The sequence below is a fragment of the Oncorhynchus tshawytscha genome, linkage group LG27, assembly GCF_018296145.1.
Source record: "Oncorhynchus tshawytscha isolate Ot180627B linkage group LG27, Otsh_v2.0, whole genome shotgun sequence".
NCBI lineage: Eukaryota > Metazoa > Chordata > Actinopteri > Salmoniformes > Salmonidae > Oncorhynchus > Oncorhynchus tshawytscha.
This window is the reverse complement of record NC_056455.1, coordinates 16,513,422-16,657,600: the sequence shown is the minus strand read 5'-3', so window position 1 is coordinate 16,657,600 and position 144,179 is coordinate 16,513,422. Positions and strand designations below refer to the sequence as shown.

The 144,179-nt window shown below is 42.6% G+C and overlaps 1 protein-coding gene across 1 annotated transcript; it reads right to left on the bottom strand.

Annotated features, from left to right (window-relative positions):
* Positions 1-52,320: 52,320 nt before the first annotated feature.
* LOC112234951 (transmembrane protein 104) lies at positions 52,321-142,657 on the bottom strand. The gene is made up of 10 exons (XM_024403278.2): positions 142,482-142,657; positions 141,845-141,917; positions 129,111-129,232; positions 128,332-128,413; positions 126,998-127,085; positions 125,657-125,743; positions 120,431-120,530; positions 118,625-118,721; positions 72,238-72,331; positions 52,321-56,339 (listed from the first exon to the last, which is right to left on the bottom strand). Exons 2-10 carry the CDS (start codon positions 141,887-141,889, stop codon positions 55,576-55,578), a joined length of 1,479 nt encoding a protein of 492 aa, XP_024259046.1. The 5' UTR covers positions 141,890-141,917; positions 142,482-142,657; the 3' UTR covers positions 52,321-55,575.
* Positions 142,658-144,179: the final 1,522 nt, after the last annotated feature.

The following is a 144,179-nucleotide window of genomic DNA, read 5'->3' as shown; positions in this document are numbered from 1 at the left end:
GTTAGTAGTTACTATCTTGTCTCATCGCTACAACTCCTATACGGGCTCAGGAGAGACAAAGAAGGTAATGCGTCCTCCGAAACACAACCCAACCAAGCCGCACTGCTTCTTAACACAGCGCACATCCAACCCGGAAGCCAGCCACATCAATGTGTCGGAGGAAACACCGTGCACCTGGCGACCTGGCCAGCATGCACTGCTGCACAGGAGTCGCTAGTGCCTGATGAGACAAGGATATCCCTACCGTCCAAACCCTGCCTAACCCGGAAGACGCTAGGCCAATTGTGAGTCGCCCCACGGACCTCCCGGTCGCGGCTGGCTGCGACAGAGCCTGGGCGCAAACCCAGGGTCTCTGATGACACAGGCTATACTGCCCTAGACCACTGCACCACCCAGGAGGCCTTTTTTACTCACTTTTTGTCTCTCCCACAACGTTATTCCTCTCTCCTACAGCGTCCATCACAATTACTTGCACATAGCCATTATGCAAAGTTGGTGATGACGTTATTTAGTGACTTCTAGCAACTTTTAGGACAGCCAATAGCTACGTTCCTTACTGTGGAGTTGGCAACACTGCACAGACAGACCATATGAGACTGCATGAGAGCGGAATGACACAAAGACAAGAGGGATTACATTTAAAATTTAGCAGGAGCATTTAGGGTTAAGTGTCTTGCTCAAGGTTAGATCGTCAGATTTTTCACCTAGTCAGCTCAGGGATTTGAACCAGCGACCTTTCTGTTTAATCAAATCAAATCAAATTGTACTTGTCACATGCGTCAAATACAACAGGTGTAGTCCTTACAGTGAAATGCTTACTTACAAGCTCTTAACCAACAAGTCTGTTTTAAGAAAATAAGTGTGAAGAAAGTATTTACTAAAATAAACTGAAGTAAAAAAAATGAAGAAGAAAATAGAAAAATAACAAATAATTAAAGAGCAACAATAAAATTACAGTAAGGAGGCTATATACAGGGGGTATAGGTACAAAGTCAATGTGCGGGGGCACAGGTTAGTCAAGATAAGTGAGGTAATATGTACAAGTAGGTAAAGTGACTATGCATAGATAATAAACAGAGAGAAGTAGCATCATAAAAATGGGGGTTGGGGACAATGCAAATAGTCAGTGAAGACACTTGCCAGTTGGTCAGCGCATGCTCAGGAATACACATCCTGGTAATCCGTCAGGCCCTGCGGCCTTGTGAATGTTGACCTGGCTATGTTGACCCTTGGGTTGTGCCGTGGTGGAAATCTTTGTGGGCTATACTCAGCCTTGTCTCAGGATGGTAAGTTGGTGGTTGAAGATATCCCTCTAGTGGTGTGGGGGCTGTGCTTTGGCAAAGTGGGTGGGGTTATATCCTTCCTGTTTGGTCCTGTCCGGGGGTGTCCTCGGATGGGGCCACAGTGTCTCCTGACCCCTCCTGTCTCAGCCTCCAGTATTTATGCTGCAGTAGTTTATGTGTCGGGGGGCTAGGGTCAGTTTGTTATATCTGGAGTACTACTCCTGTCCTATTCGGTGTCCTGTGTGAATTTAAGTGTGCTCTCTCTAATTCTCTCTTTCTCTCTTTCTTTCTCTCTCTCGGAGGACCATGCCTCGGGACTACCTGACATGATGACTCCTTGCTGTCCCCAGTCCACCTGGCCGTGCTGCTGCTCCAGTTTAAACTGTTCTGCCGTATTATTATTGGCCCATGCTGGTCATTTATGAACATTTGAACATCTTGGCCATGTTCTGTTATAATCTCCACCCGGCACAGCCAGAAGAGGACTGGCCACCCCACATAGCCTGGTTCCTCTCTAGGTTTCTTCCTAGGTTTTGGCCTTTCTAGGGAGTTTTTCCTAGCCACCGTGCTTCTACACCTGCATTGCTTGCTGTTTGGGGTTTTAGGCTGGGTTTCTGTACAGCACTTTGAGATATCAGCTGATGTACGAAGGGCTATATAAATACATTTGATTTGATTTGATTTGATATGTAGAGAGCGATCATACCGTAGTCTAGAACAGCTGATGCTCTCATGTATGCTTCAGTGTTGCTTGCCTCAAAGCGGGCATAGAAGTAATTTAGCTCATCTGGTAGGCTCGTGTCAATGGGCTTCTCGTGGCTGTGCTTCCCTTTGTAGTCTTTAGTAGTTTGCAAGCCCTGCCACATCTGACGAGCGTCGGAGCCGGTGTAGTATGATTCAATCTTAGTCCTGTATTGATGCTTTGCCTGTTTGATGGTTCGTCGGAGGGCATAGCGGGATTTCTTATACTGGCCCAACGCTCTTAACCGCTAGGCTACATGCCGCAGATAGAGACAGTTTGTGAGGTAGCTCTACTTGATTGACAGTTGAGGTAGTTGGTAATAGGCAGTCTTGAAAATATGTGTGAACTAGTGAAAATTATTTTGTGAAATTATTTTGTCATCCAGCTAGGTACTACTACTAGCTTAGCTAAATAGGATGACTCCTTCAATGGGGAGCACAATGGCTGGCTGATACTGCCTGAGCAGAGATTTGATGATGACTTCAAGGAAAAAGAATCATAAAATAAGTCATGTGAATACATTATGGTTAATAAGTGATAAGCAGTGATGAATATTCACTAGCATCATGGGGCTCTTATTAATTGTTTTATTTGGTTTTGTTACAAAATTCAATCCACTGTCAGGGTCATGGAAAAGGCAGGTGATGTCTGAGAAAAGCTCTAAAATCATTTTAATGTCATTATTTCATAATGCATTTAACATTTTCAAAAATGATAAGAACCGTGATTTTTATTTTATAATCAAACCAAAACAGAACCAACCTCAAAAAGCACTAATCGCTCAGCACTATACTGTAGATTAAAGACACTTTCAACAAACATCAACATAATTAACAACTGTGTAAAATAAAGGTTGTCTAAATGCAGGTGTCCTTGTCAGGAATGTGATAGAGATCTTGTGAATCAATACTAGCCCATTCAGCACATGGAGGCAGGGCCTGGGTCCCAGGGACAGGGGGCTGTTCACTAGATGGATGCATAGAGGACTGTTCACTAGATGGATGCATAGAGGACTGGTCACTAGATGGATGCATAGAGGACTGTTCATTAGATGGATGCATAGAGGACTGTTCACTAGATGGATGCATAGAGGACTGTTCACTAGATGGATGCATAGAGGACTGGTCACTAGATGGATGCATAGAGGACTGGTCACTAGATGGATGCATAGAGGACTGGTCACTAGATGGATGCATAGAGGACTGGTCACTAGATGGATGCATAGAGGACTGTTCACTAGATGGATGCATAGAGTACTGTTCACTAGATGGATGCATAGAGGACTGTTCACTAGATGGATGCATAGAGGACTGTAGGAAAGTCAAACTGGAACATTACATGTTCATCAAGCGCTGCGAGACAGATGAGCTAAATGACCTCCCTGTTATTTGTCACACCCCTACAGTAAACATGAAGACACACACGATCAATGCCACACTTTGACACACATGTAGTGCACAGCACATCTCACATTCATACAACATGAACATGTTCACACATGCTGAAACAAAGTGTTTTAACTCTGTCCCTAAACATAAATACAGTTGATATACACACACTCTATTTGATATACACTCTAGTTGATACAGTCTAGTATACACACACTCTAGTTGATATACACTCTAGTTGATACAGTCTAGTATACACACACTCTAGTTGATATACACTCTAGTTGATACAGTCTAGTATACACACACTCTAGTTGATATACACTCTAGTTGATACAGTCTAGTATACACACACTCTAGTTGATATACACTCTAGTTGATACACACTCTAGTAGACACACACTCTAGTAGACACACCCTCTAGTTGATATACACTCTAGTTGATACACACTCTAGTAGACACACTCTAGTTGACACAGTCTAGTAGACACACACTAGTTGATATACAATCTAGATGCTATACACTCTAGTTGATATACATTCTAGTTGATACACAGTCTCGTAGATACACAGTCTAGTTGATACACATTCTAGTTGATATACATTCTAGTAGATACACATTCTAGTAGATACACATTCTAGTAGATACACATTCTAGTTGATATACATTCTAGTAGATACACATTCTAGTAGATATACATTCTAGTAGACACACATTCTAGTAGATACACATTCTAGTTGATATACATTCAAGTTGATACACATTCTAGTAGATATACATTCTAGTCGATACACATTCTAGTAGATACACGTTCTAGTAGATAAACATTCTAGTAGATACACATTCTAGTAGATACACATTCTAGTAGATACACATTCTAGTTGATATACATTCTAGTAGATACACATTCTAGTAGATATACATTCTAGTAGACACACATTCTAGTAGATACACATTCTAGTTGATATACATTCAAGTTGATACACATTCTAGTAGATATACATTCTAGTCGATACACATTCTAGTAAATACACATTCTAGTTGAAACACATTCTAGTTGATACACATTCTAGTAGATACACATTCTAGTAATTACACATTCTCATTGATATACATTCTAGTAAATACACATTCAAGTTGATACACATTCTAGTAGATACACATTCTAGTAGATACACATTCTAGTAGATACACATTCTAGTTGATATACATTCTAGTTGATATACATTCTAAGTAAATACACATTCTAGTAGATACACGTTCTAGTCGATACACATTCTAGTAGATACACATTCTAGTTGATATACATACATTCTAGTAAATACATATTCTAGTTGAAACACATTCTAGTTGATATACATACATTCTAGTAGATACACATTCTAGTTGATATACATTCTAGTTGATATACATACATTCTAGTCGATACACATTCTAGTTGATATACATACATTCTAGTAGATACACATTCTAGTTGATATACATTCTAGTTGATATACATACATTCTAGTCGATACACATTCTAGTAAATACACATTCTAGTTGAAACACATTCTAGTTGAAACACATTCTAGTAGATACATATTATAGTTGATATACATTCTAGTAAATACACATTCAAGTTGATACACATTCTAGTAGATACACATTCTAGTAGATACACATTCTAGTTGATATACATTCTAGTAAATACATATTCTAGTTGAACCACATTATAGTTGATATACATTCTAGTAAATACACATTCAAGTTGATACACATTCTAGTAGATACACATTCTAGTAAATACATATTCTAGTTGAAACACATTCTAGTTGATATACATACATTCTAGTCGATACACATTCTAGTAAATACACATTCTAGTTGAAACACATTCTAGTAGATAGACATTCTAGTTGATATACATTATAGTAAATACACATTCAAGTTGATACACATTCTAGTCGATACACATTCTAGTTGAAACACATTCTAGTAGATACACATTCTAGTTGATATACATACATTCTAGTAAATACATATTCTAGTTGAAACACATTCTAGTTGATATACATACATTCTAGTAGATACACATTCTAGTTGATATACATTCTAGTTGATATACATACATTCTAGTAGATACACATTCTAGTTGATATACATACATTCTAGTAGATACACATTCTAGTTGATATACATTCTAGTTGATATACATACATTCTAGTAGATACACATTCTAGTTGATATACATACATTCTAGTAGATACACATTCTAGTTGAAACACATTCTAGTTGATATACATACATTCTAGTAGATACACATTCTAGTTGATATACATACATTCTAGTAGATACACATTCTAGTTGAAACACATTCTAGTTGATATACATACATTATAGTAGATACACATTCTAGTCGATACACATTCTAGTAAATACACATTCTAGTTGAAACACATTCTAGTTGATATACATACATTCTAGTAGATACACATTCTAGTCGATACACATTCTAGTAAATACACATTCTAGTTGAAACACATTCTAGTAGATAGACATTCTAGTTGATATACATTCTAGTAAATACACATTCAAGTTGATACACATTCTAGTCGATACACATTCTAGTTGAAACACATTCTAGTAGATACACATTCTAGTTGATATACATACATTCTAGTAGATACACATTCTAGTTGATATACATACATTCTAGTAGATACACATTCTAGTTGATATACATTCTAGTTGATATACATACATTCTAGTAGATACACATTCTAGTTGATATACATACATTCTAGTAGATACACATTCTAGTTGAAACACATTCTAGTTGATATACATACATTATAGTAGATACACATTCTAGTTGAAACACATTCTAATTGATATACATTCTAGTTGATACACATTCTAGTTGATATATATTCTAGTCGATACACATTCTAGTTGATACACACTGTAGTTGATAGACACTGTAGTTGATACACACTGTAGTTGATACACACAGTAGTTGATTCATACTCCAGTTGACAAAGCGACAAATTGTCAGTCTGTAAGGGACAGAGACAGGGACAGAAACAGGGACAGAGACATGGACCAAGACAGGAACAGAGACAGGGACACTGACAAAGACAGACGGGGACAGGGACAGAGACAGATGGGGACAGAGACAGACAGGGACAGAGACCGACGGGGACAGGGAGGGGGACAGAGACAGGGACAGAGACAGTACCAGGACAAAGACACTGACAGGAGAGGTGACAGTCACCAAAGCTGCTGCCTGGCAGCCGCGTGTCTCTCTCAAGTCCCTCTGCGGCTGTTTCGGCATCGTCACTCTACGGGGCTTACGCTGCCATCAGCGGCAGACATTTTACATTCCGCCGGCGTATCCTAATGAGAGGCGTGGAGCTGACTGTCTGACACTGTCGGACCGCATCAATCCAAACCATGTCTCTTAATCCTCTCCTGCCAGGCGCACGCTAGCCTGCCTCCTTCCTCCTGCCGACGGTCAGAGCCCTTGGGGAAGGGATTGTCAACGGGTGGGTACACACACTTACTCAATCACATCCACACACTCACATACTTACACAATCACACAAACACATAGGGTTTAAATTCTCACCGTTTTTGTCAGACGAGCTAGCTAGCCCATGGGAAGTCTCAGATCACTCATTCATGCCAATTACCCACCCAGCACACACACAGATGTAGCATGCCTGTCATATTACCACCCATGACCTTCTCCATATCTGGGGAATGTGATCAAGCACGGGTGTCTGTGGGAAATGTGATCACAAAGACTCAGTGCTGTCCAGAAGTTGAGTGATGACCCATTTAAATGTTTAGGCCCAGTGTGAAATATCCCTACATGGGAAAGGTAGCTTATAAATAATGAGAGAGCAGGTTATTGAGAGAATGCATGATTAGCAACTGCCACTGTCCTCAAAGAGACTGTGTAGTACTGTCGTAATTAACTATATTAACCTTGCCACGGGTCTTCATACAGGTGTGTCAGAGGCAGTGAATGTTCCAGTCCCTGTGCTGCACTGCTGTTGAGCCAAAACGTGTATAGGGACTGTAACTAACATGGCATGAGAGAAACACAAGAAACCATGTGTCTGGTGTGTGTGTGTGTGGGGGTGGACTGCTGCACTTTGCCCCATCTGCTATGCAGCATACATTGTGGCAGGGCGATGGTGGAGGTGGCGGCTCCCCGGACCAGTGATGGATGACGAGGCAGGGCTCAAACAGCTCTGGGCACTGATAGAGAGAGAGAGAGAGAGCCTTATCGCCCAGATCAAATTCACACACCTCCACCCCCTCTTACCAGCACCCACCCCCTCTTCCTCCTCCCCTCCCCTCCCCTCCTATCATCTAAAATCTATTATCAGTTTTTTGGAGAGGGAGAGGACCGCACTCCCTGTAAGGAGCCAGTCGATTGGTCAAATGTCTAAACCAAAACCACAGCAGTTTGTGGTCAGCAATGGCTTAAGAGTGAGGGAATAGGGGTTTAAGATAAACCTTTATTCTAAAGAAAATATTGATGCAATCAGACACTAACTAAGACTCCCATATAAATCATCTTGACTAAGCATTACGTTGTCACATGGGCTTGCCAAGATAAACCGATTTAAAAACATTTTAAAAACATCAATAACACACATTGAGGTAAATCCGGGACATGAGAGAATTATATTGAAATAATATGGGTTTGCCAGCGTCTGCAGATTGATAACTGACTGTTTGCACAGTCCCAAGTACACTCCTGACACTGTAGCGAGAGTAAACAGCAGCCAGCCATCGAGACAACCCCGTCCATGGTGTTTGCTCACTCACTGTGATCCTCAGTGAGAAACCCTTGTGAATCCTGGGTAAATACGGCAGATTGAGAGCCCGGTCCGGTCTGAGGCTGGGCCGCCATGCTGTCAACATGGAGCTATGCAAACACGCAACAAGACAGAGAGTAAGGCTCCGTGTAGCAGGCCTACAGTATGAGTGCATGTCTGCATCCTGACTGGGACCTTTCCTAGTGCTACCCCACCTAAACACTGACCTCCAGGTGACTGATAGCTAACCAGAGATATCATCTTCTACTAGGACACCCTTGAGGGGACACTGTCAGTGTTGTATTGTAGGGGCGGAGAAAGGGTAAGAGGTGTGTATGGACTGGAAAAACCCATGTAATGTCACAGGCAATTTCATGCCATTGAGAGTGTGTTAACCAGACAGGTGTCAAGCCCCCCTTCGTAGACAGCAGTGAGATAGGAGACAGCAGATAGGATTAACCTGTTCTAGCCACCTGTGTCCTGAATCCTGAACAGATGTAATGGTACATAAAGATACCATCATGTGGTCTGTCTGTCACTTATACAGAACACGCTTTCTACTATCAATTTTCCCAAACCGATATTCCTCTACATGTATATGCAGTATTCCAGGCATGGATTAAACATCAATTTGAACTCTCTACAGCCCAGCATGAGATAAGCTATTCACACATTTTGGTATTCCATCTATAATCTGTTACGATGCTGCTTTTGAGGAACCAGTGCAGACCGAATGAATATTGAGTATTGGCACAGTAGGCTGATAAAGTTGATTGATGATGAACAGCTGAAGGGAAAGGCAGATCCCACAGACTCCTTAACATCCCTAAAACGTAAACAATATAGACTTAAGTCAATTGTATTTGTGTTCCACTGTGAGTCCTGTAATGGTCATAAATCAACCACTGAGATGTTTTCCAGACAGTGGCTCCTCTAGAATATTCAACCAGTGCTGGCTTCCTACCTTTCGATGGAGAGAGAAAAAGGGAGAGAAATTTAAAAACAATTTAAGACAGGTAGCTGCAGAGGAGGGGTAATTTAGTTGGAACCTATTATCCCTACTATCGATGCCTGTCTATTCCCTTCCCGATGCTAGCCAATAAGGCGCTAGGAGCTTTTCACCACGCAGGGCTTAGCCATCGTCCCTAAAACACTTCTTCCAGTGTGACTTGAATCTCTCCCACAGACTTCCATTAAACCCACAGACTGCTAAGGTGGCTGAAATACATGATACATACTGCATGCTAAGAAAAATATATTACTCTACTAATGAATATCCACTTTAGCAATTAAACTGTCTGTATTCAAAATTAGACTATCATATAGGATGGGTCAACACCGGAACAGGTTCTAATACCCTGATAACCTATGGCCAGAATAACAAGAGTGCAGCCTTTAAAGAATAAGGGGACCTTCTAGCCTCCAGCACCCTCTTGTTAGAATAAGCAGATCTTCTAGCCTCCAGCACCCTCATTAGAATAAGCGGATATTCTAGCCTCCAGCACCCTCGTTAGAATAAGGGGATCTTCTATCCAACTGCTACTACTGCTTTCTCTTTATTGACTTCCTCTGCTATGTCAGTTTGGGCACCTCTCCTAATACAACACCTAGAATAAGCCTCTCTAGCCTGGCATTGCCAGGTTGATCACATCCTCTCTTCCCCCAGGGTGTGGAGGAGAGAGAACGAAGGAGAGTGGAGGGAGGACAGAAGGTGTCCACTGATAAGGAGCAGGTGGTACCCTCCTCTGTGTCTCAAGGCTGCAGCAGTTCCAGTAGCAGAGAGCCCTGCCTCATGCGTCCCTGTGCTACCTACCTGGCACCCAGAATCATGCACCTGCCTGCTGCTCTCTATCAACGCTGGTTAAGACAGCAGATACATGATCAATAGGCTCCTCTCCCACATCAACAACACCATGATCAAAGACTACAGCACAAAATGAAGTTCAGTGATGAAGGTTGTGTTGTGGGTGAAAACACGGTGGAATCACAAAGGCTGGTATGGTCAGCACAGCGGAATAGACATGGTCAATCAGCATGGATCAGGGGATCAGTTTGAGCCAGCCAGTTGAACAATCCCTAATGCAGATCACATAATGAGTAGTAGCAAATACAGACAACACGTCTGTAGGCCTATTGCATGTGTCTGAGGATGAGTCATTATATTGTTAACTGAGCCAGCATTGGGAATGGTCTCATTTCTAACTAACCACGTGTCACTGGCCTTGTGCTGGGGGAGTACTGATGAGGCCAACCAGGTCAGAGAAAAATCCTAATTTAATCCAATTAAAGCAGTGCAGTCAATTTCAGTAACACCCCATACCCTCTTCCTTCCCCTCTTCCCTCTCCATCCAAACATGGTATAAATCATGAAGACATTAAATAAGCTGTGAATAAATTAAGCCAAGCAAAGTTTTAATTTCCAATTACAGCTCTACCCGCAAACACACACCCACACACAGAGCCTTCAGAAAGTATTCTCACCCCTTGACTTTTTCCACATTTTGTTGTGTTACAAAGTGGGATTAAAATGGATTTAACTGTATTTTTTTTCCACGATCTACACAAAATATTCTATAATGTCAAAGTGGAAGAAAAATTCTTACATTTGTAAAAAATATAATATATGAAAAATAAAAGACAAATGTATCTTCATTAGATAAGAATTCAACCCCCTGAGTCAATACATGCTACAATCACCTTTGGCAGCGTTGAGTCTTTCTGGGTAAGTCTTTAAGAGATCTCCACACCTGGATTGTGTTCTTTTTAAAATGTAAAATTGGATGTTGATCATTGCTAGACAACCATTGCTAGACAAACATTCACCGTCTTCTTGGTAAGCAACTCCAGTGTAGATTTGACCTTGTGTTTTAGGTTATTCTCCTGCTGAAAGTGGAATTCATCTCCCAGTGTATGGTGGAATGTAGACTGAACCAGGTTTTCCCTCTATGATTTTACAAGCATACCCACATTATGCAGCCACCACTATGCTAGAAAATATGGAGAGTGGTACTCAGTAACGTTTTGTATTAGATTTGCCCCAAACATAAAGCTTTATATTCAGAACAAAAACGTAATTGCTTTGCCACATTTTTGCAGTATTACTTTAGTGCCGTGTTTCGAATATTTTTATTCTGTACAGGCTTCCTTCTTTTCACTTTGTCAATTAGGTTACTATTGCAGAGTAATTACAATGTTGTTGATCCATCCTCAGTTTTCTCCTATCACAGCCATTAAACTGTTTTAAAGTCACCATGGTGAAATCCCTGAGTGTTTTTTTGTTAAGAAGGACGTCTGTATCTTTGTATTGACTGGGTGTATTGAGACACCATCCAAAGTGTAATTAATAACTTCACTATGCTCAAAGGTATAATCAATGTCTGCTTTTTTAATGTGAGGCATTGGAAAAGCTCCATGGTCTTTGTGGTTGAATCCGTGCTTGAAATTCATCGCTCGACTGAGGGACCTTACAGACAATTGCGCGTGGGGTACATTTTAACACTACTAAACACAATTTTTGCAACTAATGTGACTTGTTAAGCAATATTTCCTCCTGAACTTATTTAGGCTTGCCATAACAAAGGGGTTGAATACTGACTCAAGACATTTGAGCTTTCATTTATAAAAATTGACATAATTCCATTTTTACATTATGGGGTATTGTGTGTAGACCAGAGACAAAACATCTCAATTTAATCCATTTTAAAATCAGGTTGTAACACAACAATATGTGGAAGAAGTCAAGGGGTGTGAATACTTTCTGAAGGTATTGTACATGAAAGGCCAGAGGGTGAATTAAATGACTGTGTCGCAGCCCTGTCAAGATTGAAATTCAGCAGGAAGGTTTATTATGACCATAAAAAGAGGGATCTGTTGTCACTGACAAAAGCCTATGAAGGATCTTCACGTGACACAGAGAGTGGAAAAACATGAAGTGATGCCAGGAGACCACGCACACCCTCCAATGACACTTTCTTCCCAAACTCTGCCACATGATGACAGGAGATAGATGACAGCGCTAAAAATGCAAATTAACATTTAACTAGTGATTCATGCATTCTAAACAGTCATCTGAATATGAAAAAGTAAACGGATAAAGTGCTTAATAGCATTGTGAGGGATAGTTTGACAGTTGCATTTTGTCAAAACCAGGCCGTTCAAATTGGAAATGTTTCAAACCCTCATCATCAAAGGGTTTCTAACGGAACATTATTGGTCTTTTGAAACAGGAAGTGAAATGTAAGCACAAGTGAATGTTTAATGAGAACAGAACTTCACCATCAAAGAGTTAATTTCAAACATCTGTTCTTTAATTAAGGTTCAAAAGGTCCAGACAAACAAAATGCTTTTATTTCCTTTTCAAAACAGAAACATAGGAATCATACAATTGATAACATTTAGAGCATTGATTGAATTCACATATAGGCAAAACCAATGAACACCATTATGAAATACATTGAAAAAGAACAATGGTTGAACTTGTGCAACACAGTGAATTAACTACGTGCAACAACTCAACAACGAACAGTCTCTTGTCAAATTGACTGGAGATAGCAAATCTTGTCAAATTGACTGGGGCCAGCAAATCTCATTGTCAAATTGACTGGAGATAGCAAATCTTGTCAAATTGACTGGGGCCAGCAAATCTCATTGTCAAATTGACTGGAGACAGAAAATCTTGTCAAATTGACTGGGGCCAGCAAATCTTGTCAAATTGACTGGAGACAGCAAATCTTGTCAAATTGACTGGTTGTCAAATTGACCAGCAAATCTCTTGTCAAATTGACTGGAGCCAGCAAATCTCTTGTCAAATTGACTGGAGCCAGCAAATCTCTTGTCAAATTGACTGAGGCCAGCAAATCTCTTGTCAAATTGACTGGAGCCAGCAAATCTCTCTTGACTGTCAAATTGTGACTGAGCCAGCAAATCTCTTGTTGTCAAATTGACTGGAGCCAGCAAATCTCATTGTCAAATTGACTGGAGCCAGCAAATCTCATTGTCAAATTGACTGGAGCCAGCAAATCTCTTGTTGTCAAATTGACTGGAGCCAGCAAATCTCTTGTTGTCAAATTGACTGGAGCCAGCAAATCTCTTGTTGTCAAATTGACTGGAGCCAGCAAATCTCATTGTCAAATTGACTGGAGCCAGCAAATCTCATTGTCAAATTGACTGGAGCCAGCAAATCTCTTGTCAAATTGACTGGAGCCAGCAAATCTCTTGTCAAATTGACTGGAGCCAGCAAATCTCTTGTTGTCAAATTGACTGAGAGCCAGTCAAATTGACTCTTCATTGTCAAATTGACTGGAGCCAGTCAAATTGACTCTTCATTGTCAAATTGACTGGAGCCAGCAAATCTCTTGTCAAATCTCTTGTTGTCAAATTGACTGGAGCCAGCAAATCTCTTGTCAAATTGACTGGAGCCAGCAAATCTCTTGTCAAATTGACTGGAGCCAGCAAATCTCTTGTCAAATTGACTGAGGCCACAAATCTTGTTGTCAAATTGACTATAGCTAGCCAAATATCATTGTCAAATTGACTATAGCCAGCAAATCTTTTGTCAAATTGACTGGAGCCAGCAAATCTCTTGTTGTCAAATTGACTGGAGCCAGCAAATCTCTTGTCAAATTGACTGGAGCAAATCTCTTGTTGTCAAATTGACTGGAGCCAGCAAATCTCGTTGTCAAATTGACTGGAGCCAGCAAATCTCTTGTCAAATTGACTGGAGCCAGCAAATCTCTTGTCAAATTGACTGGAGCCAGCAAATCTCTTGTTGTCAAATTGACTGGAGCCAGCAAATCTCTTGTTGTCAAATTGACTGGAGCCAGCAAATCTCTTGTTGTCAAATTGACTGTCAAATTCATTGTCTGATAGCCAGCAAATCTTTTGTCAAATTGACTGGAGCCAGCAAATCTCTTGTTGTCAAATTGACTGGAGCCAGCAAATCTCTTGTCAAATTGACTGGAGCCAGCAAATCTCTTGTTGTCAAATTGACTGGAGCCAGCAAATCTCGTTGTCAAATTGACTGGAGCCAGCAAATCTCTTGTCAAATTGACTGGCCAGCCAGCAAATCTCTTGTCAAATTGACTGGAGCCAGCAAATCTTGTTGTCAAATTGACTGGAGCCAGCAAATCTGTTGTCAAATTGACTATAGCCAGCAAATCTCGTTGTCAAATTGACTATAGCCAGCAAATCTCTTGTTGTCAAATTGACTGGAGCCAGCAAATCACTTGTTGTCAAATTGACTGGAGCCAGCAAATCTCTTGTTGTCAACTTGACTGGAGCCAGCAAATCTCATTGTCAAATTGACTGGAGCCAGCAAATCTCATTGTCAAATTGACTGGAGCCAGCAAATCTCTTGTCAAATTGACTGAGGCCAGCAAATCTCGTTGTCAAATCGACTGGAGCCAGCAAATCTCATTGTCAAATTGACTGGAGCCAGCAAATCTCATTGTCAAATTGACTGGAGCCAGCAAATCTCTTGTCAAATTGACTGAGGCCAGCAAATCTCGTTGTCAAATTGACTGGAGCCAGCAAATCTCTTGTCAAATTGACTGTCAAATCTCTTGTCAAATTGACTGGAGCCAGCAAATCTCTTGTTGAGACTGGAGCCAGCAAATCTCTTGTTGTCAAATTGACTGGAGCCAGCAAATCTCTTGTTGTCAAATTGACTGGAGCCAGCAAATCTCTTGTTGTCAAATTGACTGGAGCCAGCAAATCTCTTGTCAAAAGACTGGAGCCAGCAAATCTCTTGTTGTCAAATTGACTGGAGCCAGCAAATCTCTTGTTGTCAAATTGACTGGAGCCAGCAAATCTCGTTGTCAAATTGACTGAGCCAGCAAATCTCATTGTCAAATTGACTGGAGCCAGCAAATCTCATTGTCAAATTGACTGGAGCCAGCAAATCTCTTGTCAAATTGACTGGAGCCAGCAAATCTCTTGTCAAATTGACTGGAGCCAGCAAATCTCTTGTCAAATTGACTGAGGCCAGCAAATCTCATTGTCAAATTGACTATAGCCAGCAAATCTCATTGTCAAATTGACTGGAGCCAGCAAATCTCATTGTCAAATTGACTGGAGCCAGCAAATCTCTTGTCAAATTGACTGGAGCCAGCAAATCTCATTGTCAAATTGACTGGAGCCAGCAAATCTCATTGTCAAATTGACTATAGCCAGCAAATCTTGTTGTCAAATTGACTATAGCCAGCAAATATCATTGTCAAATTGACTATAGCCAGCAAATCTTTTGTCAAATTGACTGGAGCCGGCAAATCTCTTGTTGTCAAATTGACTGGAGCCAGCAAATCTCTTGTCAAATAGACTGGAGCCAGCAAATCTCTTGTTGTCAAATTGACTGGAGCCAGCAAATCTCGTTGTCAAATTGACTATAGCCAGCAAATCTTGTTGTCAAATTGACTATAGCCAGCAAATCTCATTGTCAAATTGACTATAGCCAGCAAATCTATAGCCAGTGTCAAATTGACTGGAGCCAGCAAATCTCTTGTTGTCAAATTGACTGGAGCCAGCAAATCTCTTGTCAAATTGACTAGCCAGCAAATATCATTGTCAAATTGACTGGAGCCAGTTGTCAAATTGACTGGAGCCAGCAAATCTCTTGTCAAATTGACTGGAGCCAGCAAATCTCTTGTTGTCAAATTGACTGGAGCCAGCAAATCTCTTGTTGTCAAATTGAAGCCAGCAAATCTCGTTGTCAAATTGACTCTATAGGTTGTCAGCAAATCTCGTTGTCAAATTGACTGGCCAGCCAGTCAAATTGACTCAAATCTCGTTGTCAAATTGACTGGAGCCAGCAAATCTCTTGTCAAATTGACTGGAGCCAGCAAATCTCTTGTTGTCAAATTGACTGGAGCCAGCAAATCTCTTGTTGTCAAATTGACTGGAGCCAGCACATCTCTTGTTGTCAAATTGACTGGAGCCAGCAAATCTCGCTGTCAAATTTACTGGAGCCAGCAAATCTCTTGTTGTCAAATTGACTGGAGCCAGCAAATCTCTTGTTGTCAAATTGACTGGAGCTGGCAAATCTCTTGTCAAATTGACTGGAGCCAGCAAATCTCTTGTTGTCAAACTGACTGGAGCCAGCAAATCTCTTGTTGTCAAATTGACTGGAGCCAGCAAATCTCGTTGTCAAATTGACTGGAGCCAGCAAATCTCATTGTCAAATTGACTGGAGCCAGCAAATCTCATTGTCAAATTGACTGGAGCCAGCAAATCTCTTGTCAAATTGACTGGAGCCAGCAAATCTCTTGTCAAATTGACTGGAGCCAGCAAATCTCAAATTGTCAAATTGACTGAGCCAGCAAATCTCATTGTCAAATTGACTGGAGCCAGCAAATCTCATTGTCAAATTGACTGGAGCCAGCAAATCTCATTGTCAAATTGACTGGAGCCAGCAAATCTCTTGTCAAATTGACTGGAGCCAGCAAATCTCATTGTCAAATTGACTGGAGCCAGCAAATCTCTTGTCAAAATCTCTTGTTGTCAAATTGACTGGAGCCATCATTGTCAAATTGACTATCTTGTTGTCAAATTGACTGGAGCCAGCAAATCTCTTGTTGTCAAATTTGTCAAATTGACTGGAGCCAGCAAATCTCTTGTTGTCAAATTGACTGGAGCCAGCAAATCTCTTGTCAAATTGACTGGAGCCAGCAAATCTCTTGTTGTCAAATTGACTGGAGCCAGCAAATTGACTGGAGCCAGCAAATCTGTTGTCAAATTGACTGGAGCCAGCAAATCTCTTGTCAAATTGACTCAAATCTGTTGTCAAATTGACTGGAGCCAGCAAATCTCATTGTCAAATTGACTGGAGCCAGCAAATCTCTTGTTGTCAAATTGACTGGAGCCAGCAAATCTCTTGTCAAATTGACTGGAGCCAGCAAATCTCATTGTCAAATTGACTGGAGCCAGCAAATCTCTTGTTGTCAAATTGACTGGAGCCAGCAAATCTCTTGTCAAATTGACTGGAGCCAGCAAATCTCTTGTTGTCAAATTGACTGGAGCCAGCAAATCTCTTGTTGTCAAATTGACTGGAGCCAGCAAATCTCTTGTTGTCAAATTGACTGGAGCCAGCAAATCTCTTGTTGTCAAATTGACTGGAGCCAGCAAATCTCTTGTTGTCAAATTGACTGGAGCCAGCAAATCTCTTGTCAAATTGACTGGAACCAGCAAATCTCTTGTTGTCAAATTGACTGGAGCCAGCAAATCTCTTGTTGTCAAATTGACTGGAGCCAGCAAATCTCTTGTTGTCAAATTGACTGGAGCCAGCAAATCTCTTGTCAAATTGACTGGAGCCAGCAAATCTCATTGTCAAATTGACTGGAGCCAGCAAATCTCTTGTCAAATTGACTGGAGCCAGCAAATCTCTTGTCAAATTGACTGGAGCCAGCAAATCTCTTGTCAAATTGACTGAGGCCAGCAAATCTCTTGTCAAATTGACTGGAGCCAGCAAATCTCATTGTCAAATTGACTGGAGCCAGCAAATCTCATTGTCAAATTGACTGGAGCCAGCAAATCTCTTGTCAAATTGACTGGAGCCAGCAAATCTCATTGTCAAATTGACTGGAGCCAGCAAATCTCTTGTCAAATCTCAAATCTTGTTGTCAAATTGACTGGAGCCAGCAAATCTCATTGTCAAATTGACTGCCAGCAAATCTTGTTGTCAAATTGACCAGCAAATATCATTGTCAAATTGACTATAGCCAGCAAATCTTTTGTCAAATTGACTGGAGCCAGCAAATCTCTTGTTGTCAAATTGACTGGAGCCAGCAAATCTCTTGTCAAATTGACTGGAGCCAGCAAATCTCTTGTTGTCAAATTGACTGGAGCCAGCAAATCTGTTGTCAAATTGACTGACTGGAGCCAGCAAATCTTGTTGTCAAATTGACTGGAGCCAGCAAATCTCTTGTCAAATTGACCAGCAAATCTCTTAGCAAATATCATTGTCAAATTGACTGGAGCCAGCAAATCTCTTTTGTCAAATTGACTGGAGCCGGCAAATCTCTTGTTGTCAAATTGACTGGAGCTAGCAAATCTCTTGTCAAATAGACTGGAGCCAGCAAATCTCTTGTTGTCAAATTGACTGGAGCCAGCAAATCTCGTTGTCGAATTGACTATAGCCAGCAAATCTCTTGTCAAATTGACTGGAGCCAGCAAATCTCGTTGTCAAATTGACTATAGGCAGCAAATCTCGTTGTCAAATTGACTATAGGCAGCAAATCTCGTTGTCAAATTGACTGGATCCAGCAAATCTCATTGTCAAATTGACTGGAGCCAGCAAATCTCATTGTCAAATTGACTGGAGCCAGCAAATCTCTTGTTGTCAAATTGACTGAGCCAGCAAATCTCTTGTTGTCAAATTGACTGGAGCCAGCAAATCTCTTGTCAAATTGACTGAGCCAGCAAATCTCATTGTCAAATTGACTGGAGCCAGCAAATCTCTTGTCAAATTGACTCAAATTGTCAAATTGACTGGAGCCAGCAAATCTCTTGTTGTCAAATTGACTGGAGCCAGCAAATCTCTTGTTGTCAAATTGACTGGAGCCAGCAAATCTCTTGTTGTCAAATTGACTGGAGCCAGCAAATCTCTTGTTGTCAAATTGACTGCAAATCTCTTGTTGTCAAATTGACTGGAGCCAGCAAATCTCTTGTTGTCAAATTGACTGGAGCCAGATCGTTGTCAAATTGACTGGAGCCAGCAAATCTCATTGTCAAATTGACTGGAGCCAGCAAATCTCATTGTCAAATTGACTGGAGCCAGCAAATCTCTTGTCAAATTGACTGGAGCCAGCAAATCTCTTGTCAAATTGACTGGAGCCAGCAAATCTCTCAAATTGTCAAATTGACTGGAGCCAGCAAATCTCATTGTCAAATTGACTGGAGCCAGCAAAATTGTCAAATTGACTGGAGCCAGCAAATCTCTTGTCAAATTGACTGGAGCCAGCAAATCTCATTGTCAAATTGACTGGAGCCAGCAAATCTCTTGTCAAATTGACTGGAGCCAGCAAATCTCATTGTCAAATTGACTGGAGCCAGCAAATCTCTTGTCAAATTGACTGAGCCAGCAAATCTTGTTGTCAAATTGACTGGAGCCAGCAAATCTCTTGTCAAATTGAAATCAAATCTTGTTGTCAAATTGACTAGCTAGCAAATATCATTGTCAAATTGACTATAGCCAGCAAATCTTTTGTCAAATTGACTGGAGCCAGCAAATCTCTTGTTGTCAAATTGACTGGAGCCAGCAAATCTCTTGTTGACTGGAGCCAGCAAATCTCTTGTTGTCAAATTGACTGGAGCCAGCAAATCTCGTTGTCAAATTGACTGGAGCCAGCAAATCTCTTGTCAAATTGACTGGAGCCAGCAAATCTCTTGTCAAATTGACTGGAGCCAGCAAATCTCTTGTTGTCAAATTGACTGGAGCCAAATCTCGTTGTCAAATTGACTGGAGCCAGCTCTTGTTGTCAAATTGACTGGAGCCAGCAAATATCATTGTCAAATTGACTATAGCCAGCAAATCTTTTGTCAAATTGACTGGAGCCAGCAAATCTCTTGTTGTCAAATTGACTGGAGCCAGCAAATCTCTTGTCAAATTGACTGGAGCCAGCAAATCTCTTGTTGTCAAATTGACTGGAGCCAGCAAATCTCGTTGTCAAATTGACTATAGCCAGCAAATCTCTTGTCAAATTGACTGGAGCCAGCAAATCTCTTGTCAAATTGACTGGAGCAAGCAAATCTCTTGTTGTCAAATTGACTGGAGCCAGCAAATCTCGTTGTCAAATTGACTATAGGCAGCAAATCTCGTTGTCAAATTGACTATAGGCAGCAAATCTCGTTGTCAAATTGACTGGATCCAGCAAATATCGTTGTCAAATTGACTGGAGCCAGCAAATCTCTTTGTCAAATTGACTGGAGCCAGCAAATCTCATTGTCAAATTGACTGGAGCCAGCAAATCTCATTGTCAAATTGACTGGAGCCAGCAAATCTCTTGTCAAATTGACTCAAATCTCGTTGTCAAATTGACTGGAGCCAGCAAATCTCATTGTCAAATTGACTGGAGCCAGCAAATCTCGTTGTCAAATTGACTGGAGCCAGCAAATCTCTTGTCAAATTGACTGAGCCAGCAAATCTCTTGTTGTCAAATTGACTGGAGCCAGCAAATCTCTTGTCAAATTGACTGAGCCAGCAAATCTTCTTGTCAAATTGACTGGAGCCAGCAAATCTCTTGTTGTCAAATTGACTGGAGCCAGCAAATCTCTTGTTGTCAAATTGACTGGAGCCAGCAAATCTCTTGTTGTCAAATTGACTGGAGCCAGCAAATCTCTTGTTGTCAAATTGACTGGAGCCAGCAAATCTCTTGTCAAATAGACTGGAGCCAGCAAATCTCTTGTTGTCAAATTGACTGAGCCAGCAAATCTCTTGTTGTCAAATTGACTGGAGCCAGCAAAATCGTTGTCAAATTGACTGTCAAATTGAGCCAGCAAATCTCATTGTCAAATTGACTGGAGCCAGCAAATCTCATTGTCAAATTGACTGAGCCAGCAAATCTCTTGTCAAATTGACTGGAGCCAGCAAATCTCTTGTCAAATTGACTGGAGCCAGCAAATCTCTTGTCAAATTGACTGAGCCAGCAAATCTCATTGTCAAATTGACTGGAGCCAGCAAATCTCATTGTCAAATTGACTGGAGCCAGCAAATCTCATTGTCAAATTGACTGGAGCCAGCAAATCTCTTGTCAAATTGACTGGAGCCAGCAAATCTCATTGTCAAATTGACTGGAGCCAGCAAATCTCTTGTCAAATTGACTGAGGCCAGCAAATCTTGTTGTCAAATTGACTAAATAGCAAATATCATTGTCAAATTGACTATAGCCAGCAAATCTTTTGTCAAATTGACTGGAGCCAGCAAATCTCTTGTTGTCAAATTGACTGAGCCAGCAAATCTCTTGTCAAATGACTGGAGCCAGCAAATCTCTTGTTGTCAAATTGACTGGAGCCAGCAAATCTCGTTGTCAAATTGACTGTCAAATCTTGTTGTCAAATTGACTATAGCCAGCAAATCTCATTGTCAAATTGACTATAGCCAGCAAATCTTGTTGTCAAATTGACTGGAGCCAGCAAATCTCTTGTTGTCAAATTGACTGGAGCCAGCAAATCTTGTTGTCAAATTGACTAGAGCCAGTCAAAAATCTCTTTTGTCAAATTGACTGGAGCCAGCAAATCTCTTGTTGTCAAATTGACTGGAGCCAGCAAATCTCTTGTCAAATTGACTGGAGCCAGCAAATCTCTTGTTGTCAAATTGACTGGAGCCAGCAAATCTCGTTGTCAAATTGACTATAGGCAGCAGCAAATCTCGTTGTCAAATTGACTAGGCCAGCAAATCCATTGTCAAAACTGGAGCCAGCAAATCTCGTTGTCAAATTGACTGGAGCCAGCAAATCTCTTGTCAAATTGACTGGAGCCAGCAAATCTCTTGTCAAATTGACTGGAGCCAGCAAATCTCTTGTCAAATTGACTGAGGCCAGCAAATCTCTTGTCAAATTGACTGGAGCCAGCAAATCTCTTGTTGTCAAATTGACTGGAGCCAGCAAATCTCTTGTTGTCAAATTGACTGGAGCCAGCAAATCTCTTGTTGTCAAATTGACTGGAGCCAGCAAATCTCTTGACTGGAGCCAGCAAATCTCTTGTCAAATTGACTGGAGCCAGCAAATCTCTTGTTGTCAAATTGACTGGAGCCAGCAAATCTCTTGTTGTCAAATTGACTGACTGGAGCCAGCAAATCTCATTGTCAAATTGACTGGAGCCAGCAAATCTCAAATTGACTCAAATCTCTTGTGACTGGAGCCAGCAAATCTCTTGTCAAATTGACTGGAGCCAGCAAATCTCTTGTCAAATTGACTGGAGCCAGCAAATCTCATTGTCAAATTGACTGGAGCCAGCAAATCTCATTGTCAAATTGACTGGAGCCAGCAAATCTCTTGTCAAATTGACTGGAGCCAGCAAATCTCATTGTCAAATTGACTGGAGCCAGCAAATCTCATTGTCAAATTGACTGGAGCCAGCAAATCTCTTGTTGTCAAATTGACTGACTGGAGCCAGCAAATCTCATTGTCAAATTGACTGGAGCCAGCAAATCTTTTGTCAAATTGACTGGAGCCAGCAAATCTCTTGTTGTCAAATTGACTGGAGCCAGCAAATCTCTTGTCAAATTGACTGGAGCCAGCAAATCTCTTGTTGTCAAATTGACTGGAGCCAGCAAATCTCTTGTCAAATTGACTATAGCCAGCAAATCTTGTTGTCAAATTGACTATAGCAGCAAATATCATTGTCAAATTGACTATAGCCAGCAAATCTTTTGTCAAATTGACTGGAGCCAGCAAATCTCTTGTTGTCAAATTGACTGGAGCCAGCAAATCTCTTGTCAAATTGACTCAAATCTTTTGTCAAATTGACTGGAGCCTGTTGTCAAATTGACTGGAGCCAGCAAATCTCTTGTCAAATTGACTGGAGCCAGCAAATCTCTTGTTGTCAAATTGACTGGAGCCAGCAAATCTCGTTGTCAAATTGAAGCCAGCAAATCTCGTTGTCAAATTGACTGGAGCCAGCAAATCTCGTTGTCAAATTGACTGGAGCCAGCAAATCTTGTTGTCAAATTGACTGGAGCCAGCAAATCTCAAATTGACTTTGTCAAATTGACTGGAGCCAGCAAATCTGTTGTCAAATTGACTGGAGCCAGCAAATCTCTTGTCAAATTGACTGGAGCCAGCAAATCTCTTGTCAAATTGACTGGAGCCAGCAAATCTTGTTGTCAAATTGACTGGAGCCAGCAAATCTCTTGTCAAATTGACTGGAGCCAGCAAATCTCTTGTTGTCAAATTGACTGGAGCCAGCAAATCTCTTATTGTCAAATTGACTGGAGCCAGCAAATCTCTTGTCAAATTGACTGGAGCCAGCAAATCTCTTGTTGTCAAATTGACTGGAGCCAGCAAATCTCTTGTTGTCAAATTGACTGGAGCCAGCAAATCTCGTTGTCAAATTGACTGGAGCCAGCAAATCTCATTGTCAAATTGACTGGAGCCAGCAAATCTCATTGTCAAATTGACTGGAGCCAGCAAATCTCATTGTCAAATTGACTGGAGCCAGCAAATCTCTTGTCAAATTGACTGGAGCCAGCAAATCTCTTGTCGAATTGACTGGAGCCAGCAAATCTCATTGTCAAATTGACTATAGCCAGCAAATCTCATTGTCAAATTGACTGGAGCCAGCAAATCTCATTGTCAAATTCTCAAATTGTCAAATTGACTGGAGCCAGCAAATCTCTTGTCAAATTGACTCAAATCTCATTGTCAAATTGACTGGAGCCAGCAAATCTCTTGTCAAATTGACTGAGCCAGCAAATCTTGTTGTCAAATTGACTAGCCAGCAAATCTCATTGTCAAATTGACTATAGCCAGCAAATCTTTTGTCAAATTGACTGGAGCCAGCAAATCTCTTGTTGTCAAATTGACTGGAGCCAGCAAATCTTGTTGTCAAATTGACTGGAGCCAGCAAATCTCTTGTTGTCAAATTGACTGGAGCCAGCAAATCTCGTTGTCAAATTGAATTGACTATAGCCAGCAAATCTTGTTGTCAAATTGACTATAGCCAGCAAATATCATTGTCAAATTGACTATAGCCAGCAAATCTTTTGTCAAATTGACTGGAGCCAGCAAATCTCTTGTTGTCAAATTGACTGGAGCCAGCAAATCTCTTGTCAAATTGACTATAGCCAGCAAATCTCATTGTCAAATTGACTATAGCCAGCAAATCTTTTGTCAAATTGACTGGAGCCAGCAAATCTCTTGTTGTCAAATTGTCAAATTGACTGGAGCCAGCAAATCTCTTGTTGTCAAATTGACTGGAGCCAGCAAATCTCGTTGTCAAATTGACTGGAGCCAGCAAATCTCGTTGTCAAATTGACTATAGCCAGCAAATCTCGTTGTCAAATTGACTGGAGCCAGCAAATCTCGTTGTCAAATTGACTGGAGCCAGCAAATCTCTTTGTCAAATTGACTGGAGCCAGCAAATCTCATTGTCAAATTGACTGGAGCCAGCAAATCTCATTGTCAAATTGACTGGAGCCAGCAAATCTCATTGTCAAATTGACTGGAGCCAGCAAATCTCGTTGTCAAATTGACTGGAGCCAGCAAATCTCTTGTCAAATTGACTGAGGCCAGCAAATCTCGTTGTCAAATTGACTGGAGCCAGCAAATCTCTTGTCAAATTGACTGAGGCCAGCAAATCTCTTGTCAAATTGACTGGAGCCAGCAAATCACTTGTTGTCAAATTGACTGGAGCCAGCAAATCTCTTGTTGTCAAATTGACTGGAGCCAGCAAATCTCTTGTTGTCAAATTGACTGGAGCCAGCAAATCTCTTGTTGTCAAATTGACTGGAGCTGGCAAATCTCTTGTCAAATTGACTGGAGCCAGCAAATCTCTTGTTGTCAAACTGACTGGAGCCAGCAAATCTCTTGTTGTCAAATTGACTGGAGCCAGCAAATCTCGTTGTCAAATTGACTATAGGCAGCAAATCTCATTGTCAAATTGACTGGAGCCAGCAAATCTCATTGTCAAATTGACTGGAGCCAGCAAATCTCTTGTCAAATTGACTGGAGCCAGCAAATCTCATTGTCAAATTGACTGGAGCCAGCAAATCTCATTGTCAAATTGACTGGAGCCAGCAAATCTCTTGTCAAATTGACTGAGGCCAGCAAATCTTGTTGTCAAATTGACTATAGCTAGCAAATATCATTGTCAAATTGACTGGAGCCAGCAAATCACTTGTTGTCAAATTGACTGGAGCCAGCAAATCTCTTGTTGTCAAATTGACTATAGCCAGCAAATCTCTTGTTGTCAAATTGACTGGAGCCAGCAAATCTCTTGTTGTCAAATTGACTGGAGCCAGCAAATCTTGACTTGTCAAATTGACTGACTGGAGCCAGCAAATCTCTTGTCAAATTGACTGGAGCCAGCAAATCTCTTGTTGTCAAATTGACTGGAGCCAGCAAATCTCTTGTTGTCAAATTGACTGGAGCCAGCAAATCGTTGTCAAATTGTCAAATTGACTGGAGCCAGCAAATCTCATTGTCAAATTGACTGGAGCCAGCAAATCTCTTGTTGTCAAATTGACTGGAGCCAGCAAATCTCTTGTCAAATTGACTCAAATCTCGTGGAGCCAGCAAATCTCTTGTCAAATTGACTGGAGCCAGCAAATCTCTTGTCAAATTGACTGGAGCCAGCAAATCTCTTGTCAAATTGACTGGAGCCAGCAAATCTCTTGTTGTGACTTGTCAAATTGACTGGAGCCAGCATCTCGTTGTCAAATGACTCATTGTCAAATTGACTGGCCAGCAAATCTCATTGTCAAATTGACTGGAGCCAGCAAATCAAATTGACTGGAGCCAGCAAATCGTTGTCAAATTGACTGGAGCCAGCAAATCTCATTGTCAAATTGACTGGAGCCAGCAAATTGACTGGAGCCAGCAAATCTCATTGTCAAATTGACTGGAGCCAGCAAATCTCAAATTGTCAAATTGACTGACTGGAGCCAGCAAATCTCGTTGTCAAATTGACTGGAGCCAGCAAATCTCATTGTCAAATTGACTGAGCCAGCAAATCTCTTGTCAAATTGACTGAGCCAGCAAATCTCGTTGTCAAATTGACTGGAGCCAGCAAATCTCTTGTCAAATTGACTGAGGCCAGCAAATTGACTGGAGCCAGCAAATCTCTTGTTGTCAAATTGACTGGAGCCAGCAAATCTCTTGTTGTCAAATTGACTGAGCCAGCAAATCTCCAGCAAATCTCTTGTTGTCAAATTGACTGGAGCCAGCAAATCTCTTGTTGTCAAATTGACTGGAGCCAGCAAATCTCTTGTTGTCAAATTGACTGGAGCCAGCAAATCTCTTGTTGTCAAATTGACTGGAGCCAGCAAATCTCATTGTCAAATTGACTGGAGCCAGCAAATCTCATTGTCAAATTGACTGAGCCAGCAAATCTCTTGTCCAGCAAATCTCTTGTCAAATTGACTCAAATCTCGTTGTCAAATTGACTGGAGCCAGCAAATCTCTTGTCAAATTGACTGGAGCCAGCAAATCTCATTGTCAAATTGACTGGAGCCAGCAAATCTCTTGTCAAATTGACTGAGCCAGCAAATCTCTTGTCAAATTGACTGGAGCCAGCAAAATTGTCAAACTGACTGGAGCCAGCAAATCTCTTGTCAAATTGACTGGAGCCAGCAAATCTTGTTGTCAAATTGACTGGAGCCAGCAAATCTCTTGTTGTCAAATTGACTGGAGCCAGCAAATCTCTTGTCAAATTGACTGGAGCCAGCAAATCTCTTGTTGTCAAATTGACTGGAGCCAGCAAATCTCTTGTCAAATTGACTGGAGCCAGTCAAAATCTTGTTGTCAAATTGACTGGAGCCAGCAAATCTCATTGTCAAATTGACTGGAGCCAGCAAATCTCATTGTCAAATTGACTGGAGCCAGCAAATCTCATTGTCAAATGACTGACTCAAATTGACTGGAGCCAGCAAATCTCTTGTCAAATTGACTGGAGCCAGCAAATCTCATTGTCAAATTGACTGGAGCCAGCAAATCTCTTGTCAAATTGACTGGAGCCAGCAAATCTCATTGTCAAATTGACTGGAGCCAGCAAATCTCATTGTCAAATTTGTCAAATTGACTGAGGCCAGCAAATCTCTTGTCAAATTGACTGAGCCAGCAAATCTTGTTGTCAAATTGACTGGAGCCAGCAAATCTCTTGTTGTCAAATTGACTGAGCCAGCAAATCTTTTGTCAAATTGACTGGAGCCAGCAAATCTCTTGTTGTCAAATTGACTGGAGCCAGCAAATCTCTTGTCAAATTGACTGGAGCCAGCAAATCTCTTGTTGTCAAATTGACTGGAGCCAGCAAATCTCGTTGTCAAATTGTCAAATTGACTGGAGCCAGCAAATCTCTTGTCAAATTGACTGGAGCCAGCAAATCTCTTGTTGTCAAATTGACTGAGCCAGCCAGTCAAATTCTCAAATCTCTTGTTGTCAAATTGACTGGAGCCAGCAAATCTCTTGTCAAATTGACTGGAGCCAGCAAATCTCTTGTCAAATTGACTGGAGCCAGCAAATCTTGTTGTCAAATTGACTGGAGCCAGCAAATCTCTTGTTGTCAAATTGACTGCCAGCAAGCCAGCAAATCTGTTGTCAAATTGACTGGAGCCAGCAAATCTCTTTGTCAAATTGACTGGAGCCAGCAAATCTCTTGTTGTCAAATTGACTGGAGCCAGCAAATCTCAAATTCTTGTCAAATTGACTGGAGCCAGCAAATCTCTTGTCAAATGACTGCAAATCTCTTGTCAAATTGACTGGAGCCAGCAAATCTCTTGTCAAATTGTCAAATTGTCAAACTGGAGCCAGCAAATCTCGTTGTCAAATTGACTGGAGCCAGCAAATCTCTTGTTGTCAAATTGACTGGAGCCAGCAAATCTCTTGTCAAATTGACTGGAGCCAGCAAATCTCTTGTTTCAAATTGTCAAATTGACTGGAGCCAGCAAATCTCTTGTTGTCAAATTGACTGGAGCCAGCAAATCTCTTGTCAAATTGACTCAAATTGACTGGAGCCAGCAAATCTTGTTGTCAAATTGACTGGAGCCAGCAAATCTCTTGTCAAATTGACTGGAGCCAGCAAATCTCTTGTTGTCAAATTGACTGGAGCCAGCAAATCTCTTGTCAAATTGACTGGAGCCAGCAAAATTGTCAAATTGACTGGAGCCAGCAAATCTCTTGTTGTCAAATTGACTGGAGCCAGCAAATCTGTTGTCAAATTGACTGGAGCCAGCAAATCTCATTGTCAAATTGACTGGAGCCAGCAAATCTCGTTGTCAAATTGACTGGAGCCAGCAAATCTCTTGTCAAATTGACTCTTGTTGTCAAATTGACTGGAGCCAGCAAATCTCATTGTCAAATTGACTGGAGCCAGCAAATCTCTTGTCAAATTGACTGAGCCAGCAAATCTCTTGTTGTCAAATTGACTGGAGCCAGCAAATCTCATTGTCAAATTGACTGGAGCCAGCAAATCTCGTTGTCAAATTGACTGGAGCCAGCAAATCTCTTGTCAAATTGACTGAGCCAGCAAATCTCGTTGTCAAATTGACTGAGCCAGCAAATCTCTTGTCAAATTGACTCAAATCTCTTGTCAAATTGACTGGAGCCAGCAAATCTCTTGTTGTCAAATTGACTGGAGCCAGCAAATCTCTTGTTGTCAAATTGACTGGAGCCAGCAAATCTCTTGTTGTCAAATTGACTGAGAGCAAATCTCTTGTTGTCAAATCTGGAGCCTTGTTGTCAAATTGACTGGAGCCAGCAAATCTCTTGTTGTCAAATTGACTGGAGCCAGCAAATCTCTTGTTGTCAAATTGACTGGAGCCAGCAAATCTCTTGTTGTCAAATTGACTGGAGCCAGCAAATCTCATTGTCAAATTGACTGGAGCCAGCAAATCTCATTGTCAAATTGACTGGAGCCAGCAAATCTCTTGTCAAATTGACTGGAGCCAGCAAATCTCTTGTCAAATTGACTGAGGCCAGCAAATCTCATTGTCAAATTGACAGCCAATCATTGTCAAATTGACTGGAGCCAGCAAATCTCATTGTCAAATTGACTGGAGCCAGCAAATCTCTTGTCAAATTGACTGGAGCCAGCAAATCTCATTGTCAAATTGACTGGAGCCAGCAAATCTCTTGTCAAATTGACTGAGCCAGCAAATCTCTTGTCAAATTGACAGACTGGAGCCAGCAAATCTCATTGTCAAGCAAATCTTTTGTCAAATTGACTGGAGCCAGCAAATCTTGTTGTCAAATTGACTCAAATCTCTTGTTGACTGGAGCCAGCAAATCTCTTGTTGTCAAATTGACTGGAGCCAGCAAATCTCTTGTTGTCAAATTGACTATAGCCAGCAAATCTTGTTGTCAAATTGACTATAGACTGGAGCCAGCAAATATCATTGTCAAATTGACTAGCCAGCAAATCTTTTGTCAAATTGACTGGAGCCAGCAAATCTCTTGTTGTCAAATTGACTGGAGCCAGCAAATCTCTTGTCAAATTGAATTGATTGTCAAATTGACTGGAGCCAGCAAATCTCTTGTCAAATTGACTGGAGCCAGCAAATCTCTTGTCAAATTGACTGAGGCCAGCAAATCTTGTTGTCAAATTGACTATAGCTAGCAAATATCATTGTCAAATTGACTATAGCCAGCAAATCTTTTGTCAAATTGACTGGAGCTCGTTGCAAATCTCTTGTTGTCAAATTGACTGGAGCCAGCAAATCTCTTGTCAAATTGACTGGAGCCAGCAAATCTCTTGTTGTCAAATTGACTGGAGCCAGCAAATCTTGTTGTCAAATTGACTGGAGCCAGTCTTGTCAAATTGACTGGAGCCAGCAAATCTTCTTGTCAAATTGACTGGAGCCAGCAAATCTCTTGTTGTCAAATTGACTGGAGCCAGCAAATCTCTTGTCAAATTGACTCAAATCGTTGTCAAATTGTAGCCAGCAAATCTCTTGTCAAATTGACTGGAGCCAGCAAATCTCAAATTGTCAAATTGACTGGAGCCAGCAAATCTCTTGTTGTCAAATTGACTGGAGCCAGCAAATCTCTTGTTGTCAAATGACTGACTGACTGGAGCCAGCAAATCTCATTGTCAAATTGACTGGAGCCAGCAAATCTCTTGTTGTCAAATTGACTCAAATTGGAGCCAGCAAATCTCTTGTCAAATTGACTGGAGCCAGCAAATCTCTTGTCAAATTGACTGGAGCCAGCAAATCTCTTGTCAAATTGACTGGAGCCAGCAAATCTTGTTGTCAAATTGACTGGAGCCAGCAAAGTCAAATTCTAGGCAGCAAATCTGTTGTCAAATTGACTGAGCAGCAAATCTCATTGTCAAATTGACTGGATCCAGCAAATATCGTTGTCAAATTGACTGGAGCCAGCAAATCTCTTTGTCAAATTGACTGGAGCCAGCAAATCTCATTGTCAAATTGACTGGAGCCAGCAAATCTCATTGTCAAATTGACTGGAGCCAGCAAATCTCTTGTCAAATTGACTGAGCCAGCAAATCTCGTTGTCAAATTGACTGGAGCCAGCAAATCTCATTGTCAAATTGACTGGAGCCAGCAAATCTCGTTGTCAAATTGACTGGAGCCAGCAAATCTCTTGTCAAATTGACTGGAGCCAGCAAATCTCCTGTTGTCAAATTGACTGGAGCCAGCAAATCTCTTGTCAAATTGACTGAGGACAGCAAATCGCTTGTCAAATTGACTGGAGCCAGCAAATCTCTTGTTGTCAAATTGACTGGAGCCAGCAAATCTCTTGTCAAATTGACTGGAGCCAGCAAATCTCTTGTTGTCAAATTGACTGGAGCCAGCAAATCTCTTGTTGTCAAATTGACTGGAGCCAGCAAATCTCTTGTCAAATAGACTGGAGCCAGCAAATCTCTTGTTGTCAAATTGACTGGAGCCAGCAAATCTCTTGTTGTCAAATTGACTGGAGCCAGCAAATATCGTTGTCAAATTGACTGGAGCCAGCAAATCTCATTGTCAAATTGACTGGAGCCAGCAAATCTCATTGTCAAATTGACTGGAGCCAGCAAATCTCTTGTCAAATTGACTGGAGCCAGCAAATCTCTTGTCAAATTGACTGGAGCCAGCAAATCTCTTGTCAAATTGACTGAGGCCAGCAAATCTCTTGTCAAATTGACTGGAGCCAGCAAATCTCATTGTCAAATTGACTGGAGCCAGCAAATCTCATTGTCAAATTGACTGGAGCCAGCAAATCTCTTGTCAAATTGACTGGAGCCAGCAAATCTCATTGTCAAATTGACTGGAGCCAGCAAATCTCTTGTCAAATTGACTGAGGCCAGCAAATCTTGTTGTCAAATTGACTATAGCTAGCAAATATCATTGTCAAATTGACTATAGCCAGCAAATCTTTTGTCAAATTGACTGGAGCCGGCAAATCTCTTGTTGTCAAATTGACTGGAGCCAGCAAATCTCTTGTCAAATAGACTGGAGCCAGCAAATCTCTTGTTGTCAAATTGACTGGAGCCAGCAAATCTCGTTGTCGAATTGACTATAGCCAGCAAATCTTGTTGTCAAATTGACTAGCTAGCAAATATCATTGTCCAAATCTTTTGTCAAATTGACTGGAGCCAGCAAATCTCTTGTTGTCAAATTGACTGGAGCCAGCAAATCTCTTGTCAAATTGACTGGAGCCAGCAAATCTCATTGTCAAATTGACTGGAGCCAGCAAATCTCTTGTCAAATTTGTCAAATTGACTGGAGCCAGCAAATCTCTTGTCAAATTGACTGGAGCCAGCAAATCTCATTGTCAAATTGACTGGAGCCAGCAAATCTCATTGTCAAATTGACTGGAGCCAGAGCAAATCTCTTGTCAAATTGACTGGAGCCAGCAAATCTCATTGTCAAATTGACTGGAGCCAGCAAATCTCATTGTCAAATTGACTGGAGCCAGCAAATCTCTTGTCAAATTGACTGAGGCCAGCAAATCTCTTGTTGTCAAATTGACTGGAGCCAGCAAATATCATTGTCAAATTGAATCTCTTTTGTCAAATTGACTGGAGCCAGCAAATCTCAAATTGTCAAATTGACTGGAGCCAGCAAATCTCTTGTTGTCAAATTGACTGGAGCCAGCAAAAATTGACTGGAGCCAGCAAATCTCTTGTCAAATTGACTGGAGCCAGCAAATCTCTTGTCAAATTGACTGGAGCCAGCAAATCTCTTGTCAAATTGACTGGAGCCAGCAAATCTCTTGTTGTCAAATTGACTGGAGCCAGCAAATATCGTTGTCAAATTGACTGGAGCCAGCAAATCTCATTGTCAAATTGACTGGAGCCAGCAAATCTCTTGTTGTCAAATTGACTGGAGCCAGCAAATCTCTTGTCAAATTGACTGGAGCCAGCAAATCTCTTGTTGTCAAATTGACTGGAGCCAGCAAATCTCTTGTCAAATTGACTGGAGCCAGCAAATCTCATTGTCAAATTGACTGGAGCCAGCAAATCTCGTTGTCAAATTGTCAAATTGACTGGAGCCAGTCAAATCTCTTGTTGTCAAATTGACTGGAGCCAGTCAAATTGACTCTTGTTGTCAAATTGACTGAGAGCCAGTCAAATTGACTGGAGCCAGCAAATCTCTTGTCAAATTGACTGGAGCCAGCAAATCTCTTGTTGTCAAATTGACTGGAGCCAGCAAATCTCATTGTCAAATTGACTGGAGCCAGCAAATCTCGTTGTCAAATTGACTTGTCAAATTGACTGGAGCCAGCAAATCTCTTGTTGTCAAATTGACTGGAGCCAGCAAATCTCGTTGTCAAATTGACTGGAGCCAGCAAATCTCTTGTCTGACTGGAGCCAGCAAATCTCTTGTTGTCAAATTGACTGGAGCCAGCAAATCTCTTGTTGTCAAATTGACTGGAGCCAGCAAATCTCTTGTTGTCAAATTGACTGGAGCCAGCAAATCTCTTGTTGTCAAATTGACTGGAGCCAGCAAATCTCTTGTTGTCAAATTGACTGGAGCCAGCAAATCTCTTGTCAAATTGACTGGAGCCAGCAAATCTCTTGTTGTCAAATTGACTGGAGCCAGCAAATCTCATTGTCAAATTGACTGGAGCCAGCAAATCTCATTGTCAAATTGACTGGAGCCAGCAAATCTCATTGTCAAATTGACTGGAGCCAGCAAATCTCTTGTCAAATTGACTGGAGCCAGCAAATCTCTTGTCAAATTGACTGGAGCCAGCAAATCTCTTGTCAAATTGACTGAGGCCAGCAAATCTCATTGTCAAATTGACTGGAGCCAGCAAATCTCATTGTCAAATTGACTGGAGCCAGCAAATCTCATTGTCAAATTGACTGGAGCCAGCAAATCTCTTGTCAAATTGACTGGAGCCAGCAAATCTCATTGTCAAATTGACTGGAGCCAGCAAATCTCTTGTCAAATTGACTGAGGCCAGCAAATCTTGTTGTCAAATTGACTATAGCTAGCAAATGTCATTGTCAAATTGACTATAGCCAGCAAATCTTTTGTCAAATTGACTGGAGCCGGCAAATCTCTTGTTGTCAAATTGACTGGAGCCAGCAAATCTCTTGTCAAATAGACTGGAGCCAGCAAATCTCTTGTTGTCAAATTGACTGGAGCCAGCAAATCTCGTTGTCGAATTGACTATAGCCAGCAAATCTTGTTGTCAAATTGACTATAGCTAGCAAATATCATTGTCAAATTGACTATAGCCAGCAAATCTTTTGTCAAATTGACTGGAGCCGGCAAATCTCTTGTTGTCAAATTGACTGGAGCCAGCAAATCTCTTGTCAAATTGACTATAGCTGGCAAATATCATTGTCAAATTGACTATAGCCAGCAAATCTTTTGTCAAATTGACTGGAGCCAGCAAATCTCTTGTTGTCAAATTGACTGGAGCCAGCAAATCTCTTGTCAAATTGACTGGAGCCAGCAAATCTCTTGTTGTCAAATTGACTGGAGCCAGCAAATCTCGTTGTCAAATTGACTATAGGCAGCAAATCTCGTTGTCAAATTGACTATAGGCAGCAAAGCCAGCAAATCTCGTTGTCAAATTGACTGGAGCCAGCAAATCTCTTTGTCAAATTGACTGGAGCCAGCAAATCTCTTGTTGTCAAATTGACTGGAGCCAGCAAATCTCATTGTCAAATTGACTGGAGCCAGCAAATCTCTTGTCAAATTGACTGAGGCCAGCAAATCTCGTTGTCAAATTGACTGGAGCCAGCAAATCTCTTGTCAAATTGACTGAGGCCAGCAAATCTCGTTGTCAAATTGACTGGAGACAGCAAATCTCTTGTCAAATTGACTGAGGCCAGCAAATCTCTTGTCAAATTGACTGGAGCCAGCAAATCTCTTGTTGTCAAATTGACTGGAGCCAGCAAATCTCTTGTTGTCAAATTGACTGGAGCCAGCAAATCTTGTTGTCAAATTGACTGGAGCCAGCAAATCTCTTGTTGTTCAAATGACTGGAGCCAGCAAATCTCTTGTTGTCAAATTGACTGGAGCCAGCAAATCTCTTGTTGTCAAATTGACTGGAGCCAGCAAATATCGTTGTCAAATTGACTGGAGCCAGCAAATCTCATTGTCAAATTGACTGGAGCCAGCAAATCTCATTGTCAAATTGACTGGAGCCAGCAAATCTCTTGTCAAATTGACTGGAGCCAGCAAATCTCATTGTCAAATTGACTGGAGCCAGCAAATCTCTTGTTGTCAAATTGACTGGAGCCAGCAAATCTCGTTGTCAAATTGACTGGAGCCAGCAAATCTCATTGTCAAATTGACTGGAGCCAGCAAATCTCATTGTCAAATTGACTGGAGCCAGCAAATCTCATTGTCAAATTGACTGGAGCCAGCAAATCTCTTGTCAAATTGACTGGAGCCAGCAAATCTCTTGTCAAATTGACTGAGGCCAGCAAATCTCGTTGTCAAATTGACTGGAGCCAGCAAATCTCTTGTCAAATTGACTGAGGCCAGCAAATCTCGTTGTCAAATTGACTGGAGCCAGCAAATCTCTTGTCAAATTGACTGAGGCCAGCAAATCTTGTTGTCAAATTGACTATAGCTAGCAAATATCATTGTCAAATTGACTATAGCCAGCAAATCTTTTGTCAAATTGACTGGAGCCGGCAAATCTCTTGTTGTCAAATTGACTGGAGCCAGCAAATCTCTTGTCAAATAGACTGGAGCCAGCAAATCTCTTGTTGTCAAATTGACTGGAGCCAGCAAATCTCGTTGTCGAATTGACTATAGCCAGCAAATCTCTTGTCAAATTGACTGGAGCCAGCAAATCTCTTGTCAAATTGACTGGAGCAAGCAAATCTCTTGTTGTCAAATTGACTGGAGCCAGCAAATCTCGTTGTCAAATTGACTATAGGCAGCAAATCTCGTTGTCAAATTGACTATAGGCAGCAAATCTCGTTGTCAAATTGACTGGAGCCAGCAAATCTCGTTGTCAAATTGACTGGAGCCAGCAAATCTCTTTGTCAAATTGACTGGAGCCAGCAAATCTCTTGTCAAATTGACTGAGGCCAGCAAATCTCATTGTCAAATTGACTGGAGCCAGCAAATCTCTTGTCAAATTGACTGAGGCCAGCAAATCTCGTTGTCAAATTAACTGGAGCCAGCAAATCTCATTGTCAAATTGACTGGAGCCAGCAAATCTCGTTGTCAAATTGACTGGAGCCAGCAAATCTCTTGTCAAATTGACTGAGGCCAGCAAATCTCGTTGTCAAATTGACTGGAGCCAGCAAATCTCTTGTCAAATTGACTGGAGCCAGCAAATCTCTTCTTGACTGTCAAATTGACTGGAGCCAGCAAATCTTGTTGTCAAATTGACTGCAAATCTCTTGTTGTCAAATTGACTGGAGCCAGCAAATCTCTTGTTGTCAAATTGACTGGAGCCAGCAAATCTCTTGTCAAATAGACTGGAGCCAGCAAATCTCTTGTTGTCAAATTGACTGCCAGCCTTGTTGTCAATTGACTCTCTTGTTGTCAAATTGACTGGAGCCAGCAAATCTCATTGTCAAATTGACTGGAGCCAGCAAATCTCATTGTCAAATTGACTGGAGCCAGCAAATCTCATTGTCAAATTGACTGGAGCCAGCAAATCTCTTGTCAAATTGACTGGAGCCAGCAAATCTCTTGTCAAATTGACTGGAGCCAGCAAATCTCTTGTCAAATTGACTGAGGCCAGCAAATCTCATTGTCAAATTGACTATAGCCAGCAAATCTCATTGTCAAATTGACTGGAGCCAGCAAATCTCATTGTCAAATTGACTGGAGCCAGCAAATCTCATTGTCAAATTGACTATAGCCAGCAAATCTCTTGTTGTCAAATTGACTGGAGCCAGCAAATCTCTTGTTGTCAAATTGACTGGCCAGCAAATCTTGTTGTCAGCTAGCAAATCTCTTGTCAAATTGACTGAGGCCAGCAAATTGTCAAATTGACTATAGCCAGCAAATATCATTGTCAAATTGACTATAGCCAAATCTTTTGTCAAATTCTGGAGCCAGCAAATCTCTTGTTGTCAAATTGACTGGAGCCAGCAAATCTCTTGTCAAATAGACTCAAATCTCTTGTTGTCAAATTGACTGGAGCCAGCAAATCTCTTGTCAAATTGACTGGAGCCAGCAAATCTCTTGTCAAATTGACTGGAGCCAGCAAATCTCTTGTTGTCAAATTGACTGGAGCCAGCAAATCTCGTTGTCAAATTGACTGGAGCCAGCAAATCTCTTGTCAAATTGACTGGAGCCAGCAAATCTCATTGTCAAATTGACTGACTGGAGCCAGCAAATCTCTTGTTGTCAAATTGACTGGAGCCAGCAAATCTCTTGTTGTCAAATTGACTGGAGCCAGCAAATCTCTTGTCAAATTGACTGGAGCCAGCAAATCTCAAATTTGCAAATCTCTTGTCAAATTGACTGGAGCTAGCAAATCTCTTGTCAAATAGACTGGAGCCAGCAAATCTCTTGTTGTCAAATTGACTGGAGCCAGCAAATCTCGTTGTCGAATTGACTATAGCCAGCAAATCTCTTGTCAAATTGACTGGAGCCAGCAAATCTCGTTGTCAAATTGACTATAGGCAGCAAATCTCGTTGTCAAATTGACTATAGGCAGCAAATCTCGTTGTCAAATTGACTGGATCCAGCAAATATCGTTGTCAAATTGACTGGAGCCAGCAAATCTCTTTGTCAAATTGACTGGAGCCAGCAAATCTCATTGTCAAATTGACTGGAGCCAGCAAATCTCATTGTCAAATTGACTGGAGCCAGCAAATCTCTTGTCAAATTGACTGAGGCCAGCAAATCTCGTTGTCAAATTGACTGGAGCCAGCAAATCTCATTGTCAAATTGACTGGAGCCAGCAAATCTCGTTGTCAAATTGACTGGAGCCAGCAAATCTCTTGTCAAATTGACTGAGGCCAGCAAATCTCGTTGTCAAATTGACTGGAGCCAGCAAATCTCTTGTCAAATTGACTGAGGCCAGCAAATCTCTTGTCAAATTGACTGGAGCCAGCAAATCTCTTGTTGTCAAACTGACTGGAGCCAGCAAATCTCTTGTTGTCAAATTGACTGGAGCCGGCAAATCTCTTGTTGTCAAATTGACTGGAGCCAGCAAATCTCTTGTTGTCAAATTGACTGGAGACAGCAAATCTCTTGTCAAATAGACTGGAGCCAGCAAATCTCTTGTTGTCAAATTGACTGGAGCCAGCAAATCTCTTGTTGTCAAATTGACTGGAGCCAGCAAATATCGTTGTCAAATTGACTGGAGCCAGCAAATCTCATTGTCAAATTGACTGGAGCCAGCAAATCTCATTGTCAAATTGACTGGAGCCAGCAAATCTCTTGTCAAATTGACTGGAGCCAGCAAATCTCTTGTCAAATTGACTGGAGCCAGCAAATCTCTTGTCAAATTGACTGAGGCCAGCAAATCTCATTGTCAAATTGACTATAGCCAGCAAATCTCATTGTCAAATTGACTGGAGCCAGCAAATCTCATTGTCAAATTGACTGGAGCCAGCAAATCTCTTGTCAAATTGACTGGAGCCAGCAAATCTCATTGTCAAATTGACTGGAGCCAGCAAATCTCTTGTCAAATTGACTGAGGCCAGCAAATCTTGTTGTCAAATTGACTATAGCTAGCAAATATCATTGTCAAATTGACTATAGCCAGCAAATCTTTTGTCAAATTGACTGGAGCCAGCAAATCTCTTGTCAAATTGAGTGGAGCCAGCAAATTTCTTGTTGTCAAATTGACTGGAGCCAGCAAATCTCTAGTTGTCAAATTGACTGGGGCCAGCAAATCTCGTTGTCGAATTGACTATAGCCAGCAAATCTTGTTGTCAAATTGACTATAGCTAGCAAATATCATTGTCAAATTGACTATAGCCAGCAAATCTCATTGTCAAATTGATTGGAGCCAGCAAATCTCATTGTCAAATTGTCTGGAGCCAGCAAATCTCTTGTTGTCAAATTGACTGGAGCCAGCAAATCTTGTTGTCAAATTGACTGGAGCCAGCAAATCTCTTGTCAAATTGACTGGAGCCAGCAAATCTCTTGTCAAATTGACTGGAGCCAGCAAATCTCTTGTTGTCAAATTGACTGGAGCCAGCAAATCTCGTTGTCAAATTGACTGGAGCAGCAAATCTCTTGTTGTCAAATTGACTGGAGCCAGCAAATCTCTTGTCAAATTGACTGAGGCCAGCAAATCTCGTTGTCAAATTGACTGGAGCCAGCAAATCTCTTGTCAAATTGACTGAGGCCAGCAAATCTCGTTGTCAAATTGACTGGAGCCAGCAAATCTCTTGTCAAATTGACTGAGGCCAGCAAATCTCTTGTCAAATTGACTGGAGCCAGCAAATCTCTTGTTGTCAAATTGACTGGAGCCAGCAAATCTCTTGTTGTCAAATTGACTGGAGCCAGCAAATCTCTTGTTGTCAAATTGACTGGAGCCAGCAAATCTCTTGTTGTCAAATTGACTGGAGCCAGCAAATCTCATTGTCAAATTGACTGGAGCCATGTCAAAACTCAAATTTTATTGTCAAATTGACTGGACCAGCAAATCTCTTGTCAAATTGACTGGAGCCAGCAAATCTCATTGTCAAATTGACTGGAGCAAGCAAATCTCTTGTCAAATTGACTGAGGCCAGCAAATATTGTTGTCAAATTGACTATAGCTAGCAAATATCATTGTCAAATTAACTATAGCCAGCAAATCTTTTGTCAAATTGACTGGAGCCAGCAAATCTCTTGTTGTCAAATTGACTGGAGCCAGCAAATCTCTTGTCAAATGACTGGAGCCAGCAAATCTCTTGTTGTCAAATTGACTGGAGCCAGCAAATCTCTTGTCAAATTGTGGAGCCAGCAAATCTCTTGTCAAATTGACTGGAGCCAGCAAATCTCTTGTCAAATTGACTGGAGCCAGCAAATCTCTTGTTGTCAAACTGACTTGAGCCAGCAAATCTCTTGTTGTCAAATTGACTGGAGCCAGCAAATCTCATTGTCAAATTGACTATAGGCAGCAAATCTCGTTGTCAAATTGACTGGAGCCAGCAAATATCATTGTCAAATTGACTGGAGCCAGCAAATATTGTTGTCAAATTGACTGGAGCCAGCAAATCTCTTGTCAAATTGACTGAGGCCAGCAAATCTCATTGTCAAATTGACTATAGCCAGCAAATTCCATTGTCAAATTGACTGGAGCCAGCAAATCTCATTGTCAAATTGACTGGAGCCAGCAAATCTTGTGTCAAATTAACTGAGGCCAGCAAATCTTGTTGTCAAATTGACTATAGCTAGCAAATATCATTGTCAAATTGACTATAGCCAGCAAATCTCATTGTCAAATTGATTGGAGCCAGCAAATCTCATTGTCAAATTGACTGGAGCCAGCAAATCTCTTGTCAAATTGACTGGAGCCAGCAAATCTCATTATCAAATTGACTGGAGCCAGCAAATCTCTTGTTGTCAAATTGACTATAGCCAGCAAATCTCTTGTCAAATTGACTGGAGCCAGCAAATCACTTGTTGTCAAATTGACTGGAGCCAGCAAATCTCTTGTTGTCAAATTGACTGGAGCCAGCAAATCTCATTGTCAAATTGACTGGAGCCAGCAAATCTCGTTGTCAAATTGACTATAGCCAGCAAATCTCTTGTTGTCAAATTGACTGGAGCCAGCAAATCTCTTGTTGTCAAATTGACTGGAGCCAGCACATCTCTTGTTGTCAAATTGACTGGAGCCAGCAAATCTCGCTGTCAAATTTACTGGAGCCAGCAAATCTCTTGTTGTCAAATTGACTATAGCATTAAATCTCTTGTCAAATTGACTGGAGCCAGCAAATCTCTTGTCAAATTGAGTGGAGCCAGCAAATTTCTTGTTGTCAAATTGACTGGAGCCAGCAAATCTCTAGTTGTCAAATTGACTGGGGCCAGCAAATCTCTTGTCAAATTGACTGGAGCCAGCAAATCTCTTGTTGTCAAATTGACTGGAGCCAGCAAATCTCATTGTCAAATTGACTGGAGCCAGCAAATCTCATTGTCAAATTGACTGGAGCCAGCAAATCTCTTGTCAAATTGACTGGAGCTGGCAAATCTCTTGTCAAATTGACTGGAGCCAGCAAATCTCTTGTTGTCAAACTGACTGGAGCCAGCAAATCTCTTGTTGTCAAATTGACTGGAGCCAGCAAATCTCGTTGTCAAATTGACTATAGGCAGCAAATCTCGTTGTCAAATTGACTGGAGCCAGCAAATATCATTGTCAAATTGACTGGAGCCAGCAAATATTGTTGTCAAATTGACTGGAGCCAGCAAATCTCTTGTCAAATTGACTGGAGCCAGCAAATCTCATTGTCAAATTGACTGGAGCCAGCAAATCTTGTGTCAAATTAACTGAGGCCAGCAAATCTTGTTGTCAAATTGACTATAGCTAGCAAATATCATTGTCAAATTGACTATAGCCAGCAAATCTCATTGTCAAATTGACTGGAGCCAGCAAATCTCATTGTCAAATTGACTGGAGCCAGCAAATCTCTTGTCAAATTGACTGGAGCCAGCAAATCTCATTGTCAAATTGACTGGAGCCAGCAAATCTCTTGTTGTCAAATTGACTATAGCCAGCAAATCTCTTGTTGTCAAATTGACTGGAGCCAGCAAATCACTTGTTGTCAAATTGACTGGAGCCAGCAAATCTCTTGTTGTCAAATTGACTGGAGCCAGCAAATCTCATTGTCAAATTGACTGGAGCCAGCAAATCTCGTTGTCAAATTGACTATAGCCAGCAAATCTCTTGTTGTCAAATTGACTGGAGCCAGCAAATCTCTTGTTGTCAAATTGACTGGAGCCAGCAAATCTCTTGTTGTCAAATTGACTGGAGCCAGCAAATCTCGTTGTCAAATTGACTGGAGCCAGCAAATCTCTTGTTGTCAAATTGACTATAGCATTAAATCTCTTGTCAAATTGACTGGAGCCAGCAAATCTCTTGTCAAATTGACTGGAGCCAGCAAAATCTTGTTGTCAAATTGACTGGAGCCAGCAAATCTCTTGTTGTCAAATTGACTGGAGCCAGCAAATCTCTTGTCAAATTGACTGGAGCCAGCAAATCTCTTGTTGTCAAATTGACTGGAGCCAGCAAATCTCATTGTCAAATTGACTGGAGCCAGCAAATCTCATTGTCAAATTGACTGGAGCCAGCAAATCTCTTGTCAAATTGACTGGAGCCAGGAAATCTCTTGTCAAATTGACTGAGGCCAGCAAATCTCATTGTCAAATTGACTATAGCCAGCAAATTCCATTGTCAAATTGACTGGAGCCAGCAAATCACTTCTTGTCAAATTGACTGGAGCCAGCAAATCTCGTTGTCAAATTGACTATAGCCAGCAAATCTCTTGTCAAATTGACTGGAGCCAGCAAATCTCTTGTCAAATTGACTGGAGCCAGCAAATCTCTTGTTGTCAAATTGACTGGAGCCAGCAAATCTCGTTGTCAAATTGACTATAGGCAGCAAATCTCGTTGTCAAATTGACTGGAGCCAGCAAATATCATTGTCAAATTGACTGGAGCCAGCAAATATTGTTGTCAAATTGACTGGAGCCAGCAAATCTCTTGTTGTCAAATTGACTGGAGCCAGCAAATCTCTTGTCAAATTGACTGGAGCCAGCAAATCTCATTTGTCAAATTGACTGGAGCCAGCAAATCTTGTGTCAAATTGACTGAGCCAGCAAATCTTGTTGTCAAATTGACCAGCAAATCTCTTGTTGTCAAATTGACTGGAGCCAGCAAATCTCATTGTCAAATTGACTGGAGCCAGCAAATCTCATTGTCAAATTGACTGGAGCCAGCAAATCTCATTGTCAAATTGACTGGAGCCAGCAAATCTCATTGTCAAATTGACTGGAGCCAGCAAATCTCTTGTTGTCAAATTGACTAGAGCCAGCAAATCTCTTGTTGTCAAATTGACTGGAGCCAGCAAATCTTGTTGTCAAATTGACTGGAGCCAGCAAATCTCATTGTCAAATTGACTGGAGCCAGCAAATCAAATTGACTCAAATCTCTTGTCAAATTGTCAAATCTCTTGTCAAATTGACTGCAAATCTCTTGTCAAATTGAGCCAGCAAATCTCTTGTTGTCAAATTGACTGGAGCCAGCAAATCTCTTGTTGTCAAATTGACTGGAGCCAGCAAATCTCGTTGTCAAATTGACTATAGGCAGCAAATCTCGTTGTCAAATTGACTGGAGCCAGCAAATTGACTATCATTGTCAAATTGACTGGAGCCAGCAAATATTGTTGTCAAATTGACTGGAGCCAGCAAATCTCTTGTCAAATTGACTGGAGCCAGCAAATCTCATTGTCAAATTGACTGGAGCCAGCAAATCTTTGTCAAATTGACTGAGGCCAGCAAATCTTGTTGTCAAATTGACTATAGCCAGCAAATATCATTGTCAAATTGACTATAGCCAGCAAATCTCATTGTCAAATTGATTGGAGCCAGCAAATCTCATTGTCAAATTGATTGGAGCCAGCAAATCTCATTGTCAAATTGACTGGAGCCAGCAAATCTCATTGTCAAATTGACTGGAGCCAGCAAATCTCTTGTTGTCAAATTGACTAGCCAGCAAATCTCTTGTCAAATTGACTGGAGCCAGCAAATCTCTTGTTGTCAAATTGACTGGAGCCAGCAAATCTCTTGTTGTCAAATTGACTGGAGCCAGCAAATCTCATTGTCAAATTGACTGGAGCCAGCAAATCTCTTGTTGTCAAATTGACTTGCAAATCTCTTGTTGTCAAATTGACTGGAGCCAGCAAATCTCTTGTTGTCAAATTGACTGGAGCCAGCAAATCTCTTGTTGTCAAATTGACTGGAGCCAGCAAATCTCTTGTTGTCAAATTGACTGGAGCCAGCAAATCTCTTGTCATTAAATCTCTTGTCAAATTGACTGGAGCCAGCAAATCTCTTGTCAAATTGTGGAGCCAGCAAATTTCTTGTTGTCAAATTGACTGGAGCCAGCAAATCTCTTGTTGTCAAATTGACTGGCCAGCAAATCTCTTGTCAAATTGACTGGAGCCAGCAAATCTCTTGTTGTCAAATTGACTGGAGCCAGCAAATCTCATTGTCAAATTGACTGGAGCCAGCAAATCTCATTGTCAAATTGACTGGAGCCAGCAAATCTCTTGTCAAATTGACTGGAGCCAGGAAATCTCTTGTCAAATTGACTGAGGCCAGCAAATCTCATTGTCAAATTGACTATAGCCAGCAAATTCCATTGTCAAATTGACTGGAGCCAGCAAATCGCTTCTTGTCAAATTGACTGGAGCCAGCAAATCTCGTTGTCAAATTGACTGGAGCCAGCAAATCGCTTCTTGTCAAATTGACTGGAGCCAGCAAATCTCGTTGTCAAATTGACTGGAGCCAGCAAATCTCGTTGTCAAATTGACTGGAGCCAGCAAATCTCGTTGTCAAATTGACTATAGGCAGCAAATCTCGTTGTCAAATTGACTGGAGCCAGCAAATATCATTGTCAAATTGACTGGAGCCAGCAAATATTGTTGTCAAATTGACTGGAGCCAGCAAATCTCTTGTTGTCAAATTGACTGGAGCCAGCAAATCTCTTGTCAAATTGACTGGAGCCAGCAAATCTCATTGTCAAATTGACTGGAGCCAGCAAATCTTGTGTCAAATTAACTGAGGCCAGCAAATCTTGTTGTCAAATTGACTATAGCTAGCAAATATCATTGTCAAATTGACTATAGCCAGCAAATCTCATTGTCAAATTGACTGGAGCCAGCAAATCTCATTGTCAAATTGACTGGAGCCAGCAAATCTCTTGTCAAATTGACTGGAGCCAGCAAATCTCATTGTCAAATTGACTGGAGCCAGCAAATCTCTTGTTGTCAAATTGACTGGAGCCAGCAAATCTTGTTGTCAAATTGACTGGAGCCAGCAAATCTCATTGTCAAATTGACTGGAGCCAGCAAATCTCGTTGTCAAATTGACTATAGCCAGCAAATCTCTTGTTGTCAAATTGACTGGAGCCAGCAAATCTCTTGTTGTCAAATTGACTGGAGCCAGCAAATCTCTTGTTGTCAAATTGACTGGAGCCAGCAAATCTCTTGTTGTCAAATTGACTGGAGCCAGCAAATCTCTTGTTGTCAAATTGACTGGAGCCAGCACACCTCTTGTTGTCAAATTGACTGGAGCCAGCAAATCTCGCTTGTCAAATTTACTGGAGCCAGCAAATCTCTTGTTGTCAAATTGACTGGAGCCAGCAAATCTCTTGTCAAATTGACTGGAGCCAGCAAATCTCATTGTCAAATTGACTGGAGCCAGCAAATCTCTTATTGTCAAATTGACTGCAAATCTCGTTGTCAAATTGACTATAGCCAGCAAATCTTGTTGTCAAATTGACTGGAGCCAGCAAATCTCTTGTTGTCAAATTGACTGGAGCCAGCAAATCTCTTGTTGTCAAATTGACTGACTCAAATCTTGTTGTCAAATTGACTGGAGCCAGCAAATCTCTTGTTGTCAAATTGACTGGAGTCAGCAAATCTCGTTGTCAAATTGACTATAGGCAGCAAATCTCATTGTCAAATTGACTGGAGCCAGCAAATCTCATTGTCAAATTGACTGGAGACAGCAAATCTCATTGTCAAATTGACTGGAGCCAGCAAATCACTTTGTTGTCAAATTGACTGGAGCCAGCAAATCTCTTGTTGTCAAATTGACTGGAGTCAGCAAATCTCGTTGTCAAACTGACTATAGGCAGCAAATCTCGTTGTCAAATTGACTGGAGCCAGCAAATCTCATTGTCAAATTGACTGGAGCCAGCAAATCTCATTGTCAAATTGACTGGAGCCAGCAAATCACTTGTTGTCAAATTGACTGGAGCCAGCAAATCTCGCTTGTCAAATTTACTGGAGCCAGCAAATCTCTTGTTGTCAAATTGACTGGAGCCAGCAAATCTCTTGTCAAATTGACTGGAGCCAGCAAATCTCATTGTCAAATTGACTGGAGCCAGCAAATCTCTTGTTGTCAAATTGACTATAGCCAGCAAATCTCTTGTCAAATTGACTGGAGCCAGCAAATCACTTGTTGTCAAATTGACTGGAGCCAGCAAATCTCTTGTTGTCAAATTGACTGGAGCCAGCAAATCTCTTGTTGTCAAATTGACTGGAGCCAGCAAATCTCTTGTTGTCAAATTGACTGGAGCTGGCAAATCTCTTGTCAAATTGACTGGAGCCAGCAAATCTCTTGTTGTCAAACTGACTGGAGCCAGTCAAATCTCATTGTCAAATTGACTGGAGCCATCTCATTGTCAAATTGACTCTCAAATTGTCAAATTGACTGGAGCCAGCAAATCTCATTGTCAAATTGACTGGAGCCAGCAAATCTCTTGTCAAATTGACTGGAGCCAGCAAATCTCTTGTCAAATTGACTGAGGCCAGCAAATCTCATTGTCAAATTGACTATAGCCAGCAAATTCCATTGTCAAATTGACTGGAGCCAGCAAATCGCTTCTTGTCAAATTGACTGGAGCCAGCAAATCTCGTTGTCAAATTGACTATAGCCAGCAAATCTCGTTGTCAAATTGACTGGAGCCAGCAAATCTCTTGTCAAATTGACTGGAGCCAGCAAATCTCGTTGTCAAATTGACTATAGCCAGCAAATCTCGTTGTCAAATTGACTATAGCCAGCAAATCTCGTTGTCAAATTGACTATAGGCAGCAAATCTCGTTGTCAAATTGACTGGAGCCAGCAAATATCATTGTCAAATTGACTGGAGCCAGCAAATATTGTTGTCAAATTGACTGGAGCCAGCAAATCTCTTGTTGTCAAATTGACTGGAGCCAGCAAATCTCTTGTCAAATTGACTGGAGCCAGCAAATCTCTTGTCAAATTGAGTGGAGCCAGCAAATTTCTTGTTGTCAAATTGACTGGAGCCAGCAAATCTCTTGTTGTCAAATTGACTGGAGCCTGGAGCCAGCAAATCTCTTGTCAAATTGACTGGAGCCAGCAAATCTCTTGTTGTCAAATTGACTGGAGTCAGCAAATCTCGTTGTCAAACTGATAGGCAGCAAATCTCGTTGTCAAATTGACTGGAGCCAGCAAATCTCATTGTCAAATTGACTGGAGACAGCAAATCTCATTGTCAAATTGACTGGAGCCAGCAAATCACTTGTTGTCAAATTGACTGGAGCCAGCAAATCTCTTGTTGTCAAATTGACTGGAGCCAGCAAATCTCTTGTTGTCAAATTGACTGGAGCCAGCAAATCTCTTGTTGTCAAATTGACTGGAGCCAGCAAATCTCTTGTCAAATTGACTCAAATCTCTTGTTGTCAAATTGACTGGAGCCAGCAAATCTCTTGTCAAATTGTCAAATTGACTTGCCAGCAAATTCTTGTCAAATTGACTGGAGCCAGCAAATCTCTTGTCAAATTGACTGGAGCCAGCAAATCTCTTGTTGTCAAATTGACTGGAGCCAGCACATCTCTTGTTGTCAAATTGACTGGAGCCAGCAAATCTCGTTGTCAAATTGACTGGAGCCAGCAAATTTCTTGTCAAATTGACTGGAACCAGCAAATCTCTTGTTGTCGAATTGACTGGAGTCAGCAAATCTCGTTGTCAAATTGACTATAGGCAGCAAATCTCGTTGTCAAATTGACTGGAGCCAGCAAATCTCATTGTCAAATTGACTGGAGACAGCAAATCTCATTGTCAAATTGACTGGAGCCAGCAAATCTCTTGTTGTCAAATTGACTGGAGCCAGCAAATCTCTTGCTGTCAAATTGACTGGAGCCAGCAAATCTCGTTGTCAAACTGACTATAGGCAGCAAATCTCGTTGTCAAATTGACTGGAGCCAGCAAATCTCATTGTCAAATTGACTGGAGACAGCAAATCTCATTGTCAAATTGACTGGAGCCAGCAAATCACTTGTTGTCAAATTGACTGGAGCCAGCAAATCTCTTGTTGTCAAATTGACTGGAGTCAGCAAATCTCGTTGTCAAACTGAAGCCAGCAAATCTCGTTGTCAAATTGACTGGAGCCAGCAAATCTCATTGTCAAATTGACTGGAGACAGCAAATCTCATTGTCAAATTGACTGGAGCCAGCAAATCTCTTGTTGTCAAATTGACTGGAGCCAGCAAATCTCTTGTTGTCAAATTGACTGGAGCCAGCAAATCTCTTGTTGTCAAATTGACTGGAGCCAGCAAATCTCTTGTCAAATTGACTGGAGCCAGCAAATCTCTTGTTGTCAAATTGACTGGAGCCAGCAAATCTCGTTGTCAAATTGACTATAGCCAGCAAATCTCTTGTCAAATTGACTGGAGCCAGCAAATCTCTTGTTGTCAAATTGACTGGAGCCAGCAAATCTCTTGTTGTCAAATTGACTGGAGCCAGCAAATTTCTTGTTGTCAAATTGACTGGAGCCAGCAAATCTCTTGTCAAATTGACTGGAGCCAGCAAATCTCTTGTTGTCAAATTGACTGGAGCCAGCAAATCTCATTGTCAAATTGACTGGAGCCAGCAAATCTCATTGTCAAATTGACTGGAGCCAGCAAATCTCATTGTCAAATTGACTGGAGCCAGCAAATCTCTTGTCAAATTGACTGGAGCCAGGAAATCTCTTGTCAAATTGACTGAGGCCAGCAAATCTCATTGTCAAATTGACTATAGCCAGCAAATTCCATTGTCAAATTGACTGGAGCCAGCAAATCGCTTCTTGTCAAATTGACTGGAGCCAGCAAATCTCGTTGTCAAATTGACTATAGCCAGCAAATCTCTTGTCAAATTGACTGGAGCCAGCAAATCTCTTGTCAAATTGACTGGAGCCAGCAAATCTCTTGTTGTCAAATTGACTGGAGCCAGCAAATCTCGTTGTCAAATTGACTGGAGCCAGCAAATCTCATTGTCAAATTGACTGGAGCCAGCAAATCTCATTGTCAAATTGACTGGAGCCAGCAAATCTTGTTGTCAAATTGACTGGAGCCAGCAAATCTCTTGTTGTCAAAATCTCTTGTTGTCAAATTTACTGGAGCCAGCAAATCTCTTGTTGTCAAATTTACTGGAGCCAGCAAATCTCATTGTCAAATTGGCTGGAGCCAGCAAATCTCTTGTTGTCAAATTGACTGGAGCCGGCAAATCTCTTGTTGTCAAATTGACTGGAGCCAGCAAATTTCTTGTCAAATTGACTGGAACCAGCAAATCTCTTGTTGTCGAATTGACTGGAGTCAGCAAATCTCGTTGTCAAATTGACTATAGGCAGCAAATCTCGTTGTCAAATTGACTGGAGCCAGCAAATCTCATTGTCAAATTGACTGGAGACAGCAAATCTCATTGTCAAATTGACTGGAGCCAGCAAATCTCTTGTTGTCAAATTGACTGGAGCCAGCAAATCTCTTGCTGTCAAATTGACTGGAGCCAGCAAATCACTTGTCAAATTGACTGGAGCCAGCAAATCGCTTCTTGTCAAATTGACTGGAGCCAGCAAATCTCGTTGTCAAATTGACTATAGCCAGCAAATCTCTTGTCAAATTGACTGGAGCCAGCAAATCTCTTGTCAAATTGACTGGAGCCAGCAAATCTCTTGTTGTCAAATTGACTGGAGCCAGCAAATCTCGTTGTCAAATTGACTATAGGCAGCAAATCTCGTTGTCAAATTGACTGGAGCCAGCAAATATCATTGTCAAATTGACTGGAGCCAGCAAATCTTGTTGTCAAATTGACTGGAGCCAGCAAATCTTGTTGTCAAATTGACTGGAGTCAGCAAATCTCGTTGTCAAATTGACTATAGGCAGCAAATCTCGTTGTCAAATTGACTGGAGCCAGCAAATCTCATTGTCAAATTGACTGGAGACAGCAAATCTCATTGTCAAATTGACTGGAGCCAGCAAATCACTTGTTGTCAAATTGACTGGAACCAGCAAATCTCTTGTTGTCGAATTGACTGGAGTCAGCAAATCTCGTTGTCAAACTGACTATAGGCAGCAAATCTCGTTGTCAAATTGACTGGAGCCAGCAAATCTCATTGTCAAATTGACTGGAGACAGCAAATCTCATTGTCAAATTGACTGGAGCCAGCAAATCACTTGTTGTCAAATTGACTGGAGCCAGCAAATCTCTTGTTGTCAAATTGACTGGAGCCAGCAAATCGCTTGTTGTCAAATTGACTGGAGCCAGCAAATCTCTTGTTGTCAAATTGACTGGAGCCGGCAAATGTCTTGTCAAATTGACTGGAGCCAGCAAATCTCTTGTTGTCAAATTGACTGGAGCCAGCAAATCTCATTGTCAAATTGACTATAGCCAGCAAATCTCTTGTTGTCAAATTGACTGGAGCCAGCAAATCTCTTGTCAAATTGACTGGAGCCAGCAAATCTCTTGTTGTCAAATTGACTGGAGCCAGCAAATCTCATTGTCAAATTGACTATAGGCAGCAAATCCCGTTGTCAAATTGACTGGAGCCAGCAAATATCGTTGTCAAATTGACTGGAGCCAGCAAATATTGTTGTCAAATTGACTGGAGCCAGCAAATCTCTTGTTGTCAAATTGACTGGAGCCAGCAAATCTCTTGTTGTCAAATTGACTGGAGCCAGCAAATCTCTTGCTGTCAAATTGACTGGAGCCAGCAAATCTCTTGTCAAATTGACTGGAGCCAGCAAATCTCTTGTTGTCAAATTGACTGGAGCCAGCAAATCTCTTGTTGTCAAATTGACTGGAGCCAGCAAATCTCTTGTTGTCAAATTGACTGGAGCCAGCAAATCTCTTGTCAAATTTACTGGAGCCAGCAAATCTCTTGTTGTCAAATTGACTGGAGCCAGCAAATCTCGTGTCAAATTGACTGGAGCCAGCAAATCTCTTGTCAAATTTACTTGGCTATGGTCAAATTGACAAGAGATTTGCTGGCTCCAGTCAATTAGACAGTGCTGAGCAATTAACCAACATTTCAGTTATCTTTCAGTTTTTAAACAACTCATTGACTAACCTTGGTTTAATTATTGAATTCCATGTAGTTTTTTCTGTGAGCTCGATGGGCATTTTCTTACAGCAATTTCTCTAGATATAAATCAGATCAAGCCAAACTGTGCAATGTAAGGTAGTAGGGAGTTGTAGTTTCCAACAGGCCAATATTCTACGTAGTTTAGCGCAGAAAACATGGTAATTAACTAAAATGACCATAATCCATTGCATGCCTACTTGTCCAGTCTGTGTGGGGCATACACCGAGAGGGAGAGGAGACAGAAAAACACGTGATAGAGAGCAGTTGCGTGAGGTATCTCTACCTGAAAATATATGATCTAAGTGAAGCTGCTACTCTGTTATTATCTATGCATAAGTCACTTTAATAACTCTACCCACATGTATATATTACCTCAATTACCTCGACTCTGTACCGGTACCCCCTGTAAACCCCTTGTTGTTTTACTGCTGCTCTTTAATTATGTTACTTTTATTTATTTTTTTAGGTATTTTTCTTAAAACTGCATTGTTGGTTAAGGGCTTGTAAGTAAGCCAATTTCACTGTAAGGTCTACACCTGTTGTATTTGGCATGTGACAAAATGTGTATTGGTATCAGCAATTATAAAATGTATTTAACTAGGCAAGTCAGTTAACACATTTTTATTTACAATGACAGCCTACCCCTGCCAAACCCTAACAACGCTGTGCCAATTGTGTGCTGCCCTATGGGACTCCCAATCACAGCAGGTTGTGATACAGCCTGAAATTGAACCAGGGTCTGTAATGACACCTCTAGCACTGAGATGCAGTGCCACTCGGGAGCCCTAAAAGTACCTTATTTACTTTGAAGAATCACTAAAAATAATGATTTTGTCAGACAGCAGCTCTATATAGATGAGATGACGGAATAAAGTCATGAAATAAAACTAATGTAATATACACGACTGAAATATTTTATTAAAGTAATGTGAATAAATGATGGTTAAAAGAGTATATGTAGTAAGGGGCAGTCTACCATCATGGGACTTTTATTCATTGTTTTATTCTGTATTACAGCATTCAACCCACATAATGCATAGTGCATTTGTTTTAAAAATGTGCGAAACTGTTGGGAAAATTATGATTAAATGACTGAACAAATCATTTTAAATGGAACTGTAACTAAGTAAACTTATACTCTGTTTTATTATATCTGATTAACAATATGAGTTCATAAGAAGGGATTGTGTGACACAGACAAGGAGTAATTAAAGTTAATGAACACCATTCCAACTGGGAAGAAAGGAATGGTCTGTGGATTAAGTAAACAGATAATGTAGTTAACCTATGGTTGAACCGACGAAACTGAGCTCTGGGGTTTTTAGATAAGGAAGTGAGTGCATTCCTAGGTTTTCTGTTAATTAGAACTGTCAGCTAAGTGGTGATCGATAATGTTGGGGGGTCAAAATTTAATTCAGTTATGTTGTGTGACCTGTGAGTGTGTTAGTAAGTTAGAATGAACTATTAAATTCACTTTGTCCCGGTCGAGAGGAGGGGATTCTGTTAAGCAATGAAGTGACGTCATGTTATTGTATATAAACTGTTGCTCGTGGTAAAGTGGCAGCTCGCTCCGAGAATAAATTCTGTTACCTATTACTGAAATGGCTGGTCTCCGTCTATTTTATGCAAACAAGAATCTTACAAATTCTCATAAAATAGATTAAGGGTTTTCAATTAATTAAAACACATTGGCATAATTAAATTACAGTAACAGAAACCTAACCACCCTCAAAAAGCCTAAAAAAAACACTCAGAACTAATTTGACAAGAGCCAGTCCATCTTTTGTTGGCCAATAAGTTTGTAACATTAGAATGCAAATTTTGTGTGGGCCCAATAAAAACACAAAATATTGTGAAAAACTATCATTCCACTATTAAAATGTTGATATATTAAGGAAATGTTCTGAAAGTACAATGTTAATATTTTATATCTCTTTAATAATCACAGAACTGTCTCAAAGTCACAAAGACGAGGCAAACCCACACTTTAGAAGACAAGGATATCCCAGTTTATTTTGAGGAGACATTGGTTGTCAGTTAAATTAACTGGCTTACATGCAGATCTAATCTGACAGGCTGCTTAGAACAAAGACGTGCCAGGAAAAACAACAGTCAACAAATGATTGGAAACAATAACCCCGGGAAAAAGGCACATTTCACAACTCCAAATAAGAGTTTAAAATCTTTTCAAAGTGACACATACACTGACACAGAAGAATACACACACAAACACTCTCAGAAACAGTAAATATTCGCTTGAAATCTTACTTCCCCAACCCAGTTCAAAGCATATTGCACATTTGTATTGAAAAGAAGATGAGGAAAAATAAGAAGAGGAGTAACTATCCACCACAATCTGGAGGCTTAAAGGAACAACTGACTACTGAATTTTGGAAGGAGCTGCATGCAGAAATGTAATGTTAACAATAATTACCAGAAGGAACCCAAGATTGAAGAAAGGAACCCAATACTGAGAGAAGCAGTGTTACAGAAATAGTCAGCACTCTTTTTCTGTCCCAACACACACAATACCAACAACATGCAGAGAGGTCTCTCATTCAATAGTCCTCAACAATACTGTACTGCCATCAATATGCTACAATGCATGACTATTAGTCTAATGATTTTAAATAGTGTCAAGCTGTATATGTTGATGGGTTAAGAACACCATTGAAGACTGTTAGATAAATACCATAGTTATCAACCCTTACAAACATCTTCAAACCATTTGCAAAAGTCTACGTAAAACACACAAAAGGTCAAACCCAAGGCAACTATGTGCAAACTTGTGCAGTGTTGCAGGTGCAAACCATGAATGGCAATAAGTATTTCCCTTTTTGACCAGGTGAGTGCTCATGACAGGCAGCTAACGATACATTTGAGCTATTACTTTAGCACTTACATAGTAAAAGAAAACCACTATTCTAAATGTGACCATGTAATATGGAACCCTACACCACAAAACATGATTTACATTCCCCAACAACAATACTGTTTCACAAAGGTATGACTCCTGTAGTTGGGCTCCAAACTTGATGACTATAATGGGACATAATATATATTCTATAGAGCAGAGATATATATATAGATATATAGAACCAGAGGACATGACAATGAGGAGGCAGAAGCGTATAATGTGGACATTAGCATGAGCAGAGCTCGGGGCAAAGAGGATGTTCCCACATGTCTGGAAGTAAAATCTAATTAGTCGATCAAACTGAGCTACCAGGAAACTGTAATAAAACCTCAAGTAAAGAGCTGACGACAAATCAGCCAGCTGAGAAGTTCTCGTTACGAGCGAGCACGAGACAGATGGTTAAAATCAAATCAAACTTTATTTGCCATATGCGCCGAATACAACAAGTGTAGACTTTACCGTGAAATGCTTACTTACAAGACCTTAACCAACAGTTATTGCAAAAAGAGATATACTGGGACTACTGTAGAGGTGTCTTTGTGTGGCACAGTAGGCACTGTACGAGTTTGCTCCTGGTGATGTAGCCAACATAAACCTTCCTGTGTCCATTGATAACTTTCTGGGATCAAAGTTCAACAGAGAGCAGTCGGGTGCTGACATGGAGTTGATGAAGGGCTGATGATTTGGTGGTGAACAGTAAAACATGAGGGTGGTTTGTATACAGAGTTTGAACTCAAGATCGGTGTCCTGATGACCAGAGACGGAGCTCTGTCATCAGGCCCATCAGTCAGGGATCTGTCATGGACAAAGGTTCATTGTTCACAGGGAAGACGAGGAGAACTAAGGCCATAATAAACTGATTATAACAGATTCATTTAGCTTGCTTTCTTCACCATCTCAAGTACATTTTAAAGCCACATTAAAGTCTCTCTGCATTGCCATTAGGAACAGGAGTGTTGAGTTAGTTGTCAGGTTCTATTTTTCCTCCACTGAGCTCTATCCATAGTTTCAGCATATTCTGTCTTTAGCCGCAACACTGTTTCTGAAGGTCCAGAGGAACACTGACACCTCCCTGCTCTATCCTTCTTTTAGTTATTTTGGATTTAAAATTAAGCATTTGGAAACAAGTTGAGCAGCTCTTTGTATATGCTTAAAAACAGTGCTGTTGTGTAGTGCAATGCCTTGCTAATACAGTCCGATTGTTCAGCTTGTATTTTTCTACAGAGGGACACTGGAACAGAGTGAACAAGGTCCTCTTCCTTGTGTTCCTACATACGGTAGCAGCTTTCATACAATCACGATATATTTGGTCCCTTTCCACAAATGGTATAGATTACTCTTAAAAGGGGTGATCTGCAGTTGATATAATTAATAAATGTATGTGCCCATTGATTATTGAAGAATATAACTTGTAAATGCCTCATCCGCTTAGTTCAACTCTCAAAACTGATCAGTACCTATAATATAAGCTTGTTGTACTCCAATGTTGTAAACAAAGTAAATGTAAATAAACACTATATAGCCTAAAAACATGTTTAAAATTATAATTGTGAAATCATGGAAGGCTGGTCCTTGTATGCATAGCTTGATCTATGAATTTGATAATGGTTTACATCTCCAGCCCCAACCTTTTTACCGAAACAGGGACTGTTTGTAAACAAAGTAAATGTAAATAAACACTATATAGCTTTAAAACATTGTTAAAACTATAATTTTGATATCATGGATGGCTAGTCCTTGCATGCATAGCTCGGTCTATGAATTTGATAATGGTTACATTTCTCCAGTCCCATCCTCAAGCTTTTTACTGACACAGGGGTGGGGAGGACACTTTATAAATGGTTACATTTCTCCAGTCCCATCCTTTTTACTGACACAGGGGTGGGGAGGACACTTTATAAATGGTTACATTTCTCCAGTCCCATCCTTTTTACTGACACAGGGGTGGGGAGGACACTTTATAATGGTTACATTTCTCCAGTCCCATCCTTTTTACTGACACAGGGGTGGGGAGGACACTTTATAATGGTTACATTTCTCCAGTCCCATCCTTTGTACTGACACAGGGGTGGGGAGGACACTTTATAATGGTTATATTTCTCCAGTCCCATCCTTTGTACTGAAACCAGGGTGGGGAGGACACTTTATAATGGTTTCACCTGCTGATTACCGCTGTAATTAAAAGGGTTCCCATGCTACAAGAGCAGCATAAAAAGGCACACCGTTCGACCTGTACCATGTTCTGGAAGGCCTCAGGTAGAGAGAATGTAGAAATACAAGACACCCACACAGAGAAACCGGTCTTTCACAGTCAGTCCGTGTCCTCATTTCTTGGTGTCCTCCAGGATGATGTTGGCTGTGACAAACATGAGGCAGAAGGTAGCCCACACCACTACGAACCACACCCAGAAGGTGTGGCGGAACGGGGACCGGTGCTTGTTGACCTCGTCCGTGCCCAGCATAGGCACCAGGTGGCGCCGGCCGTAGTACACCAGTAGGGCGGGGATGACGTACTGGATGCCCGTGCCAGCGTAGGCGCCCGTGATGCCCACCAGGGACTCCAAGTTGTGGGTGCAGAAGGCCACTATGATGGGCGGAACCAGGGTGATGAGGGGGAAGACGATGCGGTCAACCACCCAGGGGTAGGTGCCCCCGTCGCGGTGGAAGAGGGTCTTCCAGTTGTTGCGCAGCGTGACTGCGATGATGGGAAAGTTGGTGCTGATGGTGAAGACGGGGAAGAGGCCCAGGAAGTAGCGCAAAGCGGGGATGTCCAACACGTCACAGTTGTCAGTGAAGTTCAGGGTGTACATGTCGTGTAGCAGCGAGCTGTCGAAGCAGAAGATGGCTGTGAAGGAGAGCAGGCCATAGAAGCCAAGGATGAGGACATAGTCACACACCACCAGGGTACCCACGCGTCTCTTATCAGAGATGGGTGTCACCAGGGAGGGCAGAGAGTGCTGGCACATGAAGGAGTAGACACACACCCCAAACAGGTTTGGAACCCCAGAGATCTGGGCCATACGGGGGTGGCCTTCGCCCCGGCCTTTACCAATACGGATCAGAGCCAGGATAATCATCATGGTGAACGCTGAAAGACACACAGAAAAACAGCGGGTACTGGGGTTAAGCGATGTAACAACACCAAAACAAACAAGTAGTGTGTGTGTGAAGATATTAAGACTGTTTCAAGGACAGCTTTTTTCCCATCTACGTAACATTGCAAAAATCTGAAACTTTCTGTCCAGAAAAGATGCAAAAACATTAATCCATACTTTTGTCACTTCTAGGTTAGACTACTGCAATGCTCTATTTTCCGGCTACCCGGATAAAGCACTAAATAAACTTCAGTTAGTGCTAAATACGGCTGCTAGAATCCTGACTAGAACCCCAAAATTTGATCATATTACTCCAGTGCTAGCCTCCCTACACTGGCTTCCTGTTAAGGCAAGGGCTGATTTCAAGGTTTTACTGCTAACCTACAAAGCTAATTTGGTCCTGCCGTACATACCTACATGTACGCTACGGTCACAAGACGCAGGCCTCCTAATTGTCCCTAGAATTTCTAAGCAAACAGCTGGAGGCAGGGCTTTCTCCTATAGAGCTCAATTTTTATGGAACGGTCTGCCTACCCATGTGAGAGACACAGACTCGGTCTCAACCGTTAAGTCTTTACTGAAGACTCATCTCTTCAGTGGGTCATATGATTGAGTGTAGTCTGGTCCAGGAGTGTGAAGGTGAACGGAAAGGCCCTGGAGCAACGAACCGCCCTTGCTGTCTCTGCCTGGCCGGTTCCCCTCTGAGTCACTGGCTTACTGGCTCTTCCAAGCCGTCCCTAGGAGGGCTGCGTCACGTCACTGACGTGATCTTCCTGTCTGGGTTGGCGCCCACCCTTGGGTTGTGCCGTGGCGGAGATCTTTGTGGGCTATACTCGGCCTTGTCTCAGGATGGTAAGTTGGTGGTTGAAGATATCCCTCTAGTGGTGTGGGGGCTGTGCTTTGGCAAAGTGGGTGGGGTTATATCCTGCCTGGTGGCCCTGTCTGGGGGTATCATCGAATGGGGCCACAGTGTCTCCTGACCCCCCCTGTCTCAGCCTCCAGTATTTATGCTGCAGTAGTTTGTGTCGGGGGGCTAGGGTCAGTCTGTTATATATGGAGTACTTCTCCTGTCTTATCCGGTGTCCTGTGTGAATTTAAGTATGCTCTCTCTAATTCTCTCTTTCTCTCTCTCGGAGGACCTGAGCCCTAGGACCATACCTCAGGACTACCTGGCATGAGGACTCCTTGCTGTCCCCAGTCCACCTGGCCGTACTGCTGCTCCAGTTTCAACTGTTCTGCCTGCGGCTATGGAACACTGACCTGTTCACCGGATGTGCTACCTGTCCCAGACCTGCTGTTTTCAACTCTCTGGAGATAGCAGGAGCGGTAGAGATACTCTTAATGATCGGCTATGAAAAGCCAACTGACATTTACTCCTGAGGTGCTGACTTGCTGCACTACTGTAATTATTATTATTTGACCATGCTGGTCATTTATGAACATTTGAACATCTTGGCCATGTTCTGTTATAATCTCCACCCGGCACAGCCAGAAGAGGACTGGCCACCCCTCATAGCCTGGTTCCTCTCTAGGTTTCTTCCTAGGTTCTGGCCTTTCTAGGGAGTTTTTCCCTAGCCACCGTGCTTCTACACCTGCATTGCTTGCTGTTTGGGGTTTTAGGCTGGGTTTCTGTACAGCACTTTGAGATATCAGCTGATGTAAGAAGGGCTATATAAATAAATTTGATTTGTGTGTACGACATTTCAAAAAGGTAAAATCAGCTCCCACAGAGGGACTGTTATAGCCTCATGCAGTTTAAATCAAGGCTCCCTTGAGGCTATCTACTAGGAGAGTTGAAAGGGAAGCTTTTACGGTAAAATAAAGCTCAAATTTCCTTTAGACCAAATCAAACCCATATTTTACTTGGTTGCATACAAACTAAAACACAAAAATACTCAGGGTAAAGTAAAATATTTAATGTAAAAAGTGAATTAAATTGTAAGCTAAATATTGGCCAAATCTCTAATACCCCTACATCATCTCATGACAACAGTAATAGGATTGGCCGAGTAAAGAAATGACATGGAGGCATTTAAGGATACAGATCATTTAAAAAAATTTACATTCGACTTCGGGTCACCGGGTTCACATTATTGCATATTTCTGATGCCAAATTGTGATCCGGTGCATGCCAACTAGGCAAAGCTACACACCGGTTAATCCCTGAATGCTTTTGATGGGTCCAGATATTGCAACATCCCAGAGGTCAGATTAGGGCCAAACCTCTGGAATGATCCCTTTATGTAGCCCTCCCCTAATCCACCCCTACCTTTCATTATAGCACCACTGTTTTTAAAAATACCTTTTAAAGGACAAGCCTTCTACCATTGCTAATCTGAAAGCGATTAATGTTGACAAGGCAAGATCGTTTAGGCCCTAATGGGCTGTGGGAAGAGTGCTGAGCTGGCCAGGACGGACACATAACTCAGCTTCCTCCTCTGTTCTCCATGCTGCTAATGCCTGAACATGGCCATCCAGGTAGAACAAGCCAGCATCAGTCAGCTGACTGCAGAAACAATATGACCTAAACTCCCCCCCCATCAAAGGGCAGGAGGCTTTATGCCTCATGAGGATAATACTGAAACCACTTAGTGAGATATTGCCTTCCAGTTGCCTGATCCAGAAACAATCCCGCAGGCAAAGACTACAGCCTATAGGAATGCTATGGATTATATACAGTGTGTGAAGGCTCTCTGACTCTCAGTTCATCCAACCTAAAGTCAGCAGAGGTTGGAGGCTGGGTGGTACAAAAGGCGTCAGCGTCTCCACCTCCTACTGTTTGCGCAAAGGCCATCCCCAAATCGATTGGTGCGACTGCCTCTGTGGCTGTTGGGCTGGGCGTTACTAAATGAGAGCTTTAAGCATGGATGCCAGTCTTATTAAAGGCTCAGAGTCCTGCCTGCCCCCCCCAGACACACTCCTCAGCTTTCATCACACTCACACGGGGTGACGTTCAGAACGCACATTGCTTCACTACTCACCCCACTACACCATACCACTAGGATCCCACTTCAAAACACACCCACACAGCCCTGTGTAGCTATGCAGGTTAGAGTAGAGCCAAAGCTCTTTTGTACTTGCCGGCAATATCTCAGAATCTATCTGGGCCCAATTGCCAGGAGAGGCAACCCATCAGTGTCAGGGGGAGGATGGATTGGCTCTTTAGATAGGGCCTGAGTGAGGGGACAGCGGATTACCAATTCATCTGCAGCTACTGGGGCGGTGGGAGGGGGTATAGGGAGGAGACGGGGGAGAGGGGTGCCACCGGCAGCCTCATCCTCCTTCAAGGTCTCTCACTAGCATCAGGTGAGGTCGGGACAGGAGTGGAGTCCTCTGCTCCACTCCTTCAATGTTTTTTTTTTACACTCTCCAGGGCACAGGTGAAATATTCCAGAGCTAGCAAGGGGGAAAGGGGCTGGGAACGTGGAGTTTTAATCTGCCCCTATTAATCAGGTACTGTGTACTTCTGCCATGGCACTTTAATGTATGTCAGGGGGATGAAATGATTCACCCCAATTACAAGGACAAAATGTTCCGAGGAGGGGATGGGGGAAAAACGACCAATGACAGAGGTAGTAGGATAGCTAACCATTAGTGGGATTATGCCTTTGGAGAGAACAAGCAGAAATAAGTTAAGAGTTGTTAACTAACAGGCTAAATGCAAACATCTTATTTTGACTAATGTGATTACTTACTCATCTTAAAATAGGACAGGATACTCTTAAAAACAAGTTTTTCCTTGTGTTTTGTGTGGACTTAGTTTGGGGTGGACACTGAGATAAAGATGCCCAGCAGTGGCCAAAGTCCTACCTGTTAAGGATTTCAGCTCAGATAGTCAAGATTTAAAGGATACCTGGCCTACATCCATTGTCAACATTGGCTCAGGACAGGAGAAGCAGCCAGAGCAGAATCCTGTTTTAACACAGTCTATGTAGAGAATGGGACAGTGGGCAGTGGACCAGCACTCAAGGACATTGGCAAATAAGAGCAAATAACACCTTCACAACAAGTATAATCCCCAAAGACATCACATCAAAACATATGGAAAAACTATGCAGATGAGGTCAACACTCAATGTGCTAACATGAGACACATTGGGACTCTGAGAATACACTATGTATTGTAGTGACGTTGTCTTTGTATCTTCATCTGACTGGACATGAGAGACTGTCAGTGGGGGTGGTTATCAGCTGTCCCTCTCACTTCAGGCATGGAACACAATGTGCTGTATGACAGTCTGCCTGCTGTACTTTCCCTCTCTCTCCCCGAGAAGTAATGTACATCCGCTGTGTGTGAAACAGCCATCAAAAGGAGCCGTCCCGCTGGTCATGACAGAGGACGGCCAGCGGGAGACGCTTCTCCTCTATTCCCTGACATTAACGGTAACAGGCTATACAGGAAGGAACATGGGCGGAGGGCGTTTAATTAAGAGTCTTATAGGACGGGACGCCACGCACGGCTAGTGTACAGATGCTTAACCTTCACCAGAGCAACAGGTCTTTTCTCTGCCAGCAAGGCTGAAATGTTAGGTTGTCGTGGTGCAACAAGCACAGTGATTCATCACACTCCCCTCGTATCCCCTCGGTGAGGCCCATGGAAGCCTGGAGGAAAATGGCACTGGTATTTATGTACAGTCTTCTTCATCTTGATGTATCTGTCTCTGATGCCGGAGCCCAGCGCGCTCCTCTCGGCAGGGTTTGAACTGTAAAACCCCTGGCGACACGGTCAGTGACTGGCTCCTTTATGAGGGAAGGGCCACGCTTTAAAAAGCCGATAGAAAACTTTGCTCTTTTCCTACCGTACGGCGGCACAGGCTAAGGTTGGAACAAGGAGGCTCGGCATCGCGCCTCAAATTGATAGTGAATGGCAAAAAGGCATAGCGGCTCCGCGGGTATCAACACAGGCTGATCAGACAGTGTGAAGGGCAGGGAGAGTTTGGGTGAAAGATGTTTTTTTTTAACCATGACTTTCAGGTCAAGATGTATCACATGGTATTAGAGTGGAATGACATTGGCAGCAATCTTTGACACGGCTAGAATTTCTCTCCTATGGCAGAGGAAATGGAGTGACAGAGAATTTCTCTCCTATGGCAGAGGAGATGGAGTGACAGAATTTCTCTCCTATGGCAGAGGAGATGGAGTGACAGAGAATTTCTCTATGGCTCTGATCCCAACTATCATGCTTTAGTGCTCATTAAAGACAAGGCCTCATTTGTCTTACTTAAGGCACTGAACTAACTCCTCTTATCTTTGAAAGAGAATGATAATTGATAAGATGAAAGAACTGGACACTAAGTAGAACAAAGTACATTTTGATAATGTACTCATTCATCATTCCTTTGCAACTGGATCATGCTACACGAGTTAGGGCAACCATGTGTGGGTTTTATAGTACTTGGTGGAGCCTTAACTGAGAATCTCAATGTTTTATCTGTCTAACTGCGAGGAATAGGAGGAAATCTTTGATCACTAGGAGTGCTTTAGAGGCACGGGGACAGTGGAGAGAAAATCCAACGTAGTTAGTCAGATTACAAGCCATTGGTAATAGCATAGAGCTAGCATTAAATAAGTCATTGCATCATAAATTCACAGCAAATTAAATATTTTTCACCGCCGTAAGAATGAAAAAAATATTTAAAAATGGTACATTTTACATTCCTTCTTGCGGCCATATTGCTCTCCTCTCTCTAAAGGGCAGTGTCATTGACTTCCTGATGGAGTCTACTCTGAAGCACTCTTTTCACCCTCCTGGTAATCCTCAATCAATGGACACTCCTTCTTGCCTCTCCATCGATGGACACTCAGGTGAAAAACTATTTAATTCAGATGGGATGAGACATTTTCTTTGCAGGGATCTCTCTGATGATATGGTGATTACCTGGACTTTTACATTAACACACTCTGCTCTACACGCCTGTCTGCAGGTTACACTCGTCACACAGCATCGGGGAGGAACGGAGTGCATTGTGTAGGTGTCAAACAGTCACATATCACATCCACATAACTGCTACCGGTGATATATAGCACTTCAATGGGGATGGCAATGACCTTCTGGGGAATGTTTCAACTTAAACGCCCCCCAGAGGAGGCACTTACAGTTGTATCTCCAGTGGTAGCAAACAAAGAGTTTGCGGTTAAGCCAAGGTTGGCCGGCACTCTCAACCCTCCAAGGAACTGTAGAATACAGTATCTGTGGAAGAGGGACTCCTCTTCAGCCGCTGCCCTGTGACGGGTTTCCTTGACTTCATTAAGGAGCACAAAATGACTTCAGACTTCAGGTGAGGAGCTTTGAAGCACATCACTGTTCTGATTTTGTGAGTAGTACACTCCCTATACCATTGCTTTTGCACTTGATGTGGGAAGAAGCGTCTATAATAACAGTTGACAGGTCATGGGCTTTTCATGTGCTTTCATCTTTCTGACATTAAAAGACATACGGGATATTATTCTAGCAAAGGCTTTGACAGTAGATAGGAACATTAATCTCTACTGGTATACAAACTGGCCTCTTGCTACTTCTATTGCCTAACAGATTCAAATCCAAGTCCCACTCCAGCAGCACTCCTTTGCAGCAATCATCCCATCATTAATTAAAGGGCAACTCCACCACTTTTCAAACTCATTTTCATTATCTCCAGCACCAAACCAGTGTTTACATAATTTGTGAAAACAGTGTTTCTATGATCTGTGGTTAAAACAATCAGAAAGGGCATTCTCTCATCACAGGGTAAGATTTAAAGTTTTTTTTAAATAAAAACAGATTTTCAAAACCTGCAACAAGTGTCTAGCCAGAGGGAGGGTCTTTTTTTGCTCCCCATGTCACCACAAATCTCATAGTGTTTAAAACATTTTAACATTCTTTTTTTCTATAAAACATAGAAATGCAGTTTTCACATATGTAGACACGGGTATTGTGCTGGAGATAATGAAAATGAGTTTGAAAAGTGGTGGAGTTGCCCTTTAAATCAGGTGCTCCATGATGAGAGCACTTGGTTGAGTCTCAGTGGCAATGAGCAGCTCTGGCAGTTTGTCATGTCATGGCATGATTTTTGGTGATATCCTATAATGGCATAGTCTTGGTTCAGAAGCAGGGGGACAGGACAGCCACGGCGTGTGTGATAGCTGGTGATAATGGCCTGCTAGCCTGGCTACTTCAAGACAAGCCCCGCGATCAGGGTGTACAGTACCGCAGCAGGGCTGCATTTAACACCCCATACAGCAGCTCAACTCCACCGGGCAGAGCAGAGTTCAACTCCATGACGTTATCTACAGTGTTCAAGAAAACATCAATTAGTCCAATCGCTCAGCCGCGCCGCTGCAAATTGCACATTCGGCCAAAGATAAGAAACAAAATGCACCCTCCTTCCTTACCATAAGGCTGAGCTAAGCCACGCTCCAAACACTGGGATCTCGAAAACACATCCGCTTGAGGCTGCCTTGAGGTCAGCCCCCCCCCCTCCTTAACTTCTCAAACGCAAACGTTTAAAACCAACAACCTCTTCTGTGCTACTGCTGACATTTTTTTAAATTGTATAACAAACTAATAGAAGTCAAATGTTTATGTAAATTCAGTGGGTGGTTGCACCAGGTTAGTTAAAACACCCATCCAACAGTAATTAAACATTCAGTGAGTGCAGAATATGAATGTATTTTTCTTCTGACCATATCAAATAATTTATTGAGCATAGAAAGCTTGGCTTGTGATGCAATGGACGTACAAGGCAGACAAGATATAAATAAACCAAATTCTCGTCTGCTTCTGTCTTCAATATCAAATCCTGTTCAGGTCTGACATTTTTTTCAAATGAGACAAACGTAAAATGTTCAAAGCAAGTTGTGCATTTGACCTCTAGTATTCCTGCCAATCAATGACGAAACCCAAAGAAAGAGTGTACACTACAACACCAGACTGCAGTTAAAACTACATTCTAGAAGCACTGTGTCTTACATTCTCAGTCCTCCCTCACCTCGCTCTCAGACAAGGAAATGGAGGCGACGACGACAACACAGTGAGGTGAGAGGGGGACGGAAGTCAACAGTCATGATTAAGGGCTTAGTTGTCAGGGTATTGAGCTACAACTGACCCCAGGCAACACCACAGCAGAAGACATCCTACAAGTTTTCCCCTAATCACCTCCTAGAAATTGTGTTCACTATCAAAACTAAGGTCTCATTACAAAATGAAACACCAAACACCAATACTAAAAAGGATCAAGAAGAGGTGCCCAAAAACAAATAGGGAAAAAAGCTGCCCACGTGTATTTCTCTATATATACAGTCGGGCAAAAAAGTATTTAGTCAGCCACCAATTGTGCAAGTTATCCCACTTAAAAAGATGAGAGAGGCCTGTAATTTTCATCATAGGTACACTTCAACTATGACAGACAAAATGAGAAAAAAAAAATCCAGAAAATCACATTGTAGGATTTTTTATGAATTTATTTGCAAATTATGGTGGAAAATAAGTATTTGGTCAATAACAAAAGTTTCAATACTTTTGTTATATACCCTTTGTTGGCAATGACATAGGTCAAACGTTTTCTGTAAGTCTTCACAAGGTTTTCACACACTGTTGCTGGTATTTTGGCCCATTCCTCCATGCAGATCTCCTCTAGAGCGGTGATGTTTTGGAGCTGTTGCTGGTCAACATGGACTTTCAACTCCCTCCAAGAATTTTCTATGGGGTTGAGATCTGGAGACTGGCTAGACCACTCCAGGACCTTGAAATGCTTCTTACGAAGCCACTCCTTTGTTGCCCGGGCGGTGTGTTTGGGATCATTGTCATGCTAAAAGACCCAGCTACGTTTCATCTTCAATGCCCTTGCTGATGGAAGGAGGTTTTCACTCAAAATCTCACGATACATGGCCCCATTCATTCTTTCCTTTACACGGATCAGTCGTCCTGGTCCCTTTGCAGAAAAACAGCCCCAAAGCATGATGTTTCCACCCCCATGCTTCACAGTAGGTATGGTGTTCTTTGGATGCAACTCCGCATTCTTTGTCCTCCAAACACGACGAGTTGAGTTTTTACCAAAAAGTTATATTTTGGTTTCATCTGACCATATGACATTCTCCCAATCTTCTTCTGGATCATCCAAATGCTCTCTCGCAAACTTCAGACGGGCCTGGACATGTACTGGTTTAAGCAGGGGGACACGTCTGGCACTGCAGGATTTGAGTCCCTGGCGGCGTAGTGTGTTACTGATGGTAGGCTTTGTTACTTTGGTTCCAGCTCTCTGCAGGTCATTCACTAGGTCTCCCCGTGTGGTTCTGGGATTTTTGCTCACCGTTCCTGTGATCATTTTGACCCCACGGGGTGAGATCTTGCGTGGAGCCCCAGATCGAGGGAGATTATCAGTGGTCTTGTATGTCTTCCATTTCCTAATAATTGCTCCCACAGTTGATTTCTTCAAACCAAGCTGCTTACCTATTGCAGATTCAGTCTTCCCAGCCTGGTGCAGGTCTACAATTTTGTTTCTGGTGTCCTTTGACAGCTCTTTGGTCTTGGCCATAGTGGAGTTTGGAGTGTGACTGTTTGAGGTTGTGGACAGGTCTCTTTTATACTGATAACAAGTTCAAACAGGTGCCATTAATACAGGTAACGAGTGGAGGACAGAGGAGCCTCTTAAAAAAGAAGTTACAGGTCTGTGAGAGCCAGAAATCTTGCTTGTTTGTAGGTGACCAAATACTTATTTTCCACCATAATTTGCAAATAAATTCATTAAAAATCCTACAATGTGATTTTCTGGATTTTTTTCTAATTTTGTCTGTCATACTTGATACCTATGATGAAAATTACAGGGCTCTCTAGTCTTTTTAAATGGGAGAACTTGCACAATTGGTGGCTGACTAAATACTTTTTTGCCCCACTGTATATATCAAAACTCAACAGAGATGTGAGTAAAGTGGACTTAGGATCTGAGCTCGGTTTATGTTTTTGAAAGAGAAGTGTCAAACTAAGACATCTACATCTGCATTGGTTGCTGTTTGGGGTTTTGGCTGGGTTTCTGTACAGCACTTTGTGACATCGGCTGATGTCAAAAGGGCATTATAAATACATTTGATTGAAGACATATTTTCTATCTGAACAACTCCATGGTCAGTGTTGACTAGAAGTAATGTCCGTTGTGACAAGAAAAGGAATGATGCATTCCAATCTGCAGTTTTCCTTTAATGCAAATTTCAGGACTTCTGAGCTGTGCTGATGTTGGAAAGTTCATGAACGCCCAGCCATACTTCAACATTCCCCGTGAGACGCACTCTACATTAGCCTCTCTGGGCAAACTCTTAGGTTCCGCTCAATCAGCCACTAGTAGAGGTCCCTCCCTGACCTTCAAAAACAAATACTACCCTCTCTCTCTGCTTGAAATGGCAATAGGTAGCCGTAACGCTCCCTGGTTACTCCCTAAACCAAGACAGTGGGATGGACTGGATAGGGATCCACAGATCACTGTGGGCTGGGGCCTGTGGTTTCAGCTATTCATTTCTCCAGAGAGAGTAAAAGCCCTAGTTCATTTCACAACCTCTTTTCCTATTGAGCCGGAGGTTACTCCACACAAAGCTTGGCTGGGGTGGTGTAGCTCACCATGTGTAGAAAAACAAATGTGACAGTGGGAAGACAGTGTTCTCAGAATGCATGATTTCTCCATTCCCAGCATACAGTAGGATCTATATGCCATGGCTGTAAGGGTAATAAATAGTGCCTCGGAGGCTCTTCACCTATCCATCCATCCATCCCTGTGGAGACAGAAGCGGGGTGAATAATGCTCGTTTACCGAGCTAGGTACCTTTCCGTCTATTCCTCTCCACTCAATATCAATTAAAGTGCCGGCCCTTAACCCTTCTGCCAGTCTGTTGTCGAGTGCAGATAATGATCCCCCTCTTTCTCTTCACAGTGTGCTGCTAGAGAGGATGGGGACAAGGTAACAAGGCAGCAAGCTTTATCTATTCACATAACTCACCCAATGGAGATGGGTTTCAACAAACAAGCGTGTGAGCACCTACGGGAGTTCATAGAGACTGGGTGCAGTATGTGAGTGATATAGTCATTCAACTAAGAACCTATGAGGTCATCAGGCAACAGAACTGTGACATTAAAAGATGGGTCAGGGGAACCGAGTATAGAGTAGGAGGAATAATAAACAGGAACACGAACGGGAAACACAAATGGGTCTGGAAACAGGGCTACACAAATAGTTTCTAATGGCTCCAGTGAAGTGGGACCATGGACAGAAGCAGCTACAAGCAGAGTGATGGGATCACAACCGGGACAGGAGATGGAGTTACAAGAGGAATACACATATGGACTACTATGTCCACTATGTAAGTCATGTCCTCAGTGGGGGAAGACAAAACGTGTGTAGTGAGCTTGGTTGGACAGGGGGGCTCAGCTGAGTGACACTGACAAGGCCACAGGCAGTGAGCAGGGCACAGGGCTTCAACACATCTCACCTAACATTCCCCACACTGCTCTGCACCCCTCATCCACCACTATCATCACCCCCCCAATAGGGCATCATGGGTGAGTGGAGAGGCAGGCAGGTGAGCCTGGCCACCTGGCCCCTTGTCTAGGGCGAGTAATGAGTATGAAAGAGAAGGGCCATGAGAAAAGAATGGAGATGGAAGTGGCTGAACGGGGGACATAACTACGCAGGTATCAATATCTGGTATCTTAGAAGACAAGAAAGGATCTGATAGTGGTGGAAAGTCATTAAATCCGGCAAATGCAGGCTAATGTAAAAATGAAGAAAAAGGTGACTAACATGCACTGTCAGTTTTGTCAGACAGTTTGCTATAATGCAGTTATATTTTAAAGGATAACTGCATACTGGTTGGCACTAGAAAAAAAGGAAAAGCTCAGTAGTACTAATTGCTTATTAAAATATATGAGTTGTCAATAGGTGAGAATCCTGTGGTTCGATGTTGTGATATGGTTTCAGAGTGACAAGAAGATTAATATAATTGCTGTCTAAAAACGTATCATACTGTACTACATCAGTGTCATTATGGAAATCATTTGACTAAAAACAAAACCTGGAGGACTTGTTACGAGTTTCAAACAAGACATTAAGACATTCTCAGTCTCATCATAAGCTGTCTCATAAAAAACATATATATATTCTTACACTTGAGGGTTTTGTTTTGTTAGCGACACTTCATTAACATTAATGAGGATCTGTTGTTCATGCTTATTTGGGTGCTTTAAGGTGCGGAGGAAGAGTCACAGGATGATTCGAAGATACCTGGTACCTGAAGGTGTAAAACCATGGGCCTAATCCAGAGACGTATTCACAGTGCATACTAATGACATTCTTAAAACAATCATGAATCCCATCATCGTGACAGAAATAAGAGGTTTACTATTAGTTTCACTATATCGTTGGTATTAAATTCCTCCCTTGAGACCAAAGCTTTGTTAAGTCACAACCTTCGCCAAGACATAAGCTATGCTACAGTACACGTGTATTTTATTTTACCTTTATTTAACTAGGCAAGTCAGTTAAGAACAAATTCTTATTTTCAATGACAGCCTAGGAACAGTGGGTTAACTGCCTGTTCGGGGGCAGAATGACAGCTCAGGGATTTGAACTTGCAGCCTTTCGGTTACTAGTCCAACGCTCTAACCACTAGGCTACCCTGCCGCCCCGGCATTCAAGTCCAACAACGTGTCCAATTCAGCAGCTTCAGTGGGTGAAAAGAGTGGAGTCAGAGGACACGTGATAAAATGGATAACAGGTGAAATGAATCACTCCCGAGTCCCATTTTCTTGCTGCAGGGCAACGATAAAGCACAGTATCTTTAACAGGACAGACAATCAATGCCTTGAGAGCATAACACATCCTCTTTAACCACAAGGCCCTCGAAATGACCACATACATAATCAAAATCGCTTTTAAATGGGAGACGTTTGAGGAATTGGAAAACATAGGTTACCTCGGAAACATTGAACTGGTGCCAGAGGCTGTAACTTTGAAAGAAGGACAGCTAAAGATTGTATAAATGACCCAATAACAGTCATGGAGAAAAAGACACAGAATACATTCTAGCTGACGATGCATTGGCTCGGTAATCAATTATTTGCCTTGAAGTGGTACCCTTTGTGCTGAACCCACTCGCTCGCTTTAAGTTTATGGCCAGAGCATCATGCCATAAAAAACTAATATATACACTGAACAAAAATATATACGAAACATGTAAAGTGCTGGTCCCATGTTTCATAAAAGATCCCAAAAATGTCCCATATGCACAAATAGCGTATTTCAGTAAAATGTTGTGTACAAATTTGTTTACATCCCTGGGGACAATAAAAGGCCATTAAAATGTGCAGTTTTGTCACAGATGTTTTGTCACAATGCCACAGATGTCGCAAGTTGAGGGAGCATGAATTGGCATGCTGACCACAGTAAATCCTCCAGATCTGTTGCCAGAGAATTGAATGTTAATTTCTCTACCATAAGCCGTCAGTGTAGAGAATTTGACAGTACGTCCAACTGGCCTGTAACCATGCTAGCCCAGGACCTTCACAGCTGGCTTCTTCACCTGCAGATCTTCTGAGACCGGATGAAACCTGATAATTAACTGTACTGGGCAGATGTGTGGGCGAGCGGTTTGCTGATGTCAACATTGTGAACAGAGTGCCCCATGATGGCGGTGGGGTTATGGTAGGAGCAGGCATAAGCTACAGACAACAAACACAATCACATTTTGAATGGACTGAGATACTGTGACGAGATCCTGATGCCCATTGTCATGCCCATTGCCATTCATCTGCCGCCATCACCTCATGTTTCAGCATAATGCACAGCCCCATGTCGCAAGGATTTGTACACAATTCCTGGAAGCTGAAAATGTCCCTGTTCTTCAGTGGCCTGCATACTCACCAGACATGACACCCATTGAACATGTTTGGGATGCTCTGGATACAACCTGTACGACAGCATGTTCAAGTTCCCGCCAATATCCAGCAACTTCACACAGCGGAAAAACATTCCACAGGCCACAATCAACAAGAGATGTCGCGCTGCATGAGGCAAATGGTGGTCACACCAGATACTGACTGGTTTTCTGACAACTCCCCTACCTTTAAAAAAAAAGGTATCTGTGACCAATAAATGCACAGCTGTAGTCTGTCATGTGAAGTCCATATATTAGGGCCTAATGAATTGATTCAATTGACTAATTTCCTTAAACTGTAACTAAGTGAAATTGTCTTTGAAATTGTTGCATGATGCGTTTATATTTTTGTTCAGTGTATTTATGCGTTACCGAATGGAGTAACATTTTTCCATTTGCCGGATGTATTTTTTATTGCGCATCCAATTACTCGAGACCTTTGTCAGTGAGCTCTCTCTTTCAGGGTTGGATAGGCTGGTATAGCCAGACAAACAAGCCCTAAAGGTTTAGCAGCAAATCTAGTACAGACAGATGCTGTTTCTGTGTCAAAATGAGACTAGAGACTCTGTAGAGACAGGGTGGAGAGGTCAGACAGGCTATGCTGCCCCTTTCCTGATAACAGCACCACATAAATTGCCAGAAAACTCTTCAACACAAATTTCAGAGGGCAAAATCAGTTGAATACGTCTTTAGACAGCCACTTGCCTTTCATGAAAAAAATAAAAGCAGTACTTAAATTGATCAATTAGGTTAGGTCTCCAAAGTGAATTCCTCTGAGATTAGCTAAACATTAGAAATTTACCTAAACTGAAAAAAATATAAATAAATTGACACTAGAGATTTAGGACTCAAGCATGCTGTCCAGCCCATTCATTTTTCTTCAGCCGTCTTTTCCTCCTAAACCTTGGCCCATAATGTTTTTCTTATAGGATTTAAAACGGTCTCCAACCCTGTGTTTGAAGGCTGCATAAACCCCTCAGCTTTCAGTGCCCTATGCTTTGAAGGCAGGCCATCTATCCCCATGCTCTGTGGCACCGGTGCAGTAAGGAAACAAAGAGCTGCCACTGCGGCCATTTTGAATCATTAGCTGGTGCTGTAGAGAGGCCTGTAGAGGTGACACAGCCAATCAATCACAGGTAGAGCCAGGGGAGGGCGGGGATATAAAAGGGAGTGGAAGGGGTGTAACCAGAATCCCAGGGTGCTTTGTAGATAGCCAGATAATGAACAGTGTGTGTTATTTATGTGCACGCAACTGTGTGTGTGTGTTTGTGCATGCGCGCCTGTGTGTGTGTCTGCCCTGTGTGTTGTTGTGGGTGCCAGTAGTATGTCCACACGGGGGTGGCGGCAGAGCCATGATTCAGTAGTGTTGTGATTTTAACAGCAGGTCCAGGACGGGCGGTTTATTTTCGTCCGTCGCCCTGTGAGTGACGGTCCAATCAGGCCTGGGACGGGCTGTCAGGCCTGTCAGGCTGAGGGATGAGAGGAGATGGGAATCAGGACACGGAGCAGGACTGCAATATGATCGACGGTCCCAGGCACAGGAGCCACAGAGAGGAGAGGGGAGAGGAATGAAAGAGGGAGAGGAAGAGGAGGACTGCTCCCACCAAGGTTCAGACCGTCAGCCAGGTGGAATAAAGTGTTGTTTTTTTCTAAACATTTGCAACAGTGACAAAGAGCAATCTGGGAGAAGGCGTGAGACCGTGACCCGGGGATAATGGAGTGTGATATTTAATGGAAGGAAAGACACACCCTCCATCATGCAGATAAACTTGGAAGAGATAATGCACATTAAAGCGCTTTCTAAATAAATACCCATGACCGATTTACCGTTTCGATAAAGTTCCTGGGAATTTCACAGCTTGAATTGCTCTACCTACAAAATAAATTGAGATCCACATTTAATGTGATTATTTGAAGATGTGTGCCTTGAGCCTGTCCAGAGCAACCTTCATCAGCCTATGGTGTTTGTATACCTTAAGGTAAGATAGGTTACTCTTACCGATCCAGCGCATGAGTGAGGTGAGGATCTGGAGGTATTTAGTCTTCTGAGCATCGAAGAAGACGAAAGGGCCCAACATCACAGTGAATATGCTCTGTAAAGAGGGAGATATCATCTTAAAACACATTGGAAATCACTTTATACAACATATTCACAAACCAGTGTGTGTTTGGGTTGTGTTTATACTTCTACAGCATGGGAAATAAATGACAAATGGTAAATGACAAATGGTACAAATGATAAAACTCTTGTCTCATGAGAACATGAGGCTATTTATTCCCTTTCCACCCAATATACACCAACATGCCAAACCCCAAAATAAAACATTTAAGTTGAAATTCTTTGAAGCCATCATAGTACCGATTGCCTCATAACAAAGATAGGTCTTATCGAGAGTTGCAATCATCAGTGGCTTCAGCCCCCTCTCTCTATTCCCCATCTATCCCATTCTCTCTGACAATCCCATGTCTGATAGCGGACGTTGAGTGACGTGTGATCTCAAGGCCAGTCACTTCAGTGGCATGTCATCTGAAGAGGAGCCTGCAGGGTAGAACTCACACAGTCAAACACAATGATCTCTAACAGGGCCTGGGGGTGAGAGCTCAATCAGGAGACCAAAGTGGAGACAGAAAGACAGAAAGATACAGATGGAAAACTCAGAAAACTGATCTGCTCCAGTCACTCTCCATCTCCAGGACCTCTGACCCCTCCCATGAATCTCCCTAACTCCACCCTCCCCCACCCTTAGCTCTCCCCTTCCCTCTGTGCTGTATTTACAGGGTGGGCCCATGGGTTGTGAGGGCAGGACACAGTGGTCAGTGTTGGTGACATAAGTGTGAGACAGGACAGAGAATGTTGACAGCCTCTACCTGCACAAGGAGGCCATCCACTGGGGACAGGGAAGGGTACAGTGCTGGCTGGATGCTAATGCCAAGGATGCAACAGAGTGAGACCAGCCGACAGGGAACGGTGGGACCAAACTCATTTAAAAACTTCTTACGGCTGAGATCCCGCTAACGGGATCGATATGACAACAGCCAGTGAAAGTGCAGGGCACCAAAATCAAACAACAGAAATCTCATAATTAAAATTCCTCAATCATACAAGTATTTCACACCATTTTAAAGATACACTTCTTGTTAATCCCACCACAGTGTCCGACTTCAAAAAGGCTTTACGATGAAAGCACACCAAACAATTATGTTAGGTCAGTACCTAGTCACAGAAAAACACAGCCATTTTTCCAGCCAAAGACAGGAGTCACAAAAAGCAGAAAGAGATAAAATTAATCACTAACCTTTGATGATCTTCATCAGATGACACTCATAGGACTTCATGTTACACAATACATGTATGTTTTGTTCGATAAAGTTCATATTTCTATAAAAAAATCGGAGTTTACATTGGCGCGTTAAGTTCAGTAATGTTTTGCTTCCAAAACATCCGGTGATTTTGCAGAGAGCCACATCAATTTACAGAAGTACTAAATACATAATAAACATTGATAAAAGATACACAAGTGTTATGCATGGAACTTTAGATACATTTCTCCTTAATGCAACCGCTGTGTCAGATTTTTTTTTTTTACTTTACGGAAAAAGCACACCAATAATCTGAGTACGGCACTCAGACACAAAAACAAGCCATACAGATACCCGCCATGTTGTGGAGTCAACAGAAGTCAGAAATAGCATTATAAGTATTCAAATACCTTTGATGATCAGAATGCACTCCCAGGAATCCCAGTTCTACAATAAATGTTTGTTTTGTTTGATAAAGTCCATCATTTATGTCCAAATACCTCCTTTTTGTTCGCGCATTTAGTTCACAGATCAATATTCACGACGCGCAGGCCAGACGAAAAGACACGACGCGCCTGACTGAGCTCATGGCCTTCTACCAGACCTCTGGTTGAAACAGCTCTCATTCTCTCCTCCTTCACAGTAGAAGCCTCAAACAAGGTTCTAAAGACTGTTGACATATAGTGGAAGCCTTAGGAAGTGCAATCGGACCAAATGTACACTATCTTGGATAGGCAAAGAGTTGAAAAACTACAAACCTCAGATTTCCGACTTCCTGGTTGGATATTTTCTCAGGTTTTTGCCTGCCATAGGAGTTATGTTATACTCACAGACATCATTCAAACAGTTTTAGAAACTTCAGAGTGTTTTCTATCCTAATCTACTAATAATATACATATCTTAGCTTCTGTGCCTGAGTAGCAGGCAGTTTACTCTGGGCACCTTATTCATCCAAGCTACTCAATACTGCCCCCCAACAATAAGAAGTTAAGACATTATTTCCAGAATTATGGATGAGAATTGTGAATCCCACGTGTCAGGAGATGAAAGTGCTGAATAGTACTTAATACCAGCTACGAGTGACTGCTACAAATCAGTGCAGAATTCCCGAAAATGTACTAGATCTTGGAGCGACGGACATACATTTGCAATACTCATTAATGTGTAATGGAAGAGGTATTATGGAAAGTGTGGAGTGTCCTAAAGAAGGTTAAGTCGTTAACGGTTGAGTGACAGTGAGACATATTTCAGCGCTGAATGGTCAGTGGTGCCTGGGTCTGTCTCTGTACCTGTGGTATGAGACAGTCTAACGTGTCATACTTCATCCTCCAGCCAGACAACAGTCCATCACAGGCCTGATGATACCTCCCATCCATCTGCCACCAAGTGATGGACTGCTACCACTCTTGGCCTGAGAAGACATGGTATATGCCATCTCAGAGGTGGGGGATATGTGCTTGTCAAGAATAGGGCAGCAGGTAGCCTAGTGGTTAGAGCGTTGGACTAGTACCGAAAGCTTGCAAGATCAAATCCCCAAGCTGACAAGGTAAAAATCTGTTGTTCTGCCCCTGAACAAGGCAGTTAACCCACTGTTCCTAGGCCGTCATTGAAAATAAGAATTGGTTCTTAACTGACTTGCCTAGTTAAATAAAGGTCAAATAAAAAAGGGCCCTCGAGGCTTTACATTGGAGAGAGAGAGAGTCTACTGGACCGGACAAAGACCCATATAAACAGAGATTCTCCATGAACGTGAAGAGCATGTTAGAACGGGACCTTTACACTGCCATAGCTGGAGGCAACATATGGTCTCTACAGAAGAGGAGATAGTTCTGTGGATGAGACTCTGGTGTTGGCCTGGTGTTAAGGCAGTCGTGCGCATGTGGCTGGAGGGGTCTGCTATGAAATAAAGACGTTTTTAAAACAAACAAAAAAGTAAGAAAACAGGAGATGATGCAAACGAGAAAAGAAACAAAGTTATCATTTTAAAACTGATCTTGTTTATAAAAAAATAAATACAAGAGTGGGGAGGCATAGTTGCTGATGAATTTCACCCTTCTTGTGCAGTCAGCACCACACATGAATCAAGACCCCTCCTCTAACCAATTCCAACCTCCCACCACAGCCAGACAATAAGGCCTCAGGACACTGGACTGCACTTAACCACAGCACAACAGCCAGAGGAAGCAACACAAAACAATTGAAATGGATAAAGAATACAAACAGCAAAAACAGCTCTGTGCTGTATCTTGATAAGGATTTGTCGGTGAAGGCCAGCAGTGACTTGCAGTGACTTACAGAGAGTTGGAGAGAGCCTTTCATCTCTGACAGAGAGAGCAGAGATGGAAGAAACCATTTCGCCAACAAGGTTTTGTGATGGCAATGACAAATGGGATGGGGAATGGGGTGGCATCACACTGGCAAGCGATGCCAAGGCCAGGACCGGAAGGCAGGCAGAGGGGCAGGGCTGGAGGCAAGAGAGGCATGGCTTGTGTACAGTATGGGGGGGAGAGGAACAGAGAGCGTGTGGGTGAGGGGAGAGGGCATCAGGTGCCATGTGCTGTAGAGTGACTCAGACCCAGTGTTGGCAGGGCCTTAGGAGCAGGAGGGCACGGGGGGGAAGGGGGGGCAGAGAGAGAGAGACGGAGGAACAGACAGAGCGACAAGAGGCATTGCTGCAGGAGATAACACTTACCTAGTCACTCTCCATAGAACTGCACACACTGCACCATCTTACTATAGGTCGGAAAATGAGCCTAGAGACAGGGACAAGGAGGTGAAAAGGCCAAAAGAAAGCTCATTAAAATAAACGTTGCAAATTCAGAGCCTTAGACGGACGTTTTTAGAGCTATAGGAAATGGAGAGGGGCATCTGGAGGTAGTCTGCATGTGGTCAGTGAGTCATGTCGCCATAGCTGACTGAACTGGCAGGTCAACACACAAATCTCCTCTCCTGAACAATGAACTTCACTGAGTCAATAAACTAGGCTTTAGATTGACAGATGAAATGTATACCGACTGCCAGCATAACACCATTTTGTGATGGTTGGTGGTGTAGCTAGTACACACACACACACACACACACACACACACCTTTGAAAATTGTTGTGACAGGATATATTAACATGGCATGGGGATAATATCAGTCTTCACTAATCAAAGGCTATTTCATTCATGGCTTCTGACTGAGACTTGAGGACAACATCACTAATAAAGCAGTTGGGATTGTGATTCAATTCAAATCCATTTTGGGCCAGCTATTATAATCCTCAGAACCAATGACAGTGAAAACATGTCCTTTCAAATCCCTAGCCCTCAGCGCCATCTGTGTTCAGTGATCTTTCATTTGAAAGGCGGTTCTGCTATTAATAAGGTTTGGTGTAGACGGAGTCAGTGCCCACGGGCCAGCCAAGCACTCAGGTGGACTTATTTAGGACTGTCAAGGAGACACAGGAAGCAAAGCACTCCCTGCCAAGTACACAAAGAGGAAAAACAAAGGCAATATCGGTAGAGTTCCATGTCTTAGGAAGATTGACTGGCACTCGGTTTCGATGCATTTAATTCTACATTCAAGATGCTCTCCTGATTTGTTCATCTCACTATTCTCTGCGCTGCACTGAAATAGATTTTGTCTATGCATGTTCTTTCCTGACCCAGAGTGCTTACGTTTCAAACTTATGCAATAAAAGTATCCATAGTGAGAACAAACCCTGTCATGGACATTACATTATTTTCCTTCCCTCTCTTCGTGGTGTGCTGATGATTTTGTTTCGGCAGAGTGACACCCTCAATCATGACTAGGAGTGTTTCATTTTTGATGACAATGACATTCTTAAACATCAGCCAGTTCTTGCCTCAATATCAGACAACGGTGAGCAACACCAAACCTGCCACAATCACACACTTGAGTGAAATGCAATAAACAATAAATCAGAGATGAAAACTGCAAAAGTGACCAGGCTGAAGACGGATACAAACACTGACTTATTCTATTACCTCGGCTGAAAGGGTACACACTCTCTCCACAGACCATTAGAGCACTTCTGGAAGGAAGAAACAAGCAAACAGACCCCTAGGGACAATATCCTATCTGATAACAATGACAGGAGAACATGTAGTAGTTCTGTTTTTGCCATAATAATTAGTCAACATGAGGTTTGTTGCCAGGTGAACACACAGTAAGATTGTGTTTTAACCACAATTCTGGCACTATACACAGACCCTTCATTTAGATTGTGACCAATGTTCCTGCACGCAGCTCCCCAAGACTGCCGCCCACAATTGCCAGCCTGCACAGAGACGCACACAAAGTTGAACTTCACTCATCTTTACTAGTTTGTTTGCCCCAAACGTGTACTTTTCTGGCCATCTTTGAAAAGCGAGTCAGTTAAAGAGCTGTTTATGTCTTGAAGGGGCAGTGTTGTATTTTAAGACAGGCTTGTACAAGCTAAGAAGCCAATAGTGAGGGTAGCATACAGTTTTATATGGTTATTTGTTATAATAATGTATGGGGATAATAAAACATTTTATTTTGTAAAGTGGTTTCTTGCATTAAGCACAATACAACTACATTTCCAGTCACCTCCTTGTCTGAAGGACAAGTGGCTAAACAGGTTAATGTCAGGTCCTGCATGTTTTCAAAAGCCTCATGGAATGTAGGCTTACAATGAACACCGCAATGGCTGCTACTGTAGGCTGTATCATAGAACAGCTTTCAATAGCTATTTCCATGTTAAAATGTTATGGGATGCATTTCTCCATTGTTTTTGATGGTAAGCCACTCTTGTAGGGCCTGCATTATGATCAAATAGCCACAGTAGTCTACTTGGCCACTGTTAAAACTTAAAAAGCGGGTACAGCCAGTGTTCACAGTAAAAGCGCCGGAAGTTACACAGAATTTCTACAAGGTTCAAGTTTGTGCTCAGCAGACCTAAGAATTTGCTTAGTGCCGAAAGAAATGATGGAACATTGATGGTGACCCAGAAAAAGAGAACGCTCAAAGGACACCATCCGTTTCTCATCATGTCCCACTGTCAGGACCAGAGGGCCTGGAGATCTCCTGCCGCCTCCTCTCTCACATTCTCCATCTCTCTCTCTTCCTCTTCACACAGTAGGTACCTCCAGCAGGCCATCCCACTCCAGACAGCCATGTGGCTACAGTAATGAGCTCCCCAGCCAAGCAGGCCACCTCCTGTGCATGGTGGGGAGGTGAGCTCATTCACTGGAGTGCTGGGAATGACTGTCAGTTCAATCACCATGGGACTAGAGTCACCAAAGTGCTGGAGAAGAAGACTTTCTGGGTTTGGTGCTTTTGTTGAAAGTGCAACAGTATGGCTCCTAAGGCCCTCGCAGTTTGGTTATAGAAAGGGAGATGGTGTGTGATCATGAAATATACTAGTAGTGTTGTGGGAACTACAAATTCATTGATATCAATCAAACTTAAAAACCCAAATTATTGGGTTGTTTAATCTGCCGGTGTCCATAATCTCTCCAAAGATCATGGTGGAAAAAGTGGCTGACAATCAATGTCAACAAGTAATCACTATTTTATGTGAAAGATTTGTGTGTGAGGGAGTCATGTGTATGCAACAGCCTTTGATTAGCTTTGGCTTGCGTCATCTTTGAGTCAATCCGTTGGTCTGGTTAATCACTGCATGTGTGATTATTTCACGTGGGCACTTCAGCCATTACAGTTGGCCCACATAACACATCTCTGATCCATGCACCCATTTGAATAATTAATCACCATATTGGTTACCTCATTCTGGAGGGGTCAGCCAGTTACTACCACCACACAGCTGTCTTGTGCTCTATGATAGATTGGTTACAGGGATTGGATTCAAATCATAGAGTACTGCATCACTTGACTGCTACAAAGCTGTTTGGCATCTTGCTTTTATATTGCTTAGTGTTCTGGCCATTGTGTTATTTCTGGTGTTTGGGTGGAGGCGGAGGCAGAGGGAGTTAATTGATGAAAACCCAGAAGCCACTCATGGTTAATTCTCTACGGTCGTGGTCATGAGAATGCCATGTGGTCATGTAGCCTGGAACACTGTAATCCACCCACCATCAAAACAGCCGAACAAGGATTACTATTCCCAATCCCACAGTCCCAAGATCCCCAGCCATTTGTTTCAGATGTTAATCTTCATTCCGGACAGATTTCACATGGAAAAACCTACATGGGTGGGGATTGGGGAGATAGGATTCCATTCCGGCTCATTTCTGACTAATGAGGATAAATGATAAAATACATTAAATAACAATTCAACTGAGGTCACCGGTTTCCTTTCAGCTTCCTTCGAAAGAAAAGGGAAAACAAGAGGTTGGGTGGATGCAGTTCTACTGATTTATACAGACACAGTGGAGCGAGGTACCATCTTTTAGAATGTGTTTGTTGTGTTTAATTTATGGAAGACTGCTTGACAGGATATCAGCATCTCGCATAGAAAAATCAGCAGGTGCACAAGCAGATAGGCAAACAAGATGGACGACTGCTACAAACCAAACATTCACATATTTGAATAAAAATGCCAGGTCCATTGATTTGCCTTCAACCAAATTCCATCCTACTCAACGCATATTCATTGTTAAATATTCAGAGACTCCTTTCATTCTCAGAACCATCACTATCTCTACTCTGGTGGTGTTTCCTGTGATTCAGAGAAGGAACAGGTTTGTCCGTTCGGAGTGACTGTACGACTGGAACCATTATTCAGAGGCCAGTGAGAGCAGGTCTGTGGTTGTAGACCTGTAGTGACTGATGGGTGTGAGCGGGGAGACTGGGTCAACGTGTGATGAACACTGAAGCGACAGTGTCTCTCGCAGCTGGCCACTGGCACTCAGTGGAGGGACGTTATACAGCAACAGGAGGAGTGTGAAGGTATGGTGGCGAACACAAAAACTATCCACTACTGACAGCACGGGCCCACTGATCTCAGAGATCTAAGTGGGCTCTGCCAAGGCTGGGCTGTTGCTTTCCCTCATACTCATAAGTGACACTGATGATGAGCCTTAATAGTATGTATTGAGAATGTGAGAACAAAAAAACAGGGTTATTCCCAACTCCGAGCATGCGCTGACCAACTGGCAAGTGTCTTCAATTACATTTTCAACCTCTCCCTGTCGGAGTCTGTAAAACCAACATGTTTCAATGTCCCTGTGCCCAAGAACACTAAGGTAACCTGCCTAAATGACTACTGACCCATAGCACTCACGTCTGTAGCCATGAAATGCTTTGAAAGGCTGGTCATGGCTCACATCAACACCATTATCCCAGAAACCCTAGACCCACTCCAATTTGCATACCGCAGGAACAGATCCACAGATGATGCAATCTCTATAGCACTCCACACTGCCCTTTCACACCTGGACAAAAGGAACACCTATGTGAGAATGCTACTCATTGACTACAGCTCAGTGTTCAACACCACAGTGCCCTCAAAGCTCATCACTAAGCTAAGGACCCTGTGACTAAACATCTCCCTATGCAACTGGATCCTGGACTTCCTGACGGGCCACCCCCAGGTGGTAAGGGTGGGTAACAACACATCCGCCACACTGATCCTCAACACGGGGCCCCCTCAGGGGTGTGTGTTGTCCCCTCCAGTGCTCCCTGTTCACTCATGACTGCAGGGCTAGGCACGACTCCAACAACATCATTAAGTTTGCTGATGGCAACAACGGTAGGCCTGATCACCGACAACGATGAGACAGCCTATAGGGAGGAGGTCAGAGACCTGACCGTGTGGAGCAAGGACAACAACCTCTCCCTCAACGTGATCCGTAAGGCACTACAGAGGGTAGTGCATACGACCCAGTACGTCACTGGGGCCAAGCTTCCTGCCATCCAGGACCTCTATACCAGGCGGTGTCAGAGGAAGGCCCTAAAAATTGTCAAAGTCTCCAGCCACCCTAGTCATAAACTGCTCTCTCTGCTACCGCACGCGGTACCGGTGCGCCAAGGTCCAAGAGGTTCCTAAATAGATTCTACCCCAAGCCATAAGACTCCTGAACATCTAATCAAATGGCTACCCACCAGAATATTTGCATGGCCGCTCAGCAAGAAAGAAGCCACTGCTCCAAAACCGCCATAAAAAAGCCAGATTATGGTTTGGAACTGCACATGGGGACAAAGATCATACTTTTTGGAGAAATGTCCCCTGGTCTGATGAAACAAAAATAAAACTGTTTGGCCATAATGACCATCGTTATGTTTGGAGGAAAAGGGGAGGCTTGCAAGCCCAAGAACACCATCCCAATCGTGAAGCACAGGAGAGGCAGCATCCCGTTGTGGGGGTGCATTGCTGCAGGAGGGACTGGTGCACTTCACAAAATAGATGGCATCATGAGGAGGAACAATTAGGTGGATATATTGAAGCAACATTTCAAGACACCAGTCAGGAAGTTAAAGCTTGGTTGCAAATGGGTCTTCCAAATGGACAATGACCTCATGCATACTTCCAAAGTTGTGAAAAAATGGCTTAAGGACAACAAAGTCAAGGTATTAGAGTGGCCATCACAAAGCCCTGACCTCAATCCTATAGAGAATTTGTGGGCAGAACTGAAAAAGCGTGTGCGAGCAAGGAGGCCTACAAACCTGACTCAGTTACACCAGCTCTGTCAGGAGGAATGGGCCAAAATTCACCCAACTTATTGTGGGAAGCTTGTGGGAGGCTACCTGAAATGTTTGATCCAAGTTAAACAATTTAAAGGCAATACACTCAATTAGTATTTGGTAGCATGTAAACTTCTGACCCACTGGGAATATGATGAAAGAAATAAAAGCTGAAATAAATCATTATCTCTACTATTATTCTGACATTTCACATTCTTAAAATAAAGTGGTGATCATAACTGACCTAAGACAGGGATTAAATGTCAGGAATTGTTGTGAAAAATTGAGTTGAAATGTAGTTGGCTAAGGTGTATGTATGTAAACTTCCGACTTCAACTGTACATACAATAGGCCATAAAAGCCCATGAGGGATGTATAAACCCAAACTGATGGTGATAACAAGTCAATTGATTCATTGAACATGGTGAGAGCAAGGGGAACAAGGAGAGAAATGAGAGGAGAAAGTGAGAGTGCGGTTAAAACGAGGGGCAACACATATGAGAAGGAAAGAGGGCTTATGGGACAGCACTCTCAAATGTTCTGGCACTTTGCGTCTGTCAAGATGAAAGAGAGACTACCTCTGACATCATTAATCACCAAAATGCATTACTATCGCGCAGCCATAATTAAAAAACTAAATTAATTACCAAATAAATTGATGCTTAAATAGAAAAGATTGCCTTGCCGAATTTCCAAAACAACCAACACCCAGCCCTTGCTCTAATGAAAAAAATGAAAGCAATTAAGAAACAAGGCTATATTTTGCCTCAGTCAAATTATTGAGACAAATTGAATTAACTGATTCAGGGATACAAACATTAGGCCTCTCCATGATAATCTGTGTGCAGAGGAACACCACAGACTGTCACGAAAGTGTCTCAAGCTCATCCATGATCACATATTCAACAAGGGTAGTAGGGTACTAACACAGTGTAGGAGGATTGGGATGTTTCTACTGCATGGACCAAGGGGGCGCAATTCAGTGTTAAGAGGCATATATCATAAACACCATTCAGTGTTTGCAGCGAGGGGGAATGTTTGAATTAAAAAATGTATCAAGTACAGTTTTTTCACACCATGAAAATTATTTTTTCTTCTAATTAGAAAATGACAGTTCAAACCTGCATTCTTGACGAGCAAAAATGCTTTTTTTAAATGTTGTAGATATTCAGTTACAACAGAGTTTGATTCAGATAGGCCTAAAGTTTTCAAAATCAGAATCACGCTTCCCATTGGTGTCACCGTAAAACTGCACACAGACGATCTTCAAAACTGAAACTACGGGCTCAGACACGTCAATAGCTTTTGCTGGCCAAGAGTGTTTAGCACCTCTGAAATTAATTTGCGAACTGAGTGCGCACCTATTTTTAGGAACGACCCCAATTAGTCGACTGGTCGATTGTTTGATCGTTAAGTTGTTGGTCGACCAAGATTGCTTTAGTAGAGAAGTATATATATATATATATATATACACATATACACATATACACACACACACACACACACACACACACACACACACACACATATATATACACATACATTGCTCAAAAAAATAAAGGGAACACTTAAACAACACAATGTAACTCCAAGTCAATCACACTTCTGTGAAATCAAATTGTCCACTTAGGAAGCAACACTGATTGACAATAAATTTCACATGCTGTTGTGCAAATGGAATAGACAACAGGTGGAAATTATAGGCAATTAGCAAGACACCCCCAATAAAGGAGTGGTTCTGCAGGTGGTGACCACAGACCACTTCTCAGTTCCTATGCTTCCTGGCTGATGTTTTGGTCACTTTTGAATGCTGGCGGTGCTTTCACTCTAGTGGTAGCATGAGACGGAGTCTACAACTCACACAAGTGGCTCAGGTAGTGCAGCTCATCCAGGATGGCACATCAATGCGAGCTGTGTCAAGAAAGTTTGCTGTGTCTGTCAGCGTAGTGTCCAGAGCATGGAGGCGCTACCAGGAGACAGGCCAGTACATCAGGAGACGTGGAGGAGGCCGTAGGAGGGCAACAACCCAGCAGCAGGACCGCTACCTCCGCCTGTGTGTAAGGAGGAGCAGGAGGAGCACTGCCAGAGCCCTGCAAAATGACCTCCAGCAGGCCACAAATGTGCATGTGCCTGCTCAAACGGTCAGAAACAGACTCCATGAGGGTGGTATGAGGGCCCGGCGACCACAGGTGGGGGTTGTGCTTACAGCCCAACACCGTGCAGGATGTTTGGCATTTGCCAGAGAACACCAAGATTGGCAAATTCGCCACTGGCGCCCTGTGCTCTTCACAGATGAAAGCAGGTTCACACTGAGCACATGTGACAGATGTGAGTCTGGAGACGCCGTGGAGAACGTTCTGCTGCCTGCAACATCCTCCAGCATGACCGGTTTGGCGGTGGGTCAGTCATGGTGTGGGGTGGCATTTCTTTGGGGGGCCGCACAGCCCTCCATGTAGCCTGATTGCCATTAGGTACCGAGATCCTCAGACCCTTTGTGAGACCATATGCTGGTGCGGTTGGCCCTGGGTTCCTCCTAATGCAAGACAATGCTAGACCTCATGTGGCTGGAGTGTGTCAGCAGTTCCTGCAAGAGGAAGGCATTGATGCTATGGACTGGCCCGCCTGTTCCCCAGACCTGAATCCAATTGAGCACATCTGGGACATCATGTCTCGCTCCATCCACCAACGCCACATTGCACCACAGACTGTCCAGGAGTTGGTGGATGCTTTAGTCCAGGTCTGGGAGGAGATCCCTCAGGAGACCATCCGCCACCTCATCAGGAGCATGCCCAGGCATTGTAGGGAGGTCATACAGGCACATGGAGTCCACACACACTACTGAGCTTCATTTTGACTTGTTTTAAGGACATTACATCAAAGTTGGATCAGCCTGTAGTGTGGTTTTTCACTTTAATTTTGAGTGTGACTCCAAATCCAGACCTCCATGGGTTGATAAATTAGATTTCCATTGATAATTTTTGTGTGATTTTGTTGTCAGCACATTCAACTATGTAAAGATACAAGTATTTAATAAGAATATTTCATTCATTCAGATCTAGGATGTGTTAATTTAGTGTTCCCTTTATTTTTTTGAGCAGTGTATATATCATCTCAGTGAACTAATTGATTGTGGAGGCCTAGACTAAAAGCCAATGTATGCTTGATTCAAAAATGTGGTTGGAGGCTCCATATGGAGTGTGTGAAGCAATAGAGGAACCTTCAGAGGCATGCAGAGGCCAAATCGAGCTCTGTACCTCTGTACCCCGCCCAAATTGTTTAACAATGCAGAGGGCTCTGTACAGCTCCGCATTGAGATGGTAGGTGGGGGCGGTACATCCTGTATAAAAACAAACTCACTTCCTTGACAACAGCTCTGCACTGCTCTGAAGGGCAAGAAGTATGAATGCCCTGACTTCTGCTGAGGCCATTCTTGCCCTGACTTCAGCGGAGACCATTTCACCGTAAATGCGTCATGGCCAATGCTGACGACTGATTGACCATGTGCCCAGATGCACAATGCACTTCCCTCTCCAGAATGCACTCTCTCCAATTCACACAAAGAATGTACTTTGTGTGAATTGTTAACGTTCGATTGCTAGTATATGTCAATTCCCCATGATGCATTCAGAAAGTGTTCAGACCCCTAGACTTTTTCCACTTTGTTATGTTACAGCCTTATTCTAAAGTGGATAAAATATTTTTTTCCCCCCTCGTCAATCTACACACAATACCCCATAATGACAAAGCAAAAATATATATTTTTTGAGTTTTGGCAAATTCATTAAAAATAAAAATCACATAAGTATTCAGACCCTTTACTCAGTACTTTGTTGAAGCACCTTTGGCAGCAATTACAGCCTCGAGTCTTCTTGAGTATGACGCTTGGCACACATGTATTTGGGAAGTTTCTCCCATTCCTCTCTGCAGTTCCTCTCAAGCTCTGTCAGGTTGGATGGGGAGCGTCGCTGCACAGCTATTTTCAGGTCTCTCCAGAAATGTTAGATGGGGTTCAAGTCTGGGCTCTGGCTGGGCACTCCAGGACATTCAGAGACTTGTCCCGAAGCCACTCCTACATTGTCTTGGTCATTGTCCTGTTGGAAGGTGAACCTTCGCCCCAGTGAGGTCCTGAGTGCTCTTGAGGTTTTCATTAAAGGATCTCTCTGTACTTTGCTCCGTTCATATTTCCCTCAGTCCTGACTAGTCCCCCAGTCCCTGCCACTGAAAAACATCCCCACAGCATGATGCTGCCACCACCATGCTTCACCGTAGGGATGGTGCCAGGTTTCTTCCAGACGTGAAGCTTGGCATTCAGGCCAAAGAGTTCAATCTTGGTTTCATCAGACCAGAGAAATCTTGTTTCTCATGGTCAGAGTCCTTTATGTGCCTTTTGGCAAACTCCAAGCGGGCTGTGCCTTCTACTGAGGAGTGGCTTCCGTCAGGCCACTATCATAAAGGCCTGATTGGTTAAGTGCTGCAGAGATGGATTGCCTTCTGGAAGGTTCTCCCATCTCCACAGAGGAACTCTGGAGCTCTGTCAGAGTGACCATCGGGTTCTTGGTCACCTCTCCCTGACCAAAACCCTTATCCCCCGATTGCTCAGTTTGGCCGGTCGGCCAGATCTAGGAAGAGTCTTGGTGGTTCCAAACTTCTTCCATTTAAGAATGATGGAGGCCACTGTGTTCTTGGGGACCTTCAATGTTGCAGAAATGTTTTTGTACCCTTCCCCAGATCTGTGCCTCGACACAGTCTCGGAGCTCTACGGCCAATTCCTTCAACCTCATAGCTTAGTTTTTGCTTTGCCATGCACTGTCAACTGTGGGACCTTGTATAGACAGGTGTGTGCCTTTCCAAATCATGTCCAATCAAATTAACTTACCACAGAATAAGGCTGTAACGTAACAAAATGTTTAAAAAGGGAAGGGGTCTGAATAGTTTCTGAATGCACTGTATATCACCAGTAGTACATGTAAGGTAAATTCCTATCATTTTTTAAATTTACAATGTTTGTTACTTTGGGTATGGTCATTTAATTGAATGCATTCAATATTATTCCAGTCTTCCTGTTCTCATTGTCGAAGTGAACACATTGCTTGCAGAGTGCACAACCTATGCTACTCTTGGTTTGTTTAATTCCATTTACGAGTTCTGTCAATTTAGTCATTGTATTTTGTTTGGAGCGCTCCTGTCAATGTTGAGTAAGGATGCACACGCATAGAAGTAGGCCTATAGGCCACCTGGCCTGCGCACAAATGTAGGCATATAAATATGCCCATTTGGAGATCTGCTAGTATTTCTGATTGGCTTAACACACCACCAATAATGAATGACCTGTGGAGCTTCTCAAAGTGATGTTGTTTTCTTCACCTCAAACAGCAAGCAAACAAAGTCTGTTTTTACATCCATTGATAATTACAATAGTTCCTCAATGCATTTGAAAACTCTTTCCAGCTCTCTCCCTTTCGATAACCACTCAGCGTGGGGAAAAATGTCATGCCCTGATCCAGTGGAAAGGTCATAAAACAGGCTTCTTATCAGTGCTGGACTTAGGTTCCGGTACTCATTTTAGTTGGTACGGTTTATATTTAGGTGCAGGAGCTCCACAATCATTTTAAGCTAATATTCTATAAGAGGAACAGCTCTCAGCTCCAGTGAGCTCCAGCCCAAGTCGAGCACTGCTTCTTAGCCTACAGCTGTGTCTGTACCGAGCTCACTGGCGCAGGAAACTGAGGGCCCAGAATATTTTATTCAATGCTGCAAGTTCACTAGCGCAAGCTTTGGGCCAGACCCAAGTTAATAGTTGATACCATGTTTAAACTCTGTTGCAGACAGGCCATGTGTAGCCAATGTGATTTAAAGGATATATATATCTTTTTAATCTGGATATTTCTACCTGCAATGTTTTTATTTATGACTTTATATAGGCAATTTCTACATAGTTAGAAATGGCAATATAAGTCCAATCAAATCAAATTTATTTATATAGCCCTTCGTACATCAGCTGATATCTCAAAGTGCTGTACAGAAACCCAGCCTAAAACCCCAAACAGCAAGCAAAGCAGGTGTAGAAGCACGGTGGCTAGGAAAAACTCCCTAGAAAGGCCAAAACCTAGGAAGAAACCTAGAGAGGAACCAGGCTGTGGGGTGGCCAGTCCTCTTCTGGCTGTGCCGGGTGGAGATTATAACAGAACATGGCCAAGATGTTCAAATGTTCATAAATGACCAGCATGGTCGAATAATAATAAGGCAGAACAGTTGAAACTGGAGCAGCAGCACGGCCAGGTGGACTGGGGACAGCAAGGAGTCATCATGTCAGAAGTGACTTTTTTAGGTTTGTATCATTTTCATTTCGATAGAATTTTGAAAAACCACATGACAATGATTGAGATACGTTGAAGACGTCATTATAAATAGAATCGCATGACAAATGTAGGCAGTCCAACGTCTACAGCGGGTGGTCCCTAAAACAGCGTGCTGAACGATCTGCAGACGAATGCTAGATCCACATTCGGTGCGACGTGTGTGAGCCCCAACTCCGGCAGTCTTCAGAAGAATACATTCCTAGAGCTGCATTGAACAACTTGTTTTGATCCCCCCCAAAGAAAAGCAATTCTGCTGTACAAACAAAAAATACATAAATGACTCGAAGGGATGTTAGACCTGGGCTCATTCATTATTTTCCCCTCAGTGAGTGTAGGAGAGACACACAGAGACAGAGGCTTTATTGGATATAAAGGAGAGCTTATCTTGTGGTAGCAGCAGCCTTGCCATCCCCCTGTGTGACGAACAGCCATAGACTCATCAATGTCAGACCTCCTCTCCATCAACTGTGGATGCATCACTGGCCCTGCAGGCCCCGAGGTCACTATCAGGCAAGCGTAAGCTGAACACTTCCAAAATAAAACAGGGATATAAAACCACCAGAGATGAATAAATAACACCGTCTCTCTCCATGGACATGGCTTGTGTGTGAAAGTCCACCTATGGAGGAGGCTTCAGGAAGCCAGTGAGCCAGGCTAAGACTATGGACGGGTTGGAAACCTGTCAGATAGAATGGGTCAGTGTCTCTGACAGGATCTTTATACAGAGGTGTGTGGACCAAAGTAGCCTGACATACAGGGTTCCCACTGTTAAGTTCATGTTTTAAGTATCCCTATATTTCTGTTATTACGGGGCTATCACTCAGTCAAGAGTGCACCTGCGCGGGGAGTCTTGTTGTTGATGGACCTAGCCTTGAGTGGAATGGCTACCTTGTAGTCTGTTCATACAGTATAGTAAACTTTTTAAAACTGGAACCTTGCCGTTGTGTCATTTCAAGTTAACATTGGTAGCAGAGGATGGCTAATAACTACAATGTGCCACCTCACTGACGAGAAGAGGTAGTACGAAAGTTGGAAAAATGAACTTGGAATCTGGACACGCGTTATTAATCTGGACGCGAAAAAGCAAGCACTTGCGGTGGTATTATCGCTGGAGGGAAGAGCGAGAGATACAGAACTGGAAATAGCCGTTGAGGATTTGAACAAGGATGATGGTATGGAAACTTTGATCAGAGCACTGGATTCTGTATTTCTTAACACTTTCTTAACACTGTGCCTACAGTGTTACGAGAGATATTTCGGTTGCAATGACGGTCTACATTATTGATTTCGAACAGAGGTACAATAGGATACGCAAGTACGACATGGTTCTCCCGGATGCAGTGTTATCTTTCAAGTTGCTAGATACTGCCTGTCTAGATGGTAGGGAGAAAGACTGCTTGTACTGTGCTGACTTTTGCATCAATGAAGTCGGCACTAAAAATATTTTTGGGTGAAAAGACGTCTGTCGCGCCAATAACAGATGGAATGCAAGTGAGTGACGCAGCACATTACACTGGGCAGCAGAGAAAAGGCGCCGACAAGTAACGTACTCAAGACAACCAGAAGAGGGCGCCATTTCCCAGCACAAATCCACTAGACAAATATGGAAGGAGAACAAAATGTGCTATTTGTCAAAGCACTTACCATTGGGTTAGACTGTCCTCATAAAAATTAACAAGTTAAACTAACAGAGGGAAATGTAAACAGAGATAGAGCAGTGTAACGTTACACTGTTTTCAAATGAATCTGATACCGAGATCAAATTTGGAGATGGGAGAATTGTCCATTCTACCAAGAGAGTTAAGATACCAGCAAAAATTGGTCAGACTAAGTGTCACATTGAAACAGAGGTGGTCCCTACAGATATCCCCTTACTATTAAGTGAAGCTTCCCTCAAGAAGGCAGGGGCTGTACTAGACATAAAAAATGACAAGGCAGTGATGTTTAAACAACCAGTGACTCTTGAACTTACTACCTCAGGCAACTATTGTGTAAACATTTTAGACAAAGACATCACACAGAGTCCATGTAGAAATGAGATTCTGACTGACAGAGCACATGGAGATTCTGACATTCACAGAGAACATGAACACAAAAGAAAAACACAAAGTATTGTTAAAGCTTCACAAACAGTTTGGACATGCTACAATTGACAGACTTCAGAAGTTACTCAGCAGTTCAGGGAATAATGATGATGGGAGGTATGAAACTGGAAACAAAGTGTACTACAAACGAGTTGACTGTCACGAGTGGAAAGGACCGGGAGTCGTCATTGGCCAAGATGGTGTGGTGATATTTGTGAGGCACAGAGACATCATTGTCAGGGTGCATCACTCAAGACTGCAGAAAGTAAATGATCAACAAGATAGAGGGGCTGTTGCTGAGAATCAGTCTCTTACAGTAACAGACACAAACCTACAAGATGTCGCATCCAATGATATGCACACTGAAACTGACACAGGAAATGGAGCAGAGACCTTCAACCATGCCACAGATAATACTGTTGAGCGTTCAAATTAGGAAAACATTCAACAGCCACGTGTTAAGAGAACATGGTTGTTCCAATCTGAAAACTGGACAAACTGTTAAATACATGGACAGAGAAAGTGGTATTCCACATACAGCAACCTTCATTGGACGAGCAGGAAAAGCCAAAGGAAAACACCAGAACTGGTACAACTTGCAGTACTCTGAACTAGAGGTCGACCGATTAATTAGGGCCGATTTCAAGTTTTCATAACAATCGGAAATCGGTAATTTTGGACACCGATTTTGCCCATTTTTTATTTTTTTTACACCTTCATTTAATCTTTATTTAACTAGGCAAGTCAGTTAACTTCTTGGATATAGGGGGCGCTCTTTTAATTTATGGATAACAAAACGTGCCCGTTTTAAGCGCAATATTTTGTCACGAAAAGATGCTCGACTATGCATATAATTGACAGCTTTGGAAAGAAAACACTGACGTTTCCAAAACTGCAAAGATATTATCTGTGAGTGCCACAGAACTCATGCTACAGGCGAAACCAAGATGAATATACCAACTCAGTGGGGTTACAAGCTGTTTGTTTTGGCTGATTCTGTGTGTGCATACACATGCCATTTTTTTGTCTATGAGGGGAAGAACACTTGTGCGACTGGTAAAGGACTTAGCTATGACTCTGTAATGGAGTTATTGAATTTTCAAATGCTGAGGAAGGGCTACAAACTCTTTGTGGACAACTTTTACACACACCCTACCCTGTTTGCAGACCTGAGGAAACGGGATGTGTGGGCTTGTCACCATTCGGACCAACAGAGTGGGCTTTCCGAAGACCAAGGTAAATGACATGCATAAGCGGGCTGAGTCGGGGTACCATGCGATGGATCCGTGAAGATGGCCTGCTGTTTGTGAAGTGGATGGACACCAGAGAGGTGGTGATGTGCTCCACTATCCACAAGTCCTTCAGTGACGATCACGTCGTCAGGCGTGTGAAGGACGCTACTGGGGCATGGACTACCAAAAATTTCCCCATTCCTGCAGCCATCAAGGACTACAACAAGAGCATGGGAGGTGTAGACCTATCCGACTCCCTGATACTACAATGCTCTACATAAGACAAAGAAATGGTACAAGACATTGTTTTACCATTTCATTGACATTGCTGTGGTGAATTCCTTCATCCTGCAGCAGGAAATGGCGAAGAGCTGCGGACAGCCCCCCCATCTCACAGCTAGCCTTCAGGGAGCTGCTCATCTGGGAGCTTGCTGGCTATAGCAAAAAGTCCACTGCATCACATTCTGCCCCCTCTACCTCTGCCAGCTCTACTCCTGCCTCCAGTGGTGTTCATATGCCACAGTTCATTATTGCAGGCATGACTGTGCCTCAGGGCCAAAAGGGCAAAGCATGGAGTCGTCGTTGTGTAATTTTGTCACATGAAGTCCCCCATCACCTGCACCAGTTGTTCAGTTTGCCTCTGCTTTACATCAGAAAGAGACTGCTATGGGACATGGCACAGGCAGCAAAATATTGTATAGAGGACTTCCAAACGGTCTACCCCTGTTATTTTTTAAATATTTACATCATATACATTTTTATATATTTTTGTGTGTGTTAGAATTGCTTTTTGATATGTTGTATATAGTTATTTGCACTGTTGTATATAGTTATAGGTCATTTCACCAATTCGGCCACTTGGATACATTAGGGCAACTTGTGTGGGACACCTGGGTGACTCCATGCTAAATGTCATGTAGCTCACCCATTCCTGAAGTTATCAGTCTGAAACTTTGCACACCTACAGTTGCCCTCTTGTGTTATCCATCAAAATAATCTCCAGCATCCTATTCTAGTACATGTGAAAGATGATGCTACAACAATAAAAAACAGAAAACGTATGCTCTTTATTTCTCTTTTCTTCTACCAGATCTGTGTTATATTCTCCTACATTCAATTAACACAAACACAAACTTCAGAATGTTTCCATTCAAATGATACCAATAATATGCATATCCTTGCCTCTGGGGCTGAGCTACAGGCAGTTAGATTAGGGTATTCTTCAGGCGGAAATTGAGAACAAGGGATGCAGCCATAAGAGGTTAATGGGTGAAGGAGGAAGATTCTCACCTATCTGTTGGCATTCAAAAAGGATCAGAAGGGTTGTCCGAAGCACACTTGCTGGAGAAACCCTTGCTCTTGCGGATGGAATTGACAATGCAATCTTTCTTGCAACTCTGTTGTGGCAGCGTAGCCTAGTGGTTAGAGCGTTGGACTAGAAACTGAAAGGTTGCAAGTTCAAATCCCCGAGCTGACAAGGTACAAATCTGTCATTCTGCCCTTGAACAAGCCAGTTAACCCACTGTTCCTAGGCTGTCATTGAAAATAAGAAATTGTTCTTAGGGGGCAGCATTTTCACTTTTGGATAAATAGCGTGCCCAATTTCAACTTCCTGGAATATAAGATATGCATATTATTAGTAGATGTGGATAGAAAATACTGAAGTTTCTAAAACTGTTTGAATCATGTCTGAGTATAACAGAACTTATGTAGCAGGCAAAACCCAGAGGACTAACTGTTCAGATTTTTTTTTTTTGCCTCTGACTGTTCCCTGAGTTGTCTTTGCCAAGGGATATTTCTTAGGAACCCGTTTTCAGTTCCCACCCGCTTCCACTGGATGTCACCAGTCTTTGGAATTTGGTTGAGGTTATTCATTTGTGCAACGAAGAAGAAGCACATCCTGGAACAACATTACACTATTGAGAGTTGCGCAAGATGTAAAAAGGAGCATGGTTTGTTTACTTCCTGTATTGAACACAGATAGCCCCGTCTACAATTTGATCGACTATTAACGTTTAAAATTACTTAAAGTTGTATTACAAAAGTAGTTTGAAATATGTTGGCTAAGTCTATAGGCAACTTTTTAAATGTTTTGTAGTGACGTTGTGTTTTTTGGCAGCTGTTTTTTTCTGGATCAAACGCGTCAAATAAATGGACATTTTGATATATATGGACGGAATTAATCGAACAAAAGGACTAATTGTGATGTTTATGGGACATATTGGAGTGCCAACAAAAGAAGCTCGTCAAATGTAATGCATGTTTTATATTCTATTTCAGTGTTGTGTAGCGCCTGCCGGGTTGAAATATGCTGCTCTCTTTGTTGACATTGTGCTATCATCAGATAATAGCTTCTTATGCTTTCGCCGAAAAGCTTTTAAAAATCTGACATGTTGGCTGGATTCACAAGTGTAGCTTTAATTGAATATCTTACATGTGTGATTTAATGAAAGTCAGATTTTTATATAATTTTTTGAATTTGCCACGCTGCATTTTCCCAAGTGGGACGCAACCGTCCCCAATACCATAAGAAGTTAACTGACTTGCCTAGTTAAATAAAGGTAAAATAAAGTTAAAAAAGAGCTTACCACTGGTGAGACAAAACAGCACATTCTACCTGTAGTGTGTCACTGACAACTACTCATTAGTTGATGCTGTGAAGTCAACCAAGTCTGTCACAGAGAAAAGACTTTGTCTTGAGATTAGCAGCATCAAGGAACTTATTCAAGCACAGAGAATCCCGCGGATTCTGTGGTCGACCACAAAGGAACAGCTTGCTGACTGTCTGACTAAAAAAGGAGCATCCGGTCTTGTGCTCCTACAGGCTCTCAGTAACGGAAAGTGGCAGCTTGAGTAATACAAAACTGTCACACAACCAATTTGTAATGAGGAACTTGAATAATACTTGGACATTTAATTATGCTGTTGATGTTTTGTCTTTAAAGAAAAGGAGGAGATTGTTAAGTTGATGTTTTAAGTATCCCTATATTTCTGTTATTCAGGGGCTATCACTCAGTTAAGAGTGCGCCTGCGCGGGAAGTCTTGTTGTAGATGGACCTAGCCTTGAGTGGAATGGCTACCTTGTAGTGTGTTCATACGATATAGTAAACTTTGTTAAACTGGAACCTTGTCGTTGTGTCATTTCGAGTTAACACCCACTGGACCTCCACGTGTTACAGCTGACCCACAAACACTCAATGACGCACCCAGTACACAAGGACTCTACCCCGAAGTGAGCTTGCCTCAATAACTGTCTAAAATATGACCTTACAATGCTAAATTAGAAAATTGCAAGTTTGACAAGGCTACAAGGAACACATTTGCTCTCGATTCCATTAGCTTCACACTCACCAAGGTCAAGCTGATGTCCAGATGTATAAGCCTAATGGTTAGTTCATGACTACCATCACTGTGAGATGTGTGAAAAGAATAAAAACACCCTCAACACTCATCTTTCTCATACACAGCCCGCTCTCAGTGGAAGTGAGATATACTCAACACAGACACTTTTACTGTTAATTAAGTAGATGACCCAGGAGACAACCGTCTGGTATCTATGCAATTAAAGATGACTGTAATGAGAGGAAGGAGGGCAGCAGCCAGAGAATGGGACAGGACAGGACATGGAGGAGGGTGAGGTAAGTGTAGATGGGATATTTTGCCACCTGCCTGTGACTATTCAACACATCAGAATTGCTCAACACTACAGTAATGCAGTTGAGCCCAATTCCTCTTCACTTTGTCTCAGTAGGAGATGACAGAACACTAATGAAGGAAGTTGAAGCAGACGTCAGTAAAATCAAAAAAGTTTAACTTGTGTTATTTCAAATGTACACACCGCTGTAGGGCAAGCCCACATGAAGACCAAAGCACGCATATAGATGCATCTGTATTTATTTCACTGCAGTACTAATAAATCACACTGGCTGGGCTTGTCATGGCCAACTAGTATTTGTCAGGCCAAGACTTTCACAATCCACCAGCATTCCTAGGTCAGCATACGGTCTCAAGACAGTCTGACAGAGAATCCATGTGTAGGCCTAAACTTTTTAAAAGGCAATCACTCAACTATTAAGAACCATTTACAGCATGATTAAGCAAGTGATTACAGTGTTCCACTTGTGTGAGTCTATTTGAGACTAAATGGTGAGGACCACTGAGCTCTCAAATGTTTACATTTTAAATGTACAGGACCCATATGCATTGGGTGCGTAACCTGATTAGGGCATCCACACACCGTGCTCAGAGTGACAGAAATCGCATTCAGAAGAACATGCATGTCGAGGATGCAACGATATGTGGTCCTTCTTACAGACTTCTGATGTGCACTTTGAACATGTTAGAATAACTATAAGAAGGGCTTACCAAGAAAAACTTCCAAAAGGACTCATTTGAGGTCAAATTAAGTTAGGGCACTCAACAACAAAAAAAGGCAGAGATTGATTTCTTATTGCTCACTTTAATCCAGCCTGTCCAGTTTATGATGGCTTACAGAAAATTCCTAAAAATATGGATGAACCTCCTTTACGTCCCATAGTGTCAGGTAACAGTAGCCCTGTTAAACACCTATCTCAATATGGTGATTTATTCATCTTAACATTTGTGCCAGCATTGCCAGCCTTTTTAGGAGATACTGAAAAGCCCTCACATCAAATTACTTCCAATATGTGGGCAGTTTCTACCAACAGATTCAGAGTACAGCAATGGGAGTTGACTCCTAACTATGCAAATGTATTCATGGGACACTATGATGTCCAGAAAAACCCATATTTCCAGAATATCACCCTTTGGAAAAGATACATAGACGACATCCTACTGGTATGGAACGGTACTGAAGGTCTCTTCTCAAGAGTTAATTTCTTATAATTTATCTGACCCAAATCTCAAATTCACAACAGAGAGAAGAGAAGAAAACAGACTTGGAGTCTACTATCTTCTGCAAGCCGCAGAGTAAGAATACACTTTTACACACCGGTATCTCAATTCCTAGGACTCCGAAGTAACTGTTTCACAGACAGACTTTGAGCGGAAAGCTAATGGTATGCACACTAGGTTCCTGCAAGGTGGGAATGATAAGGGAGTTATTGAACAGGCCTATACCCGTGTTAGAAAGACTGAACGTCAAAGCCTACTCACTGGCACTAAAGGTGGTGTTTCTCTGATCCACCTCTACGCAGACAACACCATTCTGTATACTTCTGGCCCTTCTTTGGACACTGTGCTAACGAACCTCCAGACGAGCTTCAATGCAATACAACTCTCCTTCCGTGGCCTCCAACTGCCCTTAAATTAAAGTAAAACTAAATGCATGCTAGGTCATCTATAGGTCTTTGTTAGGTAAAGCCCGCCTTATCTCAGCTCACTGGTCACCATAGCAGCACCCACCCGTAGCAAGCGCTCCAGCAGGTATATTTCACTGGTCACCCGCAAAGCCAATTCCTCCTTTGGCCACCTTTCCTTCCAGTTCTCTGCTGCCAATGACTGGAACGAATTGCAAAATTCACTGAAGCTGGAGACTCATATCTCCCTCACTAACTTCAAGCATCAGCTATCAGAGCAGCTTTCAGATCATTGCACCTGTACATAGCCCATGTGTAACTCTGTGTTGTCTGTTCACACTGCTATGCTTTATCTTGGCCAGGTCGCAGTTGCAAATGAGAACTTGCTCTCAACTAGCCTACCTGGTTAAATAAAGGTGAAATAAAAATAAATAAAATAAATAAAAAATCTGTAAATAGCCCATCCAATTGCTCCTTTGCACCCCAGTATCTCTACCTGCACATTCCTCTTCTGCACATCTACCACACCAGTGTTTAATTGCTCAATTTTTATTATTTCATCACTACGGCCTTTTTATTGCCTTACCTCCCTAATCTTACCTGATTTGCACACACTGTATATAGACTTTTCGATTGTATTGACTGTACGCTTGTTTATTCCATGTGTAACTCTGTGTTGTTGTTTGTGTCGCACTGCTTTGCTTTATCTTGGCTAGGTCGCAGTTGTAAATGAGAACTTGTTCTGAACTGGCCTACCTGGTTAAATAAAGGTTAAATTAAAAAAATTGACAAAACGCCCCCATGTTTGTGTTTTACAGCACGTGCCGGTCGCGTCAAATCCAATGTATTAAAACACTGGAACATTCTCAACAGTAATCCAAACCACAATATTACAGCCTCACATTTTTTGGGGGCCATACAAGAATATAGCTGATTCCATGACGCACAGCATGAAGCTACCTAAGAAGCATGACACTTGGCTACCAGGCCCACCCAATGGCAATTACAAGTGTGGCCACTGTGCACATTGTGACAGTACAACCAATATGAAAGTGTTCACTCTTCTGAATGAGTATCGTGAAGCAGTAAAATAATAATAATAGAAACGGTTTCTGTTTATCTTGTTTTTATTTAACCTTAATTTAACTAGACAAGTCAGTTAAGAACAAATTCTTATTTACAATGACGGCCTACACCGGCCAAACCCGGACAACGCTGGACCAATTGTTCATCACTCTGGGACTCCCAATCACGGCCGGTTGTGATACTGCCTGGAATCGAACCAGGGAGTCTGTAGTGACATCTCTAGACCGCTACGCCACTTGGGAGCTCTTGCGCTGTCTGACAGATTTTTCACTCAAAGGCTCTGTATATGTATGATAAGATACATAACGAATACACGAGCCAATTTAATTCCACTAAATTATGTAAATGAATCTATTGACCGATACGCATGACCAGTCAAATGTATTTCCATCAATTAATAGGCTAAATAGCATGATTTCGCAATTTTTTAATCTGTGTCACATTTACATTGGACCAACTTTAAACATTAGAAATCAAGAGTAAGATTACTAATGGCACTTTATCCTCCAAAAGAAGCTGGACCAATTAAACAAGTCACCTCATCAATAAGTGCATCGACGATGTCGTCCCCACAGTGATCGTGCATACATATCCCAACCAGAAGCCATGGATTACAGGCAACATCCGCATCAAGCTAAAGGCTAGAGCTGCTGCTTTCAAGGAGCGGAACACTAATCCAGATGCTTATAAGATAGGCAGCGCGCGAAATATTATTATTATTTAAAAAATTATATAAATTAAATATGTAACTTTCACATATTAACAAGTCCAATAGAGCAAATGAAAGATAAACTTCTTGTTAATCTATCCATCGTGTCAGATTTCAAAAATGCTTTACAGCTAAAGCACAACATATGATCATGTTAGATCACCGCCAAGTCAAAAAACACAGCCATTTTCCCAGCCAAAGATAGCAGTCACAAAAAGCAGAAATAGAGATAAAATTCATCACTAACCTTTGATGATCTTCATCAGATGACACTCATAGGATATCATGTTACACAATATATGTATGTTTTGTTCGATAATGTGCACATTTATATCCAAAAATGTCAGTTTACATTGGCGCCTTACATGCAGTAATGTTTTGATTCCAAAACATCCGGTGATTTCGCAGAAATACTCATAATAAATATTGATAAAAGATACTAGTGTTATTCACAGAATTAAAGATAGACTTCTTAATGCAACTGCTGTGTCAGATTTCAAAAGAACTTTAGGAAAAAAGCAATCTGAGAACAGCACTCAGAGCCCAAAACAGCCAGAGGAATATCAACAAAATTAGAAACAACAACATAAATATTCACTTACCTTTGATGATCTTCATCAGAAGGCACTCCCAGTAATCCCAGTTCAACAATTAACCTTTTGCAACTAGGGGGCAGTATTTTAATTTTTGGATTTAAAAAAACGTTCCCGTTTTAAAACGGGATATTTTGTCACGACAAGATGCTCGACTGTGCATATATAATTGACAGCTTTGGATAGAAAACACTCTGACGTTTCCAAAACTGCAAAGATATTGTCTGTGAGTGCAACAGAACTGATGTTACAGGCGAAACCCAGATAAAAATCCAACCAGGAGGTGCCGCATTTTTTAAAACCGCTTCATGCCAATGACTCCTTATATGGCTGTGAATGGGCTACGGATGAGCTTACGCTTTCTACGTATTCCCCAAGGTGTCTACAGCATTGTGATGTCTTTTTACGCATTTATGTTGAAGAATAGCCGTAGGGGCCACATTGAGCAAGTGGTCACATGATGGCTCCCGCAGAAAATCTTTTTCCAATCGCTTCTTATGAGAAACCAATTGTCCCGACGGATATGTTATCGAATAGATATGTGAAAAACACCTTGAGGATTGATTCTAAACAACGTTTTCCATGTTTCTGTCGATATTATGGAGCTAATTTGGAAAAAAGTTTGGCGTTGTCGTGACTGCATTTTCCGGTCGATTTCTCAGCCAAACGTGACGAACAAACGGGAGCTATTTCGCCTACAAAAATAATATTTGGGGAAAAAAGGAACATTTGCTATCTAACTGGGAGTCTCCTGAGTGAAAAAATCCAAAGTTCTTCAAAGGTAAATGATTTAATTTGATTGCTTTTCTTATTTTCGTGAAAATGTTGCCTGCTGCCAGCAGAGCCTAGCATAGCATTATGCCATGATAAACTTACACAAATGCTTGTCTAGCGTTGGCTTTAAAGCATATTTTGAAAATCTGAGATGACAGTGTGATTAATAAAAGGCTAAGCTGTGTCTCAATATATTTCATTTGTGATTTTCATGAATAGGAAGATTTTGTAGGAAGATTTATGTCCGCTGCGTTATGCTAATTAGTTTGAGCCTATGATTACGCTCCCGGATCTGGGTTTGAGACTCACAAGAAGTTAATGACTGATTTGTTCCATAAAGTTCCATCATTTATGTCCAAATAGCCACTTGTTGTTAGCGTGTTCAGCCCAGTAATCCATCTTCATGAGGCGCAGGCACTTCATCCAGACAAAAACTCGAAAAGTTCCGTTACAGTCCTTTAGAAAGATGTCAAACGATGTATGGAATCAATCGTTAGGATGTTTTTAACATAAAACATCAATAATGTTTCAACCGGAGAATTCCTTTGTCTGAAGAAATAGCACTGGAACGCGAGGTAACTCTGTCAGGAGCGCGCGTCATGAGACCAAGGCTCTCTGCCAGACCACTGACTCAGAGGTCTCATGAGCCCCTCCTTCATAGTAGAATCCTCACTCAAGTTTCAAAAGATGGTTGACATCTACTGGAAGCCGTAGGAAGTGCAACTTCATCCATATCTCAATGTGTATTCGGTAGGCCAAGCTTTGAAAAATTACAAACCTCAGATGTCCCACTTCCTGGTTGGATTTTTCTCAGGTTTTCGCCTGCCTTATGAGTTCTGTTATACTCACAGACATAATTCAAACAGTTTTTAGAAACTTGAGTGTTTTCTATCCAATACTAATAATAATATGCATATATTAGCATTTATTTTACCTTTATTTAACTAGGCAAGTCAGTTAAGAACAAATTCTTATTTTCAATGATGGCCTAGGAACAGTTAACTGCCTGTTCAGGGGCAGAATGACAGATTTGTACCTTCTCAGCTCGGGGGTTTGAACTTGCAACCTTCCGGTTACTAGTCCAATGCTCTAACCACTAGGCTACCCTGCCGCCCAGCATCTGGGACAGAGTAGGAGGCAGTTCACTCTGGGCACGCTATTCATCCAAAAGTGAAAATGCTGCCCCCTATCCCAAAAATGGAATCTTACTACACCGGCTCTGACACTCATCGGATGTGGCAGGGCTTGAAAACTATTACAGACTACAAAGGGAAACCCAGACACGAGCTGCCCAGTGACACGAGCCTACCAGAAGAGCTAAATGACTTTTATGCTCGCTTCGAGGCAAGCAACACTGAAGCACGCACGAGCGCACCAGCTGTTCTGGATGACTGTGTGATAACGCTCTCGGTAGCCAATGTAAGCAAGATCTTTAAAACAGGTCAACATTTACAAAGCCGCAGGTCCAGATGGATTACCAGGACGTATACTCAAAGCATGCGTGGACCAACTGGCAAGTGTCTTTACTGACATTTTCAACCTCTCCCTGACCGAGTCTGTAATACCTACATGCTTCAAGCAGACCACCATAGTCCCTGTGCCAAAGGAAGAGAAGGTAACCTGCCTAAATAATTACCAACCCGTAGTACTTACGTCAGTATGAAGTGCTTTAAAAGGCTGGTCATGGCTCACATCAACAGCATCCTCCCGGATACCTTAGACCCACTGCAACTGGATCCTGGACTTCCTGACGGGCTGCCCCCAGGTAGTAAGGGTAGGCAACAACACGTCTGCCACGCTGATCCTCAACACTGAGGCCCCTCAGGGGTGTGTACTTAGTCTCCTCCTGTACTACCTTTTCACCCAAGACTGCGTGGCCAAACGACTCCAACACTATCATTAAGTTTGCTGATGACACAGCAGTGATAGCCCTGATCACCGACAATGATGAGACAGCCTAGAGGGAGGATGTCAGAGAACAGGCAGTGTGGTGCCAGGACAACAACCTCTCCCTCAATGTGAGCAAGACAAAGGAGCTGATCATGGACTACAGGAATAGGCGGGCCGAACAGGCCCCTATTAACATCAACGGAGCTGTAGTGGAGTGGGTCAAGAGTTAGGTCATTGGTGATGTGTACGCCAAGGAACTTATCATGGGCCAAACACACCAACAGTCGTGAAGAGGGCACAACAAAACCTTTTCCCCCTCAGGAGACATGGCATGGGTCCCCAGATCCTCAAAAAGTTCTACAGCTGCACCATTGAGAGCATCCTGACCAGTTCAATCACTGCCTGGTATGGCAACTGCTCGGCATCTGACCGTAAGGCACTACAGAGGGTAGTGCGTACGGCCCAGTACATCACTGGGGCCAAGCTGCCTGCCATCCAGGACCTATATAATAGGCGGTGGCAGAGGAAAGCCCATAAAAAATTGTCAGAGACTCCAGTCACCCAAATCATAGACTGTTTTCTCTGCAAGCGGTACCGGAACACCAAGTCTAGGACCAAAAGGCTCCTTTACAGCTTCTACCCCCAAGCCATAAGACTGCTGAACAATGAATCGGTGCCGGTACTCCTTGTATATAGCCTCGTTACTGTCATGTTAATGTGTAACTTTTTATTTATTTTTTATCTTTAGTTAATTTGGTAAATATTTTCATAACTCTCCTTGAACTGCACTGTTGGTTAAGGCTTTGTAAGTACGCATTTCACAGTAAAGGTCTACACTTGTATTCAGCGCATTTGACAAATAAAGTTTGATTTGATAGATATGAGTTAGTAACTTCAGTGATATAACCAAGCCATTACTGAAACAGAAAGAGACTGTGAAGCAATGAGGAGAGGAAATGATGAGGATGATCAACTCTATACTGTACAGATAAGACTGTATTACTCCATTTATCCTAGCTTCAAAACCCCTCTGATGTTCAGAGTTTCAAGCCTTTGAAGTCTATCAGAGAATGCTGTGGCATACAACAATCACTGAACAGGCATAACATCAGCGTAAACAAATACTGAACTTGGGTTTGACCTGTATAGGTCATTCTTAGTTCAACAGATCAATCGAGGGGCTGATCTAAAGTTATGCCATTACACTGGATCTCAAAATTCACTTCTCTCTGGAGAGATGAGAGGATACCAAGAATAAGACATGAGCTAAACTCTTAGCCAACATTTAAAACTATTCCCTACTTTATCATTCACAACTTCCCAGAAATATGGGTTTAGCTTAACCAGACCTCCAAAAAACTGTTGCGGATACATTTGTGCCAGCAGCCTCTATTTGGGTAGCCACAGTAAATTGGGAACAATAATCAGTTGTCAAAGTAAAAATAAGTAAACAATGATGAGCATAGCATTCATTTGCTACACTGAACCATTATGACTTCATATGGTGACCTGTGGTGCAGTTGACTTCCAGTTGGTTTGCCTAATTAAAATCTCTGGCTCCTCAAAATAAACCATTATAGACCTAGGTAAAAAATAACGAGCAACACCGCAAAGGGAAGATTTATGACAGGCAAGGGACATAACTGAGAGCAAATTCGAAACAATAATTTGCCTGTGGTTTAATAGGACCTCAGCTATTTCGCTCTCCCGATCGTTATAACTTTTAGTAGGGGTTGTGGGGGATGGGGAGAAGGGGGTGCCATATCGCACAGAGAACAAGGTCTCATTAAATTATGACGATGGACCCTATGAAGAATAAATGAAATAATACATCAACTAAGGGGCCTTGTCATGAATATGCTCCATGTCACGGTGTAATTGAAAAAGACAAGCTGAATATGAGGAAGCGGACTGTCCCTTTGAATTTCCTGGCTTTGGAGAAGGGTGCAAACGGTTGGGTCATTCTTTCAATAGGAGGCTGGGTCTGGTCAGCCTAACCAGCAGGCCCAGACAAATACACAAAACACACAGCCATGCAAGCAATCAGCCCAAGGTCACAGGGTCTGAAGGTAAAAGTCTCTTGAAACCTGTCCCTTTTTAAATGGGAGCCTGTGTTCCGTTTAAGCGGCAGATTAATTCCATGAGAATCACGTTTGTTAGCGTTCAGCCACCCACCGAGCAAGACCCGTACATCATTCTGCAATGTCCTTGTACCAGATAACCAGCTTTTCAAAACAGAAAACAATATTGTACTCAGCATGTAGATTTTCTCCTTAAACACGAGGCACAGACTTTAACGTTAGACAGGCCAAATATGTCTATTTTATCTCACTCCCCTGAGAAAAGGAAAGAATTAACAATTGACACAGACAATAACATTAAAAGTAATAGAAATCAATGGGCTACACTACTCCCTTGTTTTGTTTTCTCAAAACCAATGAGTGAAATAACTTCTCAAATGATGATTGTCTGCAGCGTCTATAAGCAAAAAGACGGAGGGAAAACTGAGTTAAATGGACAGGCTGAAGGCAATAATTAAACCATGTATTACCGTGGTTACAAATCACGGGCACACAAGCCTGAGTTCTGTAGTGACAGCTGCCAAAGAGATCCTTAAGCACATTTGATGGCGTTAGCAGTTTGTCTCGTGTGGCTAACTGCCACTTTTTATGGTAATGTGACAGCAGCACCACTCACACAAAAAAAAGGTTAACAACTGCTCAATCTGCTGGAGTGGAAGCAATATGCTGTAGTTAACAAACACAGATGGGACAAACTCTTCTTAAACAGGGTAAGTATAGGTTCTAGTCTTTCAAAAGTCTTTGAAAGTGACTGGATGATCAGTTGGATCCTCAGCCTACATTATTGTTCTCTGACTCAGAGAGGCTGTATCCTCTCTCCTGCATGACCTCCAAGTCCCCCTTGCCAACAGTCCCTCCAGTCCTCTCCCAGTACGGCTGTGTTCCTCTGCAGTGTCCTGATCTGCAGCTCTGATTGGGTTCTGCCTCGTGTTGGTGTGGAGTGGACTCCACTTGTGTGGTTCCCAACTCAAACACTTCCCCCTGCTGAGGTAATCTCTATTAAACCATCTCCCTGTAGATCTGGGGTGGCTGTACCACAACAGAGCTACACTACAGCACCCTTGCTCCCTCTCCTCCAAAGTGAAACACACAAACATCTGAAGAAAGCATCACATCAAATACTGTACCTATGTGTATTATCTGGGCTTATCTACGTCTGTTCTCTCTGTGGGTCCCCGAGTGTGTGAGTGAGTCGGACTCGTTCAATGGAGTGGATCTAAACAGATGGTTGACACAAAGGTGGCCTCGTTTCATGGTGGGTGGCGCCCGCTGAGAGAATATTTCAATTCACTGGGCATCCACTCCCTTGAGTGGTCTAATAGACACAGCCTTTAATACGCACATATGCATAAAGACAAACAGGGAAAGAACGCAGTGTCAGCAAAACCTAATTTTGAGCTGATATACAGTATTGATTTCCATCACTTTCTCAACCACAAGAAAAACATTCTCAATATAAAATCAGCCATTTAAATCACAGCTGGGTTACACAACAGTATATGTATGCATTATGGAACCAGTGGACAGCTAGGGCCTTTTTTATGCAGTAAAGGCCCAATGGTGTTGCAAATTGCAATTGAAAATCAAAAGGTAAACCTCGCCAGGGAAAAACAACGGACAAAGAGATTTAATCGAGGTCTCAGGAAATCTCTCTGCTGGGGTTAAGCCAGTCCCCAGAAAGACCCCATTGTTGCACTTTCACGCCGAAAAATAATCCTTACAATTAAAACTGCGGTCCAATGTAAAGGGCAGGTCAACAGCTAGGATTGGCCAAGCACACAATGACCTACAACCTTACGCTGGGATATGCATGACTGAGGAAAAGCCCAATCTGAGTAGTTAGGATGTAAGATTTCTCTTAGTGTCTAAATATACTGTATATTAGTTTTAAGGGAGAGTGAAAACAGCCTAGGTACTGGACACGAGAATCAATCAGCAGATCAAATCTCCCCCAACTCATCTTCGTAGCCCTTTACACTTGTACAGGATGAAAATGGCAGATTTGAGCACAGATAAATGCCTAAATTGGAATGCAGTGGCCAAAGAGTAACATGCTATACATGACGTCAGAGCTCTGCGCTTCACGTCACTGTAAGGGTTTGACTGACCGCTGTTCTGAATTTGAGTGTCACAAGTAGTTGCAGTTACTTACAAACACCCATTAAAATTAAGAGGACTATGTATTTGGGAAGATGACGTTTGTTATGTATTATGTCATACAAGTGAGTACAAATGTACACTTCACATTTCTATATGATCAAACTCATGCATATGCAATATCAACATTTATGATCACTATGTTTGATGTACAGTTACAAGATGACATGGCATCATAAACTGGGGTGTCTGAACAGAGTGAGCCTATTTTTGTCTTTTGTGAAGAAAATTTGCCACGGCACCTGCACCTGAATGCACTCATGACTCATTCCGATGCACACCAAAATTATGACCCATTTCCCTGTATTGCATTGTGAAAGCCTAACTTTGTAAAATCGTACTTTAGAATTTAGTTTGTCATGTTGACAATATAACAAGCTTTCAAATGATGCCCACCTGATCCAGACTGTGATTTATAAAATGGACAGTTTCTGGATTGCGAGAAACAACAGTAATTGCGTGATGGCTGGGATGCAGGATACGACACAGACAAGAGTGGGGAGAACAAGTATTTGATAACCTGCTAAATCGGCAGTGTTCCTTACTTACAAAGCATGTAGAGGTCTGTAATTTTTTATCATAGGTACACTTCAACTGTGAGAGACGGAATCTAAAACAAAAATCCAGAAAATCACATTCTATGATTTTTAAGTAATTAATTTGCATTTTTTTGCATGACATAAGTATTTGATACATCAGAAATATTTGGTACAGAAACCTTTGTTTGCAATTACAGAGATCATACGTTTCCTGTAGTTCTTGACCAGGTTTGCACACACTGCAGCACGGATTTTGGTCCACTCCTCCATACAGACATTCTCCAGATCCTTCAGGTTTCGGGGCTGTCGCTGGGCAATACGGATTTTCAGCTCCCTCCAAAGATTTTGTATTGGGTTCAGGTCTGGAGACTGGCTAGGCCACTCCAGGACCTTGAGATGCTTCTTACGGAGCCACTCCTTAGTTGCCCTGGCTGTGTGTTTCGGGTCATTGTCATGCTGGAAGACCCAGCCACGACCCATCTTCAATGCTCTTACTGAGGGAAGGAGGTTGTTGGCCAAGATCTAGCGATACATGGCCCCATCCATCCTCCCCTCAATACGGTGCAGTCATCATGTCCCCTTTGCAGAAAAGCATCCCCAAAGAATGATGTTTCCACCTCCATGCTTCACGGTTGGGATGGTGTTCTTGGGGTTGTACTCATCCTTCTTCTTCCTCCAAACACGGCGAGTGGAGTTTAGACCAAAAAGCTCTATTTTTGTCTCATCAGACCACATGACCTTCTCCCATTCCTCCTCTGGATCATCCAGATGGTCATTGGCAAACTTCAGACGGGTCTGGACAAGCGCTGGCTTGAGCAGGGGGACCTTGCGTGCGCTGCAGGATTTTAATCCATGGCGGCGTAGTGTATTACTAATGGTTTTCTTTGAGACTGTGGTCCCAGCTCTCTTCAGGTAATTGACCAGGTCCTGCCGTGTAGTTGTGGGCTGATCCCTCACCTTCCTCATGATCATTGATGCCCCACGAGGTAAGATCTTGCATGGAGCACCAGACTGAGGGTGATTGACCGTCATCTTGAACGTCTTCCATTTTCTAATAATTGCGCCAACAGTTGTTGCCTTCTCACCAAGCTGCTTGCCTATTGTCCTGTAGCCCATCCCAGCCTTGTACAGGTCTACAATTTTATCCCTGATGTCCTTACACAGCTCTCTGGTCTTGGCCATTGTGGAGAGGTTGGAGTCTGCTTGATTGAGTGTGTGGACAGGTGTCTTTTATACAGGTAACGAGTTCAAACAGGTGCAGTGAAATACAGGTAATGAGTGGAGAACAGGAGGGCTTCTTAAAGAAAAACTAACAGGTCTGTGAGAGCCGGAATTCTTACTGGTTGGTAGGTGATCAAATCCTTATGTCATGCAATAAAATGCAAATTAATTACTTAAAAATCATACAATGTGATTTTCTGGATTTTTGTTTAAGATTCCGTCTCTCACAGTTGAAGTGTACCTATGATAAAAAATTACAGACCTCTACATGCTTTGTAAGTAGGAAAACTTGCAAAATCGGCAGTGTATCAAATACTTGTTCTCCCCACTGTATTTGAAGACTCTTCTCTGAGTAATAAAAGTGCTTTAAAATTACTTAGGATATGTGCACACTTTGGAGAGGTTTGTGGCCAAGTGGAAACACCAGTTAGTCCTCTCACTCAAACACTTGGAATTATTTGTCTTATGTTGCACCTACCCCACATTTTCCAGGAATATTCTTATGTTACTGAATATATCCAGAGTATTTTTCAGATTTTGTTATCAACAAATGCAACAGAAGTACAATAAATGTAAAATGAACATAAAATTCACAGTGTCATTTTTGGATTCAGTCTTGTGTCAGGTGAACTGTTGTGTCCTCACCTTTGGTCTAATAATTTTCCAATAATATCCAAACTGTTCCCTTTCAATTGCTACCATGATTATGCATATCATTGTCATATTTCTTCTGTCAGAAACATTTAAATGTAGCCCTATCCATATAGGCCAATTCCTACAAGTGTAAAAGGGTTAAGAGGTTTTGCAGATCGTGATGGAGAAAATGGCTGCCATGCTCCACAGCATGATACATAGCGTTTTGTGTGGACACCATTGATCTAACCAAAGGTCAGAGCAAACCAAAAGGCCACCCACCTTGCAGCTTGTATGCTGTTATTAGTCTGTCTTGCTATGACAAAAGCCTGTGTGTTTACAATCAATGTCGTCTGAGCTCCGTCTGAAAGGGACTAAAGAATGTGAAAGGAACTGACAAAGTACAGCCCAGCATGAGCTGTGTGAAAAGCTTGACGTCCATTGAAGGTTTACAGAATGAGAAAACCTTTGATCACCTGGAATACCTTTATCATTTCAGTCACAAAGTCACTGAATGAACTGATATGACTAAGTTTCAAAAGAACTCGCAGAGCTGGCCATTGACGATAAGTCAACCTGACAAATAGTCCAGACACCTCCGGGTAAAGTGTGAGGCTAACCTCCAAATTGTGAATTCCATTCCGTGCAATCCAGTGAATATTGTTATGAATATTGTTATTGAGTTTCACTCATGTCCTCTGCATGCATGTATGTATGAGGTGCAATCCTAGAGAGAGTGGTTTGACAGGCTTAGTGACGGGGGGATCGATACAGTTACATACGGGACATTATTTTTGGACAATATTATATTGATACTTTGACTTCAAGAATCGATTTGTAAAAAAAAAAACACATTTAATACATACATACATACATACATATATGTTGGAGTCATTAAAACTCGTTTTTCAACCACTCCACAAATTTCTGGTTAACAAATTACAGTTTTGGCAAGTCAGTTAGGACATCTACTTTGTGCATGACAAGTCATTTTTCCAACAATTGTTTACAGACAGATTATTTCACTTAATCACAATTCCAGTGGGTCAGAAGTTGACATACACTAATTTTTTTGTTGTTGTTGTTGTTGTTTTCTCCCCAATTTCGTGGTGTCCAATTGTTTTAGTAGCTACTATCTTGTCTCATCGCTACAACTCCCGTACGGGCTCGGGAGAGACGAAGGTCGAAAGTCATGCGTCCTCCGATACACAACCCAACCAAGCCGCACTGCTTAACACAGCACGCATCCAACCCGGAAGCCAGCCGCACCAATGTGTCGGAGGGAACACCGTGCACCTGGCAACCTTGGTTAGCGTGCACTGCGCCCGGCCCGCCACAGGAGTCGCTAGTGAGCGATGGGACAAGGGTATATCTCCCTACCGGCCAACCCCTCCCTAACCCGGACGACACTAGGCCAATTGTGCGTCACCCCACGGACCTCCCGGTCGCGGCCGGTTACGACAGAGCCTGGGCGCGAACCCAGAGCCCTTAACCACTGCGCCACCCGGGAGGCCCGACATACACTAAGTTGACTGTGCCTTTAAACAGCTTGGAAAATTACAGAAAATGTCATGGCTTTAGAAGCTTCTGATAGGCTAATTGACATAATTTGAGTCAATTGGAGGTGTACCTGTCGATGTATTTCAAGACCTACCTTCAAACTCAGTGCCTCTTTGCTTGACATCATGGGAAAATCAAAAGAAATCAGCCAAGACCTCAGAAAAAAAAATGTCAGACCTCCACAAGTCTGGTTCATCCTTGGGAGCAATTTCCAAACGCCTGAAGGTACCACGCTCATCTGTACAAGCAATAGTACGCAAGCATAAACACCATGGGACCACGGAGCCGTCATAACGCTCAGGAAGGAGACACGTTCTGTCTCCTAGTGATGAAAGTACTTTGGTGCGAAAAGTTCAAATCAATCCCAGAACAGCAGCAAAGGATCTTGTGAAGATGCTGGAGGAAACAGGTACAAAAGTATCTATATCCACAGTAAAACGAGTCCTATATCGACATCTCCTGAAAGGCCACTCAGCAAGGAAGAAGCCACTGCTCCAAAACCGCCATAAAAAAGCCAGACCACGGTTTGCAACTGCACATGGGGACAAAGATTGTACTTTTTGGAGAAATGTCCTCTGGTCTGATGAAACAAAAACAGAACTGTTTGGCCATAACGACCATCGTTATGTTTGGAGGAAAAAGAGGGAGGCTTGCAAGCCAAAGAACAACATCCTAACCGTGAAGTAAGGGGGTGGCAGTGTCATGTTGTGGGGGTGCTTTGCTGCAGGAGGGACTGGTGCACTTCACAAAATAGATAGCATCATGAGGATGGAAAATTTGGTGGATATATTGAAGCAACATCTCAAGACATCAGTCAGGAAGTTAAAGCTTGGTCGCAAATTGGTCTTTCAAATGGACAATGACCCCAAGCATACTTCCAAAGTTGTGGCAAAATGGCTTAAGGACAACAAAGTCAAGGTATTGGAGTGGCCATCACAAAGCCCTGACCTCAATCCTATAGAAGATTTGTGGGCAGAACTGAAAAGAAGTGTGTGCGAGCAATGAGGCCTACATACCTGACTCAGTTACATCAGCTTTGTCAGGAGAAATGGGCCAAAATTCCCCCAACTTATTGTGGGAAACCTGTGGAAGGCTACCCGAAACGTGTGACCCAAGTTAAACAATTTAAAGGCAATGCTACCAAATACTAATTGAGTGTATGCAAACTTCTGACCCACGAGGAATGTAATAAAATAAATAAAAGCTTAAATAAATCACTCCACTATATTCTGACATTTCACATCCTTAAAATAAAGTGGTGATACTAACTGACCTAAGACAGGGAATTATTACTAGGATTAAATGTCAGGAATTATGAAAAACTGAGTTTAAATATATTTGGCTAAGGTGTATGTAAGGTCTAAACTTCTGACTTCAACTGCGTGTGATACATATATATACAGTGCCTTGCGAAAGTATTCGGCCCCCCTGAACTTTGCGACCTTTTGCCACATTTCAGGCTTCAAACATAAAGATATAAAACTGTATTTTTTGTGAAGAATCAACAACAAGTGGGACACAATCATGAAGTGGAACGACATTTATTGGATATTTCAAACTTTTTTTAACAAATCAAAAACTGAAAAATTGGGCGTGCAAAATTATTCAGCCCCTTTACTTTCAGTGCAGCAAACTCTCTCCAGAAGTTCAGTGAGGATCTCTGAATGATCCAATGTTGACCTAAATGACTAATGATGATAAATACAATCTACCTGTGTGTAATCAAGTCTCCGTATAAATGCACCTGCACTGTGATAGTCTCAGAGGTCCGTTAAAAGCGCAGAGAGCATCATGAAGAACAAGGAACACACCAGGCAGGTCCGAGATACTGTTGTGAAGAAGTTTACAGCCAGATTTGTATACAAAAGATTTCCCAAGCTTTAAACATCCCAAGGAGCACTGTGCAAGCGATAATATTGAAATGGAAGGAGTATCAGACCACTGCAAATCTACCAAGACCTGGCCGTCCCTCTAAACTTTCAGCTCATACAAGGAGAAGACTGATCAGAGATGCAGCCAAGAGGCCCATGATCACTCTGGATGAACTGCAGAGATCTACAGCTGAGGTGGGAGACTCTGTCCATAGGTCAACAATCAGTCGTATATTGCACAAATCTGGCCTTTATGGAAGAGTGGCAAGAAGAAAGCCATTTCTTAAAGATATCCATAAAAAGTGTTGTTTAAAGTTTGCCACAAGCCACCTGGGAGACACACCAAACATGTGGACGAAGGTGCTCTGGTCAGATGAAACCAAAATTGAACTTTTTGGCAACAATGCAAAACGTTATGTTTGGCGTAAAAGCAACACAGCTAATCACACTGAACACAACATCCCCACTGTCAAACATGGTGGTGGCAGCATCATGGTTTGGGCCTGCTTTTCTTCAGCAGGGACAGGGAAGATGGTTAAAATTGATGGGAAGATGGATGGAGCCAAATACAGGACCCTTCTGGAAGAAAACCTGATGGAGTCTGCAAAAGACCTGAGACTGGGATGGAGATTTGTCTTCCAACAAGACAATGATCCAAAACATAAAGCAAAATCTACAATGGAATGGTTCAAAAATAAACATATTCAGGTGTTAGAATGGCCAAGTCAAAGTCCAGACCTGAATCCAATCGAGAATCTGTGGAAAGAACTGAAAACTGCTGTTCACAAATGCTCTCCATCCAACCTCACTGAGCTCGAGCTGTTTTGCAAGGAGGAATGGGAAAAAATTTCAGTCTCTCGATGTGCGAAACTGATAGAGACATACCCCAAGCAACTTACAGCTGTAATCGCAGCAAAAGGTGGCGCTACAAAGTATTAACTTAAGGGGGCTGAATAATTTTGCACGCCCAATTTTTCAGTTTTTGATTTGTTAAAAAAGTTTGAAATATCCAATAAATGTCATTCCACTTCATGATTGTGTCCCACTTGTTGTTGATTCTTCACAAAAAAATACAATTTTATATCTTTATGTTTGAAGCCTGAAATGTGGCAAAAGGTCGCAAAGTTCAAGGGCGCTGAATACTTTCGCAAGGCACTGTATATACACTGCTCAAAAAAATAAAGGGAACACTTAAACAACACAATGTAACTCCAAGTCAATCACACTTCTGTGAAATCAAATTGTCCACTTAGGAAGCAACACTGATTGACAATAAATTTCACATGCTGTTGTGCAAATGGAATAGACAACAGGTGGAAATTATAGGCAATTAGCAAGACACCCCCAATAAAGGAATGGTTCTGCAGGTGGTGACCACAGACCACTTCTCAGTTCCTATGCTTCCTGGCTGATGTTTTGGTCACTTTTGAATGCTGGCGGTGCTTTCACTCTAGTGGTAGCATGAGACGGAGTCTACAACCCACACAAGTGGCTCAGGTAGTGCAGCTCATCCAGGATGGCACATCAATGCGAGCTGTGGCAAGAAGGTTTGCGGTGTCTGTCAGCGTAGTGCCCAGAGCATGGAGGCGCTACCAGGAGACAGGCCAGTACATCAGGAGACGTGGAGGAGGCCGTAGGAGGGCAACAACCCAGCAGCAGGACCGCTACCTCCGCCTTTGTGCAAGGAGGAGCAGGAGGAGCACTGCCAGAGCCCTGCAAAATGACCTCCAGCAGGCCACAAATGTGCATGTGTCTGCTCAAACGGTCAGAAACAGACTATGAGGGTGGTATGAGGGCCCGACGTCCACAGGTGGGGGTTGTGCTTACAGCCCAACACCGTGCAGGATGTTTGGCATTTGCCAGAGAACACCAAGATTGGCAAATTCGCCACTGGCGCCCTTCACAGATGAAAGCAGGTTCACACTGAGCACGTGACAGAGAGACGCCGTGGAGAACGTTCTGCTACCTGCAACATCCTCCAGCATGACCGGTTTGGCAGTGGGTCAGTCATGGTGTGGGGTGGCATTTCTTTGGGGGGCCGCACAGCCCTCCATGTAGCCTGATTACCATTAGGTACCGAGATGAGATCCTCAGACCCCTTGTGAGACCATATGCTGGTGCGGTTGGCCGTGGGTTCCTCCTAATGCAAGACAATGCTAGACCTCATGTGGCTGGAGTGTGTCAGCAGTTCCTGCAAGAGGAAGGCATTGATGCTATGGACTGGCCCGCCCGTTCCCCAGACCTGAATCCAATTGAGCACATCTGGGACATCATGTCCCGCTCCATCCACCAACGCCACATTGCACCACAGACTGTACAGGAGTTGGTGGATGTTTTAGTCCAGGTCTGGGAGGAGATCCCTCAGGAGACCATCCGCCACTTCATCAGGAGCATGCCCAGGCATTGTAGGGAGGTCATACAGACACGTGGAGGCCACACACACTACTGAGACTCATTTTGACTTGTTTTAAGGACATTACATCAAAGTTGGATCAGCCTGTAGTGTGGTTTTCCACTTTCATTTTGAGTGTGACTCCAAATCCAGACCTCCATGGGTTGATAAATTTGATTTCCATTGATCATTTGTGTGATTTTGTTGTCAGCACATTCAACTATGTAAAGAAAAAAAGTATTTAATAAGAATATTTCATTCATTCAGATCTAGGATGTGTTATTTTAGTGTTCCCTTTATTTTTTTTGAGCAGTGTATATATATACACACACATGCATACATACACACACCTTTTTTGTTTCTTGGTAGCATAAGCTAGAGCAAGTCAAAACTCTGGTATTTTTCATCCTACGGCTTGTTCTCAATCTTTTTAAATAGTGAGCCAACATGTTTTCAGCACTTATTTCAATGACTGATCAAAACTAATTTTCTCATGCTCTCTTGTCTCTCTGCAGCATTATCGAATTGAAATACATATAGAATCACAATACATATCGGCACCTAAGTATCGCGATAACAACGTGAGGTAACTGGAAATTCCCAGCCCTGGACAGGCTGTGAAGACGGTAGCTTGTTCAGATAAGCTGAAGAAATCTATTGACAGCGATTATCAAAATAGTCCCTCCTATATAATAGATGATCCTTGATTTGGTCAGTGTTTTTCTCACCTCTCTCCCCTTCTCTGTGCTGATCCCCAGAGCCTTGTGGGTCTGCTAGTAGAGCAGAACTACTTTTCTGAACTGGGACAGCTGTTCTGTCACATACTAAAAATAACCCACAATCTGTTGTCCAAGCACAACAAACAATGCTGCAACCACCGTGGGGCAACTGTCTGGAAAAAAATGACAAATGAAATGAGAGATTTACAAGCATAATGTGAGGTACACTATATATACACACAGACACACACATAAGTGTGGACACCCCTTCAAATTAGTCGATTCGGCTATTTCAACCACACCTGTTGCTGACAGGTGTATAAAATCAAGCACACAACCATGCAACATCCATAGACAAACATTGGCAGTAAAATGGCCCGTACTGAAGAGTTCAGTGACTTTCAACGTGGCACCGTCATTGGATGTCACCTTTCCAACAAATCAGTACGTCAAAATTCTGCCCTGTTAGTGCTGGCCTGGTCAACTGTAAGTGCTATTGTTGTGAAGTGGAAACGTCTAGGAGCAACAATGACTCAGCCGCAAAGTGGTAGGCCACACAAGCTCACAGAACGGGACAGCCGAGTGAAGAAGTGCGCAGACCATGACTTTGGAATGAGATGTTCGACGAGCAGGTGTCCACAGTTTTGGTCATGTAAGGGAAAGGGGGATACCGAGAACTGAATTCAAATGCCTTCAACTGAAATGTGTCTTGTATCTTGTTCTGATAAAGGGACTGGCACATTCAAAATCGACCAACAAGATCTAGAATAAGACTAGCTTGTGGCTCAGTTGATGACGATTAGAGCAGTCTGGCCAGGCAGACCACTGATATGTGGGTGGCATCTATAAAAACCTGGTCTGATGAAGAGGCCGGTGGCCCGAAACATGCAACGCCCAGGGTTGTGACTTTCAGAACAACACAGTACAGGGCAGGTGAAAAAAAAAGTCTTAAGCCTGTCTGTATGGGCAACAGTCCATTTTTGAGGGTGCAGAGGGTAGAAGGCCCCCTGGAGAAACAGCTCCATCAAACCTACTTCTGTCTGTCTGTGACATTAGCCTGAGTTCTCTATATCATGCTCTCTCCTTCTCTCTTTCCTTCTCTCTCAAACAGCCACCCACACGGGGATTACAGCTGTGCACCGTTATGCTGTAATCGGGCTGCCCTTTAATCTTTCCTTGCTTCCTTTTCTAAACCCTAATAACGCTGTGGCTGGACTAATGTGTCCGACATCAATCCCACTCCCCTGTGGCAGCCAGTGGTGCCCTACACAGTACGACAGCCCAGGCAGACCAAATACGCACCCAACTGAGGAAGTTCAGGTTGCATTACTGCTTAGCACAAAACCACAACTTACACATTACACACACTATTGATTATTTAAGATGAATAAATATGGTACAGAGCAGTTACCACAGTAAAATCCCTTAAGGAAACGGATAATACCATAGCAAGGGATTAAAGCCCCTTATCAATGACACCTATAAAACTGGGAGCTACAAATGCCTGGTCAAGGTACAAATGGAGGATTAACTGACAATCTGTTGCCAGGAGAGACTACTCGATTTTGAGGTTGAGAAGATGTGATGGTGAGGAGAGAAATGTGGTTGATGAGGACAGGAGAGAAGGGCCATTAACAGATAGAATGTAATGACCACTGAAACACAGAGAACCTCCTGAACATAGTTCAGACGAGCTTTGAGCAATTCCATTGGTATACAACAACTGAGCAGCAACTAATGCTAACATATTGAACGCAGTGTGTTTGCTAATGCCTAAGTCAAACTAATTGCATAACCAAAACAAAAAAAGTAATTAGGAATTGTAATTATGGTTCTTTTTGTAATGCCTTTTTTAAACACTGAAAGAATGGGACGGCATAATATATGAATAGGCTCATTTGAATTCTTTAGCTAAACCAAAACAAAATAAAGGGGCATTTCCCAATGCCGTATTGTCAGCCTTTCTGACAACTGTTCCAATGTTTTCCAAAGTCTGATTAAGCATATTATAATAGGAGTCAATACTAACGCACCCTCTGACTCACTCAGTTCATCAAGAGGCTGGCAGTAGGGTGAGAAAGCAGGTCACTTAGTTTGGAGCTTGAAGCCTTCCAGTGAAATGATATGGACGTTGTAAAGAAAAGGGAAAATACTGGGCTGCATAATGACTCCAGATGGCAAAGACTCTAGATGTTGTGGACATTGTGCCTAGATAGACCCATCATTAGGACGAAGGGCACCTTGGTCTTTGGGGTGGGGCAGAGACATGTCAGAGAGCATAAGCAGGCATAGTGTAGGTGGGAGAGGAGAGGTATTTCCATTGGGCAGGACAGAGCGGTGTATGGAGAGCGGCTGGGCTTAAAAGGAATAGTCAATCAATTATTTAAAGTGATCATGGGGAGTGGTGGGCAGTGGCTAAGGGGCCAGAGCGTTTGACCCAGGCACGTCAAAGACAAAGGGGGGCTGAGGAGCAGGAAGACACTCCACCACGGGAAGGAATCTAATAAGGTTTCATGGAGAAGAAAATGGGAGAAAATACAACTAAGCCCCTAGAAGTCCAAATGTCTGTAAGCAGGAGACCAAAACTAAAAACAGGAAACATCTTCTTTAAGAAACACCAGAGAACAGTTGACTTTCTGTCAGATACAATCAATTATTTTAAAATATTACCAAGCAGAAATAATCTCAACATCTACTATAATAAGAAGCAATCAGTTAGATACATTAACACAGAGGTGGAAATGTCTCTTTCCCTAAAAGGAAACTTTGTGAAACTGCAAGGTAAACAAAAAATACAGGAGATTATAAATCAGCATAATTTCAATTCGTTGACATGATGTAAGAGGCTTATCCAGACGAGATAAAAAACAACAACGCATTTATTGGAGAATTGTTTGGGTATGCTCGTTCTGTTGAAAATGAGTGAGGGTGGAGAGAGAAGTGAGGGTGGAGGGAGAACAGTGGAGGGGGGAAATAATACAGGAGGAGATCAGCACATCTATCACTGTCGGCCGGCAAAGTTAAAGCAAAAGTGGAAATCGCAGGAGTTTCGCTCTCTTAAGACTTCAAGGGCACACACACTTGCTCAGGGCTGCAGGAGTGGAGGCCGTGAGAGGGAGACCGAGCTGGAAGGGGCTCTCTGACACTAACACAGACAGGGGTTGGCACATTGGGGCTCAGTCACGATGGCAGGGGCTGACAGAGAGAGGTGTGGTACACCATGTGTCCTCCAGGGGCCTTTGGGACGAGGGTAGAAGGACAGGGGTGAGAAACAGGGGTGCCGTATGTACTCACCAGAAACACCTTGTAGGCGTCTTTCCTGGTGACAGGCCCCCAGCACAAGTCGGTGTCGTCGTATTTCACACTGCCAGCACTGCATGAGTGGTTACCACTACAGAGAGAACAGACAGACTGGTGATCATTACAGATCCCTTCATTAACAGATCAAGTCAGTCCAAGAATAACATACGACAGGAAAGACTAGTTTACAATATTGCAAAAGAACATGAAGCAATGATACAAGATTAAATATGACAGGGCAGAATTAGTAAAACTTTGCAGACTTGTCAGTTCCTACTACCTCGGAGCGGTTAGATTATCAGCGAGGTCAGTTCCTACTACCTCTGAGCGGTTAGATTATCAGCGAGGTCAGTTCCTACTACCTCGGAGCGGTTAGATTATCAGCGAGGTCAGTTCCTACTACCTCGGAGCGGTTAGATTATCAGGGAGGTCAGTTCCTACTACCTCTGAGCGGTTAGAGTATCAGGGAGGTCAGTTCCTACTACCTCGGAGCGGTTAGATTATCAGGGAGGTCAGTTCCTTCTAGGTCGGAGCAGTTAGATTATCAGCGAGGTCAGTTCCTACTACCTCTGAGCGGTTAGATTATCAGCGAGGTCAGTTCCTACTACCTCTGAGCGGTAAGAAAAGTATCAGTAAAAGTTATATCACTGCACTAGACTTGATGATCCAGTCTTCCTGGTGGAAAATTACACATTGTCATTCTGAGGCAATCACAAAACCCTTTCAGTGCTGCCAACAAGGTGCGGCAGACTGAGCATCAATTATGGGACATAATCATTAGAATCTGCCTCTGCCACCAAGAAGTCTGCCTCGGCAAGGCTTTACAAAGAGATACCGCTCTATGATCTCAATCGCCTGGCTCTCCTCAGTGGCAGAGCCAGTCGAGCGGGGAGCTCCGGTCTGTGCCATAGGGTAATTCCTTTACGTGTCTGTTCCGCCTCACATTTTAGCTAGAAAGTTACCACGGGGGTTTTCAACCCCGTTGAGTCAGAGAGGGACAAATGTATATTTTTAATGCTATTATGGTGGTATGTTAATAGAACTTCCTCTGATGTGGTAAGTGGTTAAATTGTAATCTTGAATTGAAATGTATTCACTCACCTTCACCTTTAAAAGTTAAGTATCTCTATAAATGTTTAAGGATCTCATCCTCACCACATTTTGTTCATAAGATACCCCTATATGGCACTCCCAGGGCTCACTGAACCCTTAAAAAGTCACTGATAATCTAACGTCATTTGGGCAAAATGGGAGAACTTTAGTGTTTGGGGAGGGGTCTTTGGTTGAAATTGTACTTTTTGGAACACCATGAGAAAGTCAATCATCTTTCTGTCATAAAGCTACACCAAATTGAATTATGATCCTGACGGTTAAGGTGGTCTCACCAGAACAATAGTTCCTCTAGAGAAGAGCCTCCCTTAGAACTGTCTGAGACAATATGGAATATGTGATATTCACCCAGCCCCACCGGGCCAGTGGAGGGGACTTGTAATAAAAACCTGTCTGGGAGCCAGTCAACAAAAAGTAAATGCCAAGAGCACTGGTGGGAGGTCAGGAAGGCTAAAGGCCCCCTCATCAGAAAGTTTTACTGAGGCAGAAGGTCAGGAAACAGCCAAAGTGCAGAGATAAAAACAGAACTGAGAGAAAGGGATATGCTTTGTCCTGCCAAAAGTAAATGCTCCAAGTACTTGGAAAAGTCAGCTGCACCCACATTAGTCATACAGTTGCTTGAAATAACACCCCCAAATAAGAAACCCATGAATGTAATGAATCAGCAGCAAGCTGGCTGGCTGGTCTTACCAGGCTACTTCCATTAGTGATATGGGCACAGCAGCTGCATAGATGGCCAGGTCTCCATACAGGTAGACTACCATGCAGATGTAGAACATGTTGACACCAACTGAAAGACAAAACCAAAGGGTTAAGACATGAGCAGATTATACCTGGATCTATACATACAATGTCATACATTATACATTTCTAGTGTATATGACTGTGTTATCAGTTCATCATATCTCTGAGAGAATCTGCCTACACACATGCAGGGATAGCTTAGCTAACACATTCCTCATCTTTAACAGCCGTCAGATGCCTGATTATGAAATATGGTCAATGCAACTTGTGTCAAACTTCAACAGCTAAACATGCAGTCTCCATCAGAGGCAATCTCCTCCGTCTCTACACCTCCACTCCTCCATCAATCCCCTGCTTCTCCCTCCGGGATGGCAGCCACAACTGCAGCAGCACATTTCTCCGCTCCTCCGGAAGAATATTAATCACACTAATTAAGAAAGTAATCACTTCATGATGGAAATTCTCCTCATTACCTCCCCCACACCCACATCACACTACTGGCCCATCCAAGCTGGCGCAACGAGCGGAGATTGAGAGCTTTCAACAACGGGAGACCGATAGCCATGTTGTGCCAGGCATCCATCATACACTGGAGTTCTCGTGTGGGAGGCTCCTGTGTCCTACTGGTCCTGGCAGCCAATTCATTACTGACAGGGAAATTAGAGTTTGGAGTCCATTAAAAATCAATAAAAAGTGAGGGGCTTATAGTTTTACAGGGCTAAATTGATTCATCTGATCTGAGAGTAAAGGGACGAATGGCAACCTTCTGCTGCTCATCACACAGCCGAGCTCAGGGAAACAAGCAAGGGATATGGAAGAGGACTAGCTGGTCCAACAGCCAGATAAGCCCATGTAGTTGTAAAACAGTCATCACCTGTCTTATGGCAGGGATTGATGGACACTTTGTAGACTGCATTATGATATGAAGCTATATTACAGTTGCTACAGTAAGTTGCTGCAGCCCTGTTTGAGTTAGATGGAGAGTCTAACAGCGGGTAAATTCTGTGGGAAAGGGCGATGACCGCAAACATTTACCTAGCTAGCACCACCACCCATCTTACCGCCATTGAGGATAATGTGGTGCTAAAGTACTGTGGGAGGGAGAACCAAAGGGCACTTTGGTAGCCAGGTTGTGTTTATTCTCTTCCAGGACCATCTGATCACATCATTGTGCAGTGGTGCACTGAGGTCATAAAACACAGGCTGGGGAAAATAAACACTGATAACTCAAGAAGACGCCAGTGTGTGTGATTACACTATACTGTACCTATCAGTATTGATCTGCACACTGATCATAGTATGAAAGTATCTCACAGGTTGGTGGGGGGGACTCGATTCTCTCTGCATCAATTCTACACATTCTATTTTCACCTCCTCTCCGACAACCCACTTTCAGAGGTTAGCACTGTACAGTACTCTCTACCATTCCTGCATGTCTCCATCTGGCCCTATGGAAAGGAAGCCTGTTAGAGCTTTTGCCTCGGATAGGGGGAATCAGGGCTGCCTGTGATGCCCCTGTCAGTGAGCGATAGCTAGGTGAGGACCCAGCATGACCAAGAGGATGCTGCCCTGCCAGGCTCTGTCACTAATACCTCCCCATTACCCACGGTCAGAGGCTCACACGCTGCTGCTGCAAATGACTCTTCACCTAGGAGCTCCACTCAGTCCCCTAGTGGCACGGACACACGTCACTATCCATCACCCCACTGTTGCAGACTGACAGAGGCTCTGATAGCCTCTCTAGCTTGGGTCTGGGGGAGGAGGGAGTGGTTCCCAGAAGAGGTATGTTAGGAAGTTGCTTCCTTCCAACATCCACAGCCATTTTGTTGAATGCCAACCACGCTGGAAGCCACAGCTGTACTGGGCTCCACTCTGCTATCGTGGAGCTTCATCAGGCAGGAATGTGAATGCGAGAGCCTGACAACTAAAGGCTGTTTGTTGGATGCAACAGAAATTACTTTCCTTAGGTTTGATTTTGAAACCCCAATGGGCTTTCATTGAGTGAGATGTATTCTCTGTGCTAAAACTTGGGATATTGATCTGGATCTCGGGTAATCATAGAGTTGAGCAGTAATAGCAGCAGGCCCTCTGAAAAGGAAAGCGCATCCTTTATGTTCATATACAATAGAGACTTGAAAACTATTTTAGTTGAGGCTTATGTAATTTGGGTGGTGGGGGGGTTACATAAACATGTCCATTTATCTTCTTAGTGGCAGCGCTGCTCCCCATTTTCCTTTTGTCAGTGCCCCTCATAGCGTACAAGTATGACATTTAAGAAAAGTCATTCAAGTATAAAAAAAAATGTATGCATCGGTGTTAGGTACTCATTAAAGCTGGGGTCTGTAATAAAAGAGAGTGGATTAGTATTCCTCTCCATGGTCTCTATAAGTCAAGGGTGGTTGGTGCATGTTATAGAGCCTGTACCTTCTCCCTCTGTCTGCACACCATCCATTTCCCCATACATCACTTCTACTGCCTTTTCTACCTAGAGGGACGGTGGGCTGAGATAGGCGCAGAAGCACACAGACCAGCCTCTGCTGTTCACCCCCTTTGTGATATTAGCCAAAGTCGTCTTCTAATCAACTTGCAAATTGTGGATGAGGAAGGTTACAGTAACACTACAGGCACTCTCCTCGCTGCTCCGCTGATAAACCAGCCCCCATCAAAATTCTGTCAGGGCCGATACCCATGGCCTTATTCCAAGCTTGCTCTGCTGCTATGACAATTTTAGCTCAGGAGGAAGTCGAATGCCCTTTCATAGTGATTATTTTTCAATTACATGAAGTGGACAGGAGAAGAAAATTATTTTTTTGAAAAAAAGTATTCCCCCACACATCCACACTGAATCTGCATCTTGCGTATGAAGTGAAAAAGTGCCTTTCCTGCCAGTGGTGCCCAGTGCGGTCGAACAGTCCCATCAATAACCAGAACCAGCCCGAGGTAGTAAGGATTCAAGAGACCAGGGCTGCCCTTCCCCACCGCAGGCCTCAGCCCTTCACACACACAACCAAGCCCATTAAATCCAACAACACATTCAACAACACTCCACTATCCAATCCCTCAACAAAAAAACAAGAGATTTTGTTTTAATGCCTGACAGCTTTACCACACCAGTAAAACTCCCTGATCAGACATACCACTAATCTTATATTACCTCCCAGCACTAATTATACAAAGAAGAGTTCATATCAGCGGAGATCTGGGTAGAGAGACAAACAAGACTTCCATTATGCTGGAGCGCCATTGAGCTGAGTCAAAGAGCTGCATCTCACTCCTCTCTCATGCGAGCTGGGCCCAGTGCCCATCTAATTCATTTCTGATTAGAGTCACTGGGCAGCACTCCCACATCACACAGAGAGATAGAGGGGACTCTTATCTCTGCCACCGATCGATACTTCCTCGTGGCGCCTCACCCTCACCTGCAGCCGAGGACAACACCACACCAGACACACTCCACACACACAGGGAGAGGTCATCACCAAAGAGTGTTTTAACACTTTAATAGGGCTGAGAGAAAGTGGAAAGAAGAGACTGCAGCTGGAGTGTTCCACAAGGGAACAACACGCTGCTTCTCTAACAGCATGTTGCATGCCTGCCTGGCTTTGTGTGAGTCAGTGAATCATTTTGTGTGAGAGTGTGCCAAGTGCACCACCTAGTGGCCAGAGCCAGATCACAACACAGGAAGAGATCTGCACACAGATGACATTGTCAGAGTGGAGCAGAACAGTTTGACCTTTTTATCATCAGAGATGACAAAAGCGATGCTGTTGAAGTATTGGCGCTGCAGGTGCGTATGCTGCAGACTGTTGAGTCACCTACCTGGTTAATACTACTTGAGAAACAGGCCGACCTGCCAGCAGAGGAGGAGAGGGTGGGGAGGGGGTAGTGAGCGGGCCCAGCACACCGAGGAGTGTCTACTCTGACGTAGGTGAGTAATGTAAATCAGCAAGGGTGTTCTGTTTCTGGTTCAAGGTGAACATGATTCTGCTTCAATTAGCTCATCACTCAGGCTGCCGAGGCTTTAACATGTTCACCGCCGCTGGTGCAGCCCGCAGGAGGCCCACACACAGCTGGGGAGACTAAAACAGCAGCAGTTTGATGGCCTGGGAAGTACAACCATTTAGCCATATACACCGAGAGTACCAAACATTAGGAAAACCTGCTCTTTCCCTGACATAGACTGACCAGGTGAAAGCTATGATCCCTTATTGATGTCACCTGTAAATCCACTTCAACCAGTGTAGATGAAGGGGAGGAGACAGGTTAAAGAAGGATTTTTAAGCCTTGAGACAATTGAGACATGGATTGTGTATGTGTGCCATTCAGAGGGTGAATGGGCAAGACAAAATATTTAAGTGCCTTTGAATGGGGTATGGTAGTAGGTGCCAGGCGCAGCAGGTGTGCATCAAGAACTGCAACGCTGCTGGGTTTTTCACGCTCAACCCTTTCCCGTGTGGATCAAGAATGATCCACCACCCAAACGACATTCAGCCAACGGCAGGCCAGTGTCGTACCTTGACACAAATGGGGTATGGCAGCCAACCACCTTACAGAGTTCCACTTCTTTCAGCAAAAAAAAAAAAAAAAAAAACTGTGGTTGCAGTGGGCTAAGGAATAAAAACAATGGACACTGGAAAATTGGAAAAACATTGCCTGATCTGAATGAACCCTGGTTCTTGCTGATGTGAGGACAAGGGAATGGAGAAAACCATGAGTACATGCATCCATCATGCTGTGTGCGGGCTGGTGGTGGTTGTGGTAGTATAATGGTGTGGGGTGTGTTTTCATGGCATACATTGGGCCCCTTGATAAAAATGGAGGAACATTTGAATGCCACAGGATATCTGAACATTATTGCCAATCAGTTGCATCCCTTCATGGCAGCAGTGTATCCATCTGCAAATGTTCCTAATGTTTTGTACACTCAGTGTAAAATTACACTCCATTAGAGAGCCAACAGCCTCACTTTTGGAATCTAACAATGATTCCCATTTAAAGGTTAAGAAACTGTCCCCAAATTATCCCACACAACTGTAAAGACTCCTCCATAGCTGTTAGACAAGGAGGACAGGTTTTACCATGCCCTGCACATAGCGGCATCAGCAGCACTTCATTCAATAAGTGTGGATTCATCATATCCCCTCAAAGTACTGAATGAGGATTGGCTCTTACCTTTGTTGAAGAACATGGAGGCCATTTGACCCATCTCTACCCTCTCCACAATGTCAAAGTGATCAACGTGTCCTCCTCCTGTTCGCTCTGTGATAATGCATAGACATGAGAATGCAGTGGTGAGTCATTCCAATCGGAGTGATTCTGATGTCATTCCTTCTATAAAACGTTGACATTAACCAATGACATATGGAGGATACATACAATGTATGATTGATGTGATTATGTCAATCAACATATGCTTGAGAATTGAGAACTTCAAAAAGGAGGGACGACAAAAAAGAGAATTCCGAATCCTCCACAAGACTCAATGTTTTCATTTATACACTACATGGCCAGATGTATACGTCTAGGAGCAACAACGGTTCAGCCACAAAGTGGTAGGTCACACAAGATCACAGAATGGGACCGCCGAATGCTGAAGCTCATAGCGCGTAAAAAAATAGTCTGTCCTTGGTGGCAACATTCACTTCGGAGTTCAAAACAGCTTCTGGAATCAACGTCAGCACAATATCTGTTAGTTGGGAGCTTCATGAAATGGGTTTCCATGGTCGAGCAGCCGCACACAAGCATAACATCACCATGCGCAATGCCAAGCGTTGGCTGGAGTGGTGTAAAGCTTGCCGACATTGGACTCTGGAGCAGTGGAAACGTGTTCTCTAGAGTGATGAATCACACTTCACCATCTGGCATTCTGACATACGAATCTGGGTTTGGCGGATGCCAGGAGAACGCTACTTGCCCGAGTGCATAGTGCCAACTGTAAAGTTTGGTGGATGAGAAATAATTGCCTGGGGCTGTTTTTCATGGTTCAGTAGTCTAGGCCCCTTAGTTCCAGTGAAGGGAAATATTGATGCTACAGCATACAATAAAATCCTAGACAATTCTGTGCTTTCAACTTTGTGGCAATAGTTTGGGGAAGGCCCAATCCTGTTTCAGCAGGACAATGCCCCCCAAATTCACAAAGCAAGGTCCATAGAGAAATGGTTTGTCGAGATCGGTGTGGAAGAACTTGACTCGCCTGCACACAGCCTGACCTCAACCCCATCAAACACCTTTGAGAAGAATTGGAATGACTGAGTCAGGCCTAATCTCCCAACATCCAAACTCACTAATGCTCATGGCTGAATGGAAAGCCTTCCCAAAAGAGTGGAGGGTATTATAGCAGCAAAGGGGGGGACCAACTGCATATTAATGCCCATGATTTTGGAATGAGATGTTCGACAAGCAGATGTCCACATACTTTTGGCCATGTAGTGTACCTTATTTTCAACACATTCTTAACACAACCTTAGCAGTGTGTCTACTCTTCAGGAGGGATGAGAGGAACACTATACTCACGGCCTGACAAAATGGGCCTCATCTCTGGCTCTGATCGTCCCCGGATATCATCATCCGAATAATCAGAGGTGGAGTCGCTGTCCTGGACCTGAAGATGAGGGTGATGGAAAGAGGATAACCAGCCTGCCTCCACCCAACACTGACTCCTAATCTACAAATCCTATTGCTCAGTGCCAACAACAGTCAGTTTACAACCTATTAACACTGTGTTTTATTTGCTGGACATGTGACGTGGAGGGGAGCAGCATCTGGAAATTGTCTGGAACAGCTGGGATATGCTGGGGAGGATGAGGGAGCTGTCCCCCTCATATACAATAGATATGAGCACCTATCTGACGCCCTCCCATAACTCTTCATCTACCAAATTCACTACAGATTTATATTCATTAATGCTCAATTACAATCGACATTGAGGATGTCATTATCAGTTGAATTAACAAGAGCAGCTACAGCTGGTTGGGCAGGGTGTGGGAGAGACTAAGAAGTGGGTGGCTCACTGGAAGAGAATATGCCAGCAACAGAAACAAAGCATCTAACATCAAAGTGACAGATGTGGCCTTGGCTGAGTCGAAAGAGCAGATCTATCCTATTTCTCCGTCACATCCGAGAGATGCAGAGTCAGTCCCCCCCCAAATTCAAACTAATACACTTTTATGGGACTTTCTCAGAAAATGTCGGCCAGTATATGACTTTAAAGGAACGGCTTAATATTTTTTTATGTGCTTCATTCGAGCAGAAAGAAATAAAGAATGATCAAGGGTAAACATTCCCACTCTGTGCCTCCCTTCTCCCATTATGTGGGAGGAAATGTTGGAGGAAGACTAAGTGATCCATGAATCAAGGCCATGGGGTTTGGGACTCTGTCAAAGCCAGACCCATTGTCCTTACGCTCATAACTCCCTCCAGCGGGAACCTTGGACATTAGGCAAAATGACTTGCTGCTTTTCTGTAAAAAAAGAAAATGAACTCCACCAGCTCCATCAATCTCTGCACGAGAAGACTTTCCCTTACTATTTAAAATGACTAAAGTAACAATGATTAAAAACTAAACTGCCCCCCCAGTGAGTCAGTAGAGGACACTACAAGGATTGTTTAATCACACATTTGTGGGAGTGGCAAGCACTCCATTCCCCATATTATTCTTTAATGGTCTATTGAGCGCCTTGAGGTTATTCTTCCCGTAAAGGTGTTGCGGTTTAAGGGGTAGTGAACTAGCAAATCTCGGCCTTCACTTGATGAGTAGGGATCACTGGAAAAGACAGTATGTATGAGTGTCAACTATCACTCTTCCTCCATTACTTCTACCTGTTGGTTATTTATATGTGCTAACTCACCTCTTCCTGCTCCCTCCTCTTCCAGCACAGCTGAGCGTTGGCCGCTGCCATGGCCTCGATCACAAACGTAGTGGTCATGTAACTGATGAAAATGAAACAAAGTGGGTTCAGAAAAATATATTCAGATGACAAAAACTAGCCCTGAAGAGTCTACACATATTATATACTGAGCACAACAATTTTATACAAATGTAGAATTGTATGACCCATTGTCAACAACTGTCAAAGAATATCATTGTGTTGTATTTGTTGTAGTCTGTGACCTTGCCTAACTGCATACTATCCTTGGTGATAAAATAGGATCTCTAGATCTCAATCATCTAAAAACAAAGCAATATAAAAAGATGAAACTGTTAAAAGGCAGAGTGTATGTTTAAATCCACATCACAAAGCTAAAGTACTGGCCTCTGATCTGCATCACTGTGTTTCCACTGTCTCCCCTTTTTCCTCACATACTACCCTAATGAAACACATCCTGCATCATCAACTTCCTCCTGCTGACTGACACGCTGCATCAACTCATCTGCAACTCCTCCTGCTCTGGTTGTTCCCTGCTAGATTACTGACACGCCTCATCAGTGGCATCCCATTTGATAGGGAGGGCAATAACTCTCCACTTAGGTGGCTGGGAGGACCTTAGGTGTGGACGATAAAGATTAAATATAGTAAATTCCTCTTGTGCTATGGTGTGCTTAAACTAAAGTGAGAGCTGGGGAAGTGGATGTAAGGCAACAGTTGTGGAAATTAATGGAAAGGCAGTGAGCCTACGAGGAACTCGCCTCATAAACGCCAGGAAGGAGATGAGCGCCAGGCTGACCGCCCAACCTGCTTGGGCAAAGGCCTTGGGCATCGTCAGCGCCCCTGTGCCCACGATCAGATTAAACATGTACACCAAGCCCACCTGCAAAGACACAGAACAAGAAGTAAGACGAAGGGAGTGCTCTATTAGAGGGTGTCGTTGTCTTGGGGGTCCACAAAAGGCCAGTAGGTCTGGATGCTCCCGTTTACTGGACATTATCCTCCCTTCACTTAACGTAACACCCCACTCTGGTCAAGGGAGCGAAGTTTGAACCCTGGAAATCATGAGACAGTTTAGTACCGGTGTAAAGAAAAACATGTTGACCTCACATTGCCAAGTTGCAAGTTGCAGTGAACAGAAGGTCAGATCACTAAAAAGCCCTTATCCCTATCCATTCCTTCAGTTAGTTAATATTTCATCTAGAAAGGGCACTTTAACCACAAGACAACTAGCCTTAAAACAGCTGAAGCAGACACAACCATGCTGATATCAGTCCCTGCAGAAACTTGTGACATACCTAGACAGGCCTCACAATAACGCATTGCTAAACATAATTTATGGTTTGGGTCATCAAAGTTCATCAGTGGTAGCCTTTTTCAGTGCCTAAGCATTCCTTCTTCCTCTTTTCAGTGTCCTGACTAGATGAGTAACCACCGCACGTGCTCCCCACAACATTTCTGCTCTACATCACTATTGTATAACTTAATGATATTAAGTTATTGTTTTTCAAATCAACAAACAAAACAGATTCCATATTCACAGATGTGGCAGACAAATTAAAGAATAAAATATAAAGAATAAAATATCAAACAAACAAATTGCAGCAGCACTATCAGTAATCGTGTAGACATTTCCAGCTTTAGCAGAGACAACAATTAAAGAATTAGCTTTAGAGCAACTTACACTTCCTGTATATACACACACACACTCACACATTTCCTTAAATCACCCCATTCACTCTGTCCAGTTTGAGTAGTGGAGACCAGAGTCTATCAAACCTGGGATGTCTCTTGCGGAGGTCGTAAGTGAGCTTTTCAAGAGGAAGAAAGTCAACAATCTGGTCAATCCACATTTTAAAATGCAGGGGAAGAATTAGAAGCCCCCAGCAGGAGAATACATTTTATAGCTAAGTATGTGATAGTCTTAAACAAATTATCTCAGTCTGGATGAAGAACAAAGTCCTGCTGAACATTAAGAAGATAGAGACACGGGGTCATATCAAACTGTACATGCAGTAGTATGTATAGATGACCAGATCTCTCTACAACTCCAAAATACATGCATATACAGTGGGGCAAAAAAGTATTTAGTCAGCCACCAATTGTGCAAGTTCTCCCACTTAAAAATATGAGAGAGGCCTGTAATTTTCATCATAGGTACACTTCAACTATGACAGACAAAATGAGAAAAAAAATCCAGAAAATCACATTGTAGGATTTTTAATGAATTTATTTGCAAATTATGGCAGAAAATAAGTATTTGGTCACCTACAAACAAGCAAGATTTCTGGCTCTCACAGACCTGTAACTTCTTCTTTAAGAGGCTCCTCTGTCCTCCACTCGTTACCTGTATTAATGGCACCTGTTTGAACTTGTTATCAGTATAAAAGACACCTGTCCACAACCTCAAACAGTCACACTCCAAAATGGCCAAGACCAAAGAGCTGTCAAAGGACACCACAAACAAAATTGTAGACCTGCACCAGGCTGGGATGACTGAATCTGCAATAGGTAAGCAGCTTGGTTTGAAGAAATCAACTGTGGGAGCAATTATTAGGAAATGGAAGACATACAAGACCACTGATTAGCTCCCTCGATCTGGGGCTCCACGCAAGATCTCACCCCATGGGGTCAAAATGATCACAAGAACGGTGAGCAAAACTCCCAGAACCACACGGGGGGACCTAGTGAATGACCTGTAGAGAGATGGGACCAAAGTAACAAAGCCTACCATCAGCAAGGGCATTGAAGATGAAATGTGGCTGGGTCTTTCAGCATGACAATGATCCCAAACACACCGACCGGGCAACGAAGGAGTGGCTTCGTAAGAAGCATTTCAAGGTCCTGGAGTGGCCTAGCCAGTCTCCAGATCTCAATCCCATAGAAAATCTTTGGAGGGAGTTGAAAGTCCGTGTTGCCCAGCAACAGCTCCAAAACATCACTGCTCTAGAGGAGATCTGCATGGAGGAATGGGCCAAAATATCAGCAACAGTGTGTGAAAACCTTGTGAAGACTTACAGAAAACATTTGACCTCTGTCATTGCCAACAAAGGGTATATAAAGTATTGAGATAAACTTTTGTTATTGACCAAATACTTATTTTCCACCATAATTTGCAAATACATTCATTAAAAATCCTACAATGTGATTTAAAAAAAAAAAAAAATCTCATTTTGTCTGTCATAGTTTAAGTGTACCTATGATGAAAATTACAGGCTTCTCTCATCTTTTTAAGTGGGAGAACTTGCACAATTGGTGGCTGACTAAATACTTTTTTGCCCGACTGTATATATGCCCCACTGTAATTTCTACTTTCAGATGTACATATTTTACAATAAGGAGTCATGTCTGTATTCATTCTATGGAGTCTCACTGGGGTGTAATACAATTTGAACAAAAATGTGTAATTATATACTTTAATTTTTATATTAGTAGAGGAGCAGCATATCCGGTCGCAAACCTCCGCTCATAACTCATCACTGATAATCAGACAAAAGTCCTTTTCCCAGATTATTTTAAGAGTAAGGAGGAACCCACACTCTCGTATAGGAATATATAGATATTGGAGTTTTTGCCTTTTATGGATTGTGCTGTCGCAAGAAGGGTCTTAATTGAGATCAGCTCTAAACCTCTCCTTGGAAGTGAATGAGGAAATGACGTGTCGAATTTGAAGATATCAAGAACAAAAAATGTGCACATCGAATTCCCTGCAGAGCTCTTCAAAGGATTTCAGTGTAGTTGCGTTCTGATGAAACAGGTTTGAATAGGTCCTGATCCTGAGAGTATGCCAAAGATGAAAGTTGGCATCACTCTGGGCTTTGGCGAGTCTGGGTTGTTTCCTATAGGCTAGTGAGAGCATATCTGGGAGGAAATGCAAAGGTATTTCTTGCAGTCCTTCCATGCTAGTAGGGTGTTGTAAATCAAAGGTTTTGGGTATGTTCCCCACTTCACTGAAGTTATTAATGTATATAATTGAGTTTAGAGGAAATTGACCACAGGATTGGGCCTCTATCTGAATCCACATTGAGTCTTGTCTGTTTGTGATCCATGTTAACATGTTTCTGATTTGGGCAGACCAGTAGTACAATTGTACATCATGTTGCTGCTACTGTCTCGTATGATCAAAAAGAGCTTCTGGACATCAGAACAGTGATTACTCACCATGAATTGGATGAATAATTTTTCTTTAATGAGTCGGACGAGAGGGATTTACTCCAGATACCCTAACAGGCCCTCATCCCCGTCATTTCAAGGAGAAAGAGAAGGAAGAGGTATCGCGGAAGGAGATCGGGGTGCCTTTTGAGGATCTGCCAAAGAGTGGCTAATCTGCCTGCTATTGGCCAACATACAATTGCTGGATAATTACTTGGACAAACTAAAAGCACATATGTCCTACCAACAGGACTTTAAAAACGAATATCTTGTGTTTCACCGAGTCGTGGACAAACGATGATATGAATAACATACAGCTGGTGGGTTATACACTGTATCGGCAGGATAGAACAGAAGCCTCTGGTAAGACAAGGGGTGGCGGTCTATGTATATTTGTAAACAAAAGCTGGTGCAGGATATCGAAGGAAGTCTCTAGGTTTTGATTGACTGAGGTAGAGTATCTCATGATAAGCTGTAGACCACACTATATATATATTTTTGTAGCTGTCTACATACCACCACAGACCGATGCTGGCACGAAGACAGCACTCAATGAGCTGTGTACCCCCATAAGCAAACAGGAAAACGCTGATCCAGAGGTGGCGCTCCTAGTGGCCGGGGACTTTAATGCAGGTAAACTTAAATCCATTTTACCTCATTTCTACCAGCATGTTAAATGTGCAACCAGAGAGGGAAAAAAACAACTCTAGACCACCATTAATCCACACACAGATACTCGAACAAAGCTCTCCCTTGCCCTTCATTTGGCAAATCTGACCATAATTCTATCCTCCTGATTCCTGCTTACAAGCAGGAAGCACCAGTGGCTCAGTCTATAAAAAAGTGATCAGATGAAGTAGATGCTAAACTACAGGACTGTTTAACTAGCAGACTGGAGTATGTTCCGGGATTCTTCCGATGACATTGAGGAGTACACCACATCAGTCACTGGCTTCATCAATAAATGCATCGATAACATCGTCCCCACAGTGACTGTACGTACATACCCCAATCAGAAGCCAGTCAACATCCGCACTGAGCTAAGGGTAGAGCTTCTGCTTTCAAGGAGTGGGACTCTAACCTGGAAGCTTATAAGAAATCATACAATGTCCTCCGACGAACCATCAAACAGGCAAAGCGTCAATACAGGACTAAGATCGAATCGGACTACACCGGCTCCAACGCTCATCAGATGTGGCAGGGCTTGCAAACTATTAGACTAAAAAGGGAAGCACAGCCGAGCTGCCCAGTGACACGAACCTACCAGATGAGATAAATTACTTCTATGCTCGCTTCGAGGCAAGGAACACTGAAACATGCTTGAGAGCATCTGCTGTTCCAGACGACTGTGTGATCACTCTCTTCACAGCCGTTGTAAGACCTTTAAACAGGTCAACATTCACAAGGCCGCAGGGCCATACGGATTACCAGGACGTGTACTCTGAGCATGCGCTGACAAACTAGCAAGTGTCTTCACTGACATTTTCAATCACTCCCTGTTTGAGACCGTAATACCAACATGTTTCAAGCAGACCACCATAGTCCCTGTGCCCAAGAACACCAAGGTAACCTGCCTAAATGACTACCAACCCATAGCACCTCAGGTCTGTAGCCATGAAGTGCTTTGAAAGGCAGGTCATGGCTCACATCATCACCATTATCCCAGAAACCCTAGACCCACTCCAATTTGCACACCTCCCCAACAGATGATGCAATCTCTATTGCACTCCACACTGCCCTTTCACACCTGGACAAAAGGAACACTTATGTGAGAATGCTATTCATTGACTACAGCTCAGCGTTCAACACCATAGTGCCCTCAAAGCTCATCACTAAGCTAAGGACCCTGGGACTAAACACCACCCTCTGCAACTGGATCCTGGACTTCCTGACGGGCCACCCCCAGGTGGTAATATTAGGTAACAACACATCCGCCATGCTGATCCTCAACACAAGGGGCCCCTCAGGGGTGCATGCTCAGTCCCCTCCTGTACTCCCTGTTCACTCATGACTGCACGGCCAGGCACGACTCCAAAACCATCATTAAGTTTGCTGATGACACAACAGTGGTAGGACTGATCACCGACAACGATGAGACAGCCTTTAGGGAGGAGGTCAGAGACCTGCCAGTGTAACGGACAACAACCTCTACCTCAACGTGATCAAGACAAAGGAGATGATTGTGGACTACAGGAAAAGGAGGACCGAGCACACCAACATTCTCAAAGGGGCTGTAGTGGAGCAGGTTGAGAGCTTCAAGTTCCTTGCATCCACATCACCAACAAACTAACATGGTCCAAGCACACCAAGACAGTCATGAAGAGGGCACGACAAAACCACTACCCTCAGGAGAGTGAAAAATATTTGGAATGGTCCTCAGATCCTCAAAAGTTCTACAGCTGCACCATTGAGAGCATCCTGACAAGTTGCATCACTGCCTGGTATAGCAACTGCTCGGCCTCCAACTGCAAGGCACTACAGAGGGTAGTGCTTACGGCCCAGTACATCAATGGGGCAAGCTTCCTGCCATCCAGGACCTCTATACCAGGCGGTGTCAGAGGAAGGAAATTGTCAAAGACTCCAGCCACCCTAGTCACAGTCCGTTTTCTCTGCTACCGCACAGCAAGTGGTACCGGAGTGCCAAGTCCAGGTCCAAGAGGCTTCTAAACAGCCATAAGACTCCTGCATATCTACTCAAATGGCTACCCAGACTATTTTCACTGCCCCCCACCCTTTACACTGCTCCTACTCTGTTATTATCTATGCATAGTCACTTTAATAACTCTACCTACATGTACATATCTCAATTACCTCGACTAACCGGTGCCCCCGCACATTGACTGTGTACCAGTACCCCCTGTATATAGCCTCACTATTGTTATTTTACTGCTGCTCTTTGATTATTTGTTACTTTTATTTATTTTATTTTTTTGGGGGGGGTATTTTTCTTAAAAGTGCATTGTTGGTTAAGGGCTTGTAAGTAAGCATTTCACTGTAAGGTCTACTACACCTGCTGTATACAGCACGTGACAAATCCAATTTGATTTAAAGGCAGGGAAGGACCACCCTTAGATTCAGGTTTTGATAGAGTGGAGAACTTGATTCTAAGTTTTTTTTATTGCCCCATATACACTACCGTTCAAATGTTTTGGGTCACTTAGAAATGTCCTTGTTTTTTTTCTGCCTAGAAGGCCAGCATCCCGGAGACGCCTCTTCACTGTTGACGTTAAGACTGTGTTTTGTTGGTACCATTTAATGAAGCTGCCAGTTGAGGACTTGTGATGTGTCCGTTTCTCAAACTAGGCACACAAATGTAGTAGTCCTCTTGCTCAGTTGTGCACCAGGGCCTTACCCTCCTCTTTATATTCTGGTTAGAGCCATTTTGAGCCTGTAATCAAACCCACAAATGCTGATGATCCAGATACTCAACTAGTCTAAAGAAGACCAGTTTTATTGCTTCTTTACATCAGGACAACAGTTTTCAGCTGCGCTAACATAATTGTAAAAGGGTTTTCTAATGATCAACTAGCCTTTTAAAATTATAAACTTGGATTAGCTAACAACGTGCCATTGGAACACAGGAATGATGGTTGCTGAAAAATGGGCCTCAGTATGCCTATGTAGATATTCCATTAAAAATCAGCCATTTCCAGCTACAATAGTCATTTACAACATTAATATCTACACTGCATTTCTGATCAATTTTATATCATTTTAATGAACAAAAAAAGTGTTTTTCTTTCAAACCTTTGAATAATAGTGATGCGTTTGTTGGTTGTTTTGAAAAATGAAACTGGGAGATAGCATGGAAGCATCTGAAATAAATTATTTATTTATTTCACCTTTTTTTAACCAGGTAGGCTAGTTGAGAACAAGTTCTCATTTACAACTGCGACCTGGCCAATATAAAGCATAGCAGTGTGAACAGACAACAGAGTTACACATGGAGTAAACAATAAAACAAGTCAATAACACAGTAGAAAAAAAGAGTCTATATACATTGTGTGCAAAAGGCATGAGGAGGTAGGCGAATAATTACAATTTAGCAGATTAACACCGGAATGATAAATGATCATATGGTCATGTGCAAGAAGATATACTGGTGTGCAAAAGAGCAGAAAAGTAGATGAATAAAAACAGTATGGGGATGAAGTAGGTCAATTGGGTGGGCTATTTACCGATAGACTATGTACAGCTGCAGCGATCGGTTAGCTGCTCAGATACCAGATGTTTAAAGTTGGTGGGGGAGATAAATAGTTCAATCTAGGGAGGATGTTGATATGGATAACATTGATTCTTCTGACTAAGCTAATTGGGAGGGAGATCCAGGTTCAGAGGTCATTCTTGATTCGATCCAGGAGAAGTAGTTGAAAAGGCAATTCAGATCTGGTGTTACAAAGATTCCAAGGTATTGAAAGCCTGTGTCTTCCATTGGAACGGGCAGACTGTCTCCATAGAGCCGGTAAGATTGAGGGCAAACAATGGATTTATTCAAATTGATCTTATATCCTGAAAACTTTATGTACTGAGAAATTGTGTCTCAAATGGAAGGGAGGAATTTCTCAGGGTTGGATATGTAGTGTAAGACATCATCCACTTAGAGAGAGGAGACAGCGAGCATCCTTGTCTTGTGCCCCATCCCAAAGAGAATGTCTCAGAGTTTAGACCATTAGTAGACACCACCATCCATTTGATAAAGTTTGGGCCCATATTCAACTTTTCTAAGACTGAGAACAGAAAGCTTCACTCCATCCTGTCGAACGTTTCGTTTTATTTTACTTGACCTTTTCTTTAACTAGGCAAGTCAGTTAAGAACAAATTCTAATTTACAATGACGGCCTACCCCGGCCAAACCCTAACAACTCTGGACCAATTGTGCACCACCCTATGGGACTCCCACTTGAGTGGGTTGAGTCACTGATGTGATCTTCCTGTCTGGGTTGCATTGCTTGCTGTTTCAGGGGGTAGCCACCGTGCTTCTACACCTGCATTGCTTGCTGTTTGGGGTTTTAGGCTGGGTTTCTGTACAGCACTTTGAGATATCAGCTGATGTACGAAGGGCTATATAAATACATTTGATTTGATGATACAGCCTGGAATCTAACCAGGGTCTGTAGTGATGCTTCTAGCACTGAGTTGCAGTGCCTTAGACCACTGCGCCACTCAGGAGCCCACTGGATGCTTTCTCAGCATCCAGTGAAGCCAGCAGAACAGGGGTCTTTCGTGCGTTTACTTGATCTATAATATCAAAAAGACGGCGAATGTTATCAAAAGAGTACCTGTCTCAAGGCCTCCCGGGTGGCGCAGGTTAAGGGCGCTGTACTGCAGCACCAGCTGTGCCACCAGAGACCCTGGGTTCGCGCCCAGGCTCTGTCGTAACCGGCCGCGACCGGGAGGGGTTTCCTCCGACACATTGGTGCGGCTGGCTTCCGGGTTGGATGCGCGCTGTGTTAAGAAGCAGTGCGACTTGGTTGGGTTGTGTATTGGAGGACGCATGACTTTCAACCTTCGTCTCTCCCGAGCCCGTACGGGATTTGTAGCGGTGAGACAAGATAGTAGCTACTAAAAAAACAATTGGATACCAAGAAATTGGGGAGAAAAAGGGGTAAAATAAATTTAAAATTAAAAAGAGTACCTGTCTCTAATAAATCCAGTTTGGTACACTTTTATTATTTTGGGAAGAAGACTGTTTAGTCTCGTCGAGCAATATGGTAATTATTTTGTAGTGGCCAAAAAGCTTTGTGAAAAAAATTATGAAAAGTTAAATGTATCTTATTTGGATCATTTGTGACCTCATCATCTTCTATTCGGATGGCCATGATTGTATGCTCCGACTGCTCTTTTTTAATTGGTATGCAATATCTCTCGAGTATAGTCCAAGTTTAGTTTTGCTTTGGCTGCTTTAAGTTGAATCCAGGAGGCGCAGTCTGGAGATTGTTTATGTACTTCCAGTTCCTTCTCAAGCTCTAACCTGTGTGCTTCAATTGCTTTTTTCTCTGAGGAATCATATACAATCAGATGACCTCTTAGGGTGGCTTTGGCAGCATCTCGCATTTGGCCGGAGAAACAGGAGAGTCTGTCTTCAAATCAAATCAAATTTTATTTGTCACATACACATGGTTAGCAGATGTTAATGCGAGTGTAGCGAAATGCTTGTGCTTCTAGTTCCGACAATGCAGTAATAACCAACGAGTAATCTAACCTAACAATTCCACTACAACTACCTTATACACACAAGTGTAAAGGGATGAAGAATATGTACATAAAAATATATGAATGAGCGATGGTACAGAACAGCATAGGCAAGATGCAGTAGATGGTATAGAGTACAGTATATACATATGAGATGAGTAATGTAGGGTATGTAAACATTATATTAAGTGGCATTGTTTAAAGTGGCTAGTGATACATTTTTCCATCATTTTTTCCATTATTAAAGTGGCTGGAGTTAAAAGTTTGAGTGCTTTTGGTGACAAGCCAAATTTCTTCAGCCTCCTGAGGTTGAGGTTGAAGAGGCGCTGCTGCGTGGGTGGACCAATTCAGTTTGTCCTTAATGTGTACGCCGAGGAACTTAAGACTTACTACCCTCTCCACTACTGTCCCGTCGATGTGGATAGGGGGTGCTCCCTCTGCTGTTTCCTGAAGTCCATGATCATCTCCTTTGTTTTGTTGACGTTGAGTGTGAGGTTATTTTCCTGACACCACACTCCGAGGGCCCTCACCTCCTCCCTGTAGGCCGTCTCGTATTTGTTGGTAATCAAGCCTACCACTGTAGTGTCGTCTGCAAACTTTGATGATTGAGTTGGAGGCGTGCATGGCCACGCAGTCGTGGGTGAACAGGGAGTACACAGGAGAGGGCTCAGAACGCACCCGTGTGGGGCCCCAGTGTTGAGGATCAGCGGGGGTGGAGATGTTGTTACCTACCCTCACCACCTGGGGGACGGCCCGTCAGGAAGTTGAGTACCCAGTTGCACAGGGCGGGGTCGAGACCCAGGGTGATATGGTCCTTGACTCAAAGAACTTCATGATGACGGAAGTGAGTGCTATGGGGTGGTCGTTTAGCTTAGTTACCTTAGCTTTCTTGGGAACAGGAACAATGGTGGCCCTCTTGAAGCATGTGGGAACAGCAGACTGGGATAAGGATTGATTGAATATGTCCGTAAACACACCAGCCAGCTGGTCTGCACATGCTCTGAGGACGCGGCTGGGGATGCCGTCTGGGCCTGCAGCCTTGCAAGGGTTAACACGTTTAAATGTTTTACTCACGTCGGCTGCAGTGAAGGAGAGTCCACAGGTTTTGGTAGCGGGCCGTGTCCTCTGTATTGTCCTCAAAGCGAGCAAAGAAGTTGTTTAGTCTGTCTGGGAGCAAGACATCGTGGTCCGTGACAGGGCTGGTTTTCTTTTTGTAATCCGTGATTGACTGTAGACCCTGCCACATACCTCTTGTGTCTGAGCCGTTGAATTGCGACTCCACTTTGTCTCTATACTGACGCTTAGCTTGTTTGATTGCCTTGCGGAGGGAATAGCTACACTGTTTGTATTCGGTCATGTTTCCGGTCACCTTGCCCTGGTTAAAAGCAGTGGTTCGCGCTTTCAGTTTCACACGAATGCTGCCATCAATCCACGGTTTCTGGTTTGGGAAAGTTTTAATAGTTGCGGTGGGTACGACATCGCCTATGCACTTGCTAATAAACTCGCTAACCAAATCAGTGTATTCGTCAATGTTGTTGTTTGACGCAATGTGGAACATATCCCAATCCACGTGATAGAAGCAATCTTGAAGCGTGGAATCAGACTGGTCGAACCAGTGTTGAACAGACCTGAGCGCGGGAGCTTCCTGTTTTAGTCTCTGTCTATAGGCTGGGAGCAACTAAATGGAGTCGTGGTCAGCTTTTCCGAAAGGGGGGTGGGGGACGGCCTTATATGCGTTGTGGTAGTTAGAATAACAATGATCCAGGGTTTTACAAGCCCTGGTAACACAATCAATATGCTGATAGAATTTAGGGAGTCTTGTTTTCAGATTAGCCTTGTTAAAATCCCCAGCTACAATGAATGCAGCCTCAGGATATGTGGTTTCCAGTTTACATAGAGTCAAATAAAGTCCGTTCAGGGCCATCAATGTGTCTGCTTGGGGGAGAATATATGCGGCTGTGATTATAATTATGTGTAGTTGTCTATCCATGTAGTGACCAATGTATGGAATGCTTCATTTGATAGCATGGAGGTGTTGAATTTCCAGCTCTTTGATCAAGGGATGCTTTTAAAAGGGTCAAAGCAGAGGAGGACAAAGGCATGATCTGAAAGTCCGATTGTTCAAGCAGCAGAATTCATGAACATTTTTAGAGATAAAAATGTAATATATACGAGAGTAGGTGCACATCACTATTTTAAATGATTTTGTTACATATTGTGTAGACTTTGGACTCATGCAGGTAACTTGAACTAATTTAGCTAAGATCATTTTTCAGCATTTGCTATCTATTATTCATTTGTCAACCTCTATGAAAAGATATAAAAACCTGGCAGAGACCATATCCAAATGACAATCTCTTCGGAAAAAAAATGATTGGAACAAAGACCTAAAAAATAACTTATGTTGGAACAAGATGGAGGGAAAGTTGGAGCATATCTAACGACATTACAGTTAACTAACATTTACACTTAATCCAGTAGAAACTAATATATAGAATATATTATATACACGAGAGACTAAATTCACAAATCCTACAGCACAATGGCAGAGTCATGTCTTGAGTGATGAGAAGAGTATTGTCCAGCCCATTGAGTCTCTCACTACACCCCCCTATGTCATGTCTTGAAATATGCAGACAGAAGGATTAAAAGTACATTTACATTGTAATACCTATAACAGTCAACTTTCTAGCTCCGCCAACAACTTCCAGACTATATCATTCCCAGAAAGCATGGAATATTGAGTCATTATTAGTTTTACACTTTATCTGAAGACTTGGAAATCAAATCAATACACCAATCATTAACACTTTTTTTTTTAAATCTAATTATTTATGTAAATATTGAAATAGCATGGGTGACAGAGAAAAGCAAACAAATTGATACAATTTCAGGCCAAGTGGCAAACAATAATACAAGCACTATGGCAAACAATAATACAGGCACTAGGGATGGAGGTGTGAGCATGCGGGTCTGGGCAGATGAGATGTAGTCATTTTAGTGTGTCTGGAAGTTGTTGTTCTTATGTATAAAGTCGTATATGGAATGACATTTTACAAAAATACTGTAAAATAAAAAATAATGCACACCAATACCTGACATGAAACAGGAGAATGAGCATAACACTGCAGGGTCTAATAGTGATACTCACATACGGGGAGTAGAGCTCCCCGGTCTCTGTGATGCCTCCTGCCATGATGGGCAACAATACTGGAGATCACAACCTGGGAGATACAGTAATGGCAAATCCTAAATCAAATTATTCACAAAACTGTGTCCTACCAATCATATAATGTTTCACTTTCATAGATACCGCTTTTATACAAATCTAGTTGACTGTAGCTTCCTGACAGCCGTCAGGAAAAATGCAGAACAACTTGTGAGAGAGCAGATAGCTAGCTAGCACTGATAACTATTCCATGCCATCACACTAGTGATGCATTGTCTTGACTAGTTGGCTAAGGCCATTATATTTGCTGCTATGTGGTATAAATGTATTGCACTCACTAGGTAACGTTAACTACGCTAGCTAACGTTAGTTGGCTAACGATAGCTAGCTAAACAACCTGCCCTAACTGAGCTACAGCAGTAAGTAGCTAGCACTGTCTAGACACATTCTCCAGTCTAACGTTAACGTTACTGTAGCTAGTACCATAATGTGTACTGTAGCTAAATTTAGTATGAGCGTTGAACTGGTTATCTAGCTACGTTTATCACCTCTAGACATTGTTTTCAAGCACTTGCAACAGTATTTTAAAAAGTCAAAGTAAGATGTAAACAATACGCACCTGCGTTCAGTGGATCTTTTTCAGGGTAACTAAACCAGAAAGCTACATTTCAAGCCAACAAGACAGCGAATGGCAATAATAAATAACTCGTGCAGAAAAGAAACATCCTCCGCCAATAAACTTGTTTTGTCCATTCTTCTGTCTCATGCACATTCAATGGCTGTGTGCACAACAGGGGTGTAATCATTAGCCAAACGAGAGTTTCTATTGGACAAATCAAGGTAGGTCCCTCCCCCGTTTCGTTCCGTTTGCTTCCTTTAAATAAATGTTTTGCAACAGAATTGGCGTAATGAATTTTTCGTTCAAATGTGTGACAACAAACATGTGCTTGTGGTCTTAATTTAAGGTTATGGTTAAAATTATATTTTTAAAATAACAATTTTAGGGGTTTATGACTTTATCTAGTATTTAGTAGGTCACGAGACAACAAAATTCGGAACGTCACCGTGAGTCAAATCAAAGATTCTGGATATACTGACAAGATACCGCCCTAACGATTGAGTCGGTGTCCATAAAGCGACACGGTGGGCTGTCTAGCGGCCTATTTTCTTTGCATTGGTGGACACATGTGATTATTGTAAACATATTTTTAATATTCGATGACTGTATTTGACGTCAAATGTCTGTATTAAATGGAGAGATATGCTACTGCCGCCTTCAAAACAACTGGGAACTCGTAAATCTCTGACTTCCGTGCGTTCAAAGAACTAGCAACCTGGGGAAAAAACTAGCTCCGACTGGGAAACGGTCATCTAACTCTGAATTCGAACTCGGGCCGCTTTCTTTTATTTTATTATTATTTATTAACAACAAATCAATACATAAAGTACGAGGGAACACAAGCATACATAGATTACAAACAATGGACAATCGAGCTAGGGGATACAATATCACATTACAATTACACAAGGACCTTAAGGGACACACATATACTTACAATTCTAACAGCTTTTTTGTTAGTAGAGCATTTAAAGCGCAATTAATGTGTTTTATCTCCAGTACTTTGCCATGATTGTCAGTTATGTAGCTGCTCTACTGATAATCTCAGTGCCTCCTTGCTGGGATGACACAATAAATCTACTGCAGGAGAATATCAACACCAAACACATTGGTTCACCGTTCCACGGGAGCGGACAGTACACAGCATACCATAATGGAGTGGAAAGCAGTGGATGGCCTCGTCCACTGATCGTCGCCACTGTGGAAGTGGGTGAGTGCTATGGTCCCATGGTTTCTCTCGACTCGCCCGGCTCCAGGATAGATTTTGACTCTTCAAACATACCCAATTCGTTATATGCGATCCCTGACTCTGTTTCTGGTACGCAAGCTGTTTAATTAGTTCCCCGCATCCAGAGCAAGCGGGATGGATTGTTAATTGCGCTACCGAACCGAACTGCCCCTAATCAAAACGGCCTAAACCCAGCCGTCAGAAAACACAGAAAATGTCACTTTTTTCAATGTGTCAATTACTCTCGAGTCATCTGCGACCCACGAGCTAAGCCCAAGGGACTACTAGGGGGGCACTTGAACATTCGTAGTGTCATTCCAAAAAGTGATAAAATTCAACATCTACTCAGACTCCAACCTTGACTTCCTCTACCTCTCAGAGACATGGATCCATAAAAACTCTCCATATGCTGCTTTGACTGTACCTGGCTACAATGTTTTCAGGAGAGACAGGATTGAAGGAAGAGGAGG

Bases quoted from the DNA above. Each gene is read 5' to 3' on its own strand.
- LOC112234951 (XM_024403278.2), bottom strand. From the start codon at position 141,889: ATGGCAGGAGGCATCACAGAGACCGGGGAGCTCTACTCCCCGTAT. The intron at 127,086-128,331 runs GTGAGTTAGCAC...CCTCATCTTCAG, and splicing joins AGAGGAGGGAGCAGGAAGAG to GTCCAGGACAGCGACTCCAC. The intron at 120,531-125,656 runs GTAAGAGCCAAT...TTTGTCTTTCAG, and splicing joins CTCCATGTTCTTCAACAAAG to TTGGTGTCAACATGTTCTAC.